This window comes from Tachyglossus aculeatus, unplaced genomic scaffold, assembly GCF_015852505.1.
Source record: "Tachyglossus aculeatus isolate mTacAcu1 unplaced genomic scaffold, mTacAcu1.pri scaffold_136_arrow_ctg1, whole genome shotgun sequence".
Taxonomy (NCBI): domain Eukaryota; kingdom Metazoa; phylum Chordata; class Mammalia; order Monotremata; family Tachyglossidae; genus Tachyglossus; species Tachyglossus aculeatus.
Window position 1 is genome coordinate 181095 of NW_024044863.1, and position 144179 is coordinate 325273.

Genomic DNA, 144179 nt, shown 5'->3' on the forward strand with positions numbered 1-144179 from the left:
TTGAGGAATTAGGTCTTAAAAACACAACGCGAGAACTAAGTTGGAGGTGGAGCAAATGTCTCCTTTTCCTTCTCTAACATACTCTCTGCTTGTTCAGCTATAAAACTCGAGAGAATTAAATGGGAAACATTGCATAAAGCAAATCTCTCCTTGTCCACCACAAATATTCTCCATGCTCTGGAGAAGTTTGGCTTTAAAAACCAAAGAGAGCATTAAGAAGTTAATATTGCACAAAGCAAATCCCACACTTGAAAGGAATTTAAATACTTTCCGATCATTGAAAACCAGAACATGGATCAGTTTTAAAGCGTTTGTTTAAATAATGTGAGTTGTGGTTAGTTGTAATATTAATGAATATTATGGCATTTTTTAAGTGTTTACTATGTTTTAAGCACTGGCGTGGATACAATGTAATCAGTTCAGATGCAGTCCATGTCCAACATGGGGTTCAAAATCTAAAGAAGGGAAAGAATAGGTATTTAATTCTCATTTTACAAATGAGAAAACTGAGTCACAGAGATGTTAAGTGACTGGCTCAATGTCACACAGCAGATACGTGGTGGCACTGAGATTAGAACTCAGGTCTCCTGACTCCAAATTCTGTGTTAGAGTCATAGCCCTGTAAGGAATCTATTGTTCCTTATATGTTTCATCACTGAAAATGTTTCTCTAAAACTTTTTTAAAAGCATCCTTCACATCCTTGTTCCTTAGACTGTAAATTACTGGATTCAACATGGGAATCACAACGGTATAAAATAGAGACACAACCATGCCATGCTCCAGAGAGTAACTTGAACTGGGTCTGAGGTACGCGGCGAGTATCGTACTGTGATATATGGTTACTCCCGCCAGGTGAGAGGCACAGGTTGAAAAAGCCTTGTGTCTCCCTTGAGCAGAGCGGATCCTCAGGATGGCAGCCAGGATGTAGCCGTAGGAGACGAGCACAATCAGGAGGGTGACCACCTCGATAGAGCTCACAAAATTGAAGAGTAGCAGTTCGTTGATGTGCGTATCAGAGCAGGAGAGGGATAAGAGTGGAGGGATATCACAGAAAAAATGCCTGATTTCATTGGAGCCGCAGAAGGATAAACTGAAGGTGGCGGATGTATGTAAGATGCCATGCAGGAGGCCACCAGTATAGGAGCCAATGATCAGCGACACATAGATTCTGGGTGACATAACGGCCATGTAGAGCAGAGGATTAGAAATGGCCACATAGCGATCATAAGCCATGGCAGCCAGAAGAAAACTCTCAGTGGTTCCAAAGGTTACCAAGGAAAGCATTTGTGTGGCACAGCCAGAAAAAGAGATGGATTTATTTCCCACTAAAAAATTCACCAACATCTTGGGGGTGACCACTGAGGAGTAGTAGGCATCCAGAAAAGATAGGACACTTTAGAAATAGTACATGGGATTGTGAAGCCGGGAGTCCATTCTAATCAGTTCAACTATGCCTAGGTTCCCCACCAAAATGAAAAGATAGATGGCTAGAAACACCAAGAACAGGATGATCTGTATCTCCTCAGGAACCTGGAATCCCATCAGAACAAACTCAGTTGCAGTAGAGTTACTATGCATGTTCACTGCCACCATGTCCAATCTGTAAATTGTGCAGAGTATGGAAATTAAGAACTGAGCTGAAATTATCCTTTTATCATTTGTAAAATGATTTAGCCTTACATAGACATTTATCAGATATTGATCGATGAAGTCAGTGTATTTATTCACTGTCAGAGCTCTGTTTTCTTCATTCTCCTTAAATGAAAATGACCCAATTCAGTAGACTGCTTTAGAGTGAAATATGGACTGGATTCCCTTGAAAGCATCATACTGTCTAAATTTCAAGATGTTTTGCAAATTTCATCTTGATTTCAAACTTTCTTTGCTTTAAACATTCCTTCTTCTTATCTATCTCCACAAGCCCAGAGAAATGGAAGCATGAGTAACCTGGGTGAGTTTGAGTCCTAGACAATTTAGATAAACAAGAATTTTTAAAAATCACACACAATTCCATTCCTTTCATAATTGATTTTGCACATGAATGTTGCTTCTCTCCCTTAGGCCTCTCTAATTTTTCCTTTATACAGTTGACATGTCACCTTTTCTAAGTGGTATATGTAAGATATCATTCCCATCTTTCAAAAACTCCAATATCCACCTATTTCTTCTTTTGTGATGGAAACCCACAACATTTTTCTTCAAGGTTCTCCGTCTGTTGCTTCAGTCTTAGCTACTGTGGCGGGACAGGTGAGAACGAGGCACAGTGAGGAGGTCAGCAGCAGAGGAATGGAGTGTGCAGGCTGGGCTGTAGAAGGAGAGAAAGGAGGTGAGGTAGGAGGGTCAAGGTGATGGAGAGCTTTGAAATCAATAGTGAGAAGATTGTAATGTACTCTCTCAACGGCTTAGTATAGTGCTGTGCACACAATAAGTGCTCAGTAAATATCACTGATTGATTATGACCTCTCATTCCACGTCTGAACGGTGAAGTTACCCACGTGGGTTTGTTTGTGAAATATAAGAGGATGAATTTATACTATACAGTGCTGGAAAGGGAACTAGAGATTGTGTGACCTCTCAATAGCTCTCTAATCTTATAATTCCAATCTTATGATTCCACTTTGATCTGTACTACAGCTAATAATGCAAATCTGGGACCCCAAAACCACTATTTCCAAAGGTAAAATTGGTTTTCCCAAAATTATCAAAATATTTCCCTCAACTTTCCATTTCCTTTTGTTCATTCAAACACAATCAAAGCTCAGTCCTGGTGAGGATCACACTTCTTACGGAGAAACAAGCTAGTGCATATGGATGCAGACAGTCTAGATTTCAGTACATCTCAGGGAAGTATTTTATTGATTCATTGAAGGGAGAGGACTCTAACTGATCTACTGGCCAATTCTTTGGTTCTTGTCCTGTAAACAATGAAATCAGCTTAAGAAATCTGCCCCGTTTTCTAATTTAGAAGCCAAACCTGCCCCGTGGCTACAAGGCATGGCCAGGTCTAACAACTGACTTCAGTTGTCACTACCGAGTGACTGGCTTATAGACACACCAATAGCGACATGGAAGAGATCAAAATATATCGGGCTAATACATGGTTTGGGATATATCATAATGTCAGTTTGCATGGACTCATCTAAATTATCATTACAATCATCATTACATTTGTTCATCACTTTGTGTCAAGCATGTTCTAAGTGCTGGGGTAGATACAAGTTAATCAGTCACAAATGATTTAAAATAGAGACTACTTTTGATTAATCAGAAATAGAATTAGATTTTTATAGAAAAATCACTCCTGTTCATGGCCAAATAACATGTTATTCACTATTTTCCATCATATATGTTATCGTCCCGTTAAAGATAAAGGTGCAGATGACTTAAAATGTTTGGAGCATTGTTTTAAAGTCACATTTCTTAAACCTCTCCAGCATAACCAGTTTCCAAAAGAGTAGAAAATGTCCCAAAATCCATGTGGTGTTTGGAGCCAGAAGAGAATGTCTGTGACACCCCTTCTTTATATTAAGAGGGTCAGTCTCTGTTTCTTTAAATACATTTATGTATAGGAGAGATGATTCAAAGAAAAAGCTCTCTAGTCCTTTGAGGTTGCAAAGATTTTTGACCCCCAATAAGAACAGCTCTTCAGCCATTGTAAACCACTTTGATTTCATAGAGAGCTTTCCAGTCTAGTATCACCAATTATTTCTAAACAAGGAAGGCATCATAATTAAAATTACAATAATGATTGCAATGAAAAACAACAGAAGACAAGCATACCATATCGAGTTATAGCCTTGGGGATTCAATTTATCTGTTCTTAGTTCTTGAGTCTGCTAAGTTATTAAGGAAAAAAAAAAGCTACCACCCACTCTGTTCCCAAGTGCACTTTGACGGTGTTCAATGTTTCTCCTCTCGACGTCTCAAATCCTAGTACTTACATAGAGATCGAAGGGGGCATTTCTTCCTTAGTTTCCGAAGCCGCTAATGTGAAGGATGAGGAGGTTTTTTATCTTGTGTTTGATGACATATGGGACCTGATCTCTGAAGCATTTCATCCTCAGGAGAGCAGAGGAGCTATAATTAATCCTACTGAATAATGGCTGATTTCTTATTTGTGTGTTGAAATTCGTATACTTGGAGCAGCATGGCTTAGTGGAAAGAGCACAGGCTTGAGAACCAGAGGTCATGGGTTCTAATCCTGACTCCACTACTTGTCAGCTGAGTGACTTTGGGCAAGTCACTTCACTTCTCTGTGCCTCACTTATCTCATCTGTAAAATGGGGATTAAGACTGTGAGCCTCACGTGGGACAACCTGAATGCCTCGTATCTACCCCAGTGCTTAGAACAGTGCTTGGCATACAGTAAGCATTTAGCAAATACCATTATTATTATTATTATTATTAGGAAGCAAGTCAGTGCCGGGCTGTGCAGGGGGTTAAATGAGCTTTTTCCCACTGAGGTTTCCCTTTAGACAGTGATTAAAGTGGCTCTGACAGGAAGCAGTGGAACAGGAGTTTGGGGAAAAAATGCTGAGGGGAAATACCATTTTTCATTTTAGCCTTTAGGTAACATTTTTGTCTATCATCTTGGATTCTTTTCCTTATAGAAGCACTAGTAGTAGTAGTGGAAGTAATAATAAAATGTTGTAGTAAGTATAGTAGTGCTATTTAAATAGAAAAAGCAAACACCTGCTCCTAAATAGCTCGTTGTAATCATGACAAAGAGAGATGAGCTGGAGGTGCTGGGTGGTGGTAGTTGTTTCATCTGGAAGAGTTAGAAAAAAGTGTCCTCTTCCTCAGCCTTCAGTTTTTCCCTCTAGACCGTTAGCTCCTTGTGGACAGGGAATGCACCCACCAACTCTATTATATTGTACTCTCCCAAGTCCTTAGTACAGTGCTCTGCACATGGTAAGTGCTTGATAAATACCATCGATTGATGTTAGTAATGGCATATCACTGCATGCCCTGCACTGTATTAAGCACTTGGGAAGTAAAAACAACACATTGCCTCCCCATAAGGACTGTAAATGCCTTGTGGGTAGGGAATGTGTCTGTTTGGCTCAGTGGAAAAGAGCACAGGCTTTGGAGTCAGAGGTCAGGGGTTCAAATCCCAGCTCCACCAATTGTCAGCTGTGTGACTTTGGACAAGACACTTAACTTCTCTGTGCCTCAGTTCCCTCATCTGTAAAATGGGGATTAAGACTGTGAGCCTCAGGTGGGACAACCTGATCACCTTGTAACTTCCCCAGCGCTGAGAACAGTGCTTGGTGCATAGTAAGCACTTAATAAATGCCATTATTATTATTATTATCATCATACTGAGCTCTCCAGTAAGTGCTCAATAAACATAATTGAATGAACTAATAGGGAGATTACACTTTCTAGTGGAGTAGACTGGCATAATAGTACTTAGAAGCGGTGGATCAAAATTGAATATATAACAATTGAATGTATAACTGAATAAATGCATGTCCAGAAGTCCTGAGGAGGACATAAATTGGTACTGAAGTGCTAGAAATGGCTGGCAGGTTTACATGACTTGGGATGCTGGGAATTAATTGGGGAAAGTATGTTGGAAGAGGTGGACCTTTCAGAAAGGTTAGGAATAGGGGGAAATTCTTAGCCTGTCAGATTTGGGGACCTAGGAAGTTCTAGGACAGGAAAATGGTGTGAGCGTAAGGGGAGAGGTGGGAGAATTGAAAGCATGTGTGCACAGTCAGAAGATTAGCAGTAGAGGAATGAAGAAAGAAGGCTGGGGAGCAGCAAATAAAGACGGCAAATATATAATGCGAAATAATTTGGTGAAGAGCCTTGAAGCCGATTATTGGGCCTGGAGTAAAGCCCATCACAGACACCATAAAATTCATCCCAGGTGTTTTGTTCTTGTTTTTATGGTATTTCTTTAGTGCAGAGAAGCAGCGTGGCTCAGTGGAAAGAGCACGGGCTTTGGAGTCAGAGGTCATGGGTTTGAATCCTGGCTCTGCCACGTGTCTGCTGTGTGACCTCGGGCAAGTCACTTAACTTCTCAGAGCCTCAGTGACCTCATCTGTAAAATGGGGATGATGACTGTGAGCCCCACGCGGGACAACCTGATCACCTTGCATCCCCCCAGCGCTTAGAACAGTGCTTTGCACATAGTAAACGCTTAACAAATGCCATCATTATTCATTATCATTATTAGTATGTGACAAGCACTGTTCTAAGTGCTGGGGTAGATTCAAATTTTAGCAGGTTGGACACAGTCCCCATCCCACAGAGAGCTCACAGTATAAGTAAGAAGGTGTAGGATTTAATCCCCATTTTACCATTGAAGAAATTGAGCCACAGAGAAGTTAAGCGACTTGCCCAAGGTCTGGAATTGGAACCCAGGTCGTCAGATGACCAGGCCTAGGCTCTTTCCTCTAGGCCACTCTGCTACTTTTCCAAGTTTTCCTTGACACCTGTCACCAGAGTTAGGCTAGCAATTTCCCTCCCCACTCCCCGGATAGGCAGAGTTGGGGCGCCGTGGGGAATCAGTATAGATGAGGCTCAGTACCGAGGGACAATTTGATTGAAGGGTTTCCCTGGTCCCATCAGCAGTCCTTTTCTGGGTTTGGAAACCTTGGCTAAAACAATTTTAAGAGACAGGATTGAGATGGAATGGGGCAAGGACAAGCTGGGTACTGGTTTTTGTAAGTGGGGTTTATGGATTAGGGCCCGACTTTGTTTCACAATCTATTTCACACTATTAGGAGAGGTCACTGGGGAATGTTCAAAGCGTTCTAGAAATTTAGTGACATGACACAATAAGTAAACACTATCTAAAGGAAAACACCAAATATAGTACCTGAATCAAATTCTCAGTCTACACTAGATAATTATTTATATATTTATTTATGTGTAAATAAATATATATATAAATAAATATATTTATTTAAATATATTTACATATTTACTATTCTGTTTATTTTGTTAATGATGTGCATGTAGCTTTAATTCTATTTGTTCTGATGACTTTGACACCTGTCTACATGTTTTGTTTTGTTGTCTGTCTCCCCCTTCTAGACTGTGAGCCCATTGTTGGGTAGGGACCATCTCAATATGTTGCCAACTTGTACTCCCCAAGTGCTTAGTACAGTGCTCTGCACACAGTAAGTGGTCAATAAATATGATTGAATGAATCAATGAACTAGGTAAATTCAACTGTGACAGGAGGTGATGATTCTGGTAATTCAGGAAAAACAAAAAATTCTTTCACAAGAAATTCTCAAACTGAAGAAAATGTACTTTCTTTCTTGAAGTATTCATTCATTCATTCAATTGTATTTATTGAGCACTTATTGTGTGCAGAGCACTGTAATAAGCACTTGGGAAGTACAAATTGTCAACATATAGAGATGATCCCTACCCAACAACAGGTTCACAGTCTAGAAGCATCTGGATAATTACTTCAATTACTTCACTTATTATTATTATTAGTAATAATAATAATAATAATAATAATAATTGTGGTCTTTGTTAAGCTCTTACTACGTGCCAAGCACTGTTCTAAGCACTGGGGTAGATGCAGGTAATCAGGCTGTCCCACATGGGGCTCACAGTCTTAATCCCCATTTTACAGATGAGGTAACAGAGGCCCAGAGAAGTTAAGTGACTTGCCCAGAGTCACACAGCTGACAAGTGGCAGAGGCAGGATTAGAACCCATGACCTCTGACTCCCAAGCCCGGGCTCTTGCCAATAAGCCATGCTGCTTATTACTGAACCTGGCTGAGAATTGTCATTTTTCAAAAATCTCATCTAAGTGTTAAACAAAATTTAATCAAAAATAATATGAATCCTGAACCTGGCTCAGAATTGTCATTTCTTGACATCTCATCTAGGTGGTTAAACAAAATTTAATCAAAAATAATATGAATCCTGCCTATCAAGAGCATATAGTCTATCACAGAAAACAAAAATAATATAATGTAGATGCAAAGGCCTGGACAGATGAACATAAACATTCATCATCATCAACAACAACAATAACATTTTTTTAAATGATAAGTTTTGAGGACATAGCCACACATGCAGGGCACAAAGGACAAAAGCGATTGTTTAAGGGGCAGGGTAAGAAATCATAGGCAGAGCACAGGCCCGGGAGTCAGAAGGACCTGGGTTCTAATCCAGACTCTGCCACGTGTCTGCTGAGTGACCTTGGCCAAGTCATTTAACTTCTTTGGGCCTCAGTTACTTCATCTGAAAAATGGGAATTAAGCCCTATGTGTGACAGGGACAGTGACCAACCTGTTAAGCTTGTATGTACCCCAGTGCTTAATACAGTGTCTGGCACATTACAAGTGCTTAAAAATACTATTAAAATACAGCAACAAAATAATAGACAAAGTAGAATAGGGACAAGGGAATAACTAGGGGAAGGGGAGGAATGAAGAGGGAAAGTAGTGTCTCTGAAAAGCAGGAACAATAGGTTGGAAATTTTCTTCTGTAAAAGAAAGATCCCAAAACCGTTGACGTCTGGGCCTAAGTCTGGTCGTGAAATAAATAATAATTGTGGTATTTGTTAAGCTCTTATTGTATACCAGACACTGGACTAAGCACCGGGGTGGATATGAGCAAATCAGTTTGAACATTATCCCTGTCCCACATGGGGCTCACGGTCTCAATCCCTATTTTACGGATGAAGTCACTGAGGCACGGAGAAGTAAAGTGACTTGTCCAAGGTCGTACAGCAGACAGGTGGCAGAGCCAAGATTAGAACCCAGGTTCATGCTCTATCCACTACACCATGCTGCTTCTCAAATGAAGCAGCGAAATGACTGGCCTTCTTATTTGGGTGGTGGTCACACTAAACTCACAGCAAAAGTCACTGGCTGAAAGTCTGGGGACCTCACTATGCTGCGGACCATGGGCTTGCAGATGGTTGAGAGCAATCAAACCTCCCGTTTTGGCCAGCAGGACGACTTCTGCGAGCGAAAAACCGAGCACGAAAATGTGTCACTCATCCTGAGATTGAAAATGTTTTTCATTCATTCAGTCTTTCACTCATTCAATCGTATTTATTGAGCATTTTCTGTGAGCAGAGCACTGTACTAAGCACTTGAAAAGTACAATTCAGCAATAGAGACAATCCCTGTCCATAGCAGGCTCCCAGTCTAGACCATGGGCTTGCAGATGGTTGAGAGCAATCAAACCCCCCATTTTGGCCAGCAGGACGACATCTGCGGGCACAAAACCGAGCACGAAAATGTGTCACTCATCCTGAGACTGAAAATGTTTTTCATTCATTCAGTCTTTCATTCATTTAATCATATTTATTGAGCACTTTCTGTGTGCAGAACACTGTACTATGCACTTGGAAAGTACAATTCAGCAATAAAGAGAGACAATCCCTGTCCATAACAGGCTCACAGTCTAGAACGGGGGAGGCAGGCTTCAAAACAAGTAAACAGGCATCAGTAGCACCAATATAAATAAATAGTATTATAGATATATAGACACCGAAAAAAGTAAACAGGCATTAATATAAGTGGCTTTGGAATTCTTCAGCATCTCTACAGGGATCGAGGAGGAACATCAAAGATCTGTGCATGACAAATTACCAAGGAAGAAATATATGGGGAAATGAAGTAGGGAAATAATCCTAATTAGGTTTCCCCCTACGATGGCAATATAGAAGCTACTCAAGTGATACGTGTGGGAATGTGTCTACCAATCCTGTTGTATTGTACTCTCCCAAGCCCTTAATACAGTGCTCTGCCACATTAAAGGCTCAATCAATACCACTGATAATTATACTACTGTCTCCAGGCATTGAGAAGCAGCGTGATTCAAAGAGAAGCAGCGTGGCTCGGTGGAAAGAGTCCGGGCTTTGGAGTCAGAGGTCGTGGGTTCAAATCTCGGCTCCGCCACTTGTCAGCTGTGTAACTCTGCGCAAGTCACTTCACTTCTCTGTGCCTCAGTTCCCTCATCTGTAAAATGGGGATGAAGACTGTGGGCCCCCCCCGTGGGATGACCTGATCACCTTGTAACCTCCCCAGTGCTTAGAACAGTGCTTGGCACATAGTAAGCGCTTGATAAATGCCATCATTATTATTATTACTATTATTATTGAATGACTAAACCATTCAGTTGTGTGATTTTTCTCCCGGTTTAGTTCTTGGTTATATAATAATCATAACAATAATGTCATTTATTAAATGATTACTGCATGCCAAATCACCTTGGCAGACATAAAATAACCAGGAAGAACTGTCTCTGCCTATTCTAGGCTCACAATCTAAATACGGAGGATAGATATCAATGTACAGATGAGGAAACTAAATCACGGGGAGGTTTATTGATTGGCCAAGGTCTCACATAGAGGCCAGATAGAGAAGCAGTGTTGCCTAGTGGAAAGAGTACAGGCCTGGGAATCATTCATTCCTTCAATCATATTTATTGAGCGCTTACTGTGTGCAGAGTACAGTACTAACCACTTGGAAAGTACAATACAGCAATAAAGAGAGATAATCCCTGCCCACAGTGCATTTACAGTCTGGAGTCAGAGGATCTGGTTTCTAATTCCAGCTCTGCCACGTACCTTCTGTGTGATCTTGAAAAAGTCACTTCACTTCTCTGTGTCTCAGTTCGCTCATCTGCAAAATGGAAATTCAATGCCTTTTCTCCCTCCCACTCAGATTGTGAGCCCCGTGTAGGGCCTGAGTATATCATATCTACCCCAGTGCTGAGTACAGTGCTTGGCACAGAGTGTTAAACAAAGAACACAAATATTATTATTATCATTATTATTATTACCAGTTGAATTACTGGGACTAGGATCTAGGTCTCTTGACATTCTAACCCATACTCTTTCTAATATTTACTATCTTAATAATAGATACGTCGATTTTATTCACGACATAATGTACAACTCAAGACCCTTAAAGAAAAGAAATTTGCCCTCGATAGTTAAAATTTTCCTTGTTTCCTTGCTGCATACATGTGGTCCTCATGAAATTATTATTGTTTGGAAAGAGTCCCAGGTGAATGGAATGTAGGGATACGGATTACCTTTATATAGCCATCCAAGCATATATATGGATGTGGGCTAAAAAGATGAGAGAAAATAGTCCATTCCACATGGTGCTCATGTAAAGTTGTCCTCTGCAGTGCGGTGGCATTTGCCACATTTAGCACCTTTTCATGGTCCCTCAGACTTCATGACAGTCCATAGTTCCATGCTGTCTCTGAAGCAGTTCACAGTCATCTGCATATCTTCTTCCAGACTTTCTTCAAGTTTTAAAAGTTCCTGAAGGATTATCTCAAATGATTTTGACCATTGTCTGAAGTCTGCTGAGTTGGAGGTTTCCCAGTGGAACAGAGGCTGTCCGAAAAACTTTCAGTTCTTGTCTCATCCTCAAGCCCAGCAGAATGAAACAGATTGCTTTACTCCATCTGATGATTAGGAAAAGATCTTAAAGTGTACTTCTAAATCCAGCTGAAATAATCACACAGCTGAGTAGCAGAGCTTCTGTTGTCCATCCAACTTAATTAATAATAATGATGGCACTTATTAAATAATAATAATAATAATAATGGCATTTGTTAAGTGCTTACTATGTGCAAAGCACTGTTCTAAGCACTGGGGAGGTTACAAGGTGATAGTGTTATCCCACGGGGGGCTCACAGTCTTAATCCCCATTTTACAGATGAAGTAACTGAGGCACAGAGAGACACAAGTGTGCTGATGATATCGACTAGTTTTATAAAGCTTATATCTACAACATAGCTGTTCTTGCATTACTGTTATGCTTATGTTATCTGTTCAACTGATCATGCCATCTGCTTTTCCACATTTTATTCTGAAGCTACATGGTGATTTGGGAACTACATGGTTTACTATATTCTTCAGTAGTCAGCCTAGGAGGATTCTGGCTGGTTTCTATCCCTTCCTGGTAAACAATAAGGAACTGTTTGTGTTGTTTTCTTGTTTTTGTTTTTGTTTTCATTTGCTTTCTTAATATTGTTTGTTAAGTACTTACTACATGCCAGACATTGTACTAAGCACTGGAGTAGATACAAGCTAATCAGGTTGGACACACTCCCGATCCCACATGGAGATCACAGTCTTAATCCCTATTTTACAGATGAGGTAACTGAGGCCCAGAGAAGTTAAGTAACTTAACATTATAATAATAATAATAATATAATAATAATAATTAATAAAGAATTCCAAAGACCACAATAATGCACTAATAGCCCTCATATAAGGCCAGTTCTCTCTATTTTCTGGGTTAGAAGTTATCATTTAATTCATAAGGTTGAGGGCAAGCCTATGATCCTAAACTCAGTTCACAATCCTTCCTTGCTAAATTACCCAAACCACCTAAATGATCACGGGGATTCTGTTTCTCAAAATCAGTTTCTTTAGAGCTTCCTTCACCTCCTTGTTTCTCAAGCTGTAGATCAGGGGGTTTAGCATGGGGATCACCACCGTGTAGAAGACTGACACCACACGATCTTCATTCAGTGAATAGCTGGAACTAGGTCGTAGATAAGTAAAGATTAACGTCCCATAGAATATGATGACGGCCGTCAGGTGGGAAGCACAGGTAGAGAAGGCTTTGTGCCTGCCCTAGGCAGAGGGCATGCACAAGATGGAGGCGAGGATATATGTATAAGAACTCAGAATGATCAATAACGTGCCTAACATATTCAATCCTGCACACGTGAAAATGATATTTTCATTCACGTGGATGTCTGAGCAGGAGAGTTTGAGGAGTGGAGGGCTATCACAGAAAAAATGTTGGATGACATTAGAGTCACAGAAAGACAGGCTACTTATGTAACTTGTATGAATCACTGAATTCAAGAAGCCTGCAACGTATGCCCCCATGATCATTTTAAGGCAGATTGTCCTGGACATGATAACTGTATAGAGCAGAGGATTGCAGATGGCAGTGTAACGGTCATAAGCCATCAACCCAAAAAGGATACATTCAGTTGTGGCCAAGGCAATGACAACATACATCTGCAGAAAGCACCCCACAAAAGAGATGGTTTTCCTCTCAGATAATAAATCCACCAGCATCTTGGGGGTGACGGTGGATGAATAGCAAACATCAGCAAAGGACAAGCTGATGAGAAAAAAATACATGGGGGTATGGAGTCGTGAATCCAAGCAGATCAACAACATCATCCCCAAGTTCCCTAGCATGGTGACCACATAGACAGCTAAAAACAGGATGAAAAGAATGAGCTGGAGCTCCTTGGAGTCCACAATCCCCAGGAAGACGAACTCAGTCATGATTGTGCGATTTAGGTCAGGCATTTATTTATTCCTTACGATGTTCACATCCGGGTACACGTGGGACACGTTTTCTTGGATTCCCCATCAAACATTTAGAGAGGAGGCAGTATATCCACGCACCAGAGAAACCTAGAAGAAAAGCAACTCAGTAAGTGACAGGGCAAAACCATGAAGAGTTCTAGAGGGAATGTGTAAGAGCAGCTCGCTGAGAAAGGAGGCAAATAGAATGGTTTCCAATTTCAATTTGATAAACATGAAGGATTATCACTCAACCAAGATCAGGTACATTCAACTCATCTGTCAATTTAGAGTATTCATTTGTGGGTTATCTCTGCAGATTTCGCAGCGCTCATCAGCTGCAACCCTACCATCTGTCAGAATCTTCTCTTAGGAACTTTCTCCAGAGTATTGCGGAAAGAGAATGATTCTGGGAGTCATGAGGCCCAAATTTTGATCTCAACTCCACTGTTGGCCTGCTGATTGATGTCACGACTTCTTGACATCAATTTCCTCTTCCTGGAATGGGGATAGTAATCTCTGCCTCTTCCTACCTCCTGGATATATGGTGAGAATTGATTGAAATTGTGCAAATTCATCAATTCATTCAACAGTACTTATTGAGCACTTACTGTTTGCAGAGCACTGTACTAAGCTCTTGGGAGAGTACCATACAACAATAAACACATTCCTTGCCCACAATGAGTTTATGGGCTAAGATATTTTTGTAAATAAAAAACAGTATAGGAATTCACTCTACAGTCAGGTTTTCCACTGCACAAGTGTTCACCTTCTGTTTTGAAGAGAACACAAATTATTCTTCTGACAACATGCTTCTAACTGGAAAGTGCCTAAAGAAATGATTGTGTGTAGGTGTGTAGCATTAGACTGTGAGTTCGTTGTGGGCAGGAATGTGTCTGTTGTTATATTGTACTCTCCCAAGTGCTTTGCACACAGTAAGTGCTCAATAAATACGATTGAATGAATGAATCAGACACAGAGTGTTTCACCATAAGTTTTCCTTAATGCAGGTTCTGCATTCCCCCTGCCTTTTCCATTAAGTACTCTCTCCAGGTATAATAGTGATGGCATTTGTTAAGCACTTACTACGTGCGAAGCACTGTTCTAAGTGCCAGGTATGCATGGGACTCGTTTTTTGGTTTCCCCATCAAATGTTTAGAGAGTAGAAAAGAGGGTGAGTCATTTCCACTGCCTTCTCACATCATCTGATGGGCCAAAGAAGCACTCTTCCTTTCCAGACGAGGTCTACCCTTTTTGGCTCTATCTGTGGTTCTGTATTGTCCACATTATTGCTCCCCTCCATTGGATGAAGATTACTGATAGCTGAGAGTACTTAATTCCTTTCTACCTCCAAGAGATGAAAAAATGAACAAGATTACCAGTGTGGCTCAGTGGAAAGAGCCCGGGCTTGGGAGTCAGAGGTCGTGGGTTCTAATTCTGGCTCTGCCACTTATCACCTGTGTGACCTTGGGCAAGTCACTCAATTTATCTGGGCCTCAGTTACCTCATATGTAAAATGGGGATTAAGATTGTGAGCCCCACGTGGGAGAACCTGATCATCTTGTATCTCCCCAGTGTTTTGCACATAGTAAGCACTTAACAAATCAATCAATCAATCAATCAATCGTATTTATTGAGCGCTTACTGTGTGCAGAGCACTGTACTAAGCGCTTGGGAAGTACAAGTTGGCAAATACCACTATTATTATTATTATTATTATTATTATTATTATTATTATTATTATCACCTCTGTTTTAGATTTTCCTCAAACACACACTAGCTTGCAAGTTTATTATTTTAGATGAAATGTGACTTTGGGCACGTGACTCTGTACAGAGGACAGTTTCTATGTACCCTTGCCTGGCTGAAAGATCTACTGCCCTGAATCCTGGATCGTGGTGTTGCTTTAATTTCCCACCATCCTACTTCCACTATTCAAATCCCCAACATGCCTCTCAATGCCAGCATCTTTAGCCAAGGGTGTCAGATTAAGGGGTGGGTTAGGAGCACTCCAGAGCTCTCTGCCCCACCCCCTCTCTTTTTTTGGCAATAAAATGGGTTATTTCCTAGAATTGCTCATTTGATACGAGGTTGTAGCAAGTTGTTGCCCCTACACTCCAGGGAAAACGTGCTGATTTGCTGCATTTCTCATAGATGAACTGACTTTAGTGTGTTCTAAGCAGTGCTACCCCCTCAGGGTCGCACCTGTAGAGCTTCCAGTACTCTACCACTCACTACTACAGGAGGGAGAGTCAAGCAGAGGCATACCCATTCCATTCATAGCTTGGGCAGTGGCTAGTGAGTGGAAGGAAATCTGTCAGAAGTCAAACCTCACCTGTGCTGTGTAGCAGCAGCATGGGAGAGAGTCGAGTGCAGAGACTCGTTTAGTGTGCAGATGGAGGCAATGGTAAACAAATTCCCTATTTTTACCAAGATAACTCTATGGATAAATTACCAGAATGATTGCAGGTGAAAGTGGGACGTTCTGGGAGAGATTTGTCTATGGTGTCTCTTCAGGTTGGACACTACTCGACAGAATAGGACAACAAGCAGTGCTAACACCTCGTCACTTGCCTGATGCATAACCTTGGGCAAGTCACTTAACTTCTCTGTGCCTCAGTTCCCTCATCTGTAAAATGGGGATTCAATACCCACCCTCCCTCTTACTTAGACTGTGAGCCCACTGTGGGCCAGGGACTCTATATGACCTGATTATCTTGTATCTACCCTAGCACCTACTATACTACTTGGCACACAGTAAGCACTTCGTTATGGTTCGGGGTAGATACAAGCTAAGCAGGTTGGACACAGTCCCTGTCCCATTTGAGACTCACAATATCCATTTTAGAAATGATAAAACTGAGGCATAGAGAAGTTAAGCGACTTGCCAGAGGCTACATAGCAGACAAACAGCAGAGCCAGAATTAGAATTCAGATCCTTCTGATTCCCAGGCTCATGCTCTATCCACTGTGCCATATTTCTTCATTTAAAAAAAACACACTTAGCTTTAATTATCATTAAAATTCAGCAAGCCATAGCGGATAGGGCACAGGCCTGAGAGTCTAAGTTATGGGTTATTATCCCAGTTCCACCATTTGCCTGTGGTTTGACCTTGGGCAAGTCACTTCACTTCTCTAGGTCTCAGTTACCTCATCTGTTAAATGGGGATTGAAAATATGAGCCCCATGTGGGACAGAGACTGTTTCCAACCCAATTTGCTTGTACTCACTCCTGTGCTTAATTCAATGCCTGGCACATAGTAAGCACTTAACAAATATCATAATTATTATTATTATTAGCTAAATATTCATCAGTTACAAAGTTTGTGGCGATTGGAGGGCTATAGGAGGTAATAATAATAATAATAATGATGGCATTTGTTAAGCGCTTACTATGTGCAAAGCACTGTTCTAAGCGCTGGGGGGGGACACAAGGTGAACAGTTTGTCCCACGTGGGGCTCACAGTCTTCATCCCCATTTTACAGATAAGGTAACTGAGGCTCTGAGAAGTTAAGTGACTTGCCCAAGGTCACACAGCAGACATGTGGTGGAGCCTGGATTCAAACCCATGACCTCTGACTCCAAAGCCCGTGCTCTTTCCAAAGGGAAAACTCATCATCCTAGGAACAGACTGTTTAGGAATCTCTTGCCTTGTCTTATTCTGTCGAGCCGTCTCTGAGCCATAGTGACACCATGGACGTGTCTCTCCCAAAACATCCCACCTCCAATTGCATTTGTTCTGGTAGTGTATCCATAGAGTTTTCTTGGTGAAAATACAGAGGTGTTTACCATTGCTTTCTTCCGTGCAGTAAACCTGAGTCTCCACCCTCGACTCTTTCCCATGTCACTGCTGCCCAGCACAGGTGAGTTTCATTTGTAGCAGAATTGTCTTCCACTCGCTAGCCACTGCCCAAGTTAGGAATGGAATGGGTTTGCCTCTGCTTGAGTCTCTCTCCCGTAGCCGAGACTGGTAGAGTACTGGAAACTCTCCAGGTGCGATCCTGAGAGGGTCTTAGGAATCTTTAGTAAAGTTTATTTATAAAATCCCCCAGTGAGAATTGCTTCTGGGTAATCTCAGCCCCAGACTAACTGGTAGTGCTATCTCCTACCCCAGTGCCCCGGATTATGCCAAGTGATGACACTTTTCCTCTTTCCACTTTTCCCCCTTTCCTCTGTTCCTCCTCCCCTCCCCATCACTCTGACTCCCTCCCTCTGCTCTACCCCCCTCCCCACCCCACAGCGCTTGTATATCTATGTACATATTTGTTATTCTATATATTTTATTAATCATGTGTATATATCCATAACTCTATATTGATGCTATTGATGCCTGTCTACTTGCTTAGTTTTGTTTTGTTGTCTGTCTTCCCCCCCTTCTAGACTATGAGCCCGCTGTTGGGTAGGGATTATCTCTGTTGCCAAATTTGACTTTCCAAGTGCTTAGTACAGTGCACTGCACACAGTAAGCACTCAATCAACATGATTGAATGAATAAATGAATGACATTCCAGAGGCAGCGACTAGGGCAGGCAAACCATGCAAAATATGGTATCACAATGGAGCCGTATAAGGTTGACTACGATCGACTGACCGAATAATAAATTGCTATCGGGGTAAAGCACAGTAGGTTACTTTCTGAGTCTGCTCTCTTTGTAATTTCATTAGGGTCTTCAGTTGGACAGCGAATAGCAAATGAAAATAATCCACTTATTCTTCCCGATTGACTGTTAAATGGATCTAGGAATTTAAATAGGCATCGCAGGAAGACACTTAATTCCCTAGGCTATCAACCTTCCTAGGAGGATTGGGTAGGACAAGGTAGTTAAATAATTTGCTTTTCATTGACTTTCCAGGTCTGTTCTGGGATCCAATTGGGGAGTGTTCTTCTTGTGTCTCAAGACTTTTGAGATATGTTTCCCCAAATGATTTCAAGGATGACAAAATATGAAAGCATAAGGATTGGGCAGTTCAAATCAATTAGTTAATCAGTAGCATTTATTGAGCCCTTACTGTGTGCAGAGCACTGTACTAAGCACTTAGGAGAGTACTTTACAATAGAATTAGTAAACACGTTCCCTGCCCACAATGAGCTTACAGCCTAGAGGGGGAAACAGACATTAATACAGATATATAATTTACAATATAACTTTATCATGCTTTCTTCCAGGTTGATTCACAGATCACATTTGGGAAATAGAATATATTCAGCTCTAAGGGGACCTGATAGGTTGTATCAACATTCCTCTGTTGATAGCAAAGGTGGGACACACGCTATTAATCAATCATACTCATTGAGTGCTTACTATGTGCAGAGCACTGTACTAAGCACTTGGGAGAGCACAATACAACAGAATTAGCAGACACTTTCCCTGCCCACAGTGAGTTTACAGTCTTGAAGGGGAGACAGGCATTAATATGAATAGACAATTTGGAACTAGGTGTTCCTTATATATTAATGATGGCATTTATTAAGCACTTACTATGTGCAAAGCACTGTTCTAAGCACTGGGGAGGTTACAAGGTGATCAGGTTGTCCCATGGGGAGCTCACAGTCTTAATCCCCATTTTACAGATGAGGTAACTGAGGCTCAGAGAATTGAAGTGAATTGCCCAAGGTCACACAACAGACAAGTGGCGGTGGCGGGATTAGAACCCATGACCTCTGACTCCCAAGCCGGGGCTCTGTCAAGTAAGCCACGCTGCTTCCCCAAATGTCAGGAGTAGTTATCAATAGTCAATTTCAGGAGAGGAAGCATTTTGGCTACCTTACTTAAATATCAAGGTTGGCAAGCAGGCTGTCCCCTTGAGTAAGGGTGCAATCTGAAAGTGCTTTACCAGAAGGCAGGTGGGATTGAGAGAAAACTTGGAGCTGCACCCCTGCCTGCCTATTTACTTGTTGCATTTGTGCTCCAGAGGGAACATGGTAGAGTGTAAGTGGTCCTAGGCAAGCGTTTAATAAATGTCATCATTATTATTACTAGGATTCGCATTAACTCCTCTGCACCAGTTCTCAGTTCTGAAGTCTTCTATACTGTGAGCCTACTGTTGGGTAGAGACAGTCTCTATATGTTGCCAACTTGTACTTCCCAAGCGCTTAGTACAGTGCTCGGCACACAGTAAGCACTCAATAAGTACGATTGAATGAATGAATGAATGAATGAAGTCCAAAGACTGCAGCTCATCTACTGTTCTCTATGGTAGACTCCATTCATTCATTCGTTGTCGTATTTATCGAGTGCTCACTGTGTGCAGAGCATTGTACTAAGAGCTAGACCATCCACTGTCTTCTATGATAGACTCCACTCATTCATTCAGTCATATTAATCGAGTGCTCACTGTGTGCAGAGCATTGTACTAAGAGCTGGACCATCCACTGTCTTCTATGGTAGACTCCACTCATTCATTCAGTCGTATTTATTGAGTGCTCACTGTGTGCAGAGCACTGGACTAAGAGCTAGACTTAGACTAAGACTCCATCATGACCTGAGCGGTCTGAAACAGAAAAACTGAACCTCTAATTTTTTTAGAAATGTTTTTTGCCTCTAAATTAGTGACTTTCAACAGTGTGCCATGACAACGTGACTCAGTGGAAAGAGCACGGGCTTTGGAGTCATAAATCATGGGTTCAAATCCTGGCTCCACCGCTTGTCAGCTGTGTGACTTTGGGCAAGTCGCTTCACATCTCTGTGCCTAAGTACCTCATCTGTAAAATGGGGGTTAAGACTGTGAGCCCCCCGGGGGACAACCTGATCACCTTGTAACCTCCCCAGCGCTTAGAACAGTGCTTTGCACATAGTAAGTGCTTAATAAATGCCATTATTATTATTGTTATTATTATGACACTCTTGTGTGACATTAGTATCTACTGAGAGACCATCAAGATGGCCGGCATTTACTGCCTCAATCTCTTTGCTTTTCTGTCTGCCTAACTAATCACCCTCAAAGACCAATAAGCTTAGGTTTCTCATGAATATGATTATCAGTTAAGAATGGTCCTTTTATTTTGATTTCACATTTTGAAGATGATGAATATTTGCTCTAAATTTATATCACTTAGACAAATGGCCCCTCAATCTGTCATTCTCAGCCTCTCCTGGCATCTCTACTGCTCCTCTCTCAGTCTTTTCTTGGAGAGGGCTTTCCTAATAAAAATTGTGATATTTGTTAACTGCTTAATAATAATAATAATAATAATAATGATGGTCTTAGTTAAGCGCTTATTAGGTGCCAGGCACTGGGGTGGATACAAGCAAATTGAGTTGGACACAGTCCCTGTCCCACATGGGGCTCACAGTCTCAATACCATAATAATAATAATAATAATAATAATAATAATGGCATTTATTAAGTGCTTACTATGTGCAAAGCACTGTTCTAAGCGCTGAGGAGGTGACAAGGTGATCAGGTTGTCCCACGGGGGTGGTCACAGTCTTAATCCCCATTTTACAGATGAGGTAACTGAGGCACAGAGAAGTGAAGTGACTTGCCCAAAGTCACATAGTTGACAATTGGCAGAGCTGAGATTTGAACCCATGACCTCTAAGTTCAAAGCCCGGGCTCTTTCCACTGAGCCACACTGCTTCTCATATGTGCCAAGCGCTGGGGTTGTTGTCTTCCGCTGTCGAGTCATGTCCAACCCATAGCAACTCCATAGACTCATCTCTCCCAAAACACCCCACTTCCACCTGCAATCATTCTGGTAGCATATCCGTAGAGTTTTCTCGGTAAAAATAAGGAAGTGTTTTACCATGAAGCGCTGGGGTAGATACAAGATAATCAGTTTCCACAGTCTAAGTAGGAGGGAGAGCAGATGAGGGAACTCAGGCACAAAGAAGTTAAGTGACTTACCCAAGGTCGCACAGCAGGTAAATGAGGGAGATGGGATTAGATTAGATGGGATTAGATGGGGGAGTCCCGTGACTCTCGGGCCTGTGCTCTTGGCACTAGGCCCAAGTGATTCTCCATCCTCAGGCCATTGCAGAAATGTTGTTACTGTGGAAAGCTTCTGAGAAGTCGATAGAAAACTTTAATAACTATTATCAGTGCTGTATTAATACAGTCGAGAAATGTAATGCTAAATGTGACACTGTTCATGGGAGTAGCTTGAGGGGGAAAATGGATGGAGAAGTGTTTCTAACAGAGAAGAACATCTGTAAATTTCAGTTCTCAAAATAATCAGTTCTATCCTCGCTACCTCATGCAGGTAGCCAATCAAGGAAATGTTCTAGGCTATAATGTGCAGTGAGCCAGATTTTCCCTAAGGCTTAGTCCTTCCTTGGGATTTGAAGAGGCTCTAGCTGAGGCACGTTAATTCTTTAGGGAAACTAGAACATTTAAATGCACAAATGTTGCAGAACTGGAGTTCAGTGACATCTCATGGTGAGAGTTTTAGTATTCTTGTTTTACCTTGCCTTTAACCATTGGAGCTTTACACGGCTATTAAAACTCAGGATGCTTTAGGAAAAAAAAATTTCAATGGCACATCCCTTTTTTGGTGTTTGGTTGGTGGCACAGTGTAACACCATTTTCTTTGAGCAGTGTAAATTGTTCAAGAATGTATTATTGTGGGCTGTATAGGTTGGCTATATGCATCCAGATAGCTCACTCGCCTGACTTGTTTCCACTGCTCTGAGTTCTACTTGATATTTAATCTAAAGAAGGAATGTTACTAATTCTCAATCAACAAATAGTATTTACTGAACACTTACTGTATGCAGAGCACTATACTATGCATCTATGTCATGTAAATTTGAGCAATGGCCTCCAGTCGCCTCTGGGTATCTTGGTGAGCACTCACAAGAATCTAACTCTAGATTCTAAATTCATTGTGGGCAGGGAATGTACCTGTTATATTGTCTCCCAAGAGCTTAGTACAGTGCTCTGCTCACAGTAAGTGCTCAATAAATATGATTGACTGACTAACTGAAGGTAGATTTGATCATTGAAGAGAAAAAGAGGACAGTAGTTCCCTTAAGGGATCCCGCCTCTGCCACTTGTCTGCTGTGTGTAAGCGCTTAGTACACTTGGAAGTGCTTAGTACACTTGTAAGCGCTTAGTACAATGCTCTGCACACAGTAAGTGCTCAATAAATATGATTGAATGAATGAATGTGTGATCTTGGACAAGTCACTTAACTTCTCTGTGCCTTGGTTACCTCAATTGTAAAATGGGGATTGAGACTGTGAGCCCCACGTGCGACAACCTGATTACCTTGTATTAACCCCAGCGCTTAGGACAGTGTTTGGAACATAGTAAGCACTTAACAAACACTATTCTTATTATTATAATTTTTATTCTCTATTCCAATCTCAGTGTGCATATAGGATTGTTCCTTATTATTGATGAACCTCTTAAAGAGTTCTGTCAGTGAAAACTTTGGTAGCTACTGAGCTCCCTCAAGAGACAATGGGAAAGTAAAGACAAAGCTTTTATCCCAGGGCACCATTATTCCAAATACGAAAATACTGCAGCGTGGCCTCTTGGAATGAGCCCGGGCCCGGGAGACATGGATTCTAATCCTGACTCTGCCATGTGCCTGTTGTGTGACCTTGGGAAAGTCACTTCACTTCTCTGTGCCTCAGTTCCTTCATCTGGAAAATTACTGTGAGCCCCATGCAGGACAGGGCCTGGGTCCAAAGTGATTAACTTGAATCTATCCTAGCCCTTGGAACAATGCTTGGCACATAGTAAGCCCTTAACAAATACCACAAGTATTATTATTATTGTCTATACCTTAGCTCTTAGTACAGAATTTAGCACAGAGTAAGCACTTAAGGTGACATTATTATTATTTTAAAATGTGTGGGTGTGGAATTTAAATGGACAAATTATGTCTTTACAAAATAGGAAAAAAAAGAACTAAGGGAGCTCCACCCCTTGAACTACACACTGTGATTAGATGAAGAAGTAGAGAGAAAAGTTATGATACCGGGCAATTCAGGCCTCCCCGCAAAAAATACTCTGCTAAGGTAGAATAAAGATTTTATATTTTGTACTTCAGAATTCAAACTAGCTGTCTAAAATTGACTTGACAGACCCAGTAATGGAGAGAGCAGTTACCTCAAAAAGGTGTTGCATTTTTGACTTTGAGAAGCTGCTCTTAGAAAGTTGGAAATATCATAGTCAACACAACAGAGTACACTGAATCGGGCAGTCGGTTGCATAGTATATAGATGTTATTGTCCATAACTCACCTCTAGTGCTTCTCTAGTCCCACTTTCCATACTTTTGTCTAGGTTAGCCATATGGCTTCCTGAATTCCACAGGAAGCATAATGGGCAACATAGTTGAGCCACTGAAGAAATCAATATGCTCCCTCTAGAAATGATCTTATCTACCATTTCTATTGTTGGTACTTTCCCAAGTGCTTAAAATAACTACCACTGATTGATGGAATGATTTGTCTTTGTACAAAGAGTGTGTGAGCTACGTTCAGTTGCAAGTTAAGGAGTCTAGTGAAGGTACCTTAATATAAAATATGCTAACTTGTGAAGTAAAACAAATTACTGCAGAACCTCAGAACAATGTTAGCCAAACAGCATTGAAAAATAAAGATACCCTGATTTTTCGGGGGTTCACGGTTCAACACAGAGATCGGCCATCGTCCTCAGAAATCTGATGTTAAACTGAAGAAGAATCTCCAGGGGAGAGAGTTCCACAGCCTGATGGGCTCGATCCTGATTTTTTTATAAGTTTGCAGGTTACTCCTTTTCTTAATTCCAGTTTATTCCTATGCTCAGGGTGTTTCAAGAGGATAATTGCTCTCTCGAAGGTCAAGATGTAGTTTAGGAGCACTAAAACAAAAGCACATTTTAAAATAGCCAATGAAGCAAAATTTCCCTATTCCTTCTCCCCTGTCTCCTTCATGCTCAAAGAAGTGGGAGAACATGTGATGGAAAAAATAATGAAAAAGCTTACACCAATTTTGTGTAGGCTTTCACAGTATTTTTTGTCTCCTTCTCTATTTGTGTTTCAGGTTCTTACCTCAGATGAGGCTCTACATGCCTTTCACTCCAAATCGTGTCAACATTAGTTGGAAAAGAGGATGAAAGATTTCACATTTTTTTAAAAAGGAAATGAATAGAGAGGAATGGACAGTGAGCTGATTTATGGAGACATGAGGCAAAAGACAGACCAGAAAGGGAGTTAAGGGGGTGAGGGTTTTTTTTTCTCTCACTCTGAAGCATGAAATTTATTTTAAGCGTTGTCAGCGGCAAGGTTGTCAACAAGAATGGGAGGTTCACTCTTCCCTCAGAAACTAGGAGGAGGCCCTCCCAACTCTAACTCTGAGGCCCAGCCTCTTTCCCCTAGGCCACATTGCAGAACCTGCAAATACTATCAAAAAAGTGTGAGAAAGAGTGTTTAGGATATTCCAGTATAACGGCTCTTGGTATATGAAGCTGAGAGAAGCAGCGTGGTTCAGTGGAAAGAGTCCGGGCTTGGAAGTAAGAGATCGTGGGATCTATTCTCGGCTCTGCCACTTATCAGCTGTGTGACTTTGGGCAGGTCACTTCAGTTCTCTGTGCCTCAGTTACCTCATCTGGAAAATGGGGATGAAGACTGTAAGCCCCGTGTGGGACAACCTGATTGCCTTGTATCTACCCTATCGCTTAGAATAGTGCTCAGCACATAGTAAGCGCTTAACAAATGCCATTATTATTATTATTATTAAATAGAAATGCAGATCTGCATTATAGCATATGATGACCTATAGACAATGTACAGTAACCAAGAAGACTTCAAAAAAAGGAAAAAACAATGCCACCATGCAACTTCTGCAAATTAAAACTGGATAGGTGACAAGGATTTCGTACATTCATTCATTCAATCATATCAGAGGCCATAGGGAAGAACAAGATTCATCTACCTGCCATTTTTCTCAGATGCTTCCTGGGCATTGATAAAAGACATTAGCAGTGAGAGCGTGATTTTCTCCCTATTACTTTCCTCATGGCATCTTTCATTTCCTTGTTCCTCACACTATAGATCAGGGGATTCAGCATGGGGATCACAAAAGTGTAAAACACCGATGTTCTTTTATCTCTCTCCAGGGAGTAGCTGGACATTGGCCGTAAGTACATAAAGCAGGTGGGGCCATAGAATATGGCGACCACCGTGATGTGTGAAGCGCAGGTGGAGAAGGCTTTGTGTTTGCCTTCAGAAGAGCGTATCTTCAGGATGGTGAACAGGATGTAAGCATAGGAAACCCCAATGATCCCTGTCGTGCTGAGTCCGTTCAAGCTAATGAACACAAAAAGCAGCTTCTGATTGACAGATGTGTTGGAACAGGAGATAGATAAGAGGGGTGGGACATCACAGAAATAGTGATTAATTGTACGATGTCCACAAAAGGGTAAACTAAAAGTGAAAACCGTGTGGATCACGGAATTCAGGAATCCGTACACATAAGACCCAACTACAAGGGAGACAGATACCCTGTGGGACATCATGACAGAATAATGCAGTGGGTGACAGATGGCAATAAAGCGATCATAGGCCATGGCAGCCAGCAAAAAGCACTGTGTCGTCCCGAGAGCAGCAAAGACGCACATCTGAGCGACACAGCCAGCAAAGGAAATGGTTTTCCTCTCCACCAAGAAATTGATCAGTGTCCTGGGAGCAATGACACAGGAAAAGCAGGCATCTAGGAAAGCTAAGTTGCTGAGGAAAAAGTACATGGAGGTATGAAGCTGAGCATCGATCTTGATTAATAGTATAATTCCCAGATTTCCCAGTAGAGTGATCGTGTAGAATACCAGAAAGACCACAAAAACTGTGATCTGCAAATCTGGATCACTACTGAACCCCAAGAAAATGAACTCAGCAATGGTACTGTAATTTCTCTCATCCATCTTGGGTTTTCCTTGGTATCTATATGGGGAAAAAGTCAATATTAGCAATAGAATCCACATAAAATAGGTAATTGGATTAGCATATTTTGGACACAGAATCAGGAGGACTAATTCTCTGGAGAAGGCACTAATGCTAGAAAAAGTCCAGAGAAAACGTGGAAGAGGCAGACCAGCAGCTAGATAATAATAATAATAACAATAATAATAACAATAATAATAATAATAATAATAATAATAATGGCATTTATTAAGCACTTACTATGTGCAAAGTACTGTTCCAAGCACTGGGAAGATTACAAGGTGATCATATTGTCCCACGGGGGGCTCACAGTCTTAATCCCCATTTTACAGATGAGGTAACTGAGGCACAGAGAAGTTAAGTGACTTTCCCAAAGCCACACAGCTGCCAACTGGCGGAGCTGGGATGGATAAGAGGCTGTAACAACGATAACAGAAGAACCTTTATAAAGGTTACGGATTTTGGCAGAAGACTGGATGTTCTTGGGATAATGTATCCGTAGAGTTGCTATGAATCAGAAATGACTTGATAGCACTTGGTAATAATAATAAACATAGATAATACAATTTAACTCTATTTCACCTTGCCACACTCTGTTGATTCTAGATGGATTTTTTATTGGTATTTTGATATAAGCATAGCCCCTGACAATCTTTACTTCTAATCTCTGGGCCTGGAATGCCCTCCCTCTGCCCATCCGCCAAGCTAGCTCTCTTCCTCCCTTCAAGGCCCTACTGAGAGCTCACCTCCTGCAGGAGGCCTTCCCAGACTGAGCCCCTTCCTTCCTCTCCCCCACGTCCCCCTCTCCATCCTCCCATCTTACCTCCTTCCCTTCCCTACAGCACCTGTATATATGTATATATGTTTGTACATATTTATTACTCTATTTATTTATTTATTTTACCTGTACATATCTATTCTATTTATTTTATTTTGTTAGTATGTTTGGTTTTGTTCTCTGTCTCCCCCTTTTAGACTGTGAGCCCACTGTTGGGTTGGGACTGTCTCTATATGTTGCCAACTTGTACTTCCCAAGCGCTTAGTACAGTGCTCTGCACACAGTAAGCGCTCAATAAATACGATTGATTGATTGATTGATCTCTGGGGAATCCAGTCTCAAAGAAAGCAGCTCCAACTACTTACGGTAGACACATTTATTACAGTCCAGTGAGCGAGAGAGTGAATCAACTTGTCTTGTCTTATGCCTTCGAGTCGTCTCTGACTCACAGCGACACCACGGACACATCTCTCCCAGAATGCCCTGCCTCCATCTGCAGTCGTTCTGGTAGTGGATCGATAGAGTTTTCTCAGTAAAAATACAGAATTGGTTTACCATTGCCTCCTTCCATGCAGTAAACTTGAGTCTCCCCTCTTGACTCTCTCCCATGTTACTGCTGCCCAGCACAGGTGAGTTTTGACTTGTAGCAGATTGCCTTCCACTCGCTAGCCACTACCCAAGCTAGGAATGGAACGGATAGGCCTCTGTGAGACTCTCCCTTCCATAGTCGATAAGGCAGAGTACTGGATACTCTCCAGTTGCGACCCTGAGAGGGGGAGAATCAACTAGGAGAAGTTAAAATTGACTGTAAGCTTTCCCTATCTAGGGAATGCACTGAAGAGTTCAAACCCTTCTAAGAGAATTGTCATTTTGATGCATTGTGTCCAAGTTGAAAGAGCATAAGCCTGGAAGTAAGAGGACATAGGTTCTTATCTTACTCTGCCAATGAACAACTACAATAATAGTAATAATAATAACAAACAGTGGTATTTGTTCAGTACTTTGTGTCAAGCCCCGTACCAAGCACTGCGGTAGATTCAGAGTAATCAGGTCAGACACAAGTCCCAGTCCCACAGGCAAACCCTCGGCTGCTTTGCGACCTTGGGCAAATCACTTAACTAGTTAAATTATCTGTGCCTCAGTTTCCTCATCTGTAAAATGGGGATTCAATACTTGTTCTCCCTCCCACTAAGACTGGGAGTTCCATGTGAATCAGGGACTGTGTCTGACCTGATTATCTGGTATCTGTCCCGGTACTTAGTACAGTGTTTGACACAGAGTAAGCACATGATAAATACCATAGTAATAGTAAAAATAATAATTCGTGTTCTCCTCCTGTCAATTCATTCATTCATTCAATTGTATTTATTGAGCACGGCCCACCACTTCATCTAAATCATCTGAAATCTTAACTCTTTGAGGGGTTGGAGATCTGGGGCTGGCCCAATTCTAGTAGAGTCTGAAATAGGGAAGCATATAGAACAGCACAGGCCTGGAAATCAGAAGGTCATGGGTTCTAATCCCTGCTCCACCACTTGTCTGCTGGGTGGCCTTGGCAAGCCACTTCACTTCTCTGTGCCTCAGTTACCATATCTGTAAAATGGGGATTGAGACTGTGAGCCCCACATGGGACAGGGACTATGTCCAACCCGATTTGCTTTAATTCAAACTAGCACTTAGTACATATAGTACTGGCATATAGTAAGCACTTAATAAATACTGTTATTATTATATCCCTCTCCACTATGAAAGCTTCTGGAGTTGGCCTTCCGTGGTCTTACTTCATTTTATGATCTCCAATATGGTGATTTGGGAAAAGTTATGGTGGGATGATCCGTTTTGATGAAATAGACCTGGACAGGAAAACTCGGTTCATAAGTCATAAAAGTCAAAGGCCTGGAAAAAAGCAACAGAGAAAATTATGGGCTGAGGGAAACTAGCATTTCATTAATTTGAGCACACAAAGCACATCAGTGAGATCACAGGGTCATGATGTAATCAATCAATCAAACAATGGGATTCATTGAGCATTTACTATGTGTAGAGCATTTCCTGGGAGAGTACAGTACATTAGAATTAGCAGACACATTCCCTGCGTAAAACAAGCTTACAGTCTAGAGGGGAACAGATGAAGGTGTAAAATACAAAGATTGGGACAAAACTGGGTCGGTCTCACCACTCCTGGAAAACCTCTAGTGGTTGCCATCTCCACCCATGCAACCAACAAAAACTCCTCACTAATGGCTTTAAGACACTTACCTCTCTCCATCCTATCTTATCTCACTGATCTTCTACTACAACCCAGACTTCACACTTCACTCCTCACACCAATTTACTTTCTGTACTTTTATCTCATCTATCTCAATGCCAACCCCTTGACCATGTTCTCCCTCTGACTTCGAACTCCCTCCCCTTCATATCTGACAGAATACCAATCTCTTGATCTTTCAACCCCTACTAAATTCAGATCTCCTCCAAGAGCACTTCCCTGATTCAGCCCTCCCCTCCCCTCAGCATCACCTATGCACTTAAATCTGTATGCCTTAAGAACTTTGATATTTATCCCCACCCAGCCCCACATAGCCTTATACTCTATTCCTTCCCTTATCTGTAATTTACTTTAAAGTCTGTCTCCCCCAATATACTGTAAGCTCATACTTACTATGAGCTTATATAGCATCCCCTGTTCTCCCTCCCCTCAGCATCACCTATGCACTTAAATCTGTATGCCTTAAGAACTTTGATATCTACCCCCACCCAGCCGCACATATCCTTATACTCTATTCCTTCCCTTATCTGTAATTTACTTTGAAGTCTGTCTCCCCCACTATACTGTAAGCTCTTTGAGAGCAGGGAATCATGTCCACCAATTCTTCTGTACTGCATTTTCCCAAGTGCTTAGTACAGCATTCTGCACACAATAAGTATTTAGTCATTTCCATTGATTGATTAATAGATCGATTATGTGTTGGGAACAAATCCCTCATAACAGAAGGAAAAATAACATAACATAGGAAAAACAAATGTTATTTTTTTTTTTTGACCAAGGATATCCCTCAGGACTATGGTCCGAATTCCTCATTCCGACCCTCATTTAAATGATTTCCACCTAACAAATAAACGAAGCGATTTTAGAGTTCAAGAATAGGGGTTACAACTGACCAACCTTTGGAGTAAAATCCTAAAGTCTCTTGAGAAATAAGAAGCAAGCATTCTCATTACATTCATCTGAACCAGAGCTGGGCGTTCTGGTCAGCCTTCCAGTGGGTTCCTAATAGGAGGTTTTAAACTACAAAATTTGTACAATCTACAAATTACACACCTACAAAATATGGCCTTTTTCCACCACAGTGTTCTTATATAGTTTCCTCTCACAAGATGAGATCTTTCTTATTCTCTTACTTCTCTCACAGCCCAGCCCAGCAGGCAGAGGGACACATGAGAAGCAGTATGGTTCGGTGGAAAGAGCCCAGGCTTTGGAGTCAGAGGTCATGGGTTTGAATCCCAGCTTCACCACGTGTCTGCTGTGTGACATTGGGCAAGTCACAACTTCTCTGAGCCTCAGTTACCTCATCTGTAAAATGGGGATTAAGATTGTGAGCCCCACGAGGGACAACCTGATCACCTTGTATCCCCCCAGCACTTCGAACAGTGCTTTGCACATAGTAAGTGCTTAATAAATGCCATATTTATTTAGTTAGTTAGTTAGTTACATTCAATCTTTGCAAATCTTGTTCAGTCCTGTCTACATATAGCTGCACATTCTGAGATATATTCATTCATTCATTCATTCAATCGTATTTATTGAGCACTTACTGTGTGCAGAGCACTGTACTAAGCATTTGGGAAGTACAAGTTTGCAACATATTGAGACGGTCCCTACCCAACAGCGGGCTCACAGTCTAGAAGGGGGAGACAGATGACAAAACAAAACATATAAACCAAATAAAATAAATAGAATAAATATGTACAAGTAAAATATAGAGAGTAATAAATATGTACAAACATATATACATATATACAGGATATATATCTCAGAACGTGCAGCTATATGTATATGTAGCTATACATATATATATATTGTCCTTTGTAATAGAAGAAAATGAAATTGAGGTAGAAAGTCATCAACGTGTGCATGTGTGGTTAAAAAGTCTAGTGTGGGTCCCCCAAACACAATGAGCTGCACAAACAATGCTATTTATTTTGCCACTGCTTGTTAGTTGTAATGCTTGGCACCGTTTTTACTTTTTGGCCTCTATTTAAATCAGTCAAATCAATAATATTTACAGAATATCTATGATGTGCAGGTGTGGTAAGCACTTGGGAGAGATAAAATAGAATTGGTAAAAATAATCCTTGCATTCAAGGAACTTACCGATGATCATCTCGTAACTTCTGCTCCAAAAGTGTCCCTTCTTCTTGAGTAGCAGCATGGTTTAGTGGAAAGAGCACGGGCTTGGGAGTTACAGGTCTTGGGTTCTAATCCCAGCTCTGCCACTTGTCAGCTGTGAGAGTTTGGGCAAGTCACTTAACTTCTCTGTACCTCAGTTACCTCAACTGTAAAATGGAGATTTAGACTGTGGGACAACCTGATAACCTTGTATCTATCCCAGTTCTTAGAACAATGCTTGGCACATAATAAGTGCTTAACAAATAACATTATTATGATGATGATGATGATGATTAAATAATGGAAAGAACACAGGGCTGGGAGTCAGGAGAGCTGGATTCTAATTCTGGCTCAGAAACATGCCTGCTGTGTGACATTAGGCAAGTCACTTAGCTTTTCTGTGCCTCTATTTCCTCATCTATAAATTGAGGATTCAGTGCATGTTCTCCCTCCTCACTCAACTGTAAGCTCCATGTGGGACAGGGACTGTGTCTAATCTGATTGTATTGCATCTCCTCCAGTGTAGAACACAGGGGCCGGGACATAATCAAGTCTTTACAAATAATACCATTACTGTCATTGATTGCAAGGCTCCACAGTTTGCCATAGAGATGCAGTTTTCTCTTAGGCTTTGTTTCATTGCATCGTTAAAGCACTTCCTTTCTCCTCCTTGCTTTTGGCTACCCAATTTCAGCTCACTACAGAGCAGCAGCAATCCTTCAATCCCACATCTCCCCTCCCTAGAGACACCCTCATTGACAAGACCAGGGTGAACATAAAGACAAACATTAGGCTAAAGGTCAGGGGCAAAATTCCCCGGAAGCCCCCAATTTCCCTCCCCAAGTCAGTAATTCCAATCCTGGCTCCCCGCCACTTGTCTGCTGTGCGATCTTGGGCAAGTCACTTAACTTCTCTGTGCCTCAGTTACCTCATCTGGAAAATGGGAATTTAAAGTATGAGCCCCATGTGGGGCACCCTGATTCCCTTGTATCTATCCCAGTGCTTAGAACAGTGCTTGGCACATAGTAAGCACTTAACAAATACTATGATTATTATTACATGAACACAGAGGTTGAATCTACAATTATGCATAACATGGGAGTGACTTAATCAGTTTTCTGCCCTCCTGTTGCCTGGATCCAGGTCGGAAGAGAGCCTCTCATTAATTTATATAATTAGGCTCACCCCTCAATCCCCCTTTTCCCTCCCTGGAGAAAAACCCCTGAAAAGCCCAGTGTGAACTCAAATCTAACCTATTAAAATACAAGTCAAAACACATCGTTCCCCTCATCAAAACCCCCCAGGGTCCATTCATTTAATCTCGCACTAAATAAAAACATCTGACCACTGGTTCAAGGCTCATCTATTAGCTGTCTCCCTCTGCTCTATCTTAACTCTTCTACCCTGATAACCCAGCTCGCTCTTCACTCTTTGAAACTTCCGTTTTTGCCCCATTGCTCAAGCCTTTCCCCTTGAATGGCATTTCCTCCCTACTCAAATCTGTCAACCCAAACTCTTCTCCACCTTTAAAACCCTTCAAAAGAGCCACCTCTTCCAGGGGGCATTCCCTGACTAATCTCCCATGTTCATGATCGTGCTAATCATCAGCCATGTACAATATTTATTAGGTGTTTTCCTGTGCAAACCACTGTGCTAAGTGGATTTATTATTCACCTAATTACTTTTCCTTTTAATTACTTGCTGCTATACTTTTGTTCTTCTCTCTTTTGCATATTTGGTAGTAAACATCCTCTTCTGTCCCTCATTATATCGTCATCTCCTCAAATGCAGAACTTCCATCTTTTATTTTGTTACATTTTCCCAAGTGCATAATGCAGTGCTTTGCATAATAATAATGATGATAATAACAGTAATAATGGTATTTCTTAAGAGCTTACTATGTGCCAAACACCGGTCTATGCTCTGGGTAGATACAAGTTAATCAGGTTGGACACAGTCCCTGTCCCACGTGGGGCTCACAGTTTCAATCTCCATTTTATAGATGAGATAACTGAGGCACAGAGAAGTTAAGTGACTTGCCCATGGTCATACTGCAGACAAGTGGCGGGGAGCTGGGATTAAAACCCACAACCTTGCAGTAGGGATTCAGTAAATAATGTTGTTATTGATGCTGCTGAGGTGTGTTGGGAAAATTCCAGTAGCCAAGGGTTTAAGCTTATCTTTCACAGGTATAGAAGGTGGTCTTAAAAGGATACTGTCTGTGATTTAGCCAACCTGCTGAAGTGGAAGTGGATGGGGCCAACAGGGTTGAGTCCTGCAGTAGCTGAAAATGTATCACAAGTATCTGTGATTTAGCCAACCTGCTAAAGTGGAAGTGGATGGGGCCAACAGGGTTAAGTCCTGCAGAAGCTGAAAATGTATCGCAAATATTGGATGACCACATAATTTATTCAAAAATCCAACTTGTACTTCCCAAGCGCTTAGTACAGTGCTCTGCACACAGTAAGCGCTCAATAAATATGATTGATTGATTGATTGAATGAATGAATGAAAATCAAAGTTCCTTTTTTCTCCCCACTACCTATTTCCCTTCCCTCCATCTACAACTCAATGTGCCCACTTGGCTCCTCGAATGCCAAACTGCTTAATCAATCAATCAATCGTATTTATTGAGCACTTACTGTGTGCAGACCACTGTACTAAGCGCTTGGGAAGTACAAGTTGGCAACATGTAGAGACAGTCCCTACCCAATAGTGGGCTCACAGTCTAAAAGGCTTAATGTGCCTCACTCTCATCTCTCTCATCTTCAACCCTCTGCTCACCCTCTCCCTCCTGCTGGGAACTCTCTCCCCCTTCACAACTGGCAGGTCTCCACTCTCCCCATCTTTAAGGTCCTACTAAAATCATATTTCCTCCAGGAAGCCTTCCCTGACTAATCTCTCATCCCACCACCCTACTTTCCCACCGTACTATGTCATCTATGCACTTGAGAAGCGGTGTGGCTTAGTGGAAAGAGCACAGGCTTGGGAGGCAGAGGTTGTGGGCTCTAATCCCGGCTCCACCACTTATCAGCTGGGTGACTCTGGGCAAGTCGCTTCACTTCTCTGTGCCTCAGTTACCTCATCTGTAAAATGGGGATTAAGATTGTGAGCCCCATGTGGGATAACCTGTTTGCCTTGTCTTACCCCACATAGTAAGTGCTTAACAAATACCATCATTATTCATTCATTCATTCATTCATTCAATCGTATTTATTGAGCACTTACTGTGTGTAGAGCACTGTACTAAGCGCTTGGGAAGTACAAGTTGGCAACATATAGAGATGGTCCCTACCCAACAGCGGGCTCACAGTCACAATTATTATTATTTTGGTGGGAGATAGCGTGATCTCAGCTCACTCAGAATTCAAGGATGCAGGGAAGTGAGGCTTCTACTTGGCCAATACACCTCCAGGGAAAGGGGAGGACCTAATCCTAAATGATTTGTTTTCCATTTGTGATTTTGCCAATCATGACATTCTGTAGGGTACAATATGGTACTCCAATACCTATGACTAATGAAGCACAGGGATATTTGAAATGGATAAGACTTTAAGGTTATGATAGATAGAATGTAGATTGCTTCCTGCTGAAAAGAAAAACCGGAATAAATTATTCATTCATTCATTCAATCATATTTATTGAGCACTTACTGTGTGCAGAGCACTGTACTAAGCACTTGGAAAGTACAATTCAGCAACAGATAGAAACAACCCCTACCCAACAACGGGCTTGCAGTGTGGCTCAATGGAAAGAGCCCGGGCTTGGGAGACAGAGATCATGGGTTCAAATCCCTGCCCCACCACTTGTCAGCTGTGTGACTTTGGGCCAGTCACTTAACTTCTCTGTGTCTCAGTTCCCCCATCTGTAAAATGGGAATTAAGACTGTGAGTCCCCCCGAGGGACAACCTGATTGCCTTGTATCCTCCCCATTGCTTAGAACAGTGCTTTGCACATAGTAAGTGCTTAACAAATGCCATCATCATTATTATTATTATTATTAGGGGGAGACAGACAACAAAACAAGTAGACAGGCATCAATTTATTTTGTGCTTACCGTGTGCAGAGCACTGTACTAAGCACTCAGGTGAGGACAACGATAAACAGATGCATTCCCTGCCCACAGTGAGCTTCCAGTCCAGAAGACCCAGGGCCCCGCCACCTCCCACCCAGACCAGTTCCCCCCACCCCCCTAGCCGGACAGAGTTTTGGGGCAGCGGGTGCCCATCCCGGCCCCATGGCCCCCTCCCCCCGGGCCCAGAAATTATTGCACAATGCATAATGTATTGAAATATAAGGTTTAATTAAATATGTGCTTTTTAATTATCAAACAAGGAAGATGAAACATGAGCAAAACAGTAAAAAAAAATCAAGGAGAAGAGGAGAATTTACAAAACAAGGAGACAAGTCACGAGGTGCCTCTGGAGACTTACTTGTAGAAGAGCTCATTTTGTACAGATATGCTGAATAGGAGAATTTAAATCTTTTCTGGTCACGAAAGCTGATAGCACAATTTCATCCCCAGAACCAGGCTGTTTTTAATACTTTTTTAAAGGCTTCCTTCACATCCTTGTTCCTCAAACTGTAGATTAACGGATTCAACATTGGAATCACAATGGAATAGAACAGAGACACCACCATGCCATGTTCCAGAGAATAGCTCAAACTGGGTCTGACATACGTGGCGAGTATCGTGCTGTGATATATGGTCACTCCCGCCAGGTGGGAGGTGCAGGTTGAAAAAGCCTTGTGTCTCCCTTGAGCGGAGTGGATCCTCAGGATGGCGGCCAGGATGTAACCATAGGAGACGAGCACAATCAGGATGGTGACCACCTCTATAGAGCTCACAAAATTAAAGAGTAACAGTTCGTTGATGTGCGTATCAGAGCAGGAGAGGGATAAGAGTGGAGGGATATCACAGAAAAAATGTCTGATTTCATTGGAGCCACAGAAGGATAAACTGAAGGTGGCAGCTGTATGTAAAATACCATGCAGAAGGCCACCAATATGTGAACCAATGATGAGTGGCATATAGATTCTGGGTGACATAACAGCCATGTAGCAGAAATGGCTACATAGCGGTCATAAGCCATGGCAGCCAGAAGAAAGCACTCAGTAGTTCCAAAGGTTACCAAGAAAAGCATTTGTGTGGCACAGCCAGAAAAAGAGATGGATTTATTCCCCACTAAAAAATTCAGTAACATCTTGGGAGTGACCACGGAAGAACTGCAGGCGTCCAGGGAGGATAAGACACTCAAGAAATAATACATGGGGTTATGAAGCCGGGAGTCCATCCTGATTAGCAGAACCATTCCCAGGTTCCCCACCAAAGTTAAAATGTAGATGGCTAGAAACAACAAGAACAGGATGATCTGTAGCTCCCCAGGAACCGGGAATCCCATCAGAACAAACTCAGCCACAGTAGAGTGATTATGCATAGCCCTCATTGTCTGCATCCAGTCCTGGAGGAAAACAAAAATTGTAGCTCTTATAAGCGATGTTATGTGCTTGGAATTACAACTAAGGTTGCTATTTTATCATTTATTTAACTCCTTTTCCTTCCCCATTTTTCTAGTCATTTATCTTGCCTGTCACTAGCTATTTATCTCGACAATGCAATTTCAATGCATTAATACATAAAGTGGCAGGACTGTTTTCTACACCTAATTTAAATGTGATATAAAGATCTCCTGTTATTCCTTATATTTATAAAGACCTCTGCTTTAATGCCTACTTCAATTCCCCTTATCAGGCCTCCATCCATCCCTCCTACAAATTCAATTACCAATCCTCTCCCGATTCAATTCCTAGGATATCCAATTTCAAAAATAAAAATGCACCTACAAAAAAAATATATATATATATACACATATGTGATACACATATCATAAATAACTTCGGTAAATGATGCTTTCATTGTAAATGCCATTTATTCTTCACTTTTTTCTTGAAGAATAAGTAGAACTTGCCTGAGTATTATCTAAGAGGAAAGGAGAATCAGGAGAATTTCTGTCTCACAGGCTTAGTGTCTCTCTTTGGGTAGACCTGGAATGAGATCTTCATAGTGTGAGTCCATTTTCTTGACTGGGAGCCCGTTGTGGGCAGGGATTGTCTAAATTTGGTGCTGAATTGTACTTTTCAAGCGTTTAGTACAGTGCTCTGTACACAGTAAGCATTCAATAAATATGATTGAATGAATGAATAGTGGGGTGAATCCCAGGGATTATAACTCCACTATCGGGTTTAGCCTGATATTAGAGTTCCAAAACATGGCAAGGCCTGAACGCTTGTCATCAGAGGTTGGATTGTCTCAATTTTGAATCAAGGGATCTAGGGACATCTTGTTGGTGATTAGCACTTCATTGTTCCCACTTCCTGACTTGGCTCCTTATCCCCCTCCCCTTTCTCTGCTTTTTCATCTTTTCCAGTTCATCATTTCACTGAACCCCCTACTTCCTTGATCTCTCCTTCCCACTCCCACTTTACGGACCACAGCGGAATGAATTTGCTTTCATTCATTCATTCAATAGTATTTATTGAGCGCTTACTGTGTGGAGAGCACTGTACTAAGTGCTTGGGAAATACAAGTCGGCAACATATATTTGCTAGGCAGAGCTTCCTCATTCTACATTCAGGAGAGACTCCTTTCCCGTCTAACCTTCACCCAGGATCTCAGAGCCGTTCTTGGTTTTCCTGCTTTTACTGCATTTTTTTTCCACAAGTCTAAGCAGAGTCACGTTCCACAATCCTTCAGGATCTCTCTGTGTAAATTAACCAAAAACTTCATTGGATACTCCTTTCTAAAGGCACAAACTCCAAGACAGTCTTCTCATGAACTTGTAGAAGGAAATGAGGCAGAAATTTCCTTTAAAGTTTCCTCTGGAGCTCTATTAAGTTTGTACTATGAGCCCTTGGGAACTAATTTCTGACACACCCAGGGGTTCCATATCTCAGGTGAGTTATCTAGACAGTCACATGTACTCGGTGTCCTTTGGGAAGAATGAGAGCATCAGTAAAAAAAACCAGTAGTAGTTCAGGAATGTTTATTACGTGCTTACTGTGAAGTAGAGAGAGGCTTTAATTATTCAGTTTCAAGTATTCCAACCCTAAATTTGAACAAGATTTAATAGCAACATGCAGTTACTATTCAGTAACAAAATAGTACCATGCAGTAACATGAACCACTATTTCAATCATGAAGCTATCTCAATCTAAAGTAGGAGGTTTGCAAACTAGCTACTGAAATGCTGCTGAAAGCTAGGTGAATTACATAGGTTTGGAAAAGAGGTCATGCTATTGGGAAGAATTTAATTTCATTCACTGATAAGTTAATCAATCAAGTTACAAGTTCAAAAAAAAACAAGAGGAACTGATACGTCATCCATCCCAAGCACAAGTCGGTCTGTCAGTCAGTCAATCATACATATTGAGCACTTACTGTGTATTGAGCATTTTAAGCACTTGGGAGAGTACAACATAATATAACAGACACATCCCCTGCCCACAGAGAGCTTACAGTCTAGAGGGGGAGACAGGCATAAGTAGAATAATAAATAAATTACTGATATGTATGTAAGTGCTGAGGGTCTAGGAGGGGGGATGAATAAAGGGGGCAAGTAAGGGCAATGCAGAAGGGAGTTGAAGAAAAGGAAAAGAGGGTTTCTGAGGTGTGGGGAAACATTCCCTGAATGTTTTTGTAGAAAAATGATCCAGGTAGCAGAGTGAAGTATGGACTGGAGAGGGGAGAGAGGGTGGGAGGCCAGCAGGGAGGCTGATGCAGCAATCAAGAAGGATAGGTTAAGTGATTGGATTAAAAAGGTAGCAGTTTGAATGGAGAGGAAAGGGTGGATTTTACCCATGTTGTGAAGATCAAACTGACAGGATTTAGTGACAGATTGAATATGTGCATATACACAACTAAGATTAAATCTACAGGGAAAAATGAGACCAAAATTAGGTAATGATAATCAGCCTATAACCAAATTCAGCACTGGAACCACAGGTCATATTTTCCTGCGTCACTGCAATACTCATTTTTCTTGTAGCCACCGTTTTTACCTCTTCCCCAACAATATCAGCAAATTCTTTAATTTCCCTATCATTTCAATGTTTTGTTTAGTATTAGAGGTTTAAATGTTTATATTGCTGACTACACTGTAGTGCCAAAAATACCTAGGCCTGCATCATCTGCACTATCGTATCCTTCTCTTATTACTCACCTGCAGGCTAGATTATTATTATTATTATCAAGTGCGTGCTAGAACAATGGTTTAAATGGACATAAATCCTAGCGTAGGGGGGATTGGTTGAAGGGAATGAATAGCAATTTTATTTTCACTGAGTGTTTATTTTTTAACAGTGTTCATTGGTTAGGTGATACATTACTTTTATATCACTATCAGTTATAGGCAAGGTTTAGCAAATTATTTGAATTCACATTTCTACAGATAGTTTCTGATGAAATGTTACATGGAAACACAGACTCATTCTGTGATAAAAACAAATGAGGGTTTATTGCGGCAAACTTGGGAATACTGATGTTTTGGGATTTGATTTTAAATTCACTTGATTTTCTTCTTCCTCTCATTCATTCAATCATATTTATTGAGCACTTTGTGCAGAGTACTGTATTAAGTGCTAGGGAGAGTTCAGTGTAACAATAAATAGATACATTCCCTGCCCACAATGAGCTTTAAGTCTCATGACAGGAAAATATGTTTCTTTACCTACATTAAGATCACCATCGTTATGAATATTGATTAAGGGCTTACTCTGTGCAAGGCATTGTTCTAAGTTTTTTCTTCTTTTTCTTTTTCTAATTGCTGATGTGATTTCATGAAACTCAACTAAGAAAAGATTGAGAAGCATGGTGGTCTAGTGGAAAGAGCATGGCTGTGGGAATCAGAGGACTTGACTGCTGTATGATCTTGGGCAAGCCACATAACATACCTGTGCCTCAGTTTCCTCATTTTCAAAATGGGGATTCAGTACCTCTTTTCCCTTCTACTTAGACTGTGAGCCCCAGTTGGAACCTGCTTATCTTGTATCAACCTCAGCACTTAGTAATAACAATAATAATTATAGTATTTGTTAAGCGCTTATTATGTGCCAAGCGCTGGGGTAGATACAAAGTAATCAGGTTGTCCCACATAGGGCTCACAGTCTTAAGCCCTATTTTACGGATGAGGTAACTGAGGCACAGAGAAGTTCAGTGACTCACTCGAAGTCACACAGCTGATAAGTGGCAGAACTGGGATTAGAACCCATGACCTCTGACTCCACTAAGCCATGCTGCTTCTTGGATAATAGTAAATGCTTGACAAATATTATTATTATTACCATTGTAATGATTATGTGTCTGCTAATTCTGTTGTGTTGTACTCTCCCAAGTACTTAGTACGGTGCTCTGCCCGTACAGAGTGTTCAATAAATATCATTGATTGATATTATTATTATTACAAATAGTGGTACTAGTAGTATTACTGACCCAGAAGTGGAATAATAATAATAATGATGATGATGTCATTTATTAAGCGCTTACTATGTGCTGTTGTCCACCATAGACACATGCTCCAGCAGAAGTGGCATTGACTGCATTTTCCCTAAAGGCTTAGCATAACCGACTCCATTGCATGCAGGGCTTAACAACAGGATGTGGGAGGAATAGGCTCCGGCCTCGCGGAAGATCCTGTAATCGAGGAGGGCTGACACTGATCAAAGCGGCTAGGCCCTATCTGAGACGACCCCATCTTGTGTGGGTAATTCCTCCTGGCAACAGGGTGCCAAAGGGGAATCCTATGTGTAGCTCCGATGGGGAACCAAATAAAAGGGAAGAAGTGGCTGGGATGGGGCTATTTGTCACTCGTACCTCTCTGGAAGTAAACGGGCGAGCAGTCAGCTTTCCTACCTCTACTGCTCTATCTGAACTCAGGGCTCCGAGTCATTTTTCCTGTCTGCTTCACCACCTTGGGTTCTCGAACCCTGCGGCCGATTGACACCGGTTAACTTATTTTGCCCCCTACTTGTAGATAACAGTGTAAGGCACTGTTCTAAATGCTGGGGAGGTAACAAGGTGATCAGCTTGTCCCACGGGAGGGGCTCACAGTCTTAATCCCCATTTTACAGATGAGGTAACTGGGGCCCAGAGAAGTTAAGTGACTTGCCCAAAGGCACACAGCTGACAATTGGCGGAGCCAGGATTTGAGCCCATGACTTCTGACTCCAAAGCCCAGGCTCTTTCCACTGAGCCACGCTGCTTATAAGCATATGGAACAAGTTATAAACATACCATTTGGAAAAAAAAATTTAAATTCCACAATTCAATACAAAACTATAACTATTTAAACTATATAATAATGAATCACTGTTCATTGCTTGGAGGGCATTGTCCTTGGTCCCTCACCTCTACAGATAAAACTACCTGGTTGATTCAGAGCCACAGCCTAGCTAGCATTCTAGCCATTGCTCCCCTGAGCCTAGATGGTTTACATAAATCAGGAGCCTCATATGAGACCGGAACTTTGTACTTTATGATGATGATGATGATGATGATGGCATTTGTGAAGCGCTTACTATATGCAAAGCACTGATCTAAGTGCTGGGGGGAGCGATACAAGGTGAACAGGTTGTCCCACGTGGGCCTCACAGTCTTTATCCCCATTTTCCGGATGAGGTAACTGAGGCTCAGAGAAGTTGAGTGACTTGCCCAAGGTCACACAGCAGACAAATGGCAGAGCCGGGATTAGAACCCATGACCTCTGACTCCCAAGCCCAGGCTCTTTCCACTGAGCCACACTGCTTCTCTATATGCTTAAATCGTATCTACCCCAGTGCTTCGGACAATGCTTGGTATACAGTAAGAGCTTAACAAATACCATAATTATTATTAGAGGCTTCTGCTTTCCCACTCATCTTACTGGAGATAAATCAGTCAGTCAACCAATTGTATTTACTGAGCACTTACTGTGTGCAGGGCACTGTACTAAGCACGTGTTAGAGTTAAAACACAATAACATAACAGAGACACGGGCTTGGGAGTCAGAGGTCATGGGTTCAAATCCCGGCTCTGCCGCTTGTCAGCTGTGCGACTTTGGGCAAGTCGCTTAACTTCTCTGTGCCTCAGTTACCTCATCTGTAAAATGGAGATTAAGACTGTGAGCCCCATGTGGGACAACCGAATCACCTTGTATCCTCCCCAGCACTTAGAACAGTGCTTTGCACATAGTAAGTGCTTAACAAATGCCATCATTATTATTATTATTATTCCCTGCTAAGGCTTCCCTTGTAGAAATGAGGGGTGTATGAACAGGCAAACATTTCTCCAATATCTAAGGAGACACCCCCCCACCCCCCGTCAACCAACCCCCAGTCTCCAGAGCCCCAGGGATAAGGGAGTCCAGAGCTGCACAATTCTGGGCTTCTCCTTGCCCACTGCTCCTGCTTTTGTGATTCCTCCAGGCCTAGTATTCCCATCCCCTACTTCCCACCCGTTGTGAGAAGGTCCAGGAAGAATAGTTCTCATTGATAGCGACTAAATAATGAGATGAGACTAAATAATGATAATGACTGTATTGCACAGCAAGAGACCGGTAATATTGCTATTGCTTTAGAGATATTCAATCAATCAATCATATTTATTGAGAACTTTCCACGTGCAGAGCACTGTACTAAGTGCTTGGAAGCATACAATATGAATCACTAAGTGCCTGAGAACCCTGACTTGCTCCCTTTGTTCTTCCCCCTTCCCAGCCCCACAACACTTGCTATCTGACTTTTATTTGTCTGTATTGATGTCGGTCTCACCCCTCTAGACTGTAAGCTTATTGTGGGCAGGGAATGTATCTGTTAATTGCTGCATTGTGCTTTCCTAAGCGCTTAGTACAGTGCTCTGCACATAGTAAGCACTCAATAAATGATTGAATGAATGAATATAAGAGGGTTGGTAGACAGCTTCCCTATTCACAACAAGTATTCATTCCAGATTAGTTAATTCACTGTGGGTGAGTTGAAAGGAATTTAAATACTTTCTGATCATTGGAAACCAGAACATGGATCAGTTTTAAAACATTTGTTTTACTAATGTGAGTTGTGGTTACATGTAATATTAATGTATATTATGGCATTTCTTCAGTGTTTATTAAGTTTTAAGCACTGGCGTGGATGTAATGTAATCAGTTCAGATACAGTCCATATAATAATAATAATAATGATGGCATTTGTTAAGCACTTACTATGTGCAAAGCACTGTTCTAAGCGCTGGGGGGATACAATGTTATCAAGTTGTCCCACGTGGGGCTCACAGTCTTAATCCCCATTTATACAGATGAGGTAACTGAGGCTCAGAGAAGTTAAGTGACTTGCCCAAGGTCACACAGCAGACTTGTGGTGGAGCTGGGACTCGAACCCATGATGTCTGACTCCAAAGCCAGTGCTCTTTCCACTGAGCCACGCTGCTTCTCTAATCGCTTAGTCCATATCCAACATGGGGTTCAAAGTCTAAAGAAGGGAAAGAATAGGTATTTAATTCTCAATTTACAAATGAGAAAAATGAGTCACAGAGAAGTTAAGTGACTGGCCCAATGTCACACAGCAGATACGTGGTGGCACTGAGATTAGAACCCAAGTCTCCTGACTCCAAATTCTGTGTTATAGCCCTGTAAGGAGTCTATTGCTCCTTATATGTTTCATCACTGAAAATGTTTCTCTAAAACTTTTTTAAAAGAATCCTTCCCATCCTTGTTCCTTAGAGTGTAAATCACTGGATTCAACATGGGAATCACAACGGTATAAAATAGAGACACCACCATGCCATGCTCCAGAGCGTAACTTGAACTGGGTCTGACGTACGCGGTGAGTACTGTACTGTGATATATGGTCACTCCCACCAGGTGGGAGGCGCAGGTTGAAAAAGCCTTGTGTCTCCCTTGAACGGAATGGATCTTCAGGATGGCAGCCAGGATGTAGCCGTAGGAGACGAGCACAGTCAAGATGGTGACCACCTCAATAGCGCTCACAGAATTGAAGAGTAACAGTTCGTTGATGTGCGTATCGGAGCAGGAGAGGGATATGAGTGGAGGGATATCACAGAAAAAATGCCTGATTTCACCGGAGCTGCAGAAGGATAAACTGAAGGTGGCGGATGTATGTAAGATGCCATGCAGGAGGCCACACGTATAGGAGCCAATGATGAGCGACACATAGATTCTGGGTGACATAACGGCCACGTAGAGCAGAGGATTAGAAATGGCCACATAGCGATCATATGCCATGGCAGCCAAAAGAAAACATTCAGTGGTTCCCGAAGTTACGCAGAAAAGCATTTGTGTGGCACAGCCAGAAAAAGAGATGGATTTATTCCCCACTAAAAAATTCACCAACATCTTGGGGGTGACCACTGAGGAGTAGCAGGCATCCAGAAAAGATAAGACACTCAAGAAATAATACATGGGGTTGTGGATCCGGGAGTCCATTCTAATCAGCCCAACTATGCCCAGGTTCCCCACCAAAGTGAAAAGATAGATGGATAGAAACAGCAAGAACAGGATGATCTGTAGCTCTTCAGGAACCTGGAATCCCATCAGAACAAACTCAAGTACAGTAGAGTTATTATGCATGTTCACTGCCACCATATCCAATCTGTAAATTGTGCAGAGTATTGAAATTAAGAACTGAGCTGAAATTATCCTTTTATCATTTGTAAAATGATTTAGCCTTACATAGACATTTATCAGACATTAATCAATGAAGTCAGTGTATTTATTCAGTGTCAGAGCTTTATTTTCTTCATTCTCCTTAAATGAAAATGACACAATTCAGTAGACTGCTTTAGAGTAAAATATGGACTGGATTCCCTTGAAAGCATCATATTGTCTAAATTTCAAGATCATCCTGTTTATAAAGGTCTATCTAAACAATTATTATGAGATTTGTCATGATGATATTTTTAAACACTTTCTGTGTGTCAAGCATCGTTCTGGGGTAGATCCACCTTAATCAGGCTGGACCAAGACCCTGCCCCCCATGGGACTCACAATCCATATAGGAGGAAAGACAGATATTTAATCCCCATTTTACAAATGAGGTCACTAGGGCACAGATTAGTCAAGTGACTTGTCCAAGGTCACCCAGCAAACAAGTGGCAGAAGCAGGAATAGAACGTAGGTGGTGATCCAGTTGGGATCACCACAGTAAGTGCTCAATAAATATGATTGAATGCATGAATGAATGACCTTAGGCAAGTCACTTAACTTCTCTGTCCCTGAGCTATCTCACCTATAAAATGGGGATTATGACTGTGAGCCCTATGATTATCTTGTTTCTACAGGGTTTAAGACAGTGCCTGGCACATAGTAAGCACTAAATAAATAATATTAAAAAATATACCAAGCAGCATGGCTTTGTGGAAAAAGCACGGGCTTGGGGGCCAGAGGTCGTGGGTTCAAATTCCGGCTCCTCTGCTTGTCATCTGTGTGACTTCGGGCAAGTCACTTAATATTCTCTGTGCCTCAGTTACCTCATCTGTAAAATGGAGATGACCGTGAGCCCCACGTGGGGCAACCTGATCACCTTGTATCCTCCCCAGCACTTAGAACAGTCCTTTGCACATAGTAAGTGCTTAACAAATGCCATCATTATTATTAATATTGATTGAGGGGATGCACAGGAATCATAGACAAATGGGAAAACAAAGGTGAAAAGGGGGAAGTTGGAAGAGGGGTGGAGCGGTGAAACAGAGGATTGTTGGGATAATTAGCTCATGGTAAATTAATACCACTGATTGATTGAGGAATTTGTTTACTGCCAGTTGGGATCACCAGTGGGAGTGGATACATCCACTGTGATTTCGGAGAGGTAAAAGTCTGGTCTCCTGTTACAGAATGTCTCTGACTTGATATAAATACATTAATCTAACTATATTATTTATCTCCCATTGATTGGGTACACAATTATAGGGAATTTTAGAAAGAGTAGACTCTCCAATTCTGATACGGGAACTAATTTCTATTCATATCATTGTTCCAGAAGAAAATCGAGAAGCAGCATGGTCTAGTGGAAACAGCACAGGTTTGGGAGTCAGAAGACCTGGGTTCTAATCCCAGCTCTTCCAGTTGCTTGTTGTGTGACCTAAAGTCTCTTCACTTCCTTGTGCCTCAATTTCCTCAACAGTAAAATAAGGATTAAATGTTCATTTTCCTTCCTACTTAGAATGTGAGCCACATCTAGATTGTGAGCCCGCTGTTGGGTAGGGACCGTCTCTACATGTTGCCAACTTGTACTTCCCAAGTGCTTAGTACAGCGTTCTGCACACAGTAAGTGCTCAATAAATACGATTGAATGAATTCCATTCAGTTGCATTTATTGAGTTTACTGTGTGCAAAGCACTGTACTAAGCGCTTGGCAGGGTACAATATAACAACAGACACATTCCTACCCACAACGAGCTCACAGTCTAAAGGGAGACACGGACATTAATATAAATAAATTGATAGATGAATAGATAAGTAAAATAAAATTAAATAAGCCCCATGTGGGACATGGCCTGTATCCAACCTGATTAACTTGTATCTATCCCAGCTGCTTAGAACAGCGTTTGACACACAGTAAGTGCTTAATAAATGCTATTTAAAAAATTAGGTTCTGACACATTTCTATGGTTTAAAGCACAAGTTTCAGGGACCAATTGGTTAGTAAGTCTGAGGACTGCAGGCTGCACCTAAATCACCTGGATATGTCCCAGTAAGTTCATAGATCACTGACCTGCAGCAGCATGGAGTAGCACAATTAGCACTGGCTGAGGAGTCTGAGGACCTGGGTTCTAATCCAAGCTCTGTCACTTTCCTGCTGTGTGATCTGGGGCAAGTCACTTCACTTTTTAGTGCCACAGTTTGGGGCATAAGTCACACAGCAGACGAGTGGCGGGGCTGGAATTGAAATCCAAAACCCTCTGACTCCCAGGCCGATGCTCTAATACTCTCTTTCAACATGAGAGAAGCAGCGTGGCTCAGTGGAAAGAGCACGGTCTTGGGAGTCAGAGGTCATGGATTCAAATCCCAGCTCTGCCAATTATCAGTTGTGTGACTTTGGGCAAGTTACTTAACTTCTCTGTGACTCAGTTACCTCATCTGTAAAATGGGAATTAAGAATGGGAGCCCCATGTGGGACAACCTGATCACCTTTTATCCTCCCCAGCGCTTAGAACAGTGCTTTGCACATAGTAAGTGCTTAATAAAGGTCATTATTATTATTATTATTCTCTATAGCATCAAAGATACAAATTACTCAAAACTTCAGGAAGAATTCTCTTGGTTAATTTTGAATGAAGTGTCTCCCTAAATGAACAACCAAAATGGAAGCTTGGATAACTTTTTGGTTATCACAGGTTTTTGCTGAATTAAGTGAGTTAGTTTAGTGTGGAAAATAAGCTCAGTGGTCCAACCTACCTGTGGAGGAAAAGCTGCTTTTCTTCACTCAGGTGGCTCTCGTTGAAATGTTGCCGGGGTTTTTGTTTGCTCCCGTTTCCCACGGGATACACAGAATGCAAAGCATCTCAAGATGCAAATAATCCTTTAAATGAGTATCTTCTCCAGAGGGAAAATGGAAATTCTTTCCTATTTAGACAACACTGCCCTGTAGTCCCCCAGCAATAGAGATTCATAATCACCTGAAAGTTGAGGACAGGAGAATCATATTTTTTGTGTTTTTTGCAAGAAATTCAAAAGTACAAGACGAAGTTGGAGAAAGAAGGGGGATTCGAGGGCAGCGTGAAGTGGACAGTTGAGGCAATTGCCCTTCTGGTGGGAAAAAAGTGGTTTCTTAGTCTGAATAGCTATTAGCATGGAACAAATTCAATCAACAGTTGCTCGATTTTTGAGTTTACATGTGCTGAGTTTAACATTTAGAGCAAATGGCTGTTACATCTCTGTTTTTTATGAGTTCAACAGTAATTGATAATAAATGATGCTGACCCAGAGAAATTGATGATTATGGGCCACCAAACTGAATAATTTGGATCAATAAATACTCCTTTTCCTCAATAACAAGTTTGGTATTTTGGTTCCTTTATTAGGTAACAGTAATTGTGTTATTTGTTAAGCACTTACTATCTGCCAAGCACTGTATTAAGCGCTAGGGTAATTTCAAGATAATGAAGTCTCACATGGGGCTCACAGTCTAAGTCAGCACTTGGAACAGTGTTTTGCACATAGTAAGTACTTAATAAATGCCATCATTATAAGTAGGAGTGGGAACAGATATTGAATCCTCATTTTATAGATGAGGAAACTACAGCACAGAGAAACTGTGACTTGCCTAAAGTCTCACAGCCAGCAAATGGAGTCAGAATAGGAACACAGGTCCTCTGAATCCTAGGCTCATGCTCTTTCCATTAGGCCTTGCTTGTCCCTTCCTCATTATATAAGAAATTGGTTCCGCTTTCCGTTTCTCAAGTCTGGGCACAGCCTACAATGACTAATTTGTTTGGGAGTCGCATTCCCTTTGTGAAACAAGTAAGAAAAGTAAATGGCCTTCTGCAATGGATCAGTTCAAAATTAGGTTTCACTTTCAGAAGAAATACCTGGCATTTCATATCCTCATGGGACAAAACAAACCTTCAGTCCCAAAGAAAGGTTTTGGGGTGTAGTTTTATACAGAAAGAGGAGTCTGGTGGTGACATTTTATCCCTGAAGTGTGGTTCAAAGCAAAGAAATTGGAAACCTATTAAAGTTAATGGAGATTGGTCAACTGCAATGTTTCACAGATTGTTATTGCTGTGACTTCTCTGTAAAGATTTGACTGCCAATTTTCAGCTGTGTGACTTTGGGCAAGTCACTTAACTTCTCTGTGCATCTCTAAAATGGTGATTAAGACTGTGATCCCCCCGTGGGACAACCTGATCTCCTTGTAACCTCCCCAGCACTTAGAACCATGCTTTAAACATAGTAAGCGCTTTAAAGAAACAAAAAAAAGTCCAAAATGGGAGTACTTGGTTGTAATCATGGAAGTATCCTGCAGTGTCATTCATGATTTTTCTAACTAGGTGAACTAGGTGTACGTCTTTAGATGTAGAGAATCAACGTGTCTTAGTGGAAAGACCACTGGCTTGGGAGTCGGAGGTCCTGGGTTCTAATCCAGGCTCCACCACCTTCATTCACTCAATCATATTTATTGAATGCTTACTGTGTGCAGACCACTGTACTAAGCACTTGGGAAATACAAATTGGCAACATATAGAGACGGTCCCTACCCAACAACGGGCTCACAGTCTTGCCAGCTGTGTGACTTTGGGCAACTCACTTCAATTCTCTGGGCTTCAGTTGCCTCATCTGTAAAATGGGGATTAAGACTGTGAGCCCCACGTGGGACAACCTGATAACCATGTGCTTAGAACAGTGCTTGGCACACTGTAAGCACTTTACAAATACCAACGTCGTTTATAATTATTATTATCATCTTTAGGTCAGTATTCTCCTGGTGGACAGCCATGTAAATTCATTTCTGGGGATTGCATAGTCCAAAAGCTTTGGAAATATGTATACTAATAAACAGTACTACATTATAGCTCATGACACTAATAACACACATTTGCTTAAGAGCCTGAATGTACAAACCCTCCATAACAGACAGCCGTGTTCTTATAGTGTTGTCTTGCTACCATAACAACTGTGTGACTTAAACGCCAAGAAGATGTGAATGGGCCTCCTTCACCAAAACTCTTAGGGATTGTGTGATGTCTTTGGAAGTCTCTATGTCATTTGCAGGACTGGTTTCTTCTGCCCCATTCACAGGTCCCCATTAACCTGGGTGCTGTTTCCGACTCAGACTGGACACTTTTGAAATCTTAACCCCACTGCATCCATGCCACTGTCACCATTTCCTCTGATATTGTCCCCTCATCACTGTTCCTCTTATTTTTGTTGGCCTAGTACAATCAATCAGTGATATTTAAGGAACCCTTGCTACATGCAGAGCATTTTACAAATCTCTTGGGAAAGTTCACACAAGAAGCTCATTGCTGTATCTGTTTATTGGTATATTGTACTCTCCCAAGCACTTAGTACAGTGCTCTGCACACAGTAAGCATTCAATAAATACAATTGAATAAATGGACTAAGCCCTCCTTCCTTCCTTTCCACTTCCTTCCAAGCACTTCCAAGCAGGTTCAGTGCTTGGTCCCCTTCTGTTCTCAATCTACACTCACTCCCTTGGTGACCTCATTCGCTCCCACGGCTTCAACTATCATCTCTACGCTGATGACACCCAGATCTACATCTCTGCCCCTGCTCTCTCCCCTCCCTCCAGGCTCGCATCTCCTCCTGCCTTCAGGACATCTCCATCTGGATGTCCGCCCGCCACCTAAAGCTCAACATGTCGAAGACTGAGCTCCTTGTCTTCCCTCCCAAACCTTGTCCTCTCCCTGACTTTCCCATCTCTGTTGACGGCACTACCATCCTTCCCGTCTCACAAGCCCGCAACCTTGGTGTCATCCTCGACTCCGCTCTCTCATTCACCCCTCACATCCAAGCCTTCACCAAAATCTGCCGGTCTCAGCTCCGCAACATTGCCATGATCCGCCCTTTCCTCTCCATCCAAACTGCTACCCTGCTCATTCAAGCTCTCATCCTATCCCGTCTGGACTACTGCACCAGCCTTCTCTCTGATCTCCCATCCTCGTGTCTCTCTCCACTTCAATCCATACTTCATGTGCTGCCCGGATTATCTTTGTCCAGAAACGCTGTAGGCATATTACTCCCCTTCTCAAAAACCTCCAATGGCTACCAATCAATCTGCGCATGAGGGAGAAACTCCTCACCCCGGGCTTCAAGGCTCTCCATCACCTCGCCTCCTCCTACCTCACCTCCCATCTCTCCTTCTACTGCCCAGCCGGGACCCTCCGCTCCTCCACCGCTAATCTCCTCACTGTACCTCGTTCTCGCCTGTCCCGCCATCAACCCCCGGCCCACGTCATCCCCCGGGCCTGGAATGCCCTCCTTCTGCCCATCCACCAAGCTAGCTCTCTTCCTCTCTTCAAGGCCCTGCTGAGAGCTCACCTCCTCCAGGAGGCCTTCCCAGACTGAGCCCCTTCCTTCCTCTCCCCCTCGTCCCCCTCTCCAACCCCCCATCTTACCTCCTTCCCTTCCCCACAGCACCTGTATATATGTATATATGGTTGTACGTATTTATTACTTTATTTATTTATTTATTTATTTATTTATTTATTTATTTATTTATTTATTTATTTATTTTACTTGTACATTTCTATCCTATTTATTTTATTTTGTTGGTATGTTTGGTTCTGTTCTCTGTCTCCCCCTTTTAGACTGTGAGCCCACTGTTGGGTAGGGACTGTCTCTGTGTGTTGCCAGTTTGTACTTCCCAAGCACTTAGTACAGTGCTCTGCACATAGTAAGCGCTCAATAAATACGATTGATTGATTGATTGATTCCTTCTATGTCACTCTGACTTGAGCCCTTTGTTCATTCCCCCTCACAGTCCCACAGCATTTATGTACATATCTATAATATATTCATTTACATTAATATTAATGCCTGTCTCCCCTTCTAGACTGCAAGCTCAACGTGGACAGGGAATGTCTATTTATTATTGCATTGTACTCTGCCTCAGTAAAGTGCTCTTCACATAGAAAGAGCTCAATAAATAGGATTGACTGACTGACAGCTAAACATGCTCCCTGCCTACAAGGAGCTTAGAGTCTATAGGAGGAGCTTATAGTCTGCCACTATCATCACCCCAGGTTACCACCCCTTTGGCATCTGCCTCCATGTCACTTAAGGACTTTGAAATTCACTCTCCCCCATCCCCACAGCACTTAGGTACATATCCATCAGTAATGTATTTTATTGCCGGTTGTGCCCTCTAGTTCATAAGCTCCTTGTGGGTAGGTATCATCCATACCTTCTCTTTTGTATTATATCCCTCCAACCACTTAGGACAGTACTCTGTACACAGTATTAACTAAATAAATGCCATCTGAAACATGTGTTTGGTAATTCTGTTGTATTGTTCTCTCCCAAGTGCTTAGTGCAGCGCTCTGCTCATAGTAAATGCTCCATAAATTCGATAGATTGATGGACTGATTGATTGAAGCAAGACCTGCTGGTCAGAGGCCAATGCAGAGATGTAGGTTTTATGCCCTATTTTTCTATGCCTGTGGTCACCACCTTAGTATAATGACATCTAATGGAAATAGTGTAATATAATAAGGTATGAGAAAATGTTTTATTGCTAATAATAATAATGGTGGTGGTTGTGAAGCACTTACTATATGGTAAACACTCTTCTAAGTGCTGCGTTAAATTAGATGCATTCAGATCGGGCATTCAGATCGGACAGAGTCCTTATCCCACATGAGGCTGTGAGCCCACTGTTGGGTAGGGACTGTCTCTATATGTTGCCAACTTGTACTTCCCAAGCACTTAGTACAGTGCTCTGCACACAGTAAGTGCTCAATAAATACGATTGATGATGAGGCTCACAGTCTAAATGGGAGAGAGAACAGGTATTGAATCTCCACTTTATAGATGAGGTAAATGAGACACAGAGTTGTTAAGGGACTTGTCCAAGGTCACAGAGAAGGCCAATGGCAGTGCTGGAATTAAAACCCAGGTCTTCTCCCTTCCAGGACTAAGAGCTTTCCACTAGGTCATGCTACTTCTCTGCCTTCATTTACCATCCAGAAATACATTGTATTTCTGTCCCATTTGTATTTGTTCCCATAGATAACTGGGATCCTCATTGGGTTATATTCCCCGGAGGCATTTATGTGTATTGAGCCCCTGGAGCTAGTTAAGTAAATATAACTGATGTAGACACCAAACCACCCAAAGCCCTTCCTTGCCCTGTGATTTTTGGATCCTCTTTTCTACAGGTAGGCTGGGAAACTGTAGATTTTGTGGAAAGTGAGATATATAATATCTAAATGAAAGCCCAAATTTTTCATTCAGAATTCCATTTGGAGAAAAGGATAATTAGCATTTTAGAATATTTGAGTGTACGTCTCTATATGAAGGGTATTTTATTCTTATTGATAACTACTTATCATCATCATCATCATCATCATCAATCATATCTATTGAGCGCTTACTGTGTGCAGAGCACTGTACTAAGCGCTTGGGAAGTACAAATTGGCAACATATAGAGACAGTCCCTACCCAACAGTGGGCTCACAGTCTAAAAGGGGGAGACAGAGAACAAAACCAAACATACTAACAAAATAAAATAAATAGAATAGATATGTACAAGTAAAATAAATAAATGAATAAGTAGAGTAATAAATATGTACAAACATATACATATATACAGGTGCTGTGGGGAAGGGAAGGAGGTAAGATGGGGGGGATGGAGAGGGGGACGAGGGGGAGAGAAAGGAAGGGGCTCAGTCTGGGAAGGCCTCCTGGAGGAGGTGAGCTCTCAGTAGGGCCTTGAAGGGAGGAAGAGAGGTAGCTTGGCGGATGGGCAGAGGGAGGACATTCCAGGCCCGGGGGATGACGTGGGCCGGGGGTTGATGGCGGGACAGGCGAGAACGAGGTACGGTGAGGAGATTAGCGGTGGAGGAGTGGAGGGTGCAGGCTGGGCTGGAGAAGGAGAGAAGGGAGGTGAGGTAGGAGGGGGCGAGGTGATGGACAGCCTTGAAGCCCAGGGTGAGGAGTTTCTGCCTGATCCCAAACCTCAACTGGTATTGAAAGCATAATGATGTCACCCTGGACTCCCTGAAATGTTACTTTGTGTTGCATGATGGATAGAATAAGTGGAAAGTGATTGGAAGTGACTTGCCCAAGGTCATACAGCAGACAAGTGGAAGAGACATAAAAATAATAATAATAATAATAATGGCATTTGCTAAGTGCTTACTATGTGCAAAACACTGTTCTAAGTGCTGGGGAGGTTACAAGGTGATCAGGTTGTCCCACGTGGGGCTCACAGTCTTCATCCTCATTTTACAGATAAGGGAACTGAGGCACAGAAAAGTGAAGTGACTTGCCCAAAGTCACACAGCTGACAAGTGGTGCAGCCAGGATTAGAACCCATGACCTCTGACTCCCAAGCCCGGGCTCTTTCAACTGAGCCACGCTGCTTCTCTGTCTCAGCACTGAGCAGTGCTAGGGTATATATGAGTAAATCAGGTAAGACACAGTCCCTGTCCCACATGGGGCTCAGAGCCTAAGTAGAAGAGAGATACCAGATTTATCAGATGAAATTGATAAATTGAACAGGTCCTAGCAACAATCCCTATTAACTCTTCTCTGTCTAGGAAAATGACCGTTAAGAGCTACATGGCAGAGTGGATAAATCATGGGCTGGAAAGTCAGAAGGTAATGGGTTCTAATCCCATTCGCCAATTGTCTACTGTATGACGTTGGGCAAATCACTTAAATCTTCTATGCCTCAGTTCTCTCATCTGTAAAATGGAGATTGAGACTGTGAGCAACATGTGGGACAGGGACTGCATCCAACCCGATTTGCTTGTAACCACTCCAGCACTTAGTACAGTGCCGGGCACACAGTAATCACTTAACAAATACCAGAATTATCATTATTATTATTATGATTATGTAACCCCCTACTCTTTTTTTCCCATTGCTACCAGTTTCCCATCTATGACAGAATGTGCCCTCCAATCTTAGAATCAGAATTGGTAGTAAGATTCATGCTCTTCTTCAAGCATGCAGGAGTGGCTAAATTAATATATATTGCCATGATAATCGGGACCTAAAACGGCACCTTGAAGAGAATCGTCCAGAGAAAATCAATCCATCCACTTAAAATATCTGAATGGGATCATTCAGATCCAAATGCATTTTGAGGTGAGATTTCTTGAGATAATGTGGGTCTGAATGGACACATACAGAAGAGTAGCCCTCAATCGATATAAATACTGATGATTTCTTCCTCCATGGACAAGTAATGGATAGAGGTAGTTCCCAGGACTATGTAGCCCAAAATATATCACACCATTTGTCCAAATTCATCAAGTAATTCTCCTCACTCAATTTAACTTTGCATAAGCTGACTTAATAATAATTTATTAGTAAGCACTTACCATGTTCCAAGCACTGTACTAAGCACTGGGAAAAAAATATTTTGTATTTAATAAATAAAATATAATTAAATAATATATAATATATAATTATATAATATAATTAATATGTTATAATATATTAATATGCTATATTATTAATAATATTATATTATTAATATAATATTTATATATAGTTGTATAATTAATTATATATAAGATATCTATAATAAGATATATAATAAAATAAGATATTTTATTTTGTAGTATGTTTGGTTTTGTCTCCCCCTTTTAGACTGTGAGCCCACTGTTGGGTAGGGACTGTCTCTATATGTTGCCAATTTGTACTTCCCAAGCGCTTAGTACAGTGCTCTGCACACAGTAAGCGCTCAATAAATACGATTGATGATGATGATGATGATGATATAAGAAAATTAGGTTTAGCACTTGGGGCTCACAGTCTAAGTATCCTGGTTATTTGTTTTATTTTGCCCTGGGACATCTAAGTTACTGAGAGCAATCAATTCCCTGGTTCCCAAAGAGGAAAGTCCTTGAACGTTGATTATTTAAGGATTGCAGAGTAGGCTACTGTCTAATTAGGAGACAACATCCTTCTCCTGTTCCCAGGGAGCTGGCATTCCCTTTGTGATTCCATTCTACCCTGGGAGGACGGGGCAAGACTGAGGTCCTTAGAGGGAAGCAGAAGCAAACAAGATGCTCCAGCAGCTTCAGGCAGGAGCCAACTGAGTGAGGAAAATCAAGTTCTCCTCCTCAGGTCAGTCAGATTGCCAGGTTTCTTTCTGCATTTTTTTAAATGCTCAGAACCAAATCAAATGTTTACTTGACGAGATAAGTAATCTAACTCCCTTCAAGGAAAATATTTAGGGGTTGCTTCATTCAGGACAAAACGCTGCCATCGCTAGTGAATTACTTTTCCATTAAGATGGGTAATTCACGTTTTTCAGAACCACAAATAAGTGGTGGGAAGGTATGTTTTCTGTTTTTATGAACTGACCTGCTGCTGCTGCTGCTGCTGCTGCCATCTTGTCTTCTGCTCCAGTATCTCCTGCTGCGGGAACTTCCTTAAAGGTGAACACAACTAAATTCTCCTTTAAAATTAACACATCACATAAATGATAACAAATTAGATCATCATAGCTATTTGCATGCTTGATACTAATATTTTACACAAAGTATTAATTATTAATGTTGGAGAAGTAGCATGACTCAGTGGAAAGAGAACGGGCTTGGGAGTCAGAGGGCATGGATTCAACTTGTACTTCCCAAGCGCTTAGTACAGTGCTCTGCGCACAGTAAGCGCTCAGTAAATACGATTGAATGAATGAATGGATTCTAATCCTGGCTCCACCTGTCTGCTGTGTGGCCTTGGGCAAGTCACTTCACTTCTCTGGGCCTCAGTTACCTCATCTGGAAAATGGGGGTAAAGACTGTGAGCCCCATTTGGGGCAACCTGATTACCTTGTATCCACCCCAGCACTTAGAACAGTGTTCAGCATATGGTAAGCGCTTAACAAATTACATTATTATTAATACTCCATATTGTCTTCTTGTTCTAGTTGACCTTAATATATGTTGTCTCTCCCAGTCTTTTCCTATAATATTGTCATTAGATCCTCATAATTTCACCCTTACTCCAGTCCTGATAGGATTATCTTATCTTCCTTTTGTGCAGAGCACTGTTCTAATCTCTTGAAAGAGCACAACAGAGTTAGAAGACCAAGTCCCTGTGGCTGATAATAATAATAATAATAATGATAGCATTTATTAAGCACTTACTATGTGCAAAGCACTGTTCTAAGCGCTGAGGAGGTTACAAGGTGATCAGGTTGTCCCACGGGGGGCTCACAGTCTTAATTCCCAATTTACAGATGGGGTAACTGAGGCACAGAGAAGTGAACTGACTTGCTCAAAGTCACACAGCTGACAAGTGGTGGATCTGGGATTTGAACCTATGACCTTTAACTCCAAAGCCCGGGCTCTTTCCACTGAGGCACGCTTATGGAATTGCTTTTCTGATTGTGGATTTTATTTTATCTATGAATCTCACTGGGTTTTTTTTTTTTGAGATGTTCCTAAAGTCATTTGGAAATTCTTGATTTTATTTGGGACTGAAAAGTTGCAAAGGCAAATCAAGAAATCTAAGATCGGGTCAGCTCTAGAGCAGGGAAGTAGCATGGCTTAATGATAAGAGCACAGGGCTGGGAATCCGGAACCTGGGTTCTAATCCCAGCTCCACCACTTACTGGATGTGTGACAATGGACTTACCTTCTCTGTGTCTCAGTTTCCTCATCCATAAAATGGGAATAAAATGCCTATTTTCCCTCCTCCTTCCATAGACTGTGAGCCCCATATGGAAAAGAGATTGTGTCTGATCTGACTGTATTGTACCTACCCCCAATGCTTAGCACAGTGCTGGAACATAACTGCTTAATAAAAATGGTATTTTCCTTGAGTGACTGCTGTGTGCAGAGTACTGTCCTAAGTGCTTGGGAGAGTTCAGTATAACAGAGTTGATAAGCATGTTCTTTGTCTACAAGCCCAAGATGCATATGGGTTGAGGAAAGGTGGCCAGTGGCCAGGATGTGGGCTATGTTTGATAGATAATAATAATAATAATAATAATAATTATTATTATTATTATTATTATTATCATAATTGTGGTATGTGTGGCTCAACATGGCTCAGTGGAAAGAGCACGGGCTTTGGAGTCAGAGGTCATGGGTTCAAATCCCAGCCCCACCACTTGTCAGCTGTGTGACTTTGGGCAAGTTACTTCACTTCTCTCAGCCTCAGTTACCTCATCTGTAAAATAGGGATTAAGACTGTGAGCCCCCCGTGGGACAATCTGATCATCTTGTAACCTCCCCAGCACTTAGTACAGTGCTTTGCACATAATAAGCACTTAACAAATGCCATTATTATTATTATTATTATTATTAAGTGCTTACAGTGTTCCAAGACCTGTTGTAAGTACTGGGGTAGATACAAGATAAACAGGTTGGACATGGTGCCTGTCCCGCGTGGGGCTCACAGTCTTAATCCTCATTTTACAGAGGAGGTAACTGAGGCACAGAGAAGTGAAGTGACTTGCCCATAATCATAAAGCAGACAAGCGGTGGAGCCAGGAATAGAACGCATGTCCTCTGACTTCCATGCTCTGTCTCGTTCCACTGGGGCATGAGAATAAAAAGCAGTCCTGTTTGGGGGGCTCAGCTACCTCTGGCAAGCTTTTCTGGGAAGCCGCTATTGCCCCCTCTCTTGATCAATCAATCAATCGTATTTATTGAGTGCTTACTGTGTGCAGAGCACTGTTCTAAGCAGTCTCGATGCCACCTTTTTATTTAAAGAGGTATGTGGTCACTAACTTCACTCCCCTCTATAACCCCAAGGATCTCTAAAGGGCAACTCCTGTCTGTACCCCAATGGGGAAGCTGATTGCCAAAGAGGCTGGCCAGCACTATGCTTATGCCAAACATCTATGCTCTCCCCACATCAATCAATCAATCAATCAATCATATTTACTGAGTGCTTACTGTGTGCAGAGCACTGTACTAAGCGCTTGGGAAGTACACGTTGGCAACTTAGAGAGACGGTCCCAACAACGGGCTCACAGTCTAGAAAGGAGAGACAGACAACAAAACAAAACATATAGCCAGGTGTCAAAGTCGTCAGAACGAATAGAATTAAAACTATATGAACATCATTAACAAAATGAAGAGAAGAGTAAGTGTGTACAAGTAAAATAGAGTAATAAATCTGTACAAATATATATACAAATGCTGTGGGGAGGGGAAGGAGGTAGGGCGGGGGAGATGGGGAGGAGAGAGGGAAAAGGGGGCTCAGTCTGGGAAGGCCTCTTGGAGGAGGTGAGCTCTCAGTAGGGCTTTGAAGAGAGGAAGAGAGCTAGCTTGGTGGTTGTGTGGAGGGAGGGCATTACAGGCCAGGGGAAGGATGTGGTCCGGAGGTTGATGGCGGGACAGGCGAGAATGAGGTACATGTATATTAGCACTAATAATATGTCAGTCAGTCAACTGTACCTATAGACATTTACAGTATACAGAGCAGTGTGCTGTCACTTAGGATAGTACAACCTAACAATAAACCATCACAACCCCTACCCACAATAAGCTGACAGTCTAGAGGAGGAGACTGACATTAATATAAGGGAATTAATAATAATAATGATGGTATTTGTTAAGTGCTTAGTACAGTGCGCTGCACACAGTAAGCGCTCAATAAATATGATTGTATGAATGTGCCAAGTACTGTTCTAAGCACTGGGGTAGATACAAGGTAATCAGGTTGTCCCATGTTCATTCATTCATTCAATCATATTTATTGAGCACTTACTGTGTGCAGAGCACTGTACTAAGCGCTTGGGAAGCACAAGTTGGCAAAATATATAGACAGCCCTACCCAACAATGGGCTCAGTCTTAATCCCCATTTTACAGATGAGGTAACTGAGGCACAGAGAAGTTAAGTGACTTGCCCAAAGTCACACAGCTGATGTGACAAACTCAGGATTAGAACCCACAACCTCTGACTCCCAAGCCCATGCTCTTTCCACTGAGCCACGCTGCTTCTCAATTACAGAATTACAGATATGTACATAAGTGCTGTGGGGCTAGGAAAGGGGATGAATAAAGGGACTAAGTCAGGGTGACACAGAAGAGAGTGGGAGAAGAAGAATGGAGGGCTTAGTCAAGAAAGGCCTCTTGGAGGAGATGTGCCTTCAATAAGGCTTTGAAGCAAGGGAGAGTCATTGTCGGACATGAGAAGGACTCGAATCTATGCTTCTTGGTGAATTCTCATCTAAGAACTCACACAAGCATGTTCATTCTGTTATGAACTCTGCATTTATTCGATACCAAGGTCATTACATAGAGTCTTGATTATCTGATGTGTTGAAGTTTTCGACTAAGAAACTTTCTGTTTGTTTTGAGGACCACCTATTAGGCATATGAAGTAACTGCCCTGATCATAGTAGAAAGGGAATGCTCTCTTTTGAATAAATTTGAACAGCATGCAAAATTATAAGAATATTCTGTGCTTATTTTTATATTTTTATGTTTGCTTCCCCCCTTAGGATGTAAGCTTCTTGTGGGCAGGAAACATGTCACTTAGTCTGTACTTCCCAAGCACATAGTACAGTGAACCACACCAAATGGGTGCTCAATAAACGCTACCACTGATACTTGTTGTCCGCAGGTCTCTAATCTTTTCCTCATCATGTACCAGAGTGGTGATAGCTCTTCGTTAATTTTTTCTATACTTGTTTTGTGTTAATCGTAACCTGCTAAAGAACTGGGTGGAAAAAAAAGGTGCGGAACCTCAAACTGTTCAAGATCCAAGAAGGACTATTCAATCATTCAATCGTATTTACTGAGTACTTACTGTGTGCAAAGCACTGTACTAAGGGCTTGGGAGAGTTCACTACAACAACAGACACATTCACTGTCCACAATGAGCTCAGAGTCTAGAGACTAAAATAACTTTTCTTTAAGATGAAAAACAATCTAAATTGAAGGTGCTCAAAAGAAATGCCTTTTACCTCCCCTTCCTGAATGAATGTGAGCTAAAAAATGAAGGATAATACTTAGACTGCTCTCCTGTCTCCAGCTACAGATACCCACCCCGGGGATCATGGCTGAAGGAAATCATTCCCAGCTGAGTGAGTTCATTCTCACAGGGCTCACAAACCTTCGAGAGCTGCAGATACCTCTCTTCGTCGTGTTTCTGCTTATCTACTGTGCCGCAGTTGTGGGGAACCTGGGCCTCATGTTCCTGACCAGAACTGATTCTCGACTTCAAACTCCCATGTACTTTTTCCTCGGCCACTTGGCTTTGGTTGATGTTGGCTATTCCACAGCCGTGGGCCCCCAAATGCTGGTCAATTTGTTGGAAGAGAGAAAATCCATTTCCTTCTACCTCTGCGCCATACAACTCTGTTGTTTCATTACTTTTATCATTACCGAACTTTTCTTCCTGTCTGCGATGGCCTATGACCGTTACATGGCCATCTGTAATCCTCTGCTCTACAAGCTCATTGTCTCAAAGAAAGTTTGCACTCTTTTGGTTGCCATTCCCTACATCTACAGCTTCGCCGTCGCCCTGTTTACGGTAGTCTTCACGTTTCAGTTGTCCTTCTGCGGCGATAACGTCATCGATCATTTCTACTGCGATAGCCTACCCATCCTGGCGTTGTCCTGTTCTGACACCCGTGTCATAGAATATTTCATTTTGGGAGGTTCTACTGTCAATTTGATTTTCTCCCTCCTGGTTGTCCTGGTCTCCTACATCTTCATCATCTCTACCATCCTAAAGATCCGTTCTGCCCAAGGCAGACATAAAGTCTTTTCTACTTGTGGTTCCCACCTAGTCGGGGTGACTGTGTTCTACGGGACTCTGATTTTTATGTACATGCGGCCACAATCTAGTCATTCATTTGAAACAGATAAAATGGCCTCCGTGTTTTACACCCAGGTGATTCCTTTGCTGAACCCCCTCATCTACAGTCTGAGGAACCGGGAGGTGAAGGAGGCCCTGGAAAGAACTCTCACAGCTCGTTGGCTACATTTCAAACTCCTGAAATCCTGAAATCTGTTCAATAAAACACTTTAATAATAAGACCCAGATCCTGCTTAAAGCATCCCTGGACTGTTACCTTTTAATATAATATATAAGATCAGGTCTTTATCAATAATAATGACAATATAATAATAATATAAAGATCAGATCATCAAGCTGGGGAATTAGAAAAGGACCATGCTCAGAAATTTGCACCACATCAAAAGATGTTTTCGGTCATTTTCAAATGTTCCAGTCAATTAGGTATTTGACTTGAAAATAGAACTTCGTTATCATCTGGGGACAGAAAAGGGCACTAGTCAAGCAAGGAGCAGAATATGTAAATCCGCTCTGAACTTCTACCTTCTGCCCAGACATATTTCCCTCAGTTTGTGGCATAATGGAATGACAGAAACCTGCCCAATTTCCTAGCACTTTTTGGAAAAAGTAGGGATAAGCATAGCTTGGTGGAAAGAGCACAGCAACGGGAGTTAGGAGATCTAGGCTCTAATCCCAGCTCCGCTCCTTACCTGCTATGTGCCCTTGGGCAAGTCACTTTACTTCTTTATAATAATAATAATAATGGCATTTATTAAGCGCTTACTATGTGCAAAGCACTGTTCTAAGCACTGGGGAGGATACAAGGTGATCAGATTGTCCCACGGAGGGCTCACAGTTTTAATCCCCATTTGACAGATGAGGTAACTGAGGGACCGAGAAGTGAAGTGACTTGCCCAAAGTCACACAGCTGACAATTGGTGGAGCTGGGATTTGAACCCATGACCTCTGACTCCAAAGCCCATGCTCTTTCCACTGAGTCACGCTGCTTCTCTATGCCTCAGTTCCACCTCTATGCTTCTTTCCAAGTGCTTAGTACAGTGCTCTGCACACAGTAAGCACTCAATAAATATGATTGATTGATTGATTGATTGATTGATGCCTCAGTTTCCTCATTTGTAAAATAAGGATTAAATATTTGTCTTCCTTCCTTCCCCCTTTGACTGTGAGCCCCAGGTAGGATTGGACTGTGTCCAGTCTGATTTTCCTGTATCTATCCCAGGGCTTGATTCATAATAAATTCTTAATAAATACCACAATTAACAGAAATTCCACTGCAGTTTCCTTGGGAAAAGTCATCTTGCTCCTGCGACTTATGAATTGACCAATGTCTTTTACCCTACAGGCAGTGCAGTATGGGACACTTCTGGAAGCCAACATCCTCACTGCATTGTCTCCAACTTCTTGGGCCATTTCACTATGTTATCCGGTCTTAAATTAATTAATTTGTGTATCCATGTAGGGTGGGAGGGTAGGCCAGCATGAGAAGCAGCATGTCCTAGTGGAAAGAGGACAAGCCAGGGAATCAGTAGGCCCTGAGTTTTAATTCTGGTTCTGCCACTTGTCTGCTGGTTGACCTTGAGGAAGTCACTTCACTTCTCTGGGCTTCAGTTACCTCGTATGTGGGACCTGATTATCTTGTATCTACTCCAGCACTTATTACACTGTTTAGCATATAGAAAATGCTTAGCAAGCACCGCGTTGATGATGCTGATGATGCTGATGATTGGACCAGAAATTCAGGGCTGGTAAAAAAAAATTCAAATACAGCACAGGTGGAGTGACCTGAAATTTTTCCTGTGGTGGAAAAAAAAACAGAATCAGACAAAAATGTTAACATTAAAGCATTAACAACATTAAAAAATGTTAAACCAAATCATAATGGAGTATACGAATATAATATGGGAACTAGTCAAGGCACTAGAATTTTCTGAGCAAGTTTGAGGTTGAAAATGTTCTCTGATGAATTTTAATAAAAATCAGCTGTTTGCCAACCAGGAACACTGAAACACTGAACACTGAAACTAATCCCAAGCAATAACACGCTTTGAAAGACACCAAATTAAACTTTGGAAATGAAATTCAATTTCTGTAGGATGAAATTCAAATGAAGTTCAGTTGAATTACTTTTCTGAGTCAAAGCAAGCAAACAATACTGGATCTTAATGACAGTTCATTATAACATTGAGCTCCCTGAATTTGCTTGTATTCCCTACATGGAAGAGATGGGAGAGAATTCTGATAGAGATGCTTTTACTAAAAATAACTTTAAAATGTTGAGGATAGAAAATAGCAACTTTCAAATAATTAGCAATTCAGAAAGGATTTTCTAATGGAAATAATTCTCTTGAAATCGAAGTAACAAAATTTTCAGCCGTGGAAAATTCTTACAAAATAGAAACTGCCTTTCTCTCTCACAGTGTGAGTCCCACATGGGGCAGGAACTGTATCTGAAGTGATCATCTATATACATCAGAGAAGAGTGGTTGACACAGAGTAAGGGTTTAATAGACGCTATTATTGTCAAGTCATAATTGACTTTTTCAATTGCATAATGGGCTGTGGAGTGAGTGTGCATGTGTGCATGTGTGTATAGGGGAAGATGAGGTAGCTAAAGAAGAAGCATGGCCTAGTAAAGTGGGGGCCTGAGAGTTAGAAGGACCTGAGTTCTAATCTCGGCTCCGCCTCTGGTCTGCTGTGTGACTTTGGTCAAGTCACTTCACTTCTCTGTGCCTCAGTTACCTATCAGTAAAATGGGAATAAAGGCTGTGATCCCCATATGAGACAGGGACTGTGTACGACCTGATTACCTTGTATCTACCCCAGTGCTTAGAACAGTGCTTGTCACATAGTAAGTGTGTAACAAACACATAATTATTATAATAATTATCATTATAATTATTTTTACCCAGTCTACCTTCCACAGATGCAATGTATTACACATGACCTCGGCACTTTTGCAAAACCCCAAGCATGTGATTTAAAGAGTTCTACTTGGATTGAGGCAGGAGTAGGAAGGGGTGCATTGCTGCAGTAATCTTTCATCTTCTTTGGTTTCATTCTTTCCCACCCATGGATGACATTTCATTTTGAAAGCTGTTTTAAGCTCTTTGAGGGCAGGCATCATGTCTACTTACTCTATGGTTCTCACCCAAATGCTTAGCACAGTGCCCCATGCACACTAAGCACTTGTTAAATACTACTGATTGATTTTTACCAAATAATCAATCAATCAATCAATGGTATGTATTGATCATTTACTATGTGCAGATCACCATACTAAGAGCTTGGAGACATGTTCTCTGCCCATAATGAGCTTACAGTTCAGAGAGGGGCCTACAATTCCTCAATTCCCACTTTCAAATGTCTCTGTGACTCTTAGCCCACTGGGGTATGCTATTTAAAATCCTTATTAAGGTATGCTCCTAGGTTACTCACTGTTTACTTTACATATTCTCTGATGAGTCCTTCAGGAAACATATTCCAAGGGGAATAAATTTCAATATATAAGTTATCCCATGCAATCTGCATTTTTCCAGGAGTATTTGCAAGAAGAAGAAGGAACTGGGTCATTCATTTTTCCATAATGTAAAATAGGCTTTGAAATAATGCTTAAAAACCCACTGCCTTCCTAAAGGAATTACCCTTTAAATTATCCAGATGAGAGTGGAAGAGTTAAAGAGGTATGAGGAAGGACTTCTGCTAGGGACTGATGATCTTGAAGATTTCATAACTTCCAGTACTGAGGTATGTTGGTCTTTACTGAATTGTGTGATTTCCTGATAATTAATAACCATAATGAGATCAATCAATCAATCAATCAATCGTATTTATTGAGTGCTTACTGTGTGCAGAGCACTGTACTAAGCGCTTGGGAAGTACAAGTTGGCAACATATAGAGACAGTCCCTACCCAACAGTGGGCTCACAGTCTAAAAGACAGAGAATAAAACCAAACATACTAACAAAATAAAGTAAATAGAATAGATATGTACAAGTAAAATAAATAAATAAACAAAAAGAGTAATAAATATATACAAACATATATACATATATACAGGTGCTGTGGGGAAGGGAAGGAGATAAGATAGCGGGGATGGAGAGGGGGATCATTGGGATGGCCCAATATCTGGCTTCTTCCTTAAATAATTAAGCTGCAAAGGAAGGCGTTATGTGTAAACAAGGATTATTTCATCAACTGCAACATAGAAAGTAAGTATAAGCCATAACCTTAGCAAAAGGGGCCATCCAGGAGAGAAGCTCTTCACTCCTCTTCAGAGGTTACTTGTGAGAAAGGGCATGGCCTATGGATAAAGCATTGACCTGTGAATCAGAATTCAACTCAATTCAATTCAAATCGTATTTATTGAGCGCTTAATGTGTGCAGAGCACTGTACCTTCTCTGTTGCAGTTGATGAAATAACTCTTGTTTATACAGGACAGGGGTGTTAACCTCAGTTCCACCACTTGTCTGCTGCGTGACCTTGGGCAAGTCCCTTAAATTCTCTGTGCCTCAACTACCTCATCTGTAAAATGGGGATTAAGACTGTAAACCCCATGTGAGACAGGGACTGTGTCCAAACTGATTAGCTTGTATCTACCCCAATGCTTAGAACAGTGCCTGAAACATAGTAAGTGCTTAACAAATACTATTATTATTATTGTTGTTGTTAATAAGCCAGGAAAATCTTACTTGGTTCTCAAATCACAGTAGTAGTCATCGCAGTAATATTTACTGAGTGCCCACTGGATGCAATGCCCTGTACTAAGTGCCTAGGAAATGCAAAACAGAAAAGTGACAAATTCCCTGCTCTACCGTTCACACTCCAATGGAACAGATACAGAAGAGTATTTACAAATAGGTTCATTGAAGGAAGGAATTAATTTACGATTACAATTTTCTGTCTACAGAGCTACAAATCCAGTATTGCCCTTTTATTGGTGATGATTTTTAAAAGGTGGTTTCTGTCTAGTATTTTGCTGAACTTCAGAAGTTCATCCTCGTCCCTGCTCACCTCCCCTACTGGTTCCCCAAAAATTTCTCATGAAAATCTTCCTGGAAAACTGATGGGAAAAAGACCCAACATGAAAAGCAGTGTTGCGCCTGGTTACCCTCTAATGCCTGAGGGGAAAATGGGGTGCCTTGAGACTGCAAAGGGACATTCCTATAGACATAAATAAAAGGCAATAATGTATTTTTCCACCCTACTCAGCTTGGAGAGTGAACCCAAGAATTCCTAGTTCCCTCACAGGGAGTGTCAGGGGAGAAACTATGTGTATTACTGACAATTTGATGTTGGGCTCGTTTCCCAATGAGTTGGCTCCCTGAGATTTAAGGGCCATCTTGGAAGGAAGTGTTATAATAATAACAATAGCTATAATAACTATAATAATAGTTATTATTTTAATAATTTGTTCATTAAATAATACTTTTAGAATTATTATTATTATCTCCACTGGGGGCTCATTGGAGGGACCTCAAGAACCGCAGCCAAATAGCTGTGGTTCAGTGACTTGGCAGACTCCAGAACTCTTTCGTAATAAGCTTTTCCTCTTCACAGTTCCCCTGGTGAAATTTGCTTCTACTTCTCTCCAGGGTAAATGATTCCTTTTCCATCCCCAAAATGAAGCCTTGAAATAATTTCCCCCGAGAATGAGTTCATCTCGTTAAAGTTGCCTGAGTTCCTGAAGAATATGCAAGCCATTTTGCCCAGGGATGAATCTCCAATTGAAGCAGGCACACCCCTGCTGCAAATGGAGATTAGAGGAGGGGTCTGTAGCTAGAGGAGGAGGTAAGTGGTGAGGGGTGAGGGGTGGGAGAAGCAGCGTGGCTTGGTGGAAAGAGCACGGCCTTGGAAGTCAGAGTTAATGTGTTCTAACCCCTGCTTCACCATTTATCAGCTGTGTGACTTTGGACAAGTCACTAAATGTCTCTACCTCAGTTACCTCATCTGTAAAATGGGGATTAAGACTGTGAGCCCCACGTAAAACAACCTGATTACTTTGTAGTCTACTATGTATCTACTTTGCTTGGCACATAGTAAGCGCTTAACAAATACCATAATAATAATAGTTATTATTATTTTAATAATTTGTTTATTAAATAATACTTTTAGAATAATTATTATTATCTCCCCTGGGGGCTCATTGGAGGGACCTCAAGAACCACAGCCAAATAGCTGTGGTTCAATGACTTGGCAGGCTCCAGAACTCTTTCATAATAAGCTTTTCCTCTTCACAGTTCCTCTGGTGAAATTTGTTTCTACTTCTCTCCAGGGTAAATGGTTCCTTTTCCATCCCCAAAATGAAGTCTTGAAATAATTTCCCCCGAGAAGGAGTTCATCTCGTTAAAATTGCCTGAGTTTCTGAAGAATATTCGGGAACTAATGAAATCCTTATCCTTATCAAGGCTGCACCAACCGTCGGACACAGACTACTTAGTGCCAACCTGTAAATGAGAAGAAAATATTTATCCATTCAAGTACGGTTTTGATGAGCTCACTCTCGCCCTTGGAAAAATTCAAATGAAATGAAGATAATCAACATCCCTAATTTTCTAGATGGGAAGGTCTATTACTTGAACTAATATTCTTTATTCTGTCCTTGCCTAGTCCCTCAGTAGCACACCACACCAAATGATCACTCAATAAATGGTACTACTGCTACTGCTACTACTACAGGTCAGTGCTTTTGAAGTTGATTGTCTAAAAATATATTGGGAGGGGGAAGTTCACGTTAAACTAAATGTTATTCTGTTATGTTATCATCATCATCATCATCAATCGTATTTATTTAGCGCTTACTATGTGCAGAGCACTGTACTAAGTGCTTGGGAAGTACAAATTGGCAACATATAGAGACAGTCCCTACCCAACAGTGGGCTCACAGTCTAAAAGGGGGAGACAGAGAACAAAACCAAGCATACTAACAAAATAAAATATATAGAATTGATATGTACAAGTAAAATAAATAAATAAATAAATAGAGTAATAAATATGTACAAACATATATACATATATACAGGTGCTGTGGGGAAGGGAAGGAGGTAAGATGGGGGGATGGAGAGGGGGACGAGGGGGAGAGGAAGGAAGGGGCTCAGTCTGGGAAGGCCTCCTGGAGGAGGTGAGCTCTCAGTAGGGCCTTGAAGGGAGGAAGAGAGGTAGCTTGGCGGATGGGCAGAGGGAGGGCATTCCAGGCCCGGGGGATGACGTGGGCTAAATGCTATTCCATTAGCCTGAATCACCCACTGCTTTATTCTTGCTTCGCTAATAAAATCCCACCTCCTGGGTTAAAGGCTGGGAAATCTGCAGGATCTCATGGGGCGAGGTAACTATTCTGGAGTGACAGAGTTCATTCTGATGGGGCTCACAGTTAGCATACAGATGCAGGCCATCCTTTTTGTACATTTTCTATTGATCTATGTACTTAGTGTCATGGGGAATCTTGGACTGATTGGATTGATTGGATTAATTGGGCTCAGCCCTCGACTTCACACTCCTATGTACTTTTTCCTAAGCCAATTAGCCTTTGTTGATTTCAGTTTTACCTCCTCCATCACTCCCAACATGCTGATGGACTTGGTTGTAGAGCTGAAAAGCATTTCCTTCACAGCCTGTGCTATTCAAGTGTGTTGCTTCATCACTTGTATAGGTGCAGAACTTTCTCTCCTGGCATGGATGGCGTATGACCGTTATGTGGCAATCTGCCAACCTCTTCTTTATACAACTGTGATGTCTTGGAAACTGTGTACCCAACTGGTAGTTGGTATTTACCTATACTGTTTTTCGGTCAGATTTTTTCACACATTTCTGACATTTCGTTTCTCCTATTGTGGCTCCAGTGTCATCAATCATTTCTACTGCGATGACATCCCCTTGTTAGCATTGTCTTGCTCTGATACCCACATCAAAGAGAGGCTGATGTTTGCATTTGCTGGTTTTAATACACTCGGCTCACTTGTGATTGTCCTTATCTCTTACTTTTTTATTCTCCTGGCCATCTTAAGGATCCACTCTTCTGAAGGAAGATGGAAAGCCTTCTCCACCTGCGCCTCCCACTGAACATCTGTTACCATACTTTACGGGACCACCATCTTCATGTATTTACAGCCCAAATCAAATCATTCACTGGACACTGATAAAATTGCTTCTGTGTTCTACACCATCGTGATCCCCGTGCTTAATCCCTTCATCTATAGCTTGAGAAATCAGAAGGTGAAAGGTGCCTTAAAGAAAAAAATAAGGAACATAAAGTTGTATCAATCAATCAATCGTATTTATTGAGCGCTTACTGTGTGCAGAGCACTGTACTAAGCGCTTTGTATGACACCACGAGTGCTATTCATTAAATAAGAAACGTGGCCTAATGGAAAGAGCTTGGGCCTGAAAATCAGCAGACTGAGTTCTAATGCCTGCTCCACCCCCTGTCTGCTGTTTGGCAAGTCACTTAACTTCTCTATGCCTCAGTCACCTCATCCATAAAATGGGGATTCAATCCTCTTCCTTCCAGTGTGAGACTTGGAGCCCCATGTGGGACAGGAGCTGTGTCCAAACCAATAACCTTGGATCTAGCTCAGTGCTCAGTGCAGTGGCTGCCACATAGTAAGAGCTTAACAAAGTACCATAAAAAATAAAGACTAAGGTGACCATTTGTCCCATGGCAGATGGGATGGTCACAAATTTTTGAGTCCTATTCTCCTGAGCCCAAAGTGATAGTACGAACTGCTTGATACCCCTCTCTCAGCTAAAAGTCAGGAGAGGCGGCATGAAAACAGCATCAGTGGAGGCAGCAACAGTAGCACGTTAACTAGAGACAGCCAATACTACTCACTCACTTTGACTCCTCCTTCCTACTTTTCCTTTTTCCTTTCATTGCCACTGCCTTACTCTTCCTTTCCTGTTCCTTCCATGGCTGCCCCAATCAATGAATCAATCAATCAGACTTATTGAGCACTTACTGTGTGCAGAGCATTGTGCTAGGCACTTGGGATAGTACAATATAACAATATAATAGACACTTTATGTGTGCCGCAAGCACATCTATCATGACCACATCTGCAGGCTGTTTCCTAGAAGTTTCTGGAATTGCCTTTTCTGTGAGCAAGGCAGCCATGCCTGGGACCTAGGGGCTTGAACAGTGCTGAACACAAAATAAGCACTTTTAAAAATGCCATTAAAATAATCTATAAATTGAGAAAAGTAAAACGAAGTTTGACTTGAATGGAGGGGGAGATCAATTAATCAATCAATAGTATTTATCACCTCTCTCAGGGTTGCACCTGGAGAGTTTCCAGTATTTTACCAGTCTTGACTACGGGAGGGAGAGTCAAGCAGAGGCCTACCCATTCCATTCCTAGCTTGGGTACTGGCTAGAGAGTGAAAGGCAATCTGCTACAAGTCAAAACTCACCTGTGCTGGGCAGCAGCAGCAGGGGAGAGAATCAAGGGCAGAGACTCAAGTTTACTGCATGGAAGGAGGCAATAGTAAACCACTTCTGTATTTTCACCAAGAAAACTCTATGTTCTCTACCAGAACAATTGCAGGTGGAGGTGGGCATCTCTATGGGTCAGAGACGACTCAAAGGCATAAGACAAGACAAGCATTTATTGATCTATTACTGCATAAAGAGTACTGTACTAAGCGTTTGGGAGAGTACAATGCAAGAGTTGGTAGACACATTCTCTGGCCACAGTTAGCATCCAGGCTAGAGATATATTCTTTCTCTAGTTCCGATGACTATTTTATAATAATAACAGCAGTAGCAGTAGCAGAGAAGCAGCATGGCTCAGTGGAAAGAGCATGGGCTTTGGAGTCAGAGGTCATGGGTTCGAATCCCGGCTCTGCCACTTGTCTGCTGTGTGACCTTTGGCAAGTCACTTAACTTCTCTGAACCACAGTTCCCTCATCTGTAAAATGGGGATTAAGACTGTGAGCCCTGCGTGGGACAACCTGATCACCCTGTAACCTCCCCAGTGCTTAGAACAGTGCTTGACACATAGTAAGTGCTTAATAAATGCCATTATTATCATTATTATTATTATTATGAAGAGAGTTCATCAGGAAGAAAATCTGCAGGGAATCTGCCTTAGGAAAACCTAACATTAAGCATCAACCAGAGTCCAGGTCACTGGAATAAGATTAACTATTTTAAAGCCAAATGTTTCTATTCCCACTTACAAACCTGCCACCAAAAGACTCTGAATAACTTCATTTCCTTCATTTTCAGGAGGCAGGTTGGCAGCAAGGAGAGGAAAGAAGGAATAGCAGTGTGTTAACTGTGAACTAGATGGACTTCAGGTCAATCAATTGTAGTTATTGAGTGTTCACTGTGTGTAGAGCACTGTACTAAAATTTTGGGAGAGTACGATATGACAGATTTAGTAGACATGTTTCTTGCCCACAAGGAGCTTACAGTCTATAGAGGAAGTAGCAGCATATAGGAAGACATTACCGCCCAGCAAAAATCATCAATTCAACGTGCTTTAAGATTACCCACATAATGTTCTGCAGTCTATGCAAAACAAGCTTGAGGAAGTTTTCCTTTTTAAGACAAGCTTCAGTTCTAAATAACCACCAGTTTCATCAGATAATGGAAAGCAACAGCAGTGAGAATATATCGTTCCTTAAAAAGAACGGGAATGAAAATGTAACATTGAAAGAAAACTCCTGCAAAGAAAATTCTCCTCTGTTTGATCAGAAAGAAGACAGCACCTTGGCAGTTGCATTTGAAAGGCAAGACAGTTCCATAAATAAAAAGTTAGGAAATAGTAATAATAATGGCATTTGTTAAGCACTTTTATTATGTGCAGAGGACACATGGGGTGTACAGATAGAAAGTGATTCAATGAACAGGCTTAACCCCAAACTTCCCCCAAAATAGAAAGACAGGATTCAGTGGAAACACGAGAAAGGGAAAAGTCTTTAGAGACAGATAATTTGGTAATCTGAATAGAAAAAAAAAGTCAGACTGTGCTCAGTTGTTACTGAGCAGAGAAGAAATCTTTCACTGAAATTTCTCTCAATAAAGAACTCTCTTTGGTAGTGTTCTGGTTAATACCATCCTCTAGATTGTAAGCTCATTGTGGGCAGGGAATGTGTCTGTTTATGTTGTATTGTACTTTCCGAAGGGCTTAGTACATTGTTCTGCACAAAGTAAGTGCTCAATAAATACGATTGAATGAAAAAATGAATAATATTGTGGGAAGGGAATGTGTCTACCATCTCTGTTAGAGTGTACTCTCCCAAGTGCTTAGTGTAATTCTGTTCACAAAGTAAGCATTCAATAAATATTACTGATTGATTGATTGATTGATGGATATTGAAGGAGCATTTGAAATGTGCAAAACTCAGTGGCAAGTGTTAGGGATTGTAACTACCATCTCTATTGTACTCTCCATAGTGCTCATAGCATAACACAGCACAGTGCTCGTAGCATAACAGTAAGTGCTCAATAGTGTATGAAAATTGGAAATACAATCAAATATCAATATTTCTCCTTTATTAAAGTGTAAAACATCTGTTCATTTTCCCTGCCTATCAGTGGTTTTTCCTTTACACTCTATCAGGAAATGGATCATTTTCTATTATTGCCCTGAGGTTAATAAAATACCTTTTTCCTACAGATATGTTATAGTTCAAACGATTAAGCTGAATCAAGCTTCATCAGTACATTTTTTTTTAATCAAAATGATGTATTCAATATTTGGTTTTATTTGGAAAGTGGCTTTCTTCTGATGATTTTCCAAAAGGCTTCCTTCACATTCTTGTTCCTCAGGCTATAGATAAGGGGATTTAGCATGGGACTCACAAAGGTATAGAAAACTGCTATTATTTTTGATTGCTCTACAGACTTATCAGTTGGGGGTCTTACATACATACAAAAAAGTGTTCCATAGAATATAGTCACCACTATCAAATGCGATCCACAGGTGGAGAAGGCTTTTCTCCTTCCCTCAGTAGAGCGCATCCTCAAAACGGCTATCAGAATGAAGACGTATGAAATGAGAATGATCAGGAGTGAGTTGGAGAGGTTTAAGCCAGCCGCGATAAACATTGACATTTACTTGATGAAAGTATCGGAGCAAGCCAGTCTTATGAGAGGGGGATCAGCACAATAGAAATGGTTGATTGTGTTGGAAGCACAGAACGTCAAGCTATGCGTCCACATGGTTTCCATCAGCCCGCTAAGAAATCCTTATATATACGGAGCAACTACTAAGCGGAGACACACAGCCCTCGTCATCCTGCTGTGGTAAAGCAAGGGTCTACAGATGGCCACATACCGGTCATAGGCAATAACAGCCAGCATGTAGAATTCTGTAATCACCATGGCGATGAAGAAATAACACTGCACTAAACAGGAAGCAAAAGAAATGGTTTTCTTTTCTGAGAAGAAATTCATTAGCATTTTGAGAGTGACATTTGTGGAGTAACAAAGATCCAGGAAGGACAAACATGAGAGAAAAAAGTACATGGGGGTGTGAAGCAGAGAATCTATCCAGATCAGCATAAGCAACCCAAGGTTTCCTACCACTGTGATGAGGTAGATAAATAGAAAGAGCACAAAGAGTACAGGCTGTAGCTCCGGACGATCCGTTAGCCCCATCAGAATAAATTCTGTGACCAGGGTGTCATTTCTATGCCACATTTCCTTAGGTGTTGGCATAATCTGCTCAAATAAATTATAATAGAGAAGAAGATGAGGATTTTGTCAAGGTACGCAATCTCTGACTCCTATCTCACTCCCAATCACATGACAGCACTTCAAGGAATCTCACTTCTTCTTTAAAGATGCGTGATGACTTGCATAATTACAGGCTGGAAAAGCCAACTTCATTCATCCATTGAGATAACTATCATAAAAATAATTGTGGTATTTGTTAACTGCTTACAGAGAAGCAGCATGGTTCAGTGGAAAGAGCCCGGGCTTTGGAGTCAGAGGTCCTGGGTTCAAATCCCGGCTCTGCCACTTGTCAGCTGTGTGACTTTGGGCAAGTCAGTTAACTTCTCTGTGCCTCAGCTACCTCATCTGTAAAATGGGGATTAAGGCTGTGAGCCCCACGTGGGACAACCTGATCACCGTATAACCTTCCCAGTGCTTAGAACAGTGCTTTGCACATAGTAAGCGCTTAATAAATACCATTATTATTATTCATTTATTCATTCACTGAATGAATGATTGAATGAATTGAATGAATGAATTCATTCATGCAATTGTATTTATTGAGCGCTTACTGTGTGCAGAGGACTGTACTAAGTGGTAGGGAGTACAAGTTGGCAACATATAGAGACGGTCCCTACCCAACAGTGGGCTCACAGTCTAGAAGGGGGAGACAGACAACAAAACAAAACATATTAACAAAATTAAATAGAATAAATGTGTACAAGTAAAATAAATGAATAGGGTAATAAATCTGTACAAACATATATACATATATACAGGTACCGTGGGAAGGGGAAGGAGGTAAGGGGGGGAGGATGTGGAGGGGGAGGAGGAGGAGAGGAAGGAGGGGGATCAGTGTGGGAAGGCCTCCTGGAGGAGGTGAGCTCTCAGTAGGGCTTTGGAGGGAGGAAGAGAGCTAGCTTGGCGGATGTGAGGAAGGAAGGCATTCCAGGCCAGGGGGAGGACGTGGGCCGGGGTTCGATGGCGGGACAGGTGAGAACGAGGCACAGTGAGGAGGTTAGTGGCAGAGGAGCGGAGGGTGCGAGCTGGGCTGTAGAAGGAATTATTATTATTATTGTTATTATTATTACCGTGTTCCAAGGACTGTGCTGAGCTCTGGGAAAGTGGCAAGAGAGAGTCCCTGTCACAGATGGGACTCACTGTCCAAACAGGAGAGAAAACAGGCGGTATTTAATCCTCATTTATTAGATGAAGAAATTGAAGGACAGCATAGTTAAGTGACTTGTCCAAGGTCAAACAGCTGTCAAGGGGCAGAGCTAGAGTTTGAACTTGGATCCTCTGACACTCTGACCTATGCTTTTGAGGCCTGGGACCCTTGTTTTTGACACTAGGGCTTGCTACTGCCTTCTCCACCATTATATTGAAATTTTCTCCATGTTATGCCTGATTTCTGACAGAACAGGCAGAATCCTAGAATTCTCAATGCTAGAATTGTTAAGGGATTCTCTTCAGGCTTCAACTACTCCCAGAGAAAAAGTCAGTATCCCTGTAGACGGTGTTAGTTCTTGCGGCTAACAGGGTACTAGTTGGCTCAATGTTAATGGTAATTATGGTATTTCCCAAGTCTTTACTTCATGTCAAGTGCTGTCTAAGTGTTGGGGTGGGTAAACGATAATCAGATCAGATATAGTTCCTGTCCAACAGAAAGCTCAAAGTCTGAGTAGAAGGGAGAACAGGCATTGCATCCCCATTTTGCAGCTGAGAAATATGAGACACGGCAAATTTAAGTGACCTGACCAAGGTAATACAGCAGGTGAGTAGGAGAGCTGGGATTAGAGCCAGGTCATCTAACCATAACAGCAATGTTATCTCCACTAATAACAGTGGCTCTTTTCCCAGTCCCCTTCCCCTTATTTTCATTCTCCTGCCTTTGATTTTGTCTCCCTCTCCAAGCCCTGTATCCAACCTGTTCAGGATCAAACTCAGATGTCATCCCTCTCCCCTCTTCTTTCCATCAGTGTTAGCATGCCCTGTAGCCAGGAAGAGGCTTGGTCATAAGTAAAACAAAAATAATCACCACTCAGAATTTAGCATGACTTCTCTTCACCTCCCTCTTTCCTCACCAATGTAGAGTTCAAGTAGAGAAGTACCTCTCAAAGGCTGATCTGTCAGAATCAGTGTTGAGCTGTCAGGCTGTTATAGCTGCTGCTTTCTTAGCTGCCTCCTCATTCTCTGGGAAGTAAATTCCTTCCTAAATGAATAGAGGAGAAAAAGAATGGATGAAACATATGCCATGTCTGAATGTCCCAGCTTCTGGGAGGCAGTGGATTTTCTCAACGGATTTGGCCTATTCCGTTAATGATTTCTTCACCTGGAAGCTGAGAGGAGTTCTAGCAAGATGCTAAAAGATCAATATTGAATCGGCTGTGCAAAGATACTGATCTAGAGTTACAAAAGGACTACACCAATCCCCTTGATTTACTTTTCTTCTACTGACCTTTCGAGGAAAGAACAGCAGAGACTGGTGGACAAGAACTGGCAGGCCAAGACTGTAAGCTGTGGATTGTGCTATATTTTTTCACACACGGGAGAACATTATCTGTTTCCACATTCTCATCCCTCTTTATAACCTTTACTATCTTCTTTCCTGCTTGTGGCATCTATTTATGAGGCTTCTGTTCTCCCTCTGCCTTCTGTTCTTCCTCATACATTTTTAAAGCTCCCTTCTCCCTTCCTTCTTACAAATGGTTCTTCCAAGACCCTTCTCCTCTTGTCCTCACATTCATGAGACTTCTCTCTTAACTGCTTCTCTTCTCTGTTTGTTTCGCAAGACAGATTTCTAATAAAATGTCAAGATAACAACAAAATCTGTTAAAGGCTACGGAGGTGATGATGATGACAATGGAATTTATGAAACACTTACTACATGTCATGCACTGTATTAAATGTTAGGGTAGATACAGGGTTATCAGGTTAGACCTTTTTTTATTATGGTACTTGTTAATTGCTTACTATGTGCCAGGAACTGCCCTGGTGGGGCTCACAATTTTAGGGATTGGGTCATAATGTGTGTATATTTTAATTCCATCATTCCCTTGAATTTAAAAAAATCTATTCTGTGTCTTCTTGCCTGGATTATTTTTAAACAGTAATAATAATAATAATAATAATGACATTTATTAAGTACTTACTATGTGCAAAGCACTGTTCTAAGCGCTGGGGAGGTTACAAGGTGATCAGGTTGTCCCACGTGGGGCTCACAGTCTTAATCCCCATTTTACAGATGAGGGAACTGAGGCCCAGAGAAGTGACTTGCCCAAAGTCACGCAGCTGACAATTGGCAGAGCCGGGATTTGAGCCCATGACCTCTGACTCCAAAGCCCGGGCTCTTTCCACCGAGCCATGCTGCTTCTCTAACTCCTAGTAACTTCTCTAACTTACTTCAGTAACTCCTAGAGATGGAGAACTGCTTTTTGTGGTTAATTAGGTTTTAAAAAATCAAGTTAACATAATGAGGTAGAGCAATACCATGATCAGATTGGCATATATACAATTCTGATTCAGTTTATGTGGATGAAACATATTCATGGACATGAAGACATTTTCATATTGAGGACATGTCATGAATTTAAGGTTCCTGGAGCTCTTAACGTGGACCTAGGATTGTACTAGGATTGAGAAGCAGTGTGGCTTAGATCAAAGAGCATGGGCTTTTGAGTCAGAGGTCATGGGTTCAAATCCCAGCTCTGCCAGTTGTCAGCTGTGTGACTTTTGGCAAGTCACTTAACTTCTCTGTGCCTCAGTTACCTCATCTGTAAAATGGGGATTAAGGCTGTGAGCCCCCCATAGGAAAACCTGATCACCTTGTAACTTTCTCATCACTTAGAACAGTGCTTTGCACATAGTAAGCACTTAATAAATGCCATAATTATTAATTATTATTATTACTAGGCAACGGAGTACCTACAAGATAATCAGGTCAGACATAGTCCTTGTCCCATACGGGGCTCACATCCCATGTACCATATCCACATCGGGCAGATACCAGAGCAGCTACCTGGTCATAAAATTGGACATCTGATCACCTTATTAAGAACAGGAATCAGATCGTTTCTCTCTTAGTCACCTAGAGTAAATACTACATTAGGCAAGAAATGCATTGTTTCCAAGTATCTCAAGACAATAAAAATGAAAGGCTTGTTGGAGTTCTCAAGTCTTGCAAAAACCTATAGCTTTGGAACTATGTACTGGTAAGTTTTTGAGTACATCTTTTCTAACACTTTGGAAAGGCCCATGTTGAGTGGGTATTATTGGAAAGAATCTTCACATTCTTATTCATAATTATTCAGGATTACATGAAGATGATCATAATAATTGTTTCTGTGAATATGACATGATTACAACTGCACCACAATTATTCTTCAGCCACATGTTTTCAACAGAGGTTGGAGGAACAATGCCTAGATGAAAACTTCACTCACTCATCCCTTTGTCATATCATCTTCCACTCTGCTCATTCCTTCTACAATTCAACCTAAAGCAATACTGGAGAAGAGAAATAGAAACATTAATCTGGATTTGCAATTGACAAACCTACGTGGGCAGGGAAAAGGTTTTTTCAGGGACACCGAAGGACGCAGGTATGTTTCATAATGGAGGATTTATACTTTGTTTATAAATCACTGGCCAAGTCCCTGAAGTATTTCTTCAATTTACCTAGGAGGAAAAAATAACAATTTAAATATTACTCCTTGAAACACCTCTCTTGAGAAATATTAGCTGGAAGAATCGACCTATCTTGCAATGAGGGATTGGAGTGCCAATTAGTGTGACATACTGTGGTCTTCACTCCACTCTACACAAACTTTTTTTTAATTTCATGACAGAATTGGGTGCTTTCATGTTGAATCACAACCTTGTGGAGGGGATAGAATCTACCAACCTTATTGTATTCCAAGCACTTAGTGCAGTGCTCTGCACACAGTAAGTGTTCAATAAATACTATTGATTGATGATGGATTGATAGGACTTTTATTTTTATGAAATATGCAGTAGATTTGCACTATCGGCTTTACTTTAATCCTAACACATGATTATGAATCAACATTTCCTAGTGTTCCTTAGTCCTCTGCTTTCAGGACTGCCACATAGAAACAGAACATATACCAATGACCACTTTCCAGTTGTAAAATAATGCATTTAAATAAAATGTCTTAGGCTAGGCACAAGAATACTCACGATCCTAAATGACCATATTTGACTCTGGATCAGTAATGCAGTACTATTACTGGGAAAGTCAGTCTGTTCAGGGGATGTATTTGTAGGTGTATTGACATTCACAACTCGGATATAATCTGCCCACATCATTTGGTTTTGATCAGACCCCTAATATTTTAAAAGGGAAGAAACTGGAGGAGTCCAGTGAAACATAACAAATATAACTAAAGAAATATAAAATAGAACCAGTGAGATAAGGTTTTGAACTTGTTTACCCTAGAAACTTCATTCTTAAGGATTTTGTTCTAAAGCTTGGATTTGTTTTCCTAAATGCATTACCTGGGAGAAACTTCTAAGTCAGCCCACTCAGCTGTTCAGAGTCTTTCTGCTGTTAGTAAATTCACAGGGAAGAGAAACATGATAGGTTATTAAAGGGAAAATCAAAGATATTCAAAGAACATTCCTAACCATGAAGATGGATATCAAGATGCAGTGTGGCCTAATGGATAGAGCATGGGCCTGGGATTAAGAAGGACCTGGGTTCTAATCCCAGCTCTGCCACTTGCCTGCTGTGTGACTTTAGGCAAGTGACTTAAGTGCTCGGTGTCTCAGTTACCCCATCTGTAAAATGGGGGTTAAGACTGTAAGCTCAATGGGGCCATGGACTGTGTCCGACCTGATTACTTTGTCTCTATCTACCCAGCACTTAGAACAGTGCCTGGCACATAGTAAGTGCTTAATAAAAACCACTAAAATAAAAAAGAAGGGCAGCCATCCTACCTACCAAACCCCTTTAGGTGATGGGTCGTGGACAGAAGTTGTATGTACTCCTGGGGACCAAAGAAAGGAACCAGGTTTTAAAGGTTATGATTTATTGTAAAATGGAAGTATTGCCCTTTCATTTACCAGTTTCCTCAAGGCCACTTTTACATCTTTGTTCCTCAGACTGTAGATCAAAGGATTCAACATCGGACAGACAAATGTATAGGAAACAGATACTACCTTGGACTGCCCCATAGACTGGTCCTTCAGAGGCCTCACATACATGCAGAACATTGACCCATAAAATAAAGTGACACCCATCATGTGGGATCCACACCTGGAAAATGCTTTACTCCTTCCCTCAGAAGACTGGATCTTGAGGATTGCCGTGAGAATGAAGATATAAGACAGGATGATGATCGTGAAGGAGTTGAAGAGGTTAAATCCAGCAGAGAGGAGCATGGCATATTCTTTGAAGTGGGTATCAGAGCGAGACAGCTTCATGAGAGGTGGATTGGTACAGAAAAAATGGTTTATGACATTGGATCCACAAAAGGACAATCTGAATGTCGTGATTGTTTGGAATAGGCCTTCGGAGAAGCCATATACATAGGGGAAGGCGATGAGGCCGGTGTAGACCCTCCTGTTCATTTTGATGCTGTAATGTAGAGGGTGGCAGATAGCCATATAACGGTCATACGCCATTGCCTCCAGCATATAAAACTCTGTAAGGGATAGAGCAATGAAAATGTAGCATTGGATGAAACAACCGACAAAGGAGATGGTCTTCTTCTCTGACAAGAAGTTAGCCAGCATCTTGGGGGTCGTGGTTGTAGAACACCACAGGTCTACAAATGCTGAGTTAGTGAGGAAGAAATACATGGGCGTGTGAAGGCTAGAATTTAGTAGAATTAGCACAATCAGACCGAGATTGCCTAACAAGGTGAAAAAGTAGATGATTAAAAAGAACACAAAGTGGAAGCCTTGAGACTCTGGACGATCTGTGAGACCCACAAGAATAAAGTCTGTCACAGAAGTGCAATTGTCACTGGGCATTTTTCTTGGGGACTGGGTTCAAGCAATCAGTGGTATTTATTGAGCAGTTATTGTGTGCAGAGCACTGTACTAAGTACTTGGGAGAGTACAACGCAACACAGTAGGTCGACCACCCTGCCCAAAAGAAGCTTACAGACGGGAAGGGAAGACAGATATTAAAATAAATTACAAGGGCATAAAGTCCATAAGTGCTGGATGGCTGGGGGAAGAGTGAATATCACAGAACCTAAGGTGCATAGACAATGCAGAATGGAGGCCTTAGAAAGAGAAGGGAGGGCTTAGTAGGTGAAGGACTCTTGGAGGAGATTTGATTTTAGTAGTACTTTGAAGGTGAAGAGACAGGTGACTATCAGATATGAAAGTGGGTGGAAGTCTAGGCCACCAAAAGAATGTGAGCAAGAAACTGGCTGTGAGATAAACAAGACTGAGGTACAGCAAGTAGGTGGGCATTGGAGGAGCAAAGTGTACTGATTGGGTTGTAATAAGGGATTACCAAGATAAGGTAGGAGGGGGAGAGCTGATGGAGTGTGCTAAAACCGATCATAAGGGGTTTCTGTTTGATACTGAGGTAGATGGCCAACCGCTGGAGACTTTCGAGCGGAGGGAAGATGTGGACTGAATGTTATTTGCAGAAAATTGGCCCAGGCAGTAGAGTGAAATATGGACTGGAAGCAAGGGAGTCAGGAGAAGGGAGGTCAGCCAGGAGGTTGATGCAGCAGTCCAAGCAGGATAAAAGTGCTTGGATCGACATTCACTGGAGTAAATAGAAATAAATCAAAAATGAAGATGAAAAAAATGTTGTAAATTCCTTTCGTGATCCACCTACCAATACCTTGAAATGCCTTGCAATGCTTGAAGGGGGCTCCTATTTCTCATGAGAGATAATGTACCTGAATACAAGCTAAAGAGAGAACAGTGTTAGGCACATAGTAAGCACTTAACAAATGCCATCATCATTATTATTGTTATTAAGTCACCTCACTAGGGCTTGCTTACTTCCTTGCCACCGTTTTAGTGAAATTCTCTACATGCTGTGCCTGATTTCTGACAGAACAGGTAGAAACCTAGAATTTCCGATGCTAGAATTGTTAAGGGACTGTCTTAAGGCTTAAACTATTCCCAGAGAAGAAGTCAGTATCCCTGCAGCCTGTGTTAGTTCTTGAGACTAACAGGGCACTAGTTAGCTCAGTGTTAATGATAATTATGGTATTTCCTAAGACTTTACTTCATGTCAATTAGTGTCTAAGTGTTGGGGTAGATAAAAGATACTCAGATCAGATACGGTTCTTGTCCAACTGAGAGCAAACACTCTGAGTAGAAGAAAAGACATTGCATCCCCATTTTGCAGCTGAAAAAAATGAGACACAGCAAATTTAAGTGACTTGCCCAAGGTCACACAGCAGGCAAGTAGGAGAGCTGGGATTAGAACCAGGTCATCTGACTTCCAAAGTAACGTTATTTCCACTGATAACAGTGGCTCTTTTCCCAATCCTCTTCTCCTTATTTTCATTCTACTTCCTTTAATTTTGCCTCCAAATCTGTATCAAACCTATTCAGGATCAAACTCAGATGTCATCCCTCTCCTTCTTCTTTCCATCAGTGTTAGCATGCTCTCTAGCCAGGAAGAGTCTTGGTCGTAAGTAAATCTAAGATAATCACCACTCAGAATTTAGCATGACTTCTCTTCACTTCCCTCCTTCCCCACCAACCTTGAGTTCAAGTAGAGAAGTAACTCTCAAAGGCTGATCTGTCAGATTCAGTGCTGAGTGGTCAGGCTGTTATAGCTGCTGCTTTCTTAGCTGCTGCCTCATTTTCTGGAAAGTAAATTCCTTCCTTAATGAGTGGAGGAGAAAAAGAATGGATGAAACATATGCCATGTCTGAATGTCCCAGCTTCTGGGAGGCAGTGGAATTTCTCAACGGATTTGGCCTATTCCATTAATGATTTCTTCACCTGGAAGCTGAGAGTTCAAGCAAGATGCTAAAAGATCAATATTTAATCGACTGTGCAAAGATACTGATCTAGAGTTACCAAAGGACTATACCAATTCCCTTGATTTACTTTCCTTCCACTGACCTTTCGAGGAAAGAACAGCAGAGACTGGTGGACCAGAACTGACAGGCCAAGACTGTAAGCTGTGGATTGTGCTATATTTACTCACACACGGGAGAACACTATCTGTTTCCACATTCTCATCCCTCTTTCTAATCTTTACTGTCTTCTTTCTTGCTTATGGCCTCCTTTTAGAAGGCTTCTGCTCTCCCTCTGCCTCCTGTCCTTCCTTTTACATTTTTAAAGCTCCTTTCTCCCTTCCTTCTTACAAATGGTTCTACTGAGAACCTTCTCCTCTTGTCCTCACATTCATGAGACTTCTCTCTTAACTGCTTCTCTTCTCTGTTTGTCTCACAAGACTACTAGATTGCTAATAAAATGTCAAGAAAACAGCAAAATCTATTTAAGGCTAAGGAGGTAATGATGATGACAGTGGAATTTATGAAACACTTACTACATGTCATGCACTGTACTAAGTGCTAATGTAGACACAGGATTATCAGATTAGACCTGCCCCGGTGGGGCTCACAATTTAAGGGACTGAGTGGGAATGTGTGTATATTTTAATTCCATCATTCCCTTGAATTAAAAAATATATATCCTGTGTCTTCTAGCCTGGATTATTTTTTAACAGTAATTCCTTGATATGGAGAGGTTAATATAATGAGGTAGAGCAGTACCATGATCAGATTGGTATATATACAATTCTGATTCAATTTTTATGGACCAATCAATCAATCAATCATATTTATTGAGCACTTACTGTGTGCAGAGCACTGTACTAAGCGCTTGGGAAGTACAAGTTGGCAACATATAGAGACGGTCCCTACCCAACAGTGGGCTCACAGTCTAGAAGGGGGAGACAGAGAACAAAACAAAATATATTAACAAAATAAAATAAATAGAATAGATATGTACAAGTAAAATAAATAGAGTAATAAATACATACAAACATATATACATATATACAGGTGGTTTGGGGAAGGGAAGGAGGTAAGGCGGGGGGGATGGAGAGGAGGAGGAGGGGGAGAGGAAACAGGGGGCTCAGTCTGGGAAGGCCTCCTGGAGGAAGTGAGCTCTCAGTAGGGCCTTGAAGGGAGGAAGAGAGCGAGCTTGGCAGATGTGCGGAGGGAGGGCATTCCAGGCCAGGGGGATGACGTGGGCCAGGGGTTAATGGTGGGACAGGCGAGAATGAGGCCCGGTGAGGAGATTAGCGGCAGAGGAGTGGAGGGTGCGGGGTGGGCTGGAGAAGGAGAGAAGCGAGGTGATGTAGGAGGGGGCGAGGTGATGGACAACCTTGAAGCTGAGGGTGAGGAGTTTCTGCCTGATGCGTAGGTTTATTGGTAGCCACTGGAGATTTTTGAAGAGGGGAGTAACATGCCCAGAGCGTAGATTCATTCATTCAATCGTATTTATTGAGCACTTACTGTGTGCAGAGCACTGTACTAAGTGCTTGGGAAGTACAAGTTGGTAACATATAGAGACAGTTTCTACCCAACAATGGGCTCACAGTCTAGAAGGGGGAGACAGACAACAAAATAAAACATGTGGACAGGTGTCAAGTCATCAGAACAAAGCTAAATAAACATCATCAACAAAATAAATAGAATAGTAAATATGTACAAGTAAAATAGAGTAATAAATCTGTACAATCATATATACAGGTGCTGTGGGGAGGTGAAGGAGGTAGGGCAGGGGTGTGGGGAGGAGGAGAGGAAAATGGGGGTTCAGTCTGGATTCCTACCTGGACATGAAGAGAAGACATTTTCGTATTGTGGACATGTCATGAATTTAAGGTTCCTGGAGCTCTTAACATGGACCAAGGATTGTACAATGCACTGGAGTAGGTACAGGATAATCAGGTCAGACACAGTCTGGGGCTCACAACCCATGTATAATACCCACATCAGACAGATACCAAAGTAGCTGAAAACCCAACTGCCTGGTTATAAAATTGCATATCTGATCACTTTATTAAGAACAGGAACTGTACCTTTTCTCTCTTAATCACCTACAGTAAATACTACATTGGGCAAGAAATGCATTGTTTCAAAGTATCTCAAGACAATAAAAATGAAAGCCCTGTTGGAGTTCTCAAGTCTTGCAAAAATCTGTAGCTTTAGAACTGCTTACAGGTATGTTTTTGAGCACATCCTTCTTACTCTTTGGACAGGCACTGCGTGGCTCAGTGGAAAGAGTATGGACTTTGTAGTCAGAGGTCATGGGTTCAAATCCTGCCTCCGCCAATTGTCAGCTGTGTGATCTTGGGCAAGTCACTTCACTTCTCTGTGCCTCTGTTCCCTCATCTGTAAAATGGGGATTAAGACTGTGAGCCCCACGTGGGACAACCTGATCACCTTGTATCCCCCCAGTGCTTAGAACGGTGCTCTGCACATAGTAAGCACTTAACAAATAAAATTATTATTATTATTGGAAGTAATCTTCACATACTTAGTCATAATTATTCAGGATTACATGAAGATGATCATAATAATGGTCTCCATGAATATGACAAGATTACAACCCACCACAATTATTCTTCAAACACATGTTTTCAACAGAGGTTAGAGGAACAATGCTTAGATGGAAATTTCACTCACTCATCCCTTCATCATATCATCTTCCATTCTTCTCATTCCTTCTTTATCGATCACTACAATTCAACCTAAAGTAATATTAGAGAAGAGAACTAGAAACATTGATCTGGATTTGCAATTGACAAACCTACCTGGGAAGGGAAAAGGTTTTATCAGAGACACCGAAGGTCAGAAGTAGGTTTCATGATGGAGGATTTATATTTTGTCTATAATTCACTGGCCAAGTCCCTGAAGGATTTCTTCAGTTTACCCAGGGAAAAAGAAATAACAATTAAAATGTTACTCCTTGAAACACCTCTCTTGAGAAACATCAATTGGTAGAATCAAACTATCTTGAAATGAGGGATTGGAGTGCCAATTAGTGTGATATCATGTGTCCTTCACCCTACTTCACAGAAACTTTTTTTTAAAATTTCATGATTCAGTTGGGTGCTTTCATGTTGTATCACATCCTTGTGGTGGGATAGCGTCTACCAACTCTATTTTATTGTACTCTTCCAAGCACATAGTACAGTGCTCTGCACACAGTAAGTGTTCAACAAATACCATTGATGGATGATTGATTGATAGGCCTTTTATTTTATGAAATATGCAGTAGATGTGCACTAACAGGCTTTAATTTAATCCAAACACAAAATTGTGAATCAACACCTCCTAGTATTTTTTAGTCCTCTGCTTTCAGCACTGCCCCATAGCAACAGGACATACACCAAAGACCTCTTTCCAGTTGTAAAAGTAATGCATTTAAGCAAAATGTCCTAGGCTAGGCACAAGAATCACGTGAAAATACTCACAGTCCTACATGACCATATTTGACTCTGGATCAGAAATGCAGTAGCATTATTGGGAGAGTCAGTCTGTTCAGAGACTGCATTAGTAGGTGTATTGACATTCACAACTTGGATATAATCTGCCCACAGTATTTGGTTTGGATCAGACTCCTAACATTTTAAAAGGGGAGAAACTGGAGGAGTCCAGTGAAGATTAAAAAAAAAGATGGCATTTATTAAGCACTTACTATGTGCACAGCACTGTTCTAAGTGCTGGGGAGGTTGCAAGGTGATCTGGTTGTCCCACAGAGGGATCACAGTCTTATCCCCCCTTTACAGACGGGGGAACTGAGGCACAGAGAAGTTAAATGACTTGCCCAAAGTTACCCATCTGACAATTGGTGGAGTGCAGATTTGGACCCATGACCTCTGACTCCAAAGCCCGGGCTCTGTCCACTGAGCCACGCTGCTTCTCTGAAAACAAATATAACTAAAGAAATATAAAATAGAACCAGTGAGGTAAGGTTTTGAAACTGTTTACCCTAGAAGCTTAACTATTAAGGATTTTGTTCTAAAACTTGGATTTGTTTTCCTAAATGCTTTACCTGGGAGAGTTCATACTGAAACTTCTAAGTCAACCCCCTCAGCTGTTCAGGCTCATTCAGATGTTAACAAATTCATAGGGAACAGAACCTTGATAGGTTATTAAAGGGAAAATTAAGGATATTCATAGAACATTCCTAACCATGAAGATGGATTTCAAGAAGCAGTGTTGCCTAATGGATAGAGCACGGGCCTGGGATTAAGAAGGACCTGGGTTCTAATCCCAGCTCTGCCACTTGCCTGCTGTGTGACCTTAGGCAAGTCACTTAAATTCTCTGTGCCTCAGTTACCTCATCTGTAAAATGGGGGCTAAGACTGTAAGTCTGATGGGGGACATAGACTGTGTCCGACATGATTGCCTTGTATCTATCTACCCCAGCGCTTAGAATAGTGCCTCTCACGTAGTAAGTGCTTAGCAAAATCCACTAAAATAGAAAAGAAGGGCAGCCACCCTGTCTACCAAACCCTTTAGGAGGTGGGTTATGGACAGAGGCAGAATGAAAGGCTGGGGGACCATTATTGTGGCCCAGTATGGCATTGCTTAGGACTCAAATGCAAAATATAATGGGTCAACTTCCACCTTGACCTTCTTTTGTAGGTAAAGTCACTGTAGCTTTCAGTCAAACTTGTGGCTAGTCTGACAGTGCTGATACATCTATCCCAGTGCTTAGTATGGTACGTGGAACATAATAGGTGCTTTTAAAATGTCACGATTGTTATCATCATCATTATTGAAACCTACATATTCATGATGCTTGAACAAACCAGGCCTTTTAATTTTTTTGGTGGTGTTTGTTAAGCACTTTGTATGTGGCAGGCACTGAACTGGGGTGGATATACTGCATCCAGTAAGTGCTCAATAAATACAATTGAATATAAGTTGATCAGGTTGAACACAGTTCATATCCCACATGGGGATAACGGTCTTAAACATCATGTTACAGATAAGGCAACTGTGGTACAGGGAAAGTCAATGACTAGCCTAAGGTCACACTGCAGACAAGTGGCTGAGTCACATTAGAACCCAGGTCCTCCAAGTCCCAGGCCTGTTCTATTTACACTAAGCCATTCTGCTTCCCAGATTTCTCTGGGAGACTTGTATTTCAAGTCTCACCTGCATTTAAAGTTCAAATGAAGGACTATGAGGATCGTAAGCACTGGGTAAATTGTCTACCTTATCGATTTCTGGGGGAAAGTGAGGGAATTGTTTAGTGGCTTATGGGTGTGATGGAAATATTCCTCTCCTAATGTTCTATAGATGGTTATCCAGGAAAATCAGTTTCTTTTCTATGTGTGAAATTCCTACTGCTGTATGTACTCCTGAGGAGCAAAGACAGAAACCAGGGTTTAAAGGTCATGATTTATTGTAAAATGAAATTACTGCCCTTTTATTTACCAGTTTCCTCAAGGCCACTTTTACATCTTTGTTCCTCAGACTGTAGATCAAAGGATTCAACATCGGACACACAAATGTATAGAAAACAGCTATTATCTTGGACTGCTCCATAGATTGATCCTTCACAGGTCTCACATACATGCAGAAGAGTGACCCGTAAAATAAAGTGACACCCATCATGTGGGATCCACAGGTTGAAAATGCTTTACTCCTTCCCTCAGAAGACCGAATCTTGAGGATTGCTGTGAGAATGAAGATGTAAGACAGGATGATGATCGTGAGGGAGTTGGAGAGGTTAAATCCTGCAGAGAGGTGCATGGCATTTTCTTTGAAGTGGGTATCAGAGTGAGACAGCTTTATGAGAGGCGGGTCGGCACAGTAAAAATGGTTGATGACGCTGGATCCGCAAAAGGACAATCTGAATGTCGTGACTGCTTGGAATAGGCCATCGGAGAAGCCATATACATAAGGGAAAGTGATGAGGCAGGTGCAGACCCTCCTGGACATTTTGATCTGTCACGTAGAGGGTGACAGATAGCCATATAGCGATCATATGCCATTGCTGCCAACATATAATACTCCGTAAGGAGCAGAGCAATGAAAATGTAGCATTGGATGAAATAACCGGCAAAGGAGATGATCTTCTTCTCTGACAAGAAGTTAGCCAGCATCTTGGGGGTTGCGTTGGAAGAATACCACAGGTCTACAAATGCTAGGTTAGTGAGGAAGAAATACATGGGTGTGTGAAGGCTAGAATTTAGTAGAATTACTACAATCAGACCCAGGTTGCCTAACAAGGTGAAAAAGTAGATGATTAAAAAGAACACAAAGAGGAAGCCTTGAAGCTCTGGATGATCTGTGAGGCCCAAGAGAATAAAGTCTGTCACCGAAGTGCAATTGTCACTGGACATTTTTCTTGGGGACTGGGTTCAAACAATCAGTAGTATTTATCGAGCAGTTATTGTGTGCACAGCACCGTACTAAATACTTGTAAGAGTACAACACAAAAAAGTCAACCGCCCTACCAAACCGAAGCTTACAGACTGGAAGTGAAGATAGATATTAAAATAAATCAAGGGGGGTAAAGTCCATACGTGCTGAGGGCCTGGGGGAGGAGTGAATATCAAAGGGCTTAAGGAGCACAGACAACACAGAAAGGAGGCCTTAGAAAGGGCTTAGTGGGGGAAGGACTCTTCGAGGAGACTTGATTTTAGTAGTGCTTTCAAGGTGAAGAGACAGGTGGCTATCAGAGATGAAAGTGGTTGGAAGATCTAGGCCACCAGAAGGATGTGGGTAAGGAACTGGTGGTGAGATAGACAAGATTGAGTGGGTTGGCATTGGAGGAGCCAAGTGTGCAGATTGGGTTGTAATAGGAGATCACCGAGATAAGGTAGGAGGGAGAGAGCTGATGGAGTGTGCAAAAACTGATGGTAAGGGGTTTCTGTTTGATGCAGAGGTAGGTGGCCAACCATTGGGGACTTTGGAGCAGAGGGAAGATGTGGACGGAACGCTATTTTCAGAGAAATGATCCAAGCAGCAGAGTGAAGTATGGACTGGAGACGAGAGAGTCAGGACACGGGAGGTCAGCCAGGAGGCTGATGCAGTCATCCAGGCAGGATATAAGTGCTTGGATCGACGTTCACTGAAGAAAATAGAAATAAATCACGAATGAAGATGAATATAATGGTTTTGAATTCCTTTCATGTTCCCCTTACCAATACGTTGAAATACCTTGAGTTGCCTTAATGGGACTCCTATTCTGCATGAGAGACAATGTACCTGAATACAAGCTAAGAAGAAGTCACCTCACAAGGGCTTGCTACTTCCTTTGCCATCATTATAGTGAAATTCTCTCTGTGCTGTGCCTGATTTCTGACAGAACAGGTAGAATCCTAGAATTCCCAATGCTAGAATTGTTAAGGGATTCTTTTAAGGCTTAAACTATTCCCAGAGAAGAAGTCAGTATCCCTGGAGGCTGTGTTAGTTCTTGAGACTAACAGGGCACTAGTTAGCTCAATGTTAATGATAATTATGGTATTTCCTAAGTCTTTACTTCCTGTCAAGTACTGTCTATGTATTGGGGTGGATAAAAGATAATCAGACCAGATACGGTTCCTGTCCCACAGAAAGCTCACAGGCTGAGTATTCATTCATTCAATCAATCAATCGTATTTATTGAGCGCTTACTGTGTGCAGAGCACTGTACTAAGCACTTGGGGGTGGATGGAAACGGGTTTTCACCTACTTAATCAGCTTCCCAAGGAAGTGACTGAAGTTAGCTTGAAGCAAATCTATTTGTATTAACTATTTGTTATGCTCTTTACAAAAAAACATGGATTACATTCAGAGGAATCTTCTACTCATAGCAATCCCAAAGAAATTCTGGTTAAGGAAATGATTTAAGGTGGGGAAAAAAATCTAAATATTGCTATTAATCAATAAGTATTACTATTCATTCATTCAATCATATTTATTGAGCACTTACTATGTGCAGAGCACTATACTAAGCACTTGGGAAGTACAAATCGGCAGCATATAGAGACGGTCCCTACCCAACAATGTGTTCATACTAAGCCCTGCTGTTTCTCAGTGACTCTTTTCCCAGTCTTCTTCTTCTTATATTCATTCATACTATATTATATGAATGATATTATATGAATAATATTATACATTATATTCAGTCTGGCTTCCGTCCCCTGCATTCCACGGAAACTGCCCTCTCAAAGGTCACCAATGACCTCCTGCTTGCCACATCCAACGGCTCATACTCAGTCCTAGTCCTCCTCGACCTCTCAGCTGCCTTCGACACTGTTGACCACCCCCTTCTCCTCAACACACTATCTGACCTTGGCTTCACAGACTCCGTCCTCTCCTGGTTCTCCTCTTATCTCTCCGGTCGTTCTTTCTCAGTCTCTTTTGCAGGCTCCTCCTCCCCCTCCCATCCCCTTACTGTGGGGGTTCCCCAAGGTTCAGTGCTTGGTCCCCTTCTGTTCTCAATCAACACGCACTCCCTTGGTGACTTCATTTGCTCCCACAGATTCAACTGTCATCTCTACGCTGATGACACCCAGATCTACATCTCTGCCCCTGCTCTCTCCCCCTCTCTCCAGGCTCGCATCTCCTCCTGCCTTCAGGACATCTCCATCTGGATGTCTGCCCGCCACCTAAAACTCAACATGTCCAAGACTGAACTCCTTGTCTTCCCTCCCAAACCCTGCCCTCTCCCTGACTTTTCCATCTCTGTTGACGGCACTACCATCCTTCCCATCTTACAAGTCCGCATCCTTGGTGTCATCCTCGACTCTGCTCTCTCATTCACCCCTCACATCCAAGCGTCACCAAAGCCTGCCAGTCTCAGCTCCGCAACATTGCCAAGATCTGCCCTTTCCTCTCCATCCATACCGCTACCCTTCTCGTTCAAACTCTCATCATATCCCGTCTGGACTACTGCATCAGCCTTCTCTCTGATCTCCCATCCTCATGTCTCTCCCCACTTCAATCCATACTTCATGCTGCTGCCCGGATTGTCTTTGTCCAGAAATGCTCTGGGCATGTTACTCCCCTTCTCAAAAATCTCCAGTGGCTACCAGTCAACCTGCGCATCAGGCAGAAACTTCTCACCCTGGACTTCAAGGCTGTCCATCCCCTCGCCCCCTCCTACCTCACCTCCCTTCTCTCCTTCTACAGCCCAGTCCGCACCCTCCACTCCTCTGCCGCTAATCTCCTCACCGTACCTCGTTCTCGCCTTTCCCGCCATCGACCTCCGGCCCACGTCATCCCCCGGGCCTGGAATGCCCTCCCTCTGCCCATCTGCCAAGGTAGCTCCCTTCCTCCCTTCGAGGCCCTACTGAGAGCTCACCTCCTCCAAGAGGCCTTCCCAGACTAAGCCCTTTCCTTCTTCTGCCCCTCATCCCCCTCTCCATCCCCACATCTTACCTCCTTCCCTTCCCCACAGCACCTGTATATATGTATATGTGTTTGTACATATTTACTACTCTATTTATTTATTTATTTTACTTGTACATATCTATTCTATTTATTTTATTTTGTTAGTATGTTTGGTTTTGTTCTCTGTCTCCCCCTTTTAGACTGTGAGCCCACTGTTGGGTAGGGACTGTCTCTATATGTTGCCAACCTGTACTTCCCAAGTGGTTAGTACAGTGCTCTGCACACAGTAAGTGCTCAATAAATATGATTGATTGATTGATTGACTGATTGATTCTACTTTCTTTAATTTTCTCTCCTTCTCCAAGCCCTGTATCCAACCGATTCAGGATCAAACTCAGATGTCATCCCTCTCCTTCTTCTTTCCATCAGTGTTAGCATGCTCTGTAGCCAGGAAAAGCCTTGGTCGTAGGTAAATCTAAGGTAATCACCACTCAGCAATTAGCGTGACTTCTCTTCACCTCCCTCTTTCCTCACCAAACCTAGAGGTCAAGTAGAGAAGTGACTCTCAAAGGCTGATCTGTCAGATTCAGTGTTGAGCAGTCAGGCTGTTACAGCTGTTGCTTTCTTAGCTGCCTCCTCATTTTCTGGGAAGTAAATTATTTCCTAAATGAGTGGAGGAGAAAAGGAATGGATGAAACTTGCGTTGTCTGAATGTCCCAGCTTCTGGGAGGCTGTGGAATTCCTCAATGGATTCGGCCTATTCCGTTAATGATTTCTTCACCTGGAAGCTGAGAGGAGTTCTAGCAAGATGCTAAAAGATGACTATTTAATCGGCTGTGCAAGGATACTGACCTAGGGTTACCAAAGGACTACCACAATCCCCTTGATTTACTTTTCTTCCACTGACCTTTTGAGGAAAAAACAGCAGAGACTGGTGGACCAGAACTGACAGGCCAAGACTGTAAGCTGTGGATTGTGCTATATTTTCTCACACACGGGAGAACATTATCTGTTTCCACATTCTCATCCCTCTTTCTAATCTTTACTATCTTCCTTCCTGCTTGTGGCCTCTATTTAGAGGGCTTCTGTTCTCCCTCTGCCTTCTGTCCTTCCTCATACATTTTTAAAGCTTCCTTCTCCCTTCCTTCTTACAAATGGTTCTTCCGAGACCTTTCTCCTCTTGTCCTCACATTCATGAGATTGCTCTCTTAACTGCTTCTCTGTTTGTTTCGCAAGACAGATTTCTAATAAAATGTCAAGCAAACAACAAAATCTGTTTAAAGGCTACGGAGGTGATGATGATGACAATGGAATTTATGAAACACTACATTTCCCACACTGTACTAAATGCTAGGGTAGATATAAGATTATCAGGTTAGGCTTATTTTTATGGTATTTGTTAAGCACTTACTATGTGCCAGGACCTGCCCAGGTGGGGCTCACAATTTAAGGGACTGGGTGGCAATGTGGATATTTTAATTCCATCATTCCCTTGAATTTTAAAAAAAAATCTATTCTGTGACTTCTTGCCTGGATTATTTTTAAACAGTAACTCCTAGAGATGGGTAACTGCTTTTTGTCGTTAATTAGGTTTTTAAAAAAAGTTAACACAATGAGGTACAGCAATACCACGATCAGATTGGTATATATACAATTCTGTTAACATAATAATAATAATAACATAATACAACTCTGTTAACATAATGAGGTAGAGCAATACCATGATCAGATTGGTATATATACAATATTGATTCAATTTTTGTGGACCAAACATATGCATGGACACGAAGAGAAGACATTTTTATATTGCGGACATTGAATTTAAGGTTACTCGAGCTCTTAATGTGGGCCAAGGATTTTACTAGGCACTGGAGTAGATACAAGATAATCAAGTCAGACACAGTCCCTGTCCCATATGGGGCTCACGTCCCATGTATCATATCCACATCAGACAGATACCAGAGCGGCTGAAAACCTCACTGTCTGGTTATAAAATTGGATATCTGATCACCTTATTAAGAACAGGACCCGGATCATTTCTCTCTTAATCACCTAGAGTAAATACTGCATTTGGCAAGAAATACATTGTTTCCACGTATTTCAAGACAATAAAAATCATCATCATCATCAATCGTATTTATTGAGCACTTACTGTGTGCAGAGCACTGTACTAAGCACTTGGGAAGTACAAGTTGGCAACGTATAGAGACAGTCCCTACCCAACAGTGGGCTCTAAGTCCTGTTGGAGTTCTCATGTCTTGCAAAAATCTGTAGCTTTAGAACTAGAGCTCTCTTCCTCCCTTCAAAGCCCTACTGAGAGCTCCCCTCCTCCAGGAGGCCTTCCCAGACTGAGCCCCCTCCTTCCTCTCGCCATCCTCCCCCTTCCCATGCCCCCCACCTTACCTCCTTCCTCTCCCCACAGCACCTGCTATATGTGTATATATATATATATAAATATGTACAAATATATATATATATATATTTGTACATATTTAATACTCTATTTATTTTACTTGTACATATTTATTCTATTTATTTTATTTTGTTGATATGTTTCGTTTTGTTGTCTGTCTCCCCCTTCTAGACTGTGAGCCCGCTGTTGGGTAGGGACCGTCTCTATATGTTGCCAACTTGTACTTCCCAAGTGCTTAGTACAGTGCTCTGCACAGAGTAAGCGCTCAGTAAATACGATTGAATGAATGAATGAATGAACTACATACGGGTACGTTTTTGAGCACATCCTTTCTAACGCTTTGGACAGGCACTTGTTGAGGGGATATTATTGGAAAGACTCTTCACATTGTCAAAATAATTCAGGATTACATGAAGATGATCATAATAATGGTCTCTGTGAATATGACAAGATTACAACTGCACCACATTTATTCTTCAGCCACATGTTTTCAACTGAGGTTAGCAGAATAATGCCTAGATGAAAACTTCACTCACTCATCCCTTTGTCATATCATTTTCCATTCCTCTCATTCCTTTTTTATCGATCACTACAATTCAACCTAAACCAATATTGGAGAAGAGAAATGGAAACATTAATCTGGATTTGCAATTGTCAAACATACCTGGGCAGGAAAAAGATTTTCTCAGGGACACCGAAGGTCGTGGTATGTTTCATGATGGAGGATTTATACTTTGTTTATAATTCACCGGCCAAGTCCCTGAAGGACTTCTTCAGTTTGCCCAGGGAAAAAGACATAACAATTAAAATGTTACTCCTTGAAACACCTCTCTTGAGAAATATTACTTGGTAGAGTGTATCTTGAAATGAGGGATTGGAATGCCAATTAGTGTGATATCATGTGTTTTTCTCCCCACTTTACATGAACTTTTTTTAATTTCATGATACAATTGGTGTTTTAATGCTTTAATGCTTTTTCACATCCTTGTGGCAGGGATAGGATCTACCAACCCTATTGTATTGCACTCTCCCAAGCACTTGTTGCAGTGCCGTGCACATGGTAAGTGCTCAATAAATACCATTGATTGATTGACTGATAGGACTTTTATTTTATTAGATATGCAGTGATTTGCACTATCAGGTTTTACTTTAATCCAAGCACATAATTATGAATCAACAGCTCCTAGTGTTTCTTAGTCGTCTGCTTTTGGCACTGCCCCATAGAAACAGGACATATACCAATGACCACTTCCAGTTGTAAAAGTAATCCATTTAAGTAAAATGACCAAGGCTAGGCACAAGAATCATATGAAAATACTCATGGTACCAAATGACCATATTTGACTCTGGATCAGTAATGCAGTAGTATTATTGGGAAAGTCAGTCTGTTCAGGGAGTGTATTTGTAGGTGTACTGACATTCACAACTTGGATATAATCTGCCCACAGTATTTGGTTTTGATCAGATCCCTAACATTTCAAAAGCGGAGAAACTGGAGGAGTACAGTGAAACATAACAAATATAATTAAAGAAATATAAAATAGAACCAGTGATGTAAGTTTTGAAATTGTTTACCCTAAAAGCTTAACTCTTGAGGATTTTGTTCTAAAGCTTGGATTTGTTTTCCTAAATGCATTACCTGGGAGAGTTCATACTGAAACTTCTAAGTCAACCCCCTCAGCTATTCGGACTCTTTATGATGTTAACAAATTCATAGGGAAGAGAACCATGATAGGTTATTAAAGGGAAAATTAAAGATCTTCAAAGAACCTTCCTAACCATGAAGATGGATTTCAAGAAGCAGTGTGGCCCAGCATTCAGAAGGACCTGAGGTCTAATCCCAGCTCTGCCACTTGACTGCTGTGTGACCTTAGGCAAATCACTTATCTTTGCTGTGCCTCAGTTATATCATCTTTAAAATTAGGATTAAGACTGTAATCCCCATGGGGGACATGGACTGTGTTCTACCTGATTACCTTGTATCTGTCTACCTCAGCACTTAGAACAGTGCCTGGCACATAGTAAGTGCTTAACAAAATCCACTAAAATAAAAAAAGAAGGGCAGCCACCCTGCCTACCAAACCCCTTTGGGTGGTGGGTCATGGACAGAGGCAGAATGGAAGGTTGGGGGACCATTAGTGTGGCCCATTATGGCATTGCTTAGGACCCAAATTAAAAAAATTAACAGGTCAACTTCCACCTTGCCCTGCCTTTGACGATAAAGTCACTGTTGCTTTCAGTCAAACTTGTGGGTAGTCTGACACTGCTGATGCATCTATCCCAGTGTTTAGTACAGTACGTGGAACATAATAGGTGCTTTAAAAATGCCACAATTGTTATCATTATTATTATTGAAAACTACATATTCATGACGTTTGAACAAACCAATCCTTTTAACTTTTGTGGGGGGGTGTTTATTAAACACTTTGTATGTGGCAGGCACTGGACTAAGTGCTGGGCTAGATATTTAATTGATCAGGTTGAATCCAATCTATGTCCCACATGGGACTAATGGTATTAATCCCCATGTTACAGATAAGGCAACTGAGGCACAGAGAAATTCAGTGACTAGCCTAAGGTCACACAGCAGACAAGTGACAGAGTTGGTATTCGAACCCAGGTTCTCTGACACCCAGGCCTGTGCTCTTCACACTAGACCATGCTGCTTTCCAGATTTCTCTGGGAGACTTGTATTTCATCTCACCTGCACTTACAGTTCAAATGAAGGACTATGTGGGCTGTAATCACTGAAAAAATCATTTCCCTTATCAATTTCTGGGGGAAACATCAGAGAATTGTTTAGTGGCTCCTGGGTGTGATGGAGATATTCCTCTCCTAATGTCCTATAGATAGGTCATCCAGGAAACTCAGTTTCTTTTCTATGTGTGAAAATCCTATTCGAGATCCTGACTGTACTCCTGGGGACCAAAGAGAGGAAACAGGGTTTAGAGGTTACGATTTATTGTAAAATGGAAGTATTGCCCTTTTATTTACCAGTTTCCTCAAGGCCGCTTTTACATCTTTGTTCCTCAGACTGTAGATCAAAGGATTCAACATCGGACACACAAGTGTATAGAAAACAGCTATTATCTTGGACTGCTCCACAGATTGATCCTTCACAGGTCTCACATACATGCAGAAGAGTGACCCGTAAAATAAAGTGACACCCATCATGTGGGATCTGCAGGTTGAAAATGCTTTACTCCTTCCCTTAGAAGACTGAATCTTGAGGACTGTTGTGAGAATGAAGTAGTAAGACAGGATGATGATCGTGAGGGAGTTGGAGAGGTTAAACCCAGCAGAGAGGTGCATGGCATTTTCTTTGAATTGGGTATCAGAGTGAGACAGCTTTATGAGAGGCGGGTCGGCACAGTAAAAATGGTTGATGACATTGGATCCGCAAAAGGACAATCTGAATGTCGTGACTGCTTGGAATAGGCCATCGGAGAAGCCATATGCATAAGGGAAAGTGATGAAGCGGGTGCAGACCCTACTGGACATTTTGATGCTATAATGTAGAGGGTGACAGATAGCCATATAGCGATCATATGCCATTGCTGCCAGCATATAAAACTCTGTAAGGGACAGAGCAATGAAAATGTAGCATTGGATGAAACAACCGACAAAGGAGATGGTCTTCTTCTCTGACAAGAAGTTAGCCAGCATCTTGGGGGTTGTGGTTGTAGAACACCACAGGTCTACAAGTGCTAGGTTAGTGAGGAAGAAATACATGGGTGTGTGAAGGCTAGAATTTAGTCGAATTAGCACAATCAGACCCAGGTTACTTAACAAGGTGAAAAAGTAGATGATTAAAAATAGCACAAAGAGGAAGCCTTGAAGCTCTGGACGATCTGTGAGACCCACAAGAATAAAGTCTATCGCAGAAGTGCAATTGTCATTGGACATTTTTCTTGGGGACTAGGTTTAAGTAATCTGTGGTATGTATTGAGCAGTTATTGTGTGCAGAGCACTGTACTAAGTACTTGGGAGAGTATAACACAAAAGAGTAGGTAGACCGCTATGCCCAAAAGAAGCTTACAGACCGGGAGGGAAGACAGATATTAAAATAAATTACAGGGGCATAAAGTCCATCAGTGCTGGAGGGCTATGGAAAGAGTGAATATCACAGAACTTAAGGAGCATAGACGATGCAGAAGGGAGGCCTTAGAATGAGAAGGGAGGACTTGGTAGGTGAAGGACTTTTGGAGGAGATTTGATTTTAGTAGTACTTTGAAGGTGAAGAGACAGGTGGCTATCAGATACGAAAGTGGGTGGAAGGTCTAGGCCACCAAAAGAATGTGGGAAAGGAACTGGCTGTGAGATATACAAGATTGAGGTACAGCGAGTGGCACTGGAGGAGCAAAGTGTGCAGATTGGGTTGCAATAGGGGATCACCGAGATAAGGTAGGAGAGAGAGAGAGCTGATGGAATGTGCTAAAACTGATAGTAAGGGGTTTCTGTTTGATACAGAGGTAGATAGCCAACTGTTGGAGACTTTCCAGTGGAGGGAAGATGTGGACTGAATGTTATTTGCAGAAAAATGATCCAGGCAGCAGAGTGAAATGTGGACTGGAAGCAAGAGAGTCAGGAGCAGGGAGGTCAGCCAGGTGGTTGATGCAGCAGTCCAGGCAGAATATAAGTGCTTGGATCGACTTTCACTGAAGTAAATAGAAATAAATCAAAAATGAAGAAAAAAATTGTTGTGAATTCCTATCATGATCCACCTACCAAAACCTTGAAATACCTTGCAATGCTTTAATGGGGCTCCTATTTCACATGAGAGATAATGTACCTGAATACAAGCTAAGGAGAGAACAGTGTTAGGCACATAGTAAGCGCTTAACAAATGCCATCATCATTATTATTGTTATTAAGTCACCTCACTAGGGCTTGCTACATCCTCGCCACCATTATAGTGAAATTCTCTCCATGCTGTGCCTGATTTCTGACAGAACAGGTAGAATTCTAGAATTCCCGATGCTAGAATTGTTAATGGTTTCTCTTAAGGCTAAACTATTCCCAGAGAAGAAGTCAGTATCCCTGCAGCCTGTGTTAGTTCTTGAGACTTACAGGGCACTAGTTAGCTCAATGTTAATGATAATTATGATATTTCCCAAGTCTTTACTTCATGTCAAGTACTGTTTAAGTGTTCGGGTGGATGAAAGATAATCAGATCAGATACGGTTCCTGTCAAACAGAAAGCTCTCACTCTGAGTAGAAGAAGAGGCATTGTATCCCCATTTTGCAGCTGAGAAATATGAGACACAGCAAATTTAAGTGACTTGCCCAAGGTCACGCAGCAGGCAAGTAGCAGAGTGGGAATTAGAACCAGGTCATTTGACTTCCAGAGCAATGTTATTTCCACTGATAACAGTGGCTCTTTTCCCAGTCCTCTTCTCCTTATTTTCATTTTCCTTCCTTTAATTGTGTCTCCCTCTCCAACCTCTGTATCAAACCTATTCAGGATCAAACTCAGATGTCATCCCTCTCCTTCTTCAGTCCATCAGTGTTAGCATGCTCTGTAGCCAGGAAGAGTCTTGGTCGTAAGTAAATCTAAGCAAATCACCACTCAGAATTTCGCATGACTTCTGTTCACTTCCCTCCTTCCCCACCAACCTAGAGTTCAAATAGAGAAGTACCTCTCAAAGGCTGATCTGTCAGATTCAGTGTTGAGCAGTCAGGCTGTTATAGCTGTTACTTTCTTAGCTGCCTCCTAATTTTCTGGGAAGTAAATTCCTTCCTAAATGAGTGGAGGAGAAAATGAATGGATGAAGCATGCCTTGTCCAAATGTCCCAGCTTTTGGGAGGCAGTGGAATTTCTCAAAGGATTTGGCCTATCCCATTAATGATTTCTTCACCTGGAAGCTGAGAGGAGTTCTAGCTAGATGCTAAAAGATGACTATTTAATTGGTTGTGCAAAGATACTGACCTAGGGTTACCAAAGGACTACAATAATCCCCTTGATTTACTTTTCTTCCACTGACCTTTTGAGGAAAGAACAGCGGAAACTGGTGGACCAGAAATGACAGGCCAAGACTGTAACCTGTGGATTGGGCTATATTTACTCACACATGGGAGAACACTATCTGTTTCCACATTCTCATCCCTATTCCTAATCTTTACTATCTTCTTTCTTGCCTGTGGCCTCCATTTAGGTGGCTTCTGTTCTCCCTCTGCCTCCTGTCCTTCCTCATATCTTTTACAAGTTCCCTTCTCCCTTTCTTCTCAAAAATGGTTCCACCCAGACCCTTCTCTTCTTGCCCTCACATTCATGAGACTTCTCTCTTAACTGCTTTTCTTCTCTGTTTGTCTCTCAAAACTATTAGATTGCTAATAAAATGTCAAGAAAACAACAAAATCTATTAAAGGCTAAGGAGGTAATGATGATGACAGTGGAATTTATGAAACACTACATGTCACGCACTGTACTAAGTGCTAATATAGACACAGGATTATCGGGTTAGACCTGCCCCAGTGGGGCTCACAATTTAAGGGACTGGGTGGGAATGTGTGTATAATTTAATTCCATCATTCCCTTGAATTAAACAAAATCTATTCTGTGTCTTCTTGCCTGGATTATTTTTTTAATAGTAACTCCTAGATATGGAGAGGTTAATATAATGAGGGGCATATATACAGTTCTGATTCAATTTTGGTGGACCAAACATAATCCTGGACAAGAAGAAAAGATATTTTCATATTGGGGACATGTCACGAATTTAAGTTTCCTGGAGCTCTTAACATGGACCAAGGATTGTACTAGGCCACACGAGTAGCTAAAAGATAATCAGGTTAGACACAGTCCCTGTCCCGTATGAGGCTCACATCCCATGTGTCATATCCACATCAGACAGATACCAGAGCAGCTGAAAACCCAATTGCCTGGTTATAAAATTGCACATCTGATCACCTTATTAAGAGCAGGAACCGGACCTTTTCTCTCTTAATCACCAACAGTAAATACTAAATTGGGCAAGAAATGCATTGTTTCTAAGTATCTCAAGACAATAAAAATGAAAGCCCTGTTGGAGTTCTCAAGTCTTGCAAAAATCTATAGCTTTGGAACTGCTTACTGGTGAGTTTTTGGGCACATCCTTTCTAACTCTTTGGACAGGCACTTGTTGAGTGGATATTATTGGAAAGAATCTTCACACACTTAGTCGAAATTATTCAAGATCACATGAAGATAATCATAATAATGGTCTCTGTGAATATGACAAGATTATAACCACACCACAATTATTCTTCAAACACTTGTTTTCAACAGAGGTTAGAGGAACAGTGCCTAGATGAAAACTTCACTCACTCATCCCTTTGTCATAGCATCTTCCATTCCTCTCATTCCTTCTTTATCGATCACTACAATTCAACCTAAAGCAATATTGGAGAAGAGAAATGGAAACATTAATCTGGATTTGCAATTGACAAACCTACCTGGGAAGGGAAAAGGTTTTATCAGGGACACCGAAGGTCGGAGGTATGTTTCATGATGGAGGATTTATACTTGGTTTATAATTCACTGACCAAGTCCCTGAAGGATTTCTTCAGTTTACCCAGGGAAAAAGAAATAACAATTAAAATGTTACTCCTTGAAACACCCCTCTTGAGAAACATCAAGTGGTAGAATCAAACGATCTTGAAATGAAGGATTGTAGTGCAAATTAGTGTGATATCATGTGTCCTTCACCCTAATTTATGCAAACTTTTCTTTTTAATTTCATGATACAATTGGGTGCTTTCATGTTGAATCACATCCTTTTGGCGGGGATAGCAACTACCAACTCTATTTTATTGTACTCTCCCAAGCACATAGTGCAGTGCTCTGCACACAGTAAATGCTCAATAAATACCATTGATTGATGATTGATTGACAGGACTTTTATTTCATGAAATATGCAGTAGATTTGCACTAATGGGCTTTAATTTAATCCAAACACAAAACTGTGAATCAAAACCTCCTAGTATTTCTTAGTTCTCTGCTTTCAGCACTGCCCCATAGCAACAGGACATACACCAAAGACCTCTTTCCAGTTACAAAAGTAATGCATTTAAGCAAAATCTCCTAGCATAGGCACAAGAATCGCGTGAAAATACTCATGGTCCTAAATGACCATATTTGTCTCTGGATCAGTAATGCAGTAGTATTATTGGGAAAGTCAGTCTGTTCAGGGAATGTATTAGTAGGTGTATTGACATTCACAACTTGGATATAATCTGCCCAAAGTATTTGGTTTGGATCAAACCCCTAACATTTTATAGGGGAGAAACTGGAGCAGTTCAGTGAAGATAAAAAAAAAGATGGCATTTATTAAGCACTTACTATGAGCAAAGCATTCATTCATTCATTCAATCGTATTTATTGAGCTGACAATTGGCAGAACTGGGATTTGAACACACGACCTTTCATTCACTCAATCTTATTTATTGAGTGCTTACTGTGTGCAGAGCACTGTACTAAGCACTTGGGAAGTTCAAGTCGGCAACATATAGAGACGGTCCCTACCCAACAACGGGCTCACAGTCTAGAAGGGGGAGACAGACAACAAAACAAAACATGTAGACAGGTATCAAGTTGTCAGAACAAATAGAATTAAAGCTAAACACACATCATTAACAAACTAAACAGAATAGTAAAATGTACAAATAAAATGAATAGAGTGATTAATCTATACAAACATTTATACAGGTGCTATGGGGAGGGGAAGGAGGTAGGGCAGGGGATGTAGAGGAGGAGAGGAAAAAGGGGGCTCAGTCTGGGAAGGCCCCTTGGAGGAGGTGAGCTCTCAGTAGGGCTTTGAACGGAGGAAGAGAGTTACCTTGGTGGATGTGTGGAGGGAGGGCATTCCAGGCCAGGGGGTCAATGGCAGGACAGGCAAGAATGAGGTACAGTGAGGAAGTTAGTGGCAGAGGAGCAGAGGGTGTGGGCTGGGCTGGAGAAGGAGAGAAGGGAGGTGAGGTAGGAGGGGGCGAAGGGATGGACAGCCTTGAAGTCGAGAGTGAGGAGTTTTTGCTTGATGGTCCAATTACTGTTCTAAGTGCTGAGGAGGTTACAAGGTGATCGGGCTGTCCCACGGGGGGATCACAGTATTAATCTCCACTTTACAGATGGGGTAACCGAGGCACAGAGAAGTGAAGTGAATTGCCCAAAGTCAAACAGCTGACAATTGGCAGAGCTGGGATTTGAACCCATGACCTCTGACTCCAAAGCCCATGCTCTTTCCACTGAGCCACGCTGATTCTCTAATAACAAATATAACTGAAGAAATATAAAATAGAACCAGTGAGGTAAGGTTTTGAAATTGTTTACCCTAGAAGCTTGACGATTAAGGATTTTGTTCTAAAGCTTTGATTTGTTTTCCTAAATGCATTACCTGGGAGAGTTCATAGTGAAACTTCTAAGTCAACACTCTCAGCTGTTCAGGCTCTTTCAGGTGTTAACAAATTCATAGGGAAGAGAACGATGATAGGTTATTAGAGGGAAAATTAAGGATATTCAAAGAACATTCCTAACCATGAAGATGGATTTCAAGAAGTAGTGGGCGTAATGGTTAGAGCACGGGCCTGAGATTAAGAAGGGCCTGGGTTCTAATCCCCGCTCTACTACGTGCCTGCTGTGTGACCTTAGGCAAGTCACCTAACTTCTCTGTGCCTCAGTTACCTCATCTGTAAAATGGGGATTAAGACTGTTAGCCCGATGGGGGACATGGACTGTGCCTGACCTGATTACCTTATATCTATCAACCCCAGAGCTTAGAACAATGCCTGGCACATAGTAAGTGCTTAACAAAAAACACTAAAATAAAAATAAAGGGCAGTCACCCTGCCTACCATACTCCTTTGGGTGGTGGGTCATGGACAGAGGCAGAATGGAAGGCTGGGGGACCGTTGGTACAGCCCAATATAGCATTGCTTAGAACTCAAATTCAGAATACAATGGGTCAACTTCCACCTTGCCCTCCTTTGGAGATAAAGTCACTGTTGCTTTCAGTCAAACTTGTGGGTAGTCTGACAGTGCTGATGCATCTATCCCAGTGCTTAGTACAGTATGTGGAACATAATGCATGCTTTAAAAATGCTACAACTGTTATTATTTTTATTGAAAGCTACATATTCATGATGTTTGAACAAACCAGTCCTTTTAATTTTTTTGATGGTGTTTGTTAAGCACTTTGCATGTGGCAAGCACTGGACTAAGTGCTGGGCTAGATATCAGTTCGGTTCATGAACACAGTCCGTGTCCCACACGGGACTAACGGTCTTAATCCCCATGTTACAGATAAGGCAACTGAGGCACAGAGAAATTCAGTGACTAGCCTAAGGTCACACAGAAGACAAGTGGCAGAGTCGGGATTCAAACCCAGGTCCTTGGACTCTCAGGCCTGTGCTCTTTACACTAGGCCATGCTACTTCCCAGATTTCTCTGGGAGACTTGTATTTCAAGTCTCACCTGCATTTAAAGTTCAAATGAAGGACTATGTGGGTGTAAGCACTGAAAAAATCATTTCCCATGTCGATTTTTGGGGGAAACATCAGGGAATTGTTTAGTGGCTCCTGGGTGTGATGGAGATATTCCTCTCCTAATGTCCTAAAGATAGGTCATCCAGGAAACTCAATTTCTTTACTATGTGTGAAAATCCTATTTGAGATACTGAATGTACTCCTGGGGACCAAAGAGACCAGGGTTTAGAGGTTACAATTTATTGTAAAATGGAAGTATTGCCCTTTTATTTACCAGTTTCCTCAAGGCCGCTTTTACATCTTTGTTCCTCAGACTGTAGATCAAAGGATTCAACATCGGACACAGAAATGTATAGAAAACAGCTATTATCTTGGACTGCTCCATAGATTGATCCTTCACAGGTCTCACATACATGCAGAAGAGTGACCCGTAAAATAAAGTGACACCCATCATGTGGGATCCACAGGTTGAAAATGCTTTACTCCTTCCCTCAGAAGACCGAATCTTGAGGATTGCTGTGAGAATGAAGATGTAAGACAGGATGATGATCGTGAGGGAGTTGGAGAGGTTAAATCCTGCAGAGAGGTGCATGGCATTTTCTTTGAAGTGGGTATCAGAGTGAGACAGCTTTATGAGAGGCGGGTCGGCACAGTAAAAATGGTTGATGACGTTGGATCCGCAAAAGGACAATCTGAATGTCGTGACTGCTTGGAATAGGCCATCGGAGAAGCCATATACATAAGGGAAAGTGATGAGGCAGGTGCAGACCCTCCTGGACATTTTGATCTGTCACGTAGAGGGTGACAGATAGCCATATAGCGATCATATGCCATTGCTGCCAACATTTAAAACTCCGTAAGGAGCAGAGCAATGAAAATGTAGCATTGGATGAAACAACCGGCAAAGGAGATGGTCTTCTTCTCTGACAAGAAGTTAGACAGCATCTTAGGGGTTGCGTTGGAAGAATACCACAGGTCTACAAATGCTAAGTTAGTGAGGAAGAAATACATGGGTGTGTGAAGGCTAGAATTTAGTCGAATTAGCACAATCAGACCCAGGTTGCCTAACAAGGTGAAAATGAAGATTATTAAAAAGAACACAAAGAGGAAGCCTTGATGCTCTCGACGATCTGTGAACCCAAGAGAATAAAGTCTGTCACAGAAGTGCAATTGTCACTAGACATTTTTCTTGGGGACTGGGTTCAAACAATCAGTGGTATTTATCGAGCAGTTATTGTGTGCAGAGCACTGTACAAAGTACTTGGGAGAGTACAACACTAAAGAGTAGGTCAACTGCCCTGCCCAAAAGAAGCTTACAGAGTGGAAGTGAAGACAGATATTAAAGTAAATTAAGGGGGGCAAAGTCCATGAGTGCTGAGAGCCTGGGGGAGGAGTGAATATCAAAGGGCTTAAGGAGCATAGAGAATGCAGAAGGGAGGCCTTAGAAAGGGAAGGGAGGGCTTAGTTGGGGAAGGACTCTTGGAGGAGATTTGATTTTAGTAGTGCTTTCAAGGTGAAGAGACAGGTGTCTATCAGATATGAAAGTGGGTGGAAGATCTAGGTCACCAGAAGGATGTGGGTAAGGAATTGACAGTGAGATAGACAAGACTGAGGTACAGAGAGTGGGTTGGCATTGGAGGAGTGAAGTGTCCAGATTGGGTTGTAATAGGAGAGCACCGAGATAAGATAGGAGGGAGAGAGCTGATGGAGTGTGCTAAAACCGATGGTAAGGGGTTTCTGTTTGATGCTGAGGTAGATGGTCAACCATTGGAGACTTTCGAATGGAGGGAAAATGTGGACTGAACATTATTTTCAGAAAAATGATCCAGGCAGCAGAGTGAAGTATGGACCGGAGACGAGAGAGTCAGGATCAGGGAGGTCAGCCAGGAGGTTGATGCATTAGTCCAGGCAAGATATAAGTTTTTGGATCGACATTCACTGAAGTAAATAGAAATAAATAAAAAATGAAGATGGAAAAAATGGTTTTGATTTCCTTTCATGATCCCCCTACCAATACCTTGAAATACCTTGGGTTGCTTTGATGGGAATCCTACTTCTCACGAGAGATAATGTACCTGAATACAAGCTAAGGAGAAGCCAGACAGACCCTAACGCTCTCTGATTTGATGATTGGGTTGAGGGGAGAAAATTCAGGACCAGGGTTGAGGGCTAACATTCTCTCCCTCAAGCAGTTTTGCAACTTGAAGCTCTGTATTTTCCTAAAAGAAAGGACCCCCCTTCTTTTTTGTTTGTAACACATTTATCAAATGCTTACTTTGGGCTAGGCATTGTACTAAGTGCTGGAGTAGGTACAAGCTTATCAGGTTGGACACAGTCGAAGTCCCACATGGGGCTCTAAGTTTTAATTCCCATTTTACAGATAAGGTAACTGAGATGCAGAAAACATAAGTGACTTGCCCAAGGTCACACGTCAGACAAGTGCCCAAGCTGGGATTAGAACCTTCATCCTTCTGACTCCCAAGCTATCCACTCAATCATCTTGCTTCTCGCTTCTCTAGATCTAAAGGTCTTAAAACTCATCCCCCAGATCCTCTCCTTGAAAAAAATTATATTGTGATTCTCTAGTGATAGTAGCACCTTGTTTCAATCCCTTACTACCAAGTACAAACAAATAAAGTAAAAGAACAAGAAAAGAAAAGCAGCATAACATAATGTTGCCCGTTGGATACTGTCACAGATGGTAGGTTCATTATTAATTATTAGAAAGATAAGCATGATAAAAGACTCAAGAAAGGTTAAGTCCATATATAGATGGAAGGGCCTGGGTTCTTAGAGCTATAGAATATATAACTAACATTGAGCAAGGATAGTCTTATTACAATTCCTCCAAATGAGCTTCGTTGCCACTTTTGGAGACAGAATATCAGGCTGGACCAATCAATGATCTGATGCAGTGTGACAATTCTCATGGTCTTGTGCTCCTTAATTGTAACTATTGCAGGGAGTTGCTGTAAGCACACTGTGGGGAGGGAATGTATCTGTATATTGTTGTATTATACTCTCTCAAGTGCTTAGTACACACAGTAACTGTTCAATAAATACAATTGACTGATTGACTGAATATGTTCTTGATAACTCCTAAGCACTTTGAGGAACTCAACTAATTACAAAACTACCTAGTGAAGACCCAGCCATGTTAAAAAATAAACAAAGCATTTTAGGACCTCCTGTAAGTAGCACGTGAGCAAATGATTAGACGATCTTTTAGATGATCCAGCTCCACAAAGGGGAGTTCTACAGCGTCAACGTCACCTTCACCAGCAACACCCAGTCTCAGAACAGCACGGCGTTGGTTCACGGCCTGGTGCTTGGCGTCTTGGTGCCCTTCCCCATCCCCGAGCCCGACGGCTGTAAGAGCGGCATCAACTGCCCCATTGAAAAGAGTAAAACCTACAACTACCTGAACAAGCTGCCCGTCAAGAGCAAATATCCCAGTGTAACCCAGCCCCATGGAGAGAGAAGCAGAAGGAGAAACTGAGAGGCCTAGTGGCTAGTCGGAAGGACCTGGGTTCGAATTCCCTCTCCGCTACCCCACAGCACATGTATATATGTTTGTACGTATTTATTTCTCTATTTTACTTGTACATATCTATTCTATTTATTTTATTTTGTTAATATGTTTTGTTTCGTTGTCTGTCTCCCCATTCTAGACTGTGAGATAGCTGCTGGGTAGGGACTGTCTCTATATATTGCCGACTTATACTTCCCAAGCTCTTAGTACAGTGCTCTGCACACAGGAAGCGCTCAATAAATACGATTGAATGAATGAATGAAAATGATCATTTTCTAAATAAGTCTGCAGTCTACCAGTTTCCTAACCCACTGTTTCTACTTTATGGATCATGCCGTGACTTAGGACACCCACCTTCTAGTTCCAAGTTTTCTATATTTGCTAGAAGCCTCAATTCTGACCCATAGCAACTAATTGTGCAGGGGATGGGGGTGATTTTTAAAGTTTGAAATAGCAGGTAAGGAGGAGGTCAGGGTAAGAATCCCATTCCCCCCGCCTTACCTCCTTCCCCTCCCCACAACACCTGTATATATGTATATATATTTGTAAGTATTTATTACTCCATTTATTTATTTATTTGTACATATTTAATCTATTTCTTTTATTTTGTTAATGTGTTTTGTTTTGTTGTCTGTCTCCCCCTCCTAGACTGTGAGCCCGCTGTTGGGTAGGGACCGTCTCTATATGTTGCCAACTTGGACTTCCCAAGCGCTTAATACAGTGCTCTGCACACTGTAAGCGCTCAATAAATACGATTGAATGAATGAATGAATGAAATCCAGAGCTTCTGGAGAGAGAGAGAGTTTGATGAAGGAGCCATCAGGGAGTCATGGAATTTCCCAGTTAGGGGGAATGTGAAGGATAGCTGTGAAACTGGCCAGGTTGGTTCCTCCAGCAGGCCAGGTCAAGGGAGGATGGGGAAGTGGGATGTTTTGAAGACTCCCGTTAGCCTGGTTATAGTATGTTGGCCATGCTCCATGTTGCTAATTTTGCTTCGGATGCTCAAACCGAAATGCAAGAGTTTCCAGTCTCCACTTCGCTTCTGCCTTCGAAAGACCCATCAAAGGGGAAGTTGGAGGGATTGTGAGTATGGGATTGCTGTGTGTGTGTGTGTGTGTGTGTGTGTGTGTGTGTGTGTGTGTGTGTGTGTGTGTGTGTGTGTGCGTGTGTGTGTGGAGCTGGGCATGGGAATATGAGGAGTTGCTGTCTTCTGAATGCCTGAGGGTTTGTCAGGGCTAACCAGAGAAATGGAGGGAGTGGTGAAAAATGGAGGAAAGATATGGAAGAAGATGGAGGGTGGTGAAAGAAATAGGACAGGAAAGTAATCAAAATATGAGAATCAAAAAGGGAGAACCAAAAGAGAGATCGAAGAAATGCCTTAAAATTGTGGGGGAAAGAAAAGGGACATTCAGGAGAAGCAGTATTCCCTAGTGGATTGAGCATGGGTCTGGGGGGTCAGAAGGAACTGGGTTCTAACCCTGGCTCAGCCACTTGTCTGATATATGACGTTGGGAAGGTCACTTAACTTCTCTGTGCCTCAGTTACCTCATTTGTAAAATAGAGAGTTAGACTTTGAGCCCCCTGTAAGACAGGGTCTGTATATAACCTGATTATCATAAATCTACTCCAGTGCTCAGTACAGTACCAGGAGCATAGTAAGCGCTTAACAAATATCATTAAAAAATCAGAGAGACAGAAAAAGACAGGGAAGGGGAAACACTCAAGAATCCTTTGAATTTTTCAGAGGATGCAACTAGACTGTCAGTATAGCAAAGATTTCCTTCTTGTAACTATATGTTATACCTATCCTTGACAATTGTCATCAAATGTCAGAAGAAATGTCTTCACTAATATTTAAAGATAATTTGATATGAAATCATCATGTGCTTTTGCAGAATTCATGTATACTTTTTGTCTCTATATTTAACACTTAGCCTAGTAGGTAGGGTGCAAGCTGTGTGACTTTGGGCAAGTCACTTCACTTCTCTGTGCCTCAGTTACCTCATCTGTAAAATGGGGATTAAGACTGTGATCCCCCCATGGTACAACCTGATCACTTTGTAACCTCCCCAACATTTAGAATAGTGCTTTGCACATAGTAAGTGCTTAATAAATGCCATCATTATTATTAATTGAAATGTTAATATAAGATTTTAGGTGTTATTCTGGAATTGCTGATATTCTAAACCTTGATTCATATTCCAGGCTGATAAGTAACTGACAAAATTGGGAAAAATGAAAAATAATTGTAACTACAGCCAGGCAATCTTTTTTTTTTCCAGATTGCAATTATATAAAAGCACTGCCACATGTTAGACCTATACCACTCACCCTCTCTTCAAACTCTCTGCACTCAAATGCTACGTAAATTTCTAAATTAGGTAATCTGAAAATGAAGGACTTACTGCCAACTCTTCAGAATTTCGGCAACATCCATGTAAAAGAAGACATTGTCACAATGGCTTCCCAGTTAGAACAATACAGAAGCATTTATATCTGTTTCTGAACTGATCCCTGGAGTTTGCCCTTCACGAAGAAAGAACGGAAATTAACAATGCTCATTATGAAAAGTCCCTAGAGTGAAATCTGAATGAGCAGAATTGTGACTCATGAGTGAAAGGAGGTGCTAACTACCATTTCATTCAATCCTATTTATTGAGCGCTTACTCTGTGCAGAACACTGTACTAAGAACTTGAAAAGTACAATTCAGCATCCATCCCAAAAAGGGAGAGAAAGTTTAGTGTTCACTTTGATACTTTTTAAATGATATTTGTTACGCACTTACAATGTACCAAGCACTGTACTAAGCGCTGGGTATAAACAAGATGATCAGGTTGGTCACGGTCCATGTCCCACGTGGGGCTTAGTCTTAATCCCCATTTTACAGTTAAAGTAATGGTGGCAAAGACAAGTGAAGCGACTTGTCCAAAGTCACACAGCAGAAAGTGGCTGAACCAGGATTAAAACCCAGGTCCTCTGGCTCCCAAGCCTATGCTCTATTCACTGGGCCACGTTTCTTCTCCACTGGTATAAGAAACAACAAGCAACAAATAAGAGGGGAAATCAGTCAACCATATTTGTTGAGCGTTTATCGTGTGCAGAGCACTGTACTAAGCACGTGGGAGACTACAATTTAACAATATGACAGACACATTCCTTGCCCACAGTGAGCTTACAGTTTAGCAGGAAAGACAGACATTAATATAAATAAATAAACTAGGGACACGTCCATAAGTGCTGTGGGACTGAGGACGGGGGTGAAGAAAGGGAACCGAAAGGGCTTGAGGAGACTGGTATTGTACTAGGATCTCTGGAAATGGATGGGCAGAGCTCCGTGAGCCTAGGATGGTCTGAAGGGGGAAAATCCAGAATGAACTAGATTTCCAGCCCATGGAATTGAAAGCCAGGCTCTCACAGAGAGACAGGTTCACAGGAACAGGAGTGTTCTGAAATTCTGAGGAATCGGCAGTATGTCCTTCATTTTCACTTTAGAAATTTAAGTTGCATTTGAGTGCATGGAGTTTGAAAAGAGGGTGGGTGGTATAGGTTTAAAATGTGGCAGTGCTTTTATATAATTGGAGCCCGGTGACTGAATATTGGGGGAAAGTGCCCTTTACCCTCTCGGTCTCTTTGCAAAGAACCTTGAAGAGACAATATAGAATTATAGTGGCCTATTCTGAAATGTGTAATCAACTATCCTTGTAAATGCTTAATAAATAATGTTGAATGATTGATTTATTGATGTCCCTGTAGGTTGGAAGCAAAGGGAAACAATTAATTAGTTTAGATTTTTATTTTGTGAAATATGTCCCTCACCTTTCTTTGGCTAATTTTCTATTACTGTGAGATCCACAGGTCCTTCACTAGAAAGAAAAGAGTGATATCCTTTTCATTCATTCATTCAATTCAATCGTATTTATTGAGCACTTACTGTGTGCAGAGCACTGTACTAAGCACTTGGGAAGTACAAGTTGGCAACATATAGAGATGGTCCCTACCCAGCAATGGGCTTACAGTCTAGAAGGGTCTAGAAGGGTCACAGTCTATAACCCTCTGGGTATTTGAATTAGACAAGACTTTTTTCTCTCTCAGAGATGAAGGAATTGTGTAGATGAAGAGCTGTGGTCTCAGAACAAGGCAGATCTTATAGTCTTTCCTGCAGATGGAAAAAGTCCTTGAGCTTGTATGAAATGATAGATCACCCAACCCAGTTATTTATCAATCACACTAGACTCTGAGCTTCGTGTGGGAGAGGGACAGTGTCTGACCTGATTACTTTGTATCTACCCTGGTGTTGGCACATTATTATTATTGTTGTTATTATTATTATTATTATTATTATTATTGTTATTATTATTATTATTATTACAATGGACCAAGCACTGTGCTAGGCACTGGGTAAAGTATGATGAAGTTGGTATTATTGAGCACTGTGAGCAGAGCCAAACTGGCTCTCTTCCCCTCTTCAAAGTCCTACTGACAGCTCATCTCCTCCAGGAGACCTTTCCAGACTGAGCTCCCCCACTTTTCCTCTGCTCCTCCTCCCCTCCCCATCACCCCTACTCCCTCCCTCTGCTCTACCCCCTTCCCCCCACCCCACTTGTGTATATTGGTACATATTTATTATTATATTCATTTTATTAATGATGTGTATATATCTATAATTCTATTTAGTTTGATGGTATTGATGCCTGTCTACTCGTTCTGTTTTATTGTCTGTCTCCTCCTTCTAGACTGTGAGCCCGTTGTTGGGTAGGGATTGTCTCTATCTGTTGCCAAATTGTACTTTCCAAGCACTTAGTGCAGTGCTCTAGACACAGTAAGTTCTCAATAAATATGATTGAATGAATGAATGAATGTATTAATGGCTTGGGAAAGTACAATACAATAAAACTGGTCAAACACAATCTCTGGCCATAAGGGGCTTAGAGTCTACAGGGTGAGACAGATAATAAAATAAATTAACAGATGCAGTTCCTACTCTAATAGACTTAGGGGGAGGGGAAGTGGTCATAATATTAATAGAAAAGGTTACTTAGAAACTGCTGAAGTCTTTGACTGCATTTAGATTTTTTATGGCATTTGTTAAGCATTCACTATGTGCCACACACTGTATTAAGCACTGCGGTAGCTACAAACTAATCAGGTTGCACACAATGTCCCACATGGGGCTCACAGTCTCAAACCACATACTAATACTAATGATGGTATTTGTTAAGTGCTTACTACATGCCAAGCATTGTTCTAAGCACTGGGGTAGATACAAGGTAATCAGTTGTCCCATGTGGGGCTCACGGTCTTAATCCCCATTTTACAGATGAGATAACTGAGGCACAGAGAAGTTAAGTGACTTGCCCTAAGTCCCACAGCTGATAACTGGTGGAACCGAGATTAGATCCCACAACTTCTGACTCCCAAGCCTGGGCTCTTTCCAGGGAACTGAGGCACAGAGAAGTTATGTGATTTGCCCAAGGTCACACAGCAGACAAATGGTAGATCCAGGATTAGAACCCAGGTCTTTCTGACTCCCAAGTCCATGCTATGTCCACTAGATCACTCTGCTTCTCAATTTACACCCTTTCTTCATGCCTCTCTCAGCCCCACAGCATTATTATACATAGGCATAATGCATTCATTTGTATTAATGTCTGTCTCCCCCTCTAGACTGTAAGGTAATTGTGGGCAGCTTTGTTCCATTGTACTCTCCCAAGTGCTCTGGATTCTGCACCCACTAAGAGTTCAATTAATATATTTGATTGATTGATTGAAGACTACAATAAGTGAGGAACTGATCAAACAATTGATCACCTTTCTAAGACCAACTGCCCGACCAGGCTGTCAGCTGTTTCCCTGAACAGCCTCCTTCTAAACAGATTTAGAGCTGTGAGGATGACTCTGCCTTGTTCCCACCCAGGTTGGGGAAAATCCCATTTTCTTCCTCTAACTGGTGGGAGAGAGAGCTGGGAATAGAGCAGGGGATGGAGCTGGATACCAGAGAGATCCTGAAGGGTGAGAAAATTCATGAACAAAGATGCAATTGATATTAATGACCTATCCCTAAAGCAACTTTCTAGAGCAACTATTGGAAACTATAAGGAAAATGAAGATCAGCCAGAGCTTTCTGGGGTGGAATTCATTCATTCAATCATATTTATTGAGGGCTTACTTTGTGCAGAGCACTGTACTAAGCATTTGGGAAAGTACAATACAGCAATAAAGGGAGACGATCCCTGCCCACAATGAGGTCACAATCTAGAGGCGGGGAAACAGACATCAGTATAAATAAACACACTTGATCTTGGGCCATGCAGGGACCCAGACCCAGAAACCAGAAAAGACAATGCCCCCTCAGGAAGCATCTCTGAGGTAGAATAGCAATCAATCAATCAATGGTATTTACTGAATGCCTTCTATATGCAGAGCACCGCACTAAGCACTTGGGAGAGTCCCAGAATACAAAAGTGGATTTTCTTTTAACATGATAGTGTTTCCTTTGTCTTTTAACTGGTCTTCCATCACCAGCTGAGACTGTTGTTGTTGTTTTTCAATGCTTAATGAGACTTGACCAGAATCATATTTTTCATTAGCATTAATGATTTTGGTACATCTCCTCATACAGATCAATTTTAGACTGAGTAACTTGGGTTCCTAGACATGAGAGGCATTAAAATGCTACACTCCACATTATAAAAAATGGCAAAATGACTTATAGACAGAAGAGAATAATTTACGAAGATATGTGATAAAGTGACCCGAAATAATACATTTGACTTTGCTCATCTTGCCCAGTTTAATATTGGTATATTTTAGAAAATCAAACACTCAATAAGGAGTTTAGAATAAAGGTAACAGTGGACAGCCAATATTCTTTTTCAGGCAAAGGAGAAAGAGTTGGGGATATTCATCCAGATTTGCTCTTGTGCATTTTTGTTGGCCAAAGCAAGGCATCATCCCTTTACCCTTCCTAGATTATCTCAGTATTGCTGTCTGCATACTTTTAGGTCAAAGTCACCCACTGGAATTGCAGTAATGATAATGATGATGATGATGATGGCATTTATTAAGCGCTTACTATATGCAAAGCACTGCTGTAAGCACTGGAGAGATTACAAGATGATCAGATTGTCCCACGGGGGGCTCACAGTCTTAATCTTACTCCCCATTTTACAGATGAGGTAACTGAGGCACAGAGAAGTTAAGTGACTTGTCCAAAGTCACACAACTGACAATTGGCGGAGCCGAGGTTTGAACCCATGACGTCCGACTCCAAAGCCCGTGCTCCTTCCACTGAGCCATGCTGCTTCTCTAATAGACTTGAATTAGAACTCAAGTCTCCTGATTCCCAGTCCTGTGCTGTATGACTTCCCTGAATACCTCCAGAGGATTTAATGGTACTCGGGAGCTACTTGGGGTGCTGGACTTAAGCCTCTCTGGGCATCTTTAGCCCATTTGGGTAGCTCGCCCGCTGGATTATGGGTTCAGAAGAACATAGGGCTACCCAAATGGGCTAAAGATGCCAAGAGAGGCCTAAATCCAGCACCCCAAGTGGCTCCCAAGTACCATTAAGTCCTCTAGAGGTATTGAGGAAAGTCATACAGCACAGGACTGGGAATCAGGAGACTTGAGTTCTAATTCCAGCTCTGTCATTTGTCTGCAGTGTGACCTCGGGCAAGTCACTTAGCTCTTCTGTGCCTCAGTTTTCTCACCTATAAAATGAGGATTAAACGTCCTTTTTTTCTCTCTGCCATGGTGAGCCCCAAGTGGCAGGGGGACCGAATCTGATCTGATTGAACTATCTACCACAATGCTTGGCAAATAGTGAGCGCTTAACGAATACCACGAACGTCATCATCATTGATTTGGAATACTGAAAAATGTTATCGATGTGAAACAGAATTCAACTCAAATGTATCTGCCAGATAGCCGATTCAAGAAAGTGGGAGGGAAAGGAAAGAGAAATTTTATTTGGTCAACAACTGAAATTTGAGAACTCTCTTCATAGCATCCTTCACATCATTATTCCTCGTGATGTATATGAAAGGGTTCAACATGGGGCACACAGAGATATAGAAGATAGCAATGATTTTCCCCTGTTCGACTGACTGCTCAGTGGGAGGTGTTAGATGCATGCAGAGAAGAGTCCCGTAAAATATGGTGACAGCGGTCAGGTGGGAGCCACAGGTGGAAAAGGCTTTGAGTCTCCCCTCAGCCGAACGGATCCTCAGGATGGCAGCAAAGATGTAACCGTAGGAAATGAGAATGATCAGGAGAGAGCAGATGAGGTTGAAACCAGCAACCACAAACATGGCAGTCTCTTTGACAAAGGTGTCAGAGCAAGACAGGACTAAGAGAGGAGGATCAGCACAGTAGAAGTGGTTGACTTCATTAGAACCGCAAAACGACAAACGGAGCATCAACACCATCTGGATCAAGCCATTGAGAAAGCCATAGACATAGGGAGCCATCACCAGACCGATGCAAACTCCCCTAGACATTTTGCTGCCATAAAGCAGCGGGCTGCAAATTGCCAAGTAGCGGTCGTAAGCCATGACCGTTAGCAGATAGTGTTCGGTGATGGCCAGAGAGATGAAGACAGTAAATTGAATGAAACAACCAATAAAGGAAATGGTCTTCTTCTATGATAAGAAATGCACCAGCATCTGTGGGGAGATACTGGTGGCATAGCATAGATCCACGAAGGAGAGGTGGCTGAGGAAAAAGTACATGGGACTGTGCAGTCTGGGAGTGATTCGAATGAGAACGATCATGCCGACATTCCCCACCACGGTGATGATGTAGACGGTGAGAAATATTACAAAGAGGATAGGACGCAGCTCCGTTTGAACTTTCAGCCCCAGGAGAATAAATTCAGTCACTTCTGTTTGATTCCTATTAGACATTTTGCTCATTTAAATTTAATCAGCTAAAATACAAAAAAAAGGGCGATTAATAGACTTGAGTAGGACTCTTCCTTTACTTCTCCTGTCTCTCACTTCTTGGTGTTCTCTCAATCAATCAATAGTATTTAATGTGCAGTTACTGTGTACCAGTCACTGTACTAACTGCTTGGGAGAATACAATACAAAATGCACAATGTAAGAAAATTGGCAGATAATGATGTCACAGAGAGCAGACACAAACTATTAAGTGCTGGAGTAGGGTGGGCCAGTCAAGGGGGATCAGGGAGCAGAGATACCTGGGTAGAGGAGCCAACAGTCAACTAGCATGGGAGGGCTGAGTAGGTGTGAATGAGGTTGTCGTTAATGTAACATGGTGGTAACAAGGGCTTTTTACCTGGGGGCGTGGGGAGAGTCAGTCAGTACCGGACCGGAAACGGGGGGGATGAGGGGCACTTTAAGGAAGGTCGCCTAAGTGGGGGTGGTGGAAGCAGGGGGGGCATCCGTGAGGCGCTGTGATGGCGGGCGGGCGGGCCTCTCGGGAACGGAGTCCCGGGCGTCTATGTCGGTGCTCTGAGGAGAGGATCCTTCCGGGAGCAGCAAGGCCGCGTGGTGTGACGGCGGGCGGGCCACTCGGGAACGGAGTTACGGGCGTCTATGGCGGCGCTCTGAGGAGAGGATCCTTCCGGGAGCAGCAAGGCCGCGCGGTGTGATGGCGGGCAGGCGGGCGGGCGGGCCTCTCGGGAACGGATTCCCGGGCGTCTATAGCGGCGCTCTGAGAGGAGGATCCTTCCGGGAGCAGCAAGGCCGCGCGGTGTGATGGCGGGCAGGCGGGCCTCTCGGGAACGGAGTCCCGGGCGTCTATGGCGGCGCTCTGAGGAGAGGATCCTTCCGGGAGCAGCAAGGCCGCGCGGTGTGATGGCGGGCGGGCCTCTCGGGAACGGAGTACCGGGCGGATGTGCGGAGGGAGGGCATTCCAGGCCAGGGGGATGACGTGGGCCTGGGGCCGACGGCGGGACAGGAGAGAACGAGGCACAGTGAGGAGATTAGCGGCAGAGGAGCGGAGGGTGCGGGCTGGGCTGTAGAAGGAGAGAAGGGAGGTGACGTAGGAGGGGGCGAGGTGATGGAGAGCCTTGAGGCCGAGGGTGAGGAGTTTTTGCCTGATGCATAGGTTGATTAGTAGCCACTGAAGATTTTTGAGGAGGGGAGTAAAATGCCCAGAGCGTTCCTGCACAAAGACGATCCGGGCAGGGGCGGGAAGTATGGATTGAAGTGGGGAGAGACACGAGGATCGGAGATAGGAGAGGAGGCTGATGCATTAATCCGGTCGGGACAGGATGAGAGATTGAACCAGCAGGATAACGGTTTGGACGGAGAGGAAAGGGCGGATCTTGGCAATGTTGTGGAAGTGAGACCGGCAGGTTTTGGTGACGGCATGGATTTGAGGGGTAAACGGAGTCGAGGATGACACCAAGGTTGCGGGTTTGTGAGACGAGAAGGATGGTAGTGCCGTCAACAGTGATGGGAAAGTCAGGGAGAGGGCAGGGTTTGGGAGGTAAGATAAGGAGTTCAGTCTTGGACATGTTGAGTTTTAGGTGGCGGACAGACATCCAGATGGAGATGTCCTGAAGGCAGGAGGAGATGCGAGCCTGGAGGGAGGGAGAGAGAGCAATGGCAGAGATGTAGATTTGGGTGTCATCAGCGTAGGGATGATAGTTGAAGCGGTGGGAGTGAATGAGGTCACCAAGGGAGTGAGTGTAGATCGAGAACAGAAGGGGACCAAGAACCGAACCTTGAGGAACCCCTACAGTAAGGTGATGGGAGGCGGAGGAGGAGCCCGCAAAAGAGACTGAGAATGAACGGCCGGAGAGATAAGAGGAGAACCAGGAGAGGACAGAGTCTGTGAAGCCAAGGTTGGAAACCGTGTTGAGGAGAAGGGGGTGGTCTACAGTGTCGAAGGCAGCTGAAAGGTAGAGGAGGATTAGGACAGAAAGGAGCCCATGGATTTGGCAAGCAGGAGGTCATTGGTGACCTTTGAGAGGGCGGTTTCCGTGGAATGTAGGGGAAGGAAGCCAGATTGGAGGGGGTCGAGGAGAGAGTTGGCGTTGAGGAATTCGAGGCACCGCGTGTAGGCGACTCGTTCAAGGAGTTTGGAAAGGAATGGTAGGAGGGAGATAAGGCGATAACTAGTAGGTGAGGTGGGGTCAGGAGAGGGTATTTTTAGGATAGGAGAGACCTGGGTTTGTTTGAAGGCGGCGGGGAAGGGGAGAGACCTGGGTATGTTTGAAGGCAGCGTGGAAGGAACCAGTGGAGAGTGAGCGGTTGAAGATGGAAGTTAAGGAGGGGAGAAGGGACGGAGAGAGAAATTTCATAAGATGAGAGGGAATGGGGTCAGAAGCACAGGTGGCCGTAGTAGCACTTGAGAGGAGGGAGGATATCTCATCTAAGGATACTGCTGGGAAGGATGGGAGAGTAGCGGAGAGCGCCGAGAGCCGGGGTGTTGGAAAAGAGAGGGGAGTGACTTTGAGGAGCTCAGGCCTGATGGATTTAATGTTATTAATGAAGTAGGAGGCCAGATCGTTGGGGGTGAGGGAAGGAGGAGGGGGAGGAACCGGGGGCCTGAGAAGGGGGTTAAATATCCGGAAGAGATGCCGGGGATGATGGGCATGGGTATGAATAAGGGAGGAGAAATAGTTTTTTTTCTGGCAGAGGAGAGGGCAGAGTTAAGGCAGGAAAGGATAAGGTTGAACTGAACGAGGTTGGAATGGTGTTTAGACTTTCGCCAGCAACGTTCAGCAGCTCCAGCATAAGGGCGAAGGAGGCAGAGAGTGGCAGTGATGCAGGGCTGTGGGTTAGTGGTACGAGAGTGGCGAAGGGAAAGGGGAGCGAGCGAGTCAAGCGGAGTAGAGAGGGTAATCAATCAATCAATCAATCAATCGTATTTATTGAGCGCTTACTATGTGCAGAGCACTGTACTAAGCGCTTGGGAAGTACAAATTGGCAACACATAGAGACAGTCCCTACCCAACAGTGGGCTCACAGTCTAAAATGGGGAGACAGAGAACAGAACCAAACATACCAACAAAATAAAATAAATAGGATAGAAATGTACAAGTAAAATAAATAAATAAATGAATAAATAGAGTAATAAATATGTACAACCATATATACATATATACAGGTGCTGTGGGGAAGGGAAGGAGGTAAGATGGGGGGATGGAGAGGGGGACGAGGTGGAGAGGAAGGAAGGGGCTCAGTCTGGGAAGGCCTCCTGGAGGAGGTGAGCTCTCAGCAGGGCCTTGAAGGGAGGAAGAGAGCTAGCTTGGCGGAGGGGCAGAGGGAGGGCATTCCAGGCCCGGGGGATGACGTGGGCCGGGGTTCGACGGCGGGACAGGCGAGAACGAGGTACAGTGAGGAGATTAGCGGTGGAGGAGCGGAGGGTGCGGGCTGGGCAGTAGAAGGAGAGAAGGGAGGTGAGGTAGGAGGGGGCGAGGTGATGGAGAGCCTTGAAGCCCAGGGTGAGGAGTTTCTGCCTGATGCGCAGATTGATTGGTAGCCACTGGAGATTTTTGAAGAGGGGAGTAATATGCCCAGAGCGTTTCTGGACAAAGATAATCCGGGCAGCAGCATGAAGTATGGATTGAAGTGGGGAGAGACACGAGGATGGGAGATCAGAGAGAAGGCTGATGCAGTAGTCCAGACGGGATAGGATGAGAGCTTGAATGAGCAGGGTAGCAGTTTGGATGGAGAGGAAAGGGCGGATCTTGGCAATGTTGCGGAGCTGAGATCGGCAGGTTTTGGTGACGGCTTGGATGTGAGGGGTGAATGAGAGAGCGGAGTCGAGGATGACACCAAGGGTGTGGGCTTGTGAGACGGGAAGGATGGTAGTGCCGTCAACAGAGATGGGAAAGTCAGGGAGAGGACAAGGTTTGGGAGGGAAGACAAGGAGCTCAGTCTTCGACATGTTGAGCTTTAGGTGGCGGACAGACATCCAGATGGAGATGTCCTGAAGTCAGGAGGAGATGCGAGCCTGGAGGGAGGGGGAGAGAGCAGGGGCAGAGATGTAGATCTGGGTGTCATCAGCGTAGAGATGATAGTTGAAGCCGTGGGAGCGAATGAGGTCACCAAGGGAGTGAGTGTAGATTGAGAACAGAAGGGACCAAGCACTGAACCTTGGGGAACCCCCACAGTAAGAGGATGGGAGGGGGAGGAGGAGCCTGCAAAAGAGACTGAGAAAGAATGACCGGAGAGATAAGAGGAGAACCAGGAGAGGACGGAGTCTGTGAAGCCAAGGTCAGATAGCGTGTTGAGGAGAAGAGGGTGGTCCACAGTGTCAAAGGCAGCTGAGAGGTCGAGGAGGATTAGGACAGAGTAGGAGCCGTTGGATTTGGCAAGCAGGAGGTCATTGGTGACCTTTGAGAGTGCAGTTTCCGTGGAATGAAGGGGACGGAAGCCAGACTGGAGGGGGTCGAGGAGAGAGTTGTTGTTGAGGAATTCTAGGCAGCGCGTGTAGACAACTCGTTCAAGGAGTTTGGAAAGGAATGGTAGGAGGGATATGGGACGATAACTAGAAGGTGAGGTGGGGTCAAGAGAGGGTTTTTTAGGATGGGAGAGACATGGGCATGTTTGAAGGCAGAGGGGAAGGAACCAGTGGAGAGTGAGCGGTTGAAGATGGAAGTTAAGGAGGGGAGAAGGGATGGAGCGAGAGATTTCATAAGATGAGAGGGAAGAGCAGTAGAGGGTGGAGGGTAGAGGTGAGAGCAGTAATCTGATCATCAAGATTGGGTAGAGAGGAAAGGGAGGCGAGGTGGGGTGTGAGGCGCTCAGCAAGATGGATGGGGTCAAGAGAGCGGAGGTCTGTGTGAGGAAGTAATATAGATTTTCTGGGGAAAGATGTGTGAGTGAAGAGGCAGGTGAGAAAGTTATCAGAGAGAGGGATTTCAGAGTTGGTGAGGGTGGACACAGTGTAGCAGTAGGCGGTGATGAGGTCGAGGGTGTGACCAAGTTGGTGAGTGGGCGAGTGCGCGAGCAAGAGGTTGGCAGCGTCAAGGAGAGATAGAAGGCGGGCGGCAGAGGAGTCACCAGGGATCTCCATGTGCATATTGAAGTCTCCGAGGATCAGAGTGGGCATGGAAAAGGAGAGAAGGAAGGTGAGGAAGGGGTCAAACTCGTTAAAGAAGTTGGAGGTGGGGCCGGGGGGGGGCGGTAGGTGACGGCTACAAGAGTCTAGAGGGGATGGAAGAGGCGAATAATTTCGGCTTCAAAGGATGGGAAGGAAAGGGAAGGGAGAGGAGGGATAGTGCTAAAGCGACATATGGGACTAGAAGGTAACCGACACCTCCTCCTTTTCCGGTGAGTCTGGGGCAGTGGGAGAAGAAGAGGCCTCCACTGGAGAGAGCAGCAGAAGAGACCGTGTCGTCCGGAGTCAGCCATGTTTCAGTTAGGGCGAGGACGAATAGAGAGCTGGAAAAGAATAGATCCAGGATAAAAGGGAGCTTACATATAATGGAGCGGGTGTTCCGGAAGCCACACATGGCAGCAGCTGTGGAGGGAGGGGAAGGAGGGGGAAGGGTGCGAGGGGTGGAGAGGGTTTGGATTGGGATGAGTTGGCGGGGGCCTAGGCCGGGAGAGTGGGAAGAGGGGTGGCGATAGGAAAGGAGAACTGGGATGGGGTGGGGGCGGGGAGGAGGGGAGGGAGGGGGTTCGGAGGGAGTTGTTGAGGATTGGCGCTGGTACAGAGGGATCCTGGGTAGGGAGTAAGGGGGAGCGGTATGGGGGGGGAAGGGACGGGAATAGCTGGGTGGAAGAGGGGAAGGGGAAGGTGAGGAATGGGAATTGCAGTTGGGAGCACGGGAATTGATAGTTCATGGTGAGGTCAGCAGGGCAAATGACAGCACAGCGGGAGATTAACAATTGAAATGCAGAAGCGATAAAACAATAGCAATGATATAAGTAGGCGATGCCATCACAGAGGGTAGTTAACGTTTAACATGCTATGGCAATAATAAAATAGGCAGATAATGATGTCGCAGAGTGCAGATACAAACTTTTATGTGCTGGAGTAGGGTGGAACTGTTAAGGGGGTCAGGGAGCGGAGATGTCGGGGGAGAGGAGTGAACAGCGAAATAACATGGGAGGGCTAAGTACGTGCGAATGGGGTTGTCGTTAATGTAATTTGGTGATAACAAGGGCCTTTTCCCGGGTTGTGGGGAGGAGATTCAGTCAGGTCCGGACCAGGAAGTGTGGTATTCGGTGACTCTTTAAGACTGGTCGCTTAAGCGGTGGGGGGGTTTGTGGAAGCAGGGAGCGTCTATGGGGGCGCTCTGAGGTGAGGATCCTTCCGGGAACAGCTAGGCCGCGCGGTGTGATAGCGGGCGGGCCTCTCCGGAACGGAGCCCCGGGTCTATGGCGGTGATCTGGGGAGAGGATCCTTCTGGGAGCAGCGGGGACCACGCGGAGTGATGGCAGGAGGGCCTCTCGGGAACGGAGTCCCAGGCTTCAATGGCGGCACTCTGATGAGAGGATCCTTCCGGGAGCAGCAAGGCCGCGCAGTGTGAGTGCGGGCGGGCCCCTCGGGAACAGAGTACCGGGCGTCTATTGCGGCGCTCTGGGGAGAGGGCTACTCTGGGGCTAATCCTTGGGAGTAGGGAATGTGTCTACCAACTCTGTTACACTGTACCCTCCTCAAGTGCTTAGGACAGTGCTCTGCATACAGTAAACATGATTTATTGATGGATTGGAATGTACATAAGTGCCGACTCAATGGCACTTAATAGTAAATAATGATAATAATTTGACCACTAGATTCTTTAAGGAAGGTATCATGTCAACCTGTTCTATTGTACTCTCCCAAGGGGTTAGTACAGTTATCTGCACACAGTAAGCAGTCAAATACCACTGACTGATGTTGTTAAGCTATGCTTAGTGCTTATTTACTAGACCATTTCTCCCAGGCTGTAGGGGGCAATTGCGGAGATCCAGACCCCTCTAACCTCAGGGTAATTATATTCCTCTATCATGTCCTTGGAAATGTACCAGCGTAGGTTTTCAGCACTAGTATTGAAATTATAAATCCGGAAAACCTATCTGGAATCCAGACCGTGCGGCCTGAGTCACCACTGTAGAATATCTGGTGATAGACAACAACTAAATAGATAGAACGTTTCCTCGTGTATCCTCATGATACACTTATGTCACATCATGTTATATGACCGGTGTGATCTAGTGGACACACGAAGACAGGGTGGACAGTTAAGACATGTCAGTCAAGCGTGGTTTAGTGAAAAGAGCATGGACTTGAGCGTCAGTGGACAGGGGTTCTAATCCCGGCCTCACCGCTTGTCTCCTGTGAGACCTTGGACAAGCCACTTAACTAATTTGTGCCTCAGTTACCTCATCTGTAAAATGGGGATTAAAACTGTAAGCCCCCCGTGGGGCAACCCGACTACATTGTATCTACCCCAGCCGTTAGAACAGTGCTCAGCACATAGTAAGCGCTTAAAAATACCATTGTTATTATTATTATTGAGCACTTACTAAGCTTGGGAGAGTACAATACAACAGAGTTGGTGGACGCAATCAAAGCAATCAATGGTATTTATTGAGCGCTTGCCTTGTACACTATACTATGTGCTTGGACGCCCGGGACTCCGTTCCCGAGAGGCCCGCCCGCCCGCCCGCCCGCCATCACACCTCGAGACGCTCGGGACTCCGTTCCCGAGAGGCCAGCCTGCCATCACACCGCGAGGCCTTGCTGCTCCCGGAAGGATCCTCTCCTCAGAGCGCCGCCATAGACGCCCGGGACTCCGTTCCCGAGAGGCCCGCCCGCCATCACACCGCGAGGCCTTGCTGCTCCCGGAAGGATCCTCTCCTCAGAGCGTCGCCATAGACGCCCGGGACTCCGTTCCCGAGAGGCCCGCCTGCCCGCCCGCCCGCCATCACACCGCGAGACGCCCGGGACTCCGTTCCCGAAAGGCCCGCCCGCCTGCCCCCATCACACCGCGCGGCCTTGCTGCTCCCGGAAGGTTCCTCTCCTCAGAGCGCGCCGCTATAGACGCCCGGGACTCCGTTCCCGAGAGGCCCGCCCACCCGCCATCACACCGCGCGGCCTTGCCGCTCCCGGAAGGCTGCTCTCCTCAGAGCACCGCCATTGACGCCCGGGACTCCGTTACCGAGAGGCCCGGCCGCCCACCCTCCCGCCATCTCAGCGCCCCCACGGACCCCCCCCCTGCTTCCACCCCCCAACTTAGGAGGCCTTCCGTAAAGTGCCCCTCATCCCCCCCCATGCCCGGTCCGGTCCTGACTGACTCTCCCCCCGCCCCCAGGTAAAAAGCCCTTGTTAGCACCTTGTTGCACCATGTTAGCACCATGTTACATGTTACATTAACGACAACCTCATTCACACCTCCTCAGCCCTCCCATGCTAGTTGACTGTTCGCTCCCCTCCCCAGGTATCTCTGCTCCCTGACCCCCCTTAACTGGCCCACCCTACTCCAGCTCTTAATAGTTTGTATCTGCTCTCTGTGGCATCATTGTCTGCCAATTCTATTATTGCCATAGCATATTGATTGCTTAACTACACCCTGTGATGCCATCGCCTACTTTTATCATTGCTATTGTTTTATTGCTTCTGAATCTCAATTGTTAACCCCCCGCGGTACTGTCGCTCGCCCTGCTGACCTCACCATGAACTTTCAGTTCCCTTGCTCCCAACTGCCATTCCCATTCCTCACCTTCCCCTTCCCCTCTCCCACCCAGCTGTTTCCCTCCCTCTCACCCACCAAGACCGCTCCCCCTCAACCCCTACCAAGGATTCCTCTGTACCAGCGCAGGTCCTCCGCTTCTCCCTCCCGGCCCCCTCCCTCCCCTTCTCCCCGCCCCCACCCCATCCCAGTTCTCCTTTCCCATCGCCACCCCCCTTCCCACTCTCCCCGCCCAGGCCCCCGCCAACTCATCCCAATCCAAACCCTCCCCACCCCTCGCACCCTTCCCCCTCCCTCCCCTCCCTCGACAGCTGATGCCAAGTGTGGCCTCTGGAACCCCCGCTCCGTTTTAAGTAAGATCCCTTTCATCCTGGACCTTTTCCTTTCCAGTTCTCTACTCCTCCTCGCCCTAACTGAAACATGGCTGTCGCCGGACGACACGGTCTCTTCTGCTGCTCTCTGCAGTGCAGGCCTCTTCTTCTCCCACTCCCCCAGACTCACCGGAAAAGGAGGAGGTGTCGGTTTCCTTCTCGCCCCCCAGTGTCGCTTTCGCACTATCCCTCCTCCCCCTTCCCTTTCCTTCCCTTCCTTTGAAGCCCACATTATTCGCCTCTACCACCCCCTCCAGATTCCTGTAGCCGTCATCTACCGCCTTCCGGGCCCCACTTCCAACTTCTTTAACGACTTTGACTCCTTCCTCACATTCCTTCTCTCCTTCTCCATGCCCACTCTGATCCTCGGAGACTTCAATATCCACATGGATATCCCTAACGACTCCTCTGCCGCCCACCTTCTATCTCTCCTTGACGCTGCCAACCTCTTCCTCCACCCCACCTCCCCCACTCACCAACTTGGTCATACCCTCGACCTCATCATCTCCTACCGCTGCACTATGTCCACCCTCACCAACTCTGTGATCCCTCTCTCTGATCATAATCTTCTCACCTGCCTCCTCACTCACACTCCTTTCCCCCGTAAATCCGTATTACTCCCTCACAGAGATCTCCGCTCTCTGGACCCCACCCATCTTTCGGAGCGCCTCACACCCCACCTCGCCGCCCTCTCCTCTCTACCCAGTCTTGATGATCAGATTACTGCTCTCAACTCTACCCTTTCTACTCAGCTAGACTCGCTCGCTCCCCTTTCCCTTCGCCGCTCTCGCACCACTAACCCACAGCCCTGGATCACTGCCACTGTCCGCCTCCTTCGCTCTTATGCTCGAGCTGCCGAACGCTGCTGGCGAAAGTCTAAACACCATGCCAACCTCGTTCACTTCAAGTTTATCCTTTCCTGCCTTAACTCAGCCCTCTCTTCTGCCAGACAAAACTATTTCTCCTCCCTTATTGACACCCATGCCCATCACCCCCGCCAGCTCTTCCGTACATTCAACTCCCTTCTCAGGCCCCCGGTTCCTCCCCCTCCTCCTTCCCTCACCCCCAATGATCTGGCCTCCTACTTCATTAACAAAATTAAATCCATCAGGTCCGACCTCCCCAAAGTCTCTTCCCCCCTTTCTCCAACCCCCCGGCTCTCAACACTCTCTGCTACTCTCCCATCCTTCCCAGCGGTATCCTCAGAGGAACTCTCCTCCCTCCTCTCAAGTGCTACTCCGGCCACCTGTGCTTCTGACCCCATTCCCTCTCATCTTATGAAATCTCTCGCTCCATCCCTTCTCCCCTCCTTAACTTCCATCTTCAACCGCTCACTCTCCACTGGTTCCTTCCCCTCTGCCTTCAAACATGCCCATGTCTCTCCCATCCTAAAAAAACCCTCTCTTGACCCCACCTCACCTTCTAGTTATCGTCCCATATCCCTCCTACCATTCCTTTCCAAACTCCTTGAACGAGTTGTCTACACGCGCTGCCTAGAATTCCTCAACAACAACTCTCTCCTCGACCCCCTCCGGTCTGGCTTCCGTCCCCTTCATTCCACGGAAACTGCGCTCTCAAAGGTCACCAATGACCTCCTGCTTGCCAAATCCAACGGCTCCTACTCTGTCCTAATCCTCCTCGACCTCTCAGCTGCCTTTGACACTGTGGACCACCCTCTTCTCCTCAACACGCTATCTGACCTTGGCTTCACAGACTCCGTCCTCTCCTGGTTCTCCTCTTATCTCTCCGGTCATTCTTTCTCAGTCTCTTTTGCAGGCTCCTCCTCCCCCTCCCATCCTCTTACTGTGGGGGTTCCCCAAGGTTCAGTGCTTGGTCCCCTTCTGTTCTCAATCTACACTCACTCCCTTGGTGACCTCATTCGCTCCCACGGCTTCAACTATCATCTCTACGCTGATGACACCCAGATCTACATCTCTGCCCCTGCTCTCTCCCCCTCCCTCCAGGCTCGCATCTCCTCCTGCCTTCAGGACATCTCCATCTGGATGTCCGCCCGCCACCTAAAGCTCAACAAGTCGAAGACTGAGCTCCTTGTCTTCCCTCCCAGACCTTGCCCTCTCCCTGACTTTCCCATCTCTGTTGACGGCACTACCATCCTTCCCGTCTCACAAGCCCGCAACCTTGGTGTCATCCTCGACTCCGCTCTCTCATTCACCCCTCACATCCAAGCCGTCACCAAAACCTGCCGGTCTCAGCTCCGCAACATTGCCAAGATCCGCCCTTTCCTCTCCATCCAAACTGCTACCCTGCTAATTCAAGCTCTCATCCTATCCCGTCTGGACTACTGCACTAGCCTTCTCTCTGATCTCCCATCCTCGTGTCTCTCTCCACTTCAATCCATACTTCATGCTGCTGCCCGGATTATCTTTGTCCAGAAACGCTCTGGGCATATTACTCCCCTCCTCAAAAACCTCCAATGGCTACCAATCAATCTGTGCATCAGGCAGAAACTCCTCACCCTGGGCTTCAAGGCTCTCCATCACCTCGCCCCCTCCTACCTCACCTGCCTTCTCTCCTTCTACTGCCCAGCCCGCACCCTCCGCTCCTCCACCACTAATCTCCTCACTGTACCTCGCTCTCGCCTGTCCCGCCATCGACCCCCGGCCCACGTCATCCCCCGGGCCTGGAATGCCCTCCCTCTGCCCATCCGCCAAGCTAGCTCTCTTCCTCCCTTCAAGGCCCTGCTGAGAGCTCACCTCCTCCAGGAGGCCTTCCCAGACTGAGCCCCTTCTTTCCTCTCCCCCTCGTCTCCCTCTCCATCCCCCCGTCTTACCTCCTTCCCTTCCCCACAGCACCTGTATATATGTATATATGGTTGTACATATTTATTACTCTTTATTTATTTATTTATTTATTTTACTTGTACATTTCTATCCTACTTATTTTATTTTGTTGGTATGTTTGGTTCTGTTCTCTGTCTCCCCCTTTTAGACTGTGAGCCCACTGTTGGGTAGGGACTGTCTCTATGTAATGCCAATTTGTACTTCCCAAGCGCTTAGTACAGTGCTCTGCACATAGTAAGCGCTCAATAAATACGATTGATTGATTGATTACAACCAAGTTGGTAGACACATTCGCTGCCCATGAGAAGCTCAAAGTCTAGAGCGCAGAGGCAGTCATTAAAATAAATTTCGTCTATGTGTGCAGAACATAAGTGCTGTGGAGCTGAAGGTGAGGTGATACAAATCCAAGTGCATAGGTAACACAGAAGAGGGACAGAAAGTCAGGAAAAGAAGGCTTATTTGGGGAAGGCCTCTTGGAGGAGATGTGACTTTATTAATGTTTTAAAGGTGGGGAAAATGGTGGTCTGGTGTATATGGGGAGGGAGGGAGTTCCAGGTCTTGGAAAAGGGGTTGGCGATGAGATAGACGAGATTGGGGCACAGTCAGTACGTTGATGCTAGATGAGTGGAGTGGGAAGGTTGGCCTGTAATAATTATTACTTTATTATTACTTTATTTAATAAGTAATATTATTACTTCATTTAATAAGTAACATTATTACTTTATTTAATAAGTAATATTATTACTTTATTTAATAAGTAATATTATTACTTATAATAAGTAATAATTACAATAATGATAATAATGATGGCATTTGTTAAGCGCTTACTACGTGCCAAGCACAGGTCTAAGCGCTGAGGTAGACACAAGGTAATCAGGATATCCCATGTGGAGCTCACAATCTTAATTCCCATTTTACAGATGAGGTAACTGAGGCCTATTGAAGTGAAGTTCAGTGCTTAGCAGAGTGTTCTGCACACGGTAAGCGCTAATTAAATGCGATTGAATGAATGGATAAGTGACTTGCTCAAAGTCACACATCTGATAACCGGTGGAGCCGGGATTAGAACCCACGACCCCTAACTCTTCTGAGGTAAGAAGGGAATAATAAATAATACGGTAGTGTCTACGAAGACCAGGATATTACTTGGAAAAGACTCCCACTTTACTTCTCATTTCACACTGACCTCTTATCCTACCAGGCTGGGTAAAACAATCTTACATCAGGAAATGGCCCATCTCACAAAGGTTTCAGACTTCCTCCTGCTGGATTTCTCGGAGGTTCGGGAGTTGCAGCTCGTCCATGCCGCACTGTTCCACTGTTCCTGCCTGGGTACCCTGACGGGGAATCTCCTCATCTTCCCCGTCACCGCCCTCGACTGGCACCTCCACACCCCCATGTACTTCTTCCTTAGGCACCTGTATGTCCTGGACCTGTGCTGCATCTCCATCACCATCCCCCAGCCAATCCACAACTTCCTGAAAAACCATAGAGAAATCTCCTCCCTGGGCTGTGCTTTCCAAGTGTTTGTGTCTATACTCTATCTCTGTGCAGACACTCCCCTGCTCACGGCGATGTTCTTCGACCGGTACGCGGCCATCTGCCTCTCCCTGCGCTACTGGATCACCATGGATGATGTGGACTGTAGGAAGATGGCGGCTGCCTAGTGGCTCTTTGGATCACTGAGCGCCATGAGGCACACCATCGCCACCTTCTACGTCCCCGCCTGGAGGTACAACGTCCTCCTCCAGTTCTTCTGTGACATCTTCATCTTATCAGTCCCGCAGGGCCCAGTGGAAACCTCCAGGAATTTGCGACAAAAACCATCTAGGTCGGCCTCACCTTCGGTTAGTTCCTCGCCATCGTCGTCTCATACGTGTGCATCTTTTGAACCGTGCTGAGGATACCAGCCACCGAGAGCTGGGGCAAATCGTTCTCCACCTGCCTGCTCCACCTCGCCGTCGTGACATTATTCATTCATTCATTCAATCGTATTTATTGAGCTCTTATTGTGTGCAGAGCACTGTACTAAGCGTACCCGTGGCAAATGTTACCTTCGCCTACTTCAAGCCCGTGTCTGAGTCCCACTCGGCCGTAGTCTTGCTGGTGTCCGTGTTCTACCCTATGGTGCCCCCCGCTCTGAACCATCATTTCTACAGCCTGAGGAACTGGACATAAAGGCCGCCCTGAGGAGAATGATAGCGGGGAAATGCCTGTAAAATGGCGTAGTAGATGATCCTTTTCCATGAGGTCATTGGTCCTTCTAGCCCGAATAAGGCTGGGTCCCCACGCCTTGGCATCCGTCCCACGGGAGTAAATGGTGAGCAGCGTGGCTCAGAGAAGCAGCGTGGCTCAGGGAAAAGAGCACATGCTTGGGAGTCAGAGGTCATGTGTTCTAATCCCGGTTCTGGTACTTGTCAGCGCTGTGGCCTTGGACAAGTCACTTAACTTCTCTGTGCCTCAGTTACCTCATCTGTAAAATGGGGATTAAGAATTTGATCCCCAAGTGAGACAACCTGATCACCTTTTATCCTCCCCAGCACTTAGAACAGTGCTTGGCACATAGTAAGCGATTAACAAATGCCGTTATTATTATTATGAAGAAGTCTCCTGTGGAGAAAGAGGGCTGGTCTGGTTACTGAGACCTCAGGATCAAGGTCCTATATGCCTGAATTGATTACAATGCCAGCCGTCCACAAACAATGGTGGCTGTGGAGATTGGCTATTTGTCTGTAGTATTTGTAAAGCGCTTATTACCAACCAATCAATCATATTTATTGAGCACGTACTGTGTACAGAGCATCTATTAAGAGCTTGGGAGAGTACAGTACAACCACAAACAGACATTCCCTGCCCCCAACAAGCTTTCATTTTAGAGGGTTAGACAGACATTGCTATAAATAAACAAATTACAGATATGAACATAAGGGTAGGCGGGTGAGAGCGAGATGAATAAAGGGTGCAAATCCAAGCACAAGGGCAATGTAGAAAGGAGTCGAAGAAGAGGAAATGGGGGCTTAATCGAAGAAGGGCTCCCGAGGAGAGGTGTTCTTAATAATCTCTAAAGGTGGAGAGAGTGAGAGCTCAGAGGAGGGTTGTATAACTAGGCAGCTTGCCAGAGTCGCGTTCGTTATTGGAATGTTTCTACCTTATATATTAATTGTGAGTGGTGACGATGTCTATATATTGTTGCATTCTACTTCCCCATGCACTTACTACAGTGCTTCACATGCGCCAAAGACGATTAAGTGAATTTGTGACCATGGACATTCTCGAGGGTGAAGGAGACAACATTAGTCGGACAGACTGAGCCCTGCTGAACGTCGGGGATAATGTCACCTCTGGACGTCTGAGTCTTCCAGGTAACGAGTCTCTCATGGAGAGCCGGGGGTTGGTCCTCCCGAGGGAACCCCTTCCCCCCGTCCCACCCAGCACCGTGACTGCTATCTCCGAGGAGCACGGAACACTGGTTTTATGCCAGACTCTTTCCCATCACGGCCACGAACCCGCATGAGTAGACCAGGAGGAGGAACTCAGCATGCCCAACCCTGTACCACCCCGGTGAGTCAAAGCCTATCGCTCAATCCATCCATCGTAGTTACTGGGCACTTACTGGGTGCAGAGCACTGTACTGAGCACTTGGGAGAGGTCAATACAATTGAGGTGATAGACAGGATCTGTGCCCACACGAAGCTTACAACTGACTGTGTGCAGAGAGCTGTACTGAGTGCTTGGGAGAGTCCAGTACAACAAAGTGGGTAGACACATTGTCAGCCCTCAAGAAGCTTACAGTCTAGTGCGAGAAATAGATATTAAAATGAATTTCAGTTAGGAGTAGCATCAGAGTATAAGAATATGTTCATGTGTAAGAAGCAGCTGAAAAGTAACGTGGCTTAGGGGAAGGAATACGGGCTTGGAAGTCAGAGGACATGGGTTCAAACCCCAGCTTCACCACCTGTTGGCTTTGTGACCTTGAGCAAGTCACTTCACTTCTCTCTGCCTCAGTTATCTCAACTGTAACATGGGGATTAAGACTGTGACTCTCATGTGGAACATGGACTGTGTCCAAACTGATTAGCTTGTATCTACCCCAGCACCTAGAATAGTGCCTGGCACATAATAACCCCTTAACCACCAAAAAAAGAGTAGGTGGTGGAGCTGGGATCAGAACACAGGTCCTCTGCCTCCCAAGTCCGAACACGTTCTACGTAGATTATGCTGCTTCCCAATCACAAATCACGGAATGGAAGATATAGAATACAAATCCAGGTTGTAAAGAAGGGCCAGATAAAAAGCCAGGAAGACAGAGACGATGGGATGGGAAGGCTAGGTGTGAGAGGAGTGGCCAGACGTGGGATGTGGGTAGCAATCAGTCCCTGTGGATAAGATGCTGACTGCCCGAAGAAGAAAAGTCTCTGAGTTGGGAGGCGTGGACTAATAATAAATACAGTATTTCTTAAGCGCTTACTATGCGTCAAGAACTATCCTAAGCGCCGGGGTAGATAGAAGGTAATCAGGATGTCCCACGTGGGGCTTACAGTCTTAAACCCCATTTTAATGATAGGAGTCAGAGGACCTGGGTTCTAATCTCCCCTCCACCACTTGTCTGCTCTGTGACCTTGGTCAAATCACTTCTCTGTGGTTCAGTTTCTTCATCTCTAAAATGGGGATGAAGACTGTGAGCCCCTTGTGAGGCGGAGGCTGTGTCTAACCTGATTAGCCTGTATCTACCCCCAGTGCTTATACAGTACGTGGCACATAGTAAGTGCTTAACAAATGCCATGATTAATTATAATGTATATATGTATATTATCATATACATAATTATATAAAATATATAATTAATTATATTATTATCTTCAGTGAATAAGAGGACAAATACACTGGCAGAGAGAGGAAAGAGTTGCTTAAGGGGAGATTCTGGATCATAAGGAGGGAATCAAAAAGAGACCCTTGATTACAAAAATGATTCCAGATGACAGAAAAATAGCTTCTGAGAAGACATCTTAGAATCTATGCGGATATGGTACTGGTAAAAAGATATCATACCAGCCTCCTCCACCTAAGGCGCTCAATCATCAATCATCACCATCAATGGTGTTTACTGAGCGCTTACTGTGTGCAGAGCCCTTGAGAGAGTACAGTATTCCAGAGAAGCGGCATGGCATAGTGGATACAGCATGGGCCTGGGGTCATGGGTTCTAATCCTGGCTGTGCTACCTGTCTGCTGTGTAACCTTGGACAGGACACTTCACTTCTCTATGCCTCAGTTACCTCCTCTGTTAAATGGGGATCGAGACTGTGAGTCCCACGTGGTACAGGGATTGAGTCCAACACAATTTGTTTGTATCCACCCCAGCACTTAGTACAGTACTTGGCACATAGTAAGTGCTTAACAAATACCATCGTCATCATTATCATTATGATTATTATTTTCATTGCAGCATAACAGAGTTGGTAGACACCTTCCCTACCCACAAGAAGCAAAACGTCTAGAGAGGGAGACAGGCATTAAATAATTCACGATGTACAATTCATAATTTATAAATATGCAGTGCTGTGGGGTTGAGAGTAGCTTGATTATCCTCATGGGGAAGCCAGGATGATTCTTTCATTCCATCGCATTTCACAGCACAGTAGATTCTGGGGGCTTTCAGTCTCGAGGTCCCTCAGAACAAAAGAAGAATCCTGCCTTCGCCAAAGGAAAAAGAGAAGCCACGTGGAAAGGATTATAAATTGCCGCTCGAGAGGAGCACAGAATGTGAAAGACACCATCTTTCGGGAACTCCTCAACAAGAGAGTGTTGTCTCCTCCCGGATGCAACCAGCAATCAATCAGTGGGATTTATTGAGCTCTTACTGTGTACAGGGCACTGGACTAAGCTTTCGGGAGAGTACAATATAACAGAGTTGGGAGATACAATCCCTTGCCACAATGAGCATACAGTCCAGAGGGGGAGACAGACTTTAATTAATTCATCAGTGGTATAACTGAATGTTTCCTGTAAGGAGAGCTCTGTACTAAGTACTCGGGAGAGTGCAATATGAGTTGGGAGACAGGTTCCCTGACCACAACAAGCTTGACACCTAGAGACGGAGGGGAGGCTTTTAAATCTGGGATAACCGTGACAAGAAATCGCCTGTTTCCATCCATTGGTAAGTGCCAACGTGCGTCAGGAAATCCATTTCAGTGACCTTCATCTGTTTCATTATTCATGTGAGTTCCTGCCTTATTCTTGTCTTCCTCTAGCTTGATACACACTTACTATATTCTAAGCACAAGGCTAGGCTCTGGGGTAGTTACAAGATTGAACAGGGTCCATATCCCACAAGGGGATCACAGTCCAAATTGAAGGGAGAACAGGTATTATTTATAGGTACTGTTAAGCGCTTAGTGAGTGCCTTATAATAATCGGTACAGGATTGGACATAGAAAATGTCCCACAGGAAGCTCACACTCTAAGTAAACTGAAGAACCAGTATTTGTTTTATTGATACTTGTTAAGCACTTAGTACGAGCCTAGTACTGTTCTAAGTGCTGGTGGAGATACAAGATAATAATAATAATGATATTTGTTAAGCACTTACTGTATGACAAGCACTGTTCTAAGCATTGGGGTTGATACAAGGTAATCAGGTTGTCCCACGTGGGGCTCACAGTCTTAATCCCCACTTTACAGATAAGGTAACTGAGGCACAGAGATGTTAAGTGGCTTTCCCAAGATCACACAGCAGACAAGTGGCAGGAGCAGGATTAGAACCCACTTTTTCTGACTCCCTAGCCTGTGCTGTTTCCTTCCTTCCTTCATTCATTCATTCATTCATTCAATCGTATTTACTGAGCTCTTACAGTGTGCAGAGCACTATACTAAGCGCTTGGGAACTGCAAATTGGCAACATATAGAGACGGTCCCTACCCAACAGTGGGCTCACAGTATAGAAGGGAGAGACAGACAACAAAACAAAACATATTAACAAAGTAAAATAAATAGAATAGTAAATATGTACAAGTAAAAAAAATAGAGTAATAAATCTGTACAAACATATATTCAGTTGCTCTGGGGAGGGGAAGGAGGTAAGGCGGGGGGATGGGGAGGAGGAGGAGGCGGAGAGGAAGGAAGGGGCTCAATCTGGGAAAGCCTCTTGGAGGATATGAGCTCTCAGTAGGGCTTTGAAGGGAGGAAGAGAGCTGGCTTGGAGGATGTGTGGAAGGAAGGCATTCCAGGCCAGGGGGAGGACGTGGTCCCGGAGTCGACGGCAGGACAGGCGAGAACGAGGCACATTGAGGAGGTTAGCGGCAGAGGAGTGGAGGGTGAGGGCTGGGCTGTAGAAGGAAAGAAAGGAGGAGAGGTAGGAGGGGGCACGGTGATGGAGAGCCTTGAAGCTGAGAGTGAGGAGTTTTTGCCTGATGCATAAGTTGATTGGCAGCTACTGGAGATTTTTGAGGAGGGGAGTAACATGCCTTGAGCGTTTCTGCACAAAGATGATACGGGCAGCAGCGTGAAGTATAGATTGAAGTGGGGAGAGACAGGAGGATGGGAGATGAGAGAGGAGGTTGATGCAGTAATCCAGCCTCGATAGGATGAGGCATTGAACCAGCAGAGTAGCAGTTTGGCCGGAGAGGAAAGGGCGGATCTTGGCAATGTTGCGGAGGTGAGACCGACGGGTTTTGGTGACGTATTGGAAGTGAGGAGTGAACGAGAGAGCAGAGTCGAGGATGACACCAAGGTTGCGGGCTTGTGAGATGGGAAGGATGGTAGTACCGTCAACAGTGATGGGAACGTCAGGGAGAGGGCAGGGTTTGGGAGGGAAGATAAGGAGTTCAGTCTTGGACATGTTGAGTTTTAGGTGGCGGACAGACATCCAGAACATCTCCAATGGAGATGTTCTGAAGGCAGGAGGAGATGCGAGCCTGGAGGGAGGGAGAGAGAGCAATGGCAGAGATGTAGATTTGGGTGTCATCAGCGTAGAGATGATAGTTGAAGCCGTGGGAGGGAATGACTTCACCAAGGGAGTGAGTGTAGAAAGAGAACAGAAGGGGACCAAGAATTGACCCTTCAGGAACCCCTACAGTAAGGGGATGGGGGCGGAGGAGGAGCCCGCAAAAGAGACTGAGAATGAATGGCCAGAGAGATAAGAGGAAAACCAGGAGAGGACAGTGTCTGTGAAGCCAAGGTTGGAAACCGTGTTGAGGAGAAGGGGGTAGTCTACAGTGTCGAAGGCAGCTGAAAGGTAGAGGAGGATTAGGACAGAAAGGGGCCTTTGGATTTGGCAAGCAGGAGGTCATTGGTGACCTTTGAGAGGGAGGTTTCCGTGGAAGGTAGGGGAAGGAAGCCAGATTGGAGGAGGTCGAGGAGAGGGTTGGCATCGAAGAATTCGAGGCAGCGCTTGTAGACAACTCGTTCGAAGAGTTTGGAAAGGAATGGTAGGAGGGAGATAGGGCGATAACTAGAAGGTGAGGTGGGGTCAAGAAATGTTTTTGTAGGATAGGAGAGACGTGGGCATGTTTGAAGGCAGAGGGGAAAGAACCAGTGGAGAGTGAGCGGTTGAAGATGGCAGTTAAGGAGGGGAGGAGGGACGGAGCGAGAAATTTCATAAGATAAGAGGGAATGGGTTCAAAAGCACAGGTGGCCAGATAGCACTTGAGAGGAGAGAGGAGATCTCCTCTGAGGATATTGCTGGGAAGGATGGGAGGGTAGCGGAGAGCGTTGACAGCCGGGGGGTTGGAGAACGGGGAGGAGTGACTTTGGGGAGCTCATACCTGATAGATTTAATTTTATTAATGAATTAGGAGGCCAGATTGTTGGGGGTGAGGGAAGGAGGAGGGGGAGGACAGGGGGCCTGAAAAGGGAGTTAAATGTTTGGAAGAGCTGACGGGGATGATGGGCATGGGTGTCAATCAGGAAGGCGAAATAGTTTTGTCTGGCAGTGAAGAGAGCAGAGCTAAGGCAGGAAAGGATAAACCTGAAGTGAATGAGGTTGTCATGGTGTTTAGACTTTCGCCAGCAGCGTTCAACAGCTCGAGCATAGGAGCGAAGGAGGTGTACAGTGGCAGTGATCCAGGGCTGTGGGTTAGCGGTGCGAGAGAGGCGAAGGGAAAGGGGAGCGAGGGAGTCTAGCTGAGTAGAGAGGGTAGAGTTGAGAGCAGTAATCTGATCATCAAGATTGGGTAGAGAGGAAAGGGAGGAGAGGTAGAGTTTGAGGCGCTCAGAAAGATGGAGGGGGTCGAGAGAGTAGAGGTCTCTGTGAGGTAGTAGTATAGATTTACAGGGGAGAGGAGTGTGCGTAAAGAGGCAGGTGAAAAGGTTATGACCAGAGAGGGATTTCAGAGTTGGTGAGGGTGGAGATAGTGCAGCGGTAGGAGATGATGAGGTCGAGGGTGTGACCAAGTTTGTGAGAGGGTGAGGTGGGGTGGATCAAGAGGTTGGCAGCGTCAAGGAGAGATAGAAGGCGGGCGCCAGAGGAGTCAACAGGGATTTCCATGTGGTTGTTGAAGTCTCCAAGGATCAGAGTGGGCATGGAAAAGGAGAGAAGGAAGGTGAGGAAGGGGTCAAACTCGTTAAAGAAGTTGGAGGTGGGGCCGGGGGGGGGGGCGGTACATGACGGCTACAAAAATCTGGAGGGAATGGTAGAGGCGAATAATGTGGGCTTCAAAGGAAGGGAAGGAAAGGGAAGGGGGAGGAGGGATAGTGTGAAAGCGACATTGGGGGTCGAGAAGGAAATCCACACCTCCTTTTCCGGGGAGTCTGGGGGAATGGGAGAAGAAGAGGACTCCACTGAAGAGAGCAGCTGAAGAGAGCGTTTCTTCCGCAGACAGCCATGTTTCAGTTAGGGCGAGGAGGAGTAGAGAGCTGGAAAGGAATAGGTCCAGGATAAAAGGGAGCTTACTTATAACGGAGCAGGGGTTCTAGAGACCACAGCTGCTGACAGGGTGCGAGGCGTGGGGAGGGTTTGGATTGGGATTAGTTGGCGGAGGCCTAGGCAGGGAGAGTGGGAAGAGGGGTGGCGTAGAGAAAGGAGAACTGGGATGGGGTGGGGAGGGGAGGGGGGGAGGGAGGGGTCTGGGAAGAAGGAGTTGAGGTTTGGCGCTAGTACAGATGGATTCTTGGTAGGTGGTGAGGGTGAGGGGTGGGGGTGGGGGAAAGGGAGGGAAAACGTTGAGTGGGAGAGGGGAAGGGGAACGAGAGGAATGGGAATGCCAGTTGGGAGCAAGGGAATTGATAGTTCATGGTGAGGTCAGCACAGCGGGAGGTTAACAATTGAAATGCAGAAGCAATAACACAGTAGCAATGATATAAGTAGGTGATGGCATCACATAGGGTAGTTAACAATAGCGGGCCTCAAGCCTTGGGCCTGGGGCCGATTCGCCCCCATTTTCCCGGGGGAACAAAAGTAGCTCCCGGCTGGAGGGAGGGCCCCCTTTTTCTGCTCCTCCTCCACATCCCCCATGCCCTACCTCCTTCCCCTTCCCACAGCACCTGTATATATGTCTGTACATATTTATTACTCTATTACTTGTACATATTTATTATTTATTTTGTTAATGATGTGCACATAGCTTTAATTCTATTTGTTCTGACGATTTTGACACCTGTCTACATGTTTTGTTTTGTTGTCTGTCTCCCGTTGTTGGGTAGGGATCGTCTCTATATGTTACCGACTTATACTTTCCAAGCGCTTAGTACAGTGCTATGCACACAGTAAGAGCTCAATAAATACGATTGAATGAATGAATGAATGAATGAACATGCTATGGTAATAATAAAATAGGCAGATGATGTCACAAAGAGCATACAACAATTACTATGTGATGGCAAAATATAAGCAGATGACGACATCGAAGACAGCAGTTGACAATTAACATACGATGTTATAAGCAGGTGATGACATCATCGAGAGACGTTAGCAATTAACATTCGATGGGAATAATTAAATAAGCAGACGAGGACATCGGAGAGAACAATTAGCAATTGACATGCAATAGCGACTATGAATTGTCCATAGGTCAGTCAAATCAGGTCAAAGAGGTTAATGGCAAGCTGAATCCTGGGGCACTTGGCAAACGTGTCTCGAAGGTGGAGGAGGATGGATTTCTATGGATGGCAGCTCTGGAGTAGGGTGGAACCGTTAAGGGGGGCGGGGGGGGTGGGTCAGGGAGCGGAGAAGTTTCCACTAAGCCATGCTGCTTCTCCAAAAATCAGATTGGATATAGAACCTATCACACGTGGGGCTTGCAGTTTAAGTAGCAGGGAGAAAGGGTAATTAATTACTGTTTGCAAATGAAAGAACTGAGAGCAGAGAAGACATGTTACTGGCCCTAGGTCTCACAGAAGTTCACAATGCAAGCTAGTGGCAGAGCTGTAATTAAAACTCTGTCCCTTGGCCTAGGTACCTCGTTGAATTTTATCTGGTCTCTGTGCCTCAGTATCCCTATCTCTATTTCTCTTCGTCTGCCTGTCTTTAAGTCATACTGCCAATTCTTGTTTATCTTTGAGAGTGGAGAGTGATGGTCTGTCAGATATGAAGGGAGAGGGCGTTCCAGGCCAGTTAGGCTAGTGAGAATAGATAATAAAAGGAGTTGCAGTATCTCAATCCTCACAGAAATTTAAGAACCTGGAATGTCCCTTGGAGAATAAATTGGTTTGAGTGCTTGTCTTCATTCCAGGCCAGAGGCGGAAGAAAGAGGAATCTGAGAGGTTCAATGCAACCTAACAATTTAACTTTTCCTAAGTGTTTCTAGAAGTGATACTTAATTGTTTTTTTAGTACCCTCAGGCAGTCCTCAGACCACATGGCCAAGCACACATTTGTGACGGAATTCCTCCTGTTGGGTTTTTCGGAGGTCCAAGAGCTGCAGCTGGTCCACGCAGCACTCTTCCTCCTGGTCTACCTAGCGGCCCTGTAGGGGAATCTCCTCATCATCGCCGACACCGCTTTTGCCCGGCGACTCCACACCCCCATGTACATCTTCCTCAGGAACCTGTCCATCCTCGAAATCTGCTACATCTCCGTTGCCATTTAAAAATCAATCCTCAACTCCCTGATCATCAACATATCCATCTATTTCAGAAGCTGTATGGCCCAGGTCTTTTAGTGGTTCTATTTGGTGGTTCAGAGCTGTCCGTCCTCACGGCGATGTCCTACAACCGCTATGCCGCCATCTGCCACCCACTGCGCTATGACATAGTCATGAATAAAGAGGCCTGTGAAAGATGGCTGCCGCCTCCTGGCTCAGCGCGGGGCTGTTCGGGGAGATGTACACAGCTGGGATATTCACGTTTAGTTTCTGTGAGTTCAACGTGATCCAGCAGTTTTTCTGCGACGTCACCTCCTTACTGAAGATCTCCTGTTCAGAAACGGACATTGTCGTTGACGTCAGCGTGGCTATGGGTATCGGCTTTGGTTTATTCTCCTTTGTCTCCATTGTCGTCTCCTACGTCAACATTTTCTTGGCCGTGCTGAGGTTCCCGTACACCGAGAGTCGGACCAAAGTCTTCTCCACCTGCCTGCCCCACCTCGCCGTTGTCACCCTTTTTCTCTAGACCGGAATCTTCCCATACCTCAAATCCGTGTCAGAGCCCCCCTCGACACTGGAACTGTTGGTGTCCGTGTTCTACACCATGGTGCTCCAGATCCTGAAGCCCCCCCCCCCATCTACAACCTGAGAAACAGGGACATGAAGGCAGCCTTGATGAAGGTTTGTGGCTGAAACCCATTTCTCCTTTCTGCTCTCCCCTCTGCTTCGTCTCTGAAATTTGCTGTGTACTCCTTAAGCACTTTGATGCTCACCCCATCCCCACGATACTCGCATAAATAGTCTCATGATCTACTATTTCCGCTAACCCTGATCTACTTTAATGTCTGTCTCCCCCTGTAGGGCAAGTATCATTTCTACCAACTCCTTTGCCTTGTACTATCTCAAGTGCTTAGTACAGTGCTCTGCAGAGTAAGTGCTCAATAAAAACCCATTGATTGATTGATTGCCGTCCCAATCCCTAACAATGCATGAGGACAGGAAGCCACAAAGCTCAGAGGAGACGATGGGAGAGACAAAGAAGGTGGAGAAGGGCGATGGGCAGAGAGAAATTGGGCAGATCCCGGAAACCAAGAGTGGAGTGGTGAGAAGATGTTGTGACGCTGCTGTGGGGCTGAAGTGGTCTCAAAAAGACAGGGCAACCAGGACCAAGGAGGTAAGGATGTAGAGGACTAGGATTACCCAGAAATCGTTGCTACAGGAAATGGGCCACAATCAGAGGCCATTAGAGGAACAGGTAGAAAAGATCTTCAGAAGCAGCGTGGCTCAGGGCTTTGGCGTCAAAGTCACCACTTGTCAGCTGTGAGACTTTGGGCAAGTCACTTAACTTCTCTATGCCACAGTTACCTCATCTGTAAAATGGGGATTAAAAATGTGAGTCCCATGTGGGACAAACTGATCACCTTGTACCGCTCAGTGCTTAGAACAGAGCTTGGCACATAGTAGGCGCTTAACAAATGCCAGCATTATTATTATCCTGGGTGATAATTACCCAGGGAGAAAGCAGGATCTAGAGGGAACGACTGTAACCTTAATTTTTTTTAATGGTACTTAAATGCTTACTATGTTTCAAGTACAGTACTAAGTGATGGGGTAAGAGAAGAAGCATGGTCTAGTGAGGCACAGGCCTGGGAATCGAAAGGAGCTGATCTGCCACTTGTCTGCTGTGAGACTTCACTACGCTGTGCATCAAATGCCTTATCTGTAAAATGGGGAATAAGACCGTGAGCCCCATATGGGAAAGGAACTGTGTCTATCCTGATTACCTTGTGCCTAACCCAGAGCTTAGTACAGTGCCTGACACATACTAAATGTTGAACAAATACCATTAAAAACATAATAATGATATAGATCGAGTCACTGAGAAGATAGGTGGCAGAGCTGGGATTAATGATAATCATGATATTCATTCATTCATTGTTTCAATCATATTTATTGAGCGCTTACTCTGTACAGACCACTGTACTAAGCGCTTGGAAAGTACAATTCAGCACTGGGGAAAGGCAATCCCTGCCCACTCAGGACTTACAGTCTAGAAGGGGGGAGACAGACACCAAAACAAATAAATGGTCATTAATATAGTCATTAATATAAGCAGTCATTAATATAATTATAGATATTCTCAAGTGCTCAAGTGCTGTGGGGCTGGGTTAGGGGGTAGTGAGCGAGTCGAGGCGACAGGCGGAGGTGAGCAGAGAAAGGAAAAGTGGCGGCTTAGTCTGG

At 43.4% G+C, this 144179-nt stretch overlaps 3 protein-coding genes, 2 non-coding genes and 6 pseudogenes across 5 annotated transcripts; 2 read left to right on the forward strand and 9 right to left on the reverse strand.

Annotated features, from left to right (window-relative positions):
• Nucleotides 1–652: 652 nt before the first annotated feature.
• On the reverse strand, nt 653–1579 carry LOC119923016 (annotated as a pseudogene).
• A 10769-nt stretch (nt 1580–12348) lies between these two features.
• Nucleotides 12349–13305, reverse strand: LOC119922993 (annotated as a pseudogene).
• Nucleotides 13306–17163: 3858 nt separating this feature from the next.
• Nucleotides 17164–17302, reverse strand: LOC119923029. Its single transcript, XR_005448750.1, has one exon. It is a non-coding gene; the product is annotated as a small nucleolar RNA SNORA7 (small nucleolar RNA).
• A 7898-nt stretch (nt 17303–25200) lies between these two features.
• On the reverse strand, nt 25201–26142 carry LOC119922995 (olfactory receptor 1019-like). Its single transcript, XM_038742589.1, has one exon. It carries the CDS (start codon nt 26140–26142, stop codon nt 25201–25203), a length of 942 nt encoding a protein of 313 aa, XP_038598517.1.
• Nucleotides 26143–35844: 9702 nt separating this feature from the next.
• On the reverse strand, nt 35845–47850 carry LOC119922996 (annotated as a pseudogene).
• LOC119923013 lies at nt 44016–74432 on the reverse strand (annotated as a pseudogene).
• On the forward strand, nt 61027–61980 carry LOC119923014 (olfactory receptor 1038-like). The gene has a single exon (XM_038742601.1). The coding sequence runs from the start codon at nt 61027–61029 to the stop codon at nt 61978–61980; it is 954 nt and encodes a 317-aa protein (XP_038598529.1).
• LOC119923031 lies at nt 71047–71184 on the forward strand. The gene has a single exon (XR_005448752.1). It is a non-coding gene; the product is annotated as a small nucleolar RNA SNORA7 (small nucleolar RNA).
• Nucleotides 74433–76596: 2164 nt separating the features above from the next.
• Nucleotides 76597–89772, reverse strand: LOC119922997 (olfactory receptor 5M11-like). The gene is given in 5 exon segments (XM_038742590.1): nt 76597–76659; nt 79647–79793; nt 80520–81447; nt 89178–89379; nt 89382–89772. Coding segments are annotated over 5 exon segments (1731 nt in total).
• Nucleotides 89773–93349: 3577 nt separating this feature from the next.
• Nucleotides 93350–106804, reverse strand: LOC119922998 (annotated as a pseudogene).
• Nucleotides 106805–117114: 10310 nt separating this feature from the next.
• On the reverse strand, nt 117115–118053 carry LOC119923017 (annotated as a pseudogene).
• Between the last annotated feature and the right edge of the window lie 26126 nt (nt 118054–144179).

Excerpts from the sequence above, each read along its gene's own strand:
- LOC119922995 (XM_038742589.1), bottom strand. The coding sequence starts at position 26,142 with ATGGATGAGAGAAATTACAGTACCATTGCTGAGTTCATTTTCTTGGGG.
- LOC119923014 (XM_038742601.1), top strand. The coding sequence starts at position 61,027 with ATGGCTGAAGGAAATCATTCCCAGCTGAGTGAGTTCATTCTCACAGGG.